The following is a 144179-nucleotide window of genomic DNA, read 5'->3' on the forward strand; positions in this document are numbered from 1 at the left end:
GCAACTGTCTCATGATTCTCTATGCTCTTGGCTTTCCTTCCTGCTAGGCTATTCTGAAAGGCCTCCATCCTCTCTGCTGCTCTCTTCATACTGGTTTTGGGAACAGAATATTATGTACCACTTATTTTCTTTTTTTTCAATTTCTTTTTTATTCAAAAACCCATTGTTCAAATCCATCTGCACTCAGCAATCTCTACCAAGGTCTTGAATGATGCCACAGTTTTGTTGTTCCAGAAGCAGATGTTGAAACAGTGTGAAAGATATTTCTTAGTGGTAAACACTTACGAAAGAAGGGGGAGTAATAGAACTTGGCAGTGGGAGAAATTGAACTGTGGTGCAGGCCTCAGGATGCTTCCAGGACAAGGCAGAAACTCTGGAGTGAGTGGAGCCCATCAGAGCATCCTGTGTCAGGCCAACATGGCAGGGCCTCTGTGTCTCACTCAATCATGGATGCAAGTTGCTCAGGAGAGCCTGACCCTAGGGGAAAGGCTCTCTTCAATTGAGGCAGATGTGACAACTGATGAGTGGCTGCTTCCTTTACTCCCCTCATGTGGGCAGCAAACCCTTCCTAGAAGAAGGATCTGAGTGGTGCACTTATGTTCCCCCAAAGAGGAGATAATGGGAATTACAGGGTAAAGTAAGAGATATACCTGATAGTTTTCTTTGTTCAAAGGAGAAGAACCAAAGATATTTAACAATTAGGGCTGTTGTTTCTAGGAGAACATCATCAGGTTCACATTTTTTCCCAATTTATGTAAATCCCTTGCATTGCATTAAAAATAATGACATTGGAGGTAATTAGCTATTGTCAAAGGAACCTTATAAGGCTCTTACTCAGCCTTTCTTCCTTCTGTTCCTCATACATTTTTTCTTTATATTTTTTAATATTCTATTTAGATAAAATAAAATATAGAGAAAACAGACAAACATATTTATAAACATTGCTTGGCTCAAAATATGAAAGTTGGATCTGCATCTTCAGGGAGTTTCAATTGAGCCTTGAATGGAGACCTCACTGCACTTCATTGCAGTAATAATAATGGCACAATGACTTCTATTAACATGATATTGTTCCTTGGTACTACAACCAGCTAACACGGGAACATATACCAAAAGCCAGGCATATGTATTATTTCCATGTCATCTTCACACCTTTATGAGATAGCAGAATTTTATAGAAGAAGCACATGAAGCAGACACATGCTGACTTATCCCAGGTCAGATAGCTAGCAAAGTGATGGGGTCTTTATTCACATACACATCTAAGCAGTCTTGATGCTAAGTTCCTGCTCTTAACTACAGTAGCAAGCTAGCATTCCCTAATAGTCAACACTTGACTTAAATCCACTAATTCCCTTCTTCATCTTGAATCCCACCTCTTCTTGTTTCCTCTCTCCATTTTTCATTTTTTTACAGGAATAACTTCTAAAACAAATTGTGTGCATGCAAATTTATTTCTCAGGCATGAGAAACCTAAGATCTATCTAAGGCATGGGGAACCTGAGATCTATTTCACACTGACAAAAAACATTACAAAATTGACTTGGTTGCCTTTGGTTAATTTGTGTTTGGAATACATATAGCTATTAGTAAAGTACTGAAGAACTTTGATATTCTGAACTGCATTTTGAGTTATTAAGTATTAATTAGACATTTTAAAGACTATATTATCAAGTGTGAGTTACCAAGGAGGCCATGTTGAATACTATTGTCAATGAACTTCCAGTGAGACTACTTCATCTATTGGTGTGCTTCCAGTAAAATTTTATTCAAAAGCAAAGGAAAAGGGAACCTGGGAGATACAGCATGACATAACAACTGACACAGTGAACTTACTCCATGTGTAGCATTGTCCTCCATGCCTTGTAAGTAGCCATTCATTTATTAATGAGAATCCTATCATTGAAGTGTTGGGATGCCTGAAGACACAAGGGCTAAATTACAAATTCAAGTTCACCTCAATACCAATACTACAATGATAGCACTATTGGTTTTCATCACAAACATATGATATAGTATAATACAAAACAATATAATGTAATTTAACACTCTTTATTGCCCTCTAAACTCATATACAACAATCATAAAGGTTTGAATAGCTTGTTTAGAATTTACTGAAAGTTGAAATTGAGAGAATAACCATTCTCTCAATGTAAGAATAAAGGTAAGAATAAAATGACAATTATGCATTTCACAAGTCTATCTGCAGTGTTCCAATGAAAGCACCCCCAAATTTAAAGGGGTCAATTTTTAGACATACATTCTGTAGATGTTACTGGGTTTATATTATCTGTCTCTAAGAAAAAGAGATCTCCTGAAAAAATCTTGAAGCAGTTTTCCATCGTATTTTATGTAAATCATTTTTTAATTCAGTTTATTTTTAATGTTTATTGACAGATAATAAATGTACATAGTATGGGGTACAATTTGATGCTTTTATACATGTATAGATTGAGGAATAAGCCAATTAGGCAAATTAACATATCCATAACTTTATATACTTATCTATTTTGGGGGGGTTATGACACTTAAAATTCACTGTTTGCAATTTTGTATTGTATAATTCATTAAGCATGATTATTTTAATTCTACTTTATTTTAAGATTACATTTAGAGAAAATAAAACACAGACTGAGAAAAGAGCCCTACAAACACTTAACGCAGCTCATACTTGAATTAAAATAGAAAGCTTGGACTTGCTTCTTACAAGTGAGCACACTATAAACACAACCACATTTCAGTAAGATAGCAATAATAATAATGATAATAATTAGCATAATTACTAGTCACCTGGTTTTATAGATCACCAGAATTTTTCCTCTTCTTTAACTGAAACTTTCCCTTTTGACCAAACTTTCCCCGTATCCCCCACCCTGTCCTCAGTCTCTGGTAACCTGCATTCTACTCTCTATTTCTATGAGTTCTCATTTTTGGAGTCCACGTATAAGTGAATAACTTACATCCTGTCATGAATTTCCATACTCTCCTAGGATTACCATCCTTGCTCCATCTCTATTGGCCTTGTGATTCCTTTACCACGCTACTTGGCACCTTTGCCTTAATGACTGGAACATCTGAAATCTGCTCATGTGGTGACCCCCAATTCCTTTTTCCCTGCTCCTCACCTCAGTGACTGAGGCTCATTCTGCTACCCATGAGAACCCTACCCCTACTAACCTTGCACCTATTTTCAACTCTAATTTTGTGACCTTCAATCAGACCCAGTGCTCTACATCTTGATATTCTCATATCCCCACTGACTCCTCTCCCCTGCTCCACTGTTCCTGAGGTCTCTTCTCTAATGAGACCCAAAATACTAACACTATTATCTCTCCCATTTCTGGCACCAACTTGATTATTTTCCCTAATTGTATCACAGAAAACACCATCTCTACATAGCCATTTTCTTTTATTCTAATTTACCTCTTCCCAATATTTTTGTCATCTCTCTAGTTTTTCCTTGGGATCTCATGTAAGAATCACACTGTTAACATACCTGAGGAATTTATTAGAGGCCTTTTTACTTTTGCAAAATATTTTTGGCTTTAAAATCAAAAGTAATATATGAGACTTATTAGTTGAAGGCTATATTGGTTCATTCAATATAAAAAGCATTCAGCTAATGTCAATTGAACATTAAGCCTTTTCAAAGCTTGCAGTGATGAGTGTGACAGGCACCATGCTGTGTAGAGCTTCTGTTCCCAATACTATATCAGGTTGATCTCATTAAGAGATCTTCCCAACTCTCACCAAGACTATTTTTCAGAAAAAAAAATCATTCTGTTCAAGAACACCTATATCCTTCACAATTTTTTTTCAAGACTTCTGATACCTTTAATCCCAGCAACCTGAGAGCCTGAGGCAGGAGGCTCACAGGTTGCATCTTAATGAAACCCCATCTCCAAAATTTAAAAAAATAAAAAGCTGTAGTTGAGTAATAATGTGCTTCCTGACATGTGTAATGCCAGGGTTTAATCCACAGCACTACGACAAAAACAAACAGAAAACTTATGGAGATTCTAGTCAGTAGATCTGAAACTGATAATATATTTGTAGTCCTGTGGTGGACAAAGATGACAGAGTCAGCATTCCTATCTCCCATTTCTGAAGATCTACGTTGTTTAACTACTGTGGCTTTGGTTGTGTCTTCTCACTGTCCATGGATAGGTAGAGCCTGCAGCAGTAAATGGAAACCAAAGGGTATCTTTATGTCTAAAATGAGGACATTTTCTTCTTGCATCAGCATTCTTTCAGATCATCAGCTTTGAGAACTGAGCATAAGGTATAGGTTTGTAGAAGGGTGATTCCCCTAGCACCCAAAAAGTATAAGGAAGCAAAAATATGTCTGATTGGAGATAAGCACTCCTCTGCATTTTTTACATGAGATACATATTTATACAAGAAATATAAATTTTTATTAAAATGTGAGAACCCAATTAAGATTAATTAATAATTATGAAATTTTTATAAAAAGTAGATATTTTTTCATTTTTTTTCTTTAGAGGATGGTGTTTATAATCATTAATGGCTTTATCTATTTTGCCCTTGTCCACAGACTTGATGGATAGGGTCCCATTTACATGGTTATCATTACACTTGTTTCAGGAGATAATCTCAGGCAGATAACACCAGCTTTGAAGATCTAAACTTTGTGAATAACTCAACTTTTTGTAGCATGACAAAGAAGTTCCAAGAAACAAGAAAGAAGAGAATGTTGATTAAATGAAGCAGTGATTTAACTTCTATTTTCTATGTTTGCCTGATAATGTTTCCTGACTTGATGAAGACTTTATCTTTGTCAAGTCTCTGGTTTGTTCTCTGCTAGAATAAAATATCCCTATAAAATACTATACATGAGAATCATGAAATTTCCATGAATGCTTTTGTGTTTAAGAGTGAGTAAATTTTCTTCATGGATTGAATGAGTGAAAAAATTCATGGAGAAAGTTTATATGTAGTTGCTTGTCAAGACTTGTATATTGGTTCAACAGCTATGCAGTTACTGTAGAGAAATTTGTAGTATCATGAAATGACTTAAAATTTTCCATGTGAAGATGATTTTTTTCTGAGGGTATTACATATTTTAAAATATGTAGAGCAATATTTCAAAGTAGGAACTAGATATTTGGATTTTGTCTTATGCTCCTATTTTAGTAATTTCTTTCTAATCCAAATGGAATTGAGTCAGACAGATACCAAGTACTTTTCCAGGAACTCTTAAATACTTGAATTGATATTTAATCGCTTTTTAAACATTTCCTTTCCAAAGTGGAATATGTAAAGCTCTAGTTGTAAGGAGGATATATTTTGAGGTTGCTTGGTACTGTGACTTTGTACAGATGCCAAGGTATTTATGTGGTCACTGAAGATTATTTTTTCAAGTCATTAAGCACTTCCTGCTTAGTGATTTTGCCCCATTCATAGGGGATTTGACCTTTATCTATAAATTTTAGCTGATATTTTTCTTCCAATTTTGTTCTGAAGTGAGAGATAAACCATTTCCAGTATGGCTGGGTAGATGAATCTGGGGTGATGCTCCATGTGGCATAATCCCCTCCTGCCTCCCGATAGTTCTTAAATGGGATTTGCCAATCATCTCTCAAAACAAGCAAATCATCACTTGCTACTAAACTAGTACAACAATCAATGACAAAGTGGTCTGTTCTATACCAGCTCACTCCACAGACAGCCTCAGGACGATGAAATGGAACACTGTGGTCTCCATCATGTTCAGGAATTGTGTTTGTACAAATTGCATTATAGAAGGGACACTGTTTCCAACATCCACAGAGATGTTCAGAGAGGATTTTCTCAATTTCAGGAACCATTTCTTCTATAGGCATGCTTGACAAGTTCTGTTCCACCTTCTTCATTGCAGGATCCAAACCTGCACTCATGGCTTCTTTGAGAAAATCCATATCTTTTATCTCTTGGTGCTCAATGTTTACCAAGTCTCTTCGTGGGAAAATCAAGTTGTTCCCCAGGTGATCACAGAACAAATCCAGCCACCCAGATGCAGTGCTGCTTCTGTCTTTAGCTACTGCTGTGGATTCATGAATGGCAGAGAGGATGGTATTCTTGATGTCCTCAAGACTTGTTTTGAATAAAGTCTTTATTTTTTTATCTCTGTTGTCTGAACAGTACTTTTGGGTATGGTTCTCAATGTAACTCCTAAAAAATGATTTTGGATTGTGAATGTATTGCCAATAATTTTCAAAATTTTCTTCTTCTGCTAGAGAGATGAGAATATGTTTCTCCAGGTTAGACCTGTTTCCATTGAATGCAGGGCAGGAGGCTCTTATCTCCCCAGCTATTCTAGGGACCATTTTCCCCTGGATGGTAGCAGAGACAGCAGGAGTGAGCTTTTGCCACAGAAAATCAACAAAACATGTGATGGAGGTTGCACCTTGGCAGGAGATCTTGAAACTCATGAAAAAATCATCTTTCTTTTGTTCTAGATATTTTACAGGATCATTTGCTCTTCTAAATGCCCTATGCATTTCCTTAAAATGCTCTGTTGCTTTTTGAAATAAATATGAAGATAATTCAATTTTGTATTCGCTCGTAAATATATATCTATTCTTGGTGTGTTCAGATTTCACTTCCTCTTCTATTATTCTCAGGATTTGATGGAAGTCATTTTGATCATAATCACGTTGTTGATTCATAATACTATCAATACATTCATCAAATCTTGAAAAAATACGATCAGTAGTCATATCAATGAACACTTTATCAGAGGCCTCTAAACTCTTTGTGAAAAATACATATTCCTTACACATCTTGACATGTTTTCCAAAATCTAGCCGAAAATTCTTTCCAATATTTCTTTTTAGTTTTTCTACTATGTTTTTCTCTTTTCTGAAATGTTCCAAAAGGATGTGTTCAGCATCCACATCAATTTTAGGCTCTGTGGCTTGAGGGACATTTGAGGACACTTCACAAACCCATTTTCCCCAAAGTTGACTGAATTTCTCATATAACTCTTCATCACTCAACTTTTTACCTTTTACTCTTAAAGCCAAGTTTTGGCTCTTCTTCAATAATTCATTTTCATATACAGTTTTCTTCTGTTCTAGTTGTTCTTGATTGTTTTTGAGATTAATAAGTTCATGGGCTTTTCTCTTGGTGTCTGAAATAAGTGACTCTTTAAGGATTAGTAGCTTATTTTCAAAATAGGCTTTCCATTGGACAAGTATCTCTCTCTCTGGGTCTTCAGTAAAATATTTTTCAAGTACTTGCTTGATGGTTTCATATTTCTCTGTAACTGGACACTCAATTATGCTTGATGTGAGTGTCTGAATTTTTCTATTTTGAATCTGATTGTGAAGCTGGTTCTGCAAATCCAACATGTGACTCCGGAGCTCCCAGGTCCAGTGGTTATACATGGTTTCCAATTTGCTCATGGCCATGACCTCTCGGGTGTTTCTGAAACTGAAAATGAAGTTCTCACTTACCAGGGCTCTCCACAAATCTTGAACTCTGAATTTCACATCTGATATCTTCATGATGCTTCCCCTGGATTCCTGTTTGGCAGTTAAAAGAATTGTACTTTTCAGTTCCTGGACATTGTGGCTATAACGAGGATTGGGAGGGGACATGGGGGGATTGCCATCCCAAAGGTGAGCAAAGTAGTACACGTGAGTATTGACATCAAACTTGATGACATCACTGAAGCAGGTTACATCTGAGCACTCTTCTTGTTTAGCAGCTAGTGCTGCCATTTCATCTAGCCTCTGCTCTAACCGCCTTCGTCCTTCTGTAGTTTGGTCTTTAGCTGTAACTTCTCCTACATTCTGATGGATGAATATGCACCTGGGGGAAATTTTCACTTGTTTCATCCTCAGAAAAGCTTGGACAGCTATCTGTAGGATATCTTGCATTTCTGATGGATTCTCCCCAAATATATTGATCAGAGTCAAGTTTGCAAGCCCAATGACAAAGGTGGCTAACTCGTTGTCCCAGTTCTGGGATTTGTTGCTGAGTTCTGGGGCCCGAAGTCCTTCTGTGTCTACAACCAGCACAAACTCAAAGCCAAGTTCCTCTGTGGATGTCTCATCTACCTTTAGGAGCTGCATGTAGGCCCCCTTAGTACACCTGCCTGCACTTACACTGAACTGCAGCCCAAAAAGAGCATTCAGTAGGGTGGACTTCCCAGAGCTCTGCAGGCCAAGGACAGAGAGGACAAAGAGCCGTTTGTCTCCAAGTTTCTCAGAGAGCTTGTCAAAAACAGCTGCCACCCACTTTAGGGGCACATAGGAAGCATCTCCATCCATCAGCTCTATGGGGACACCAGCTATCATCAGGTCTGCAGCAATTTGGGGAAGGAAGAGAAAAACTATATCATTTGTGGAGGAAGTTTCTTCCAGAGCTTCATAGATCTGGCCAACCTCTCTGAGAAATTGCTCAATTCCTAAGGTATAGTCACTAATCTTCTTTTGGCAGAGTTCCAAAGAGTTGATGCTTTGGGAGCTTTGCTTTTCTGTTTTCACAATTGACCACAAATGAATTAGGTTTTCATGTAGGTTCTCCAAATGCTCTGCAGTCAACCTATCTAAAAACACACTCATCCATTGCAAGAAGTAGAGTGTGGTGTGAGTTTCTGAATAGCGGTAGAGAATCTGAAGCACAGAGAACATTACATCATTGAGAGGAAAAGCTCTTTGCACCTGTTGTTGCCGAATTATTTGTTTATGTGTCTCAAGCTCACTCTTGTGTTGTTCAATGCTTCGATTTCCCTTCTCTCTCAGATGATAAAGTTCTTTGTCCTTCTTACACCAAAGTTGCCACAGTTGTCCCTGAAGGGGTAGAAAGGTTTCCTTCACCTCAGACAACTCTGTTCCTCTTAAAAGAGCCATTATAATCTGTGCCATTTCTTTGCCATTCTTACAATCTCTCTGGTCTTCATCAATAAGAAATCCTTGCTGGCGAGCAATTTGAGAACAGTCCTCTAGGCTGAGAGCTGTGTCAGAGAGCTCTAGCAAACGTTTGATGGTAGTTGTAAGCTCCTCTGTCAATTCTGCCTCATTTCTATTCCTCAGGCCAATTTTCACTCTTGTACCAGAACTACTGGGTTTGGATTTTTCTTTGTCATCTAGCAAGCAGATCAATGATCTTGATGACTGACATAGGTCACGGACAATTTTTTGGTTTTGTTTGTTGTCATCAGAAGCTGACATGAGTACCACAATGAGAGAAGAGACCTCCTTCAGGAAGGTGAGCTGCCTTTTATGTTCCTTTGCATCTCCATGAAGATTCATGAAGGTCACACAGTTGTCAAACCTGTCCTCCACTTCCCCTCCAGGCCAAAACCAGCAGATTTCTACCAGGCCTCCCATCAAGAGGCAGTCCTTGCTGCTTTCCCTGCAGTGTCGGTGGAAAAACACATCATGTTTGTGCTCACTGAGAAGACAGTTCATGATCTGAGATTTGGAAGCAGACAGGCCATTGCCCACCCTAATGAAGGACACAATGGGAGTGGAGACATAACACATCTGCTGACACTTATGACTGTTCTTCCCATGTGGTGATTTCTTTTCTTGCTGCCAACTTCTCCTAACTTTTCTGAGAGACCAGAGAGAGAATTCGATTTCAGAAGTGCAAGGATCTGGCACCAGGAGAGGCAGGGCAAATTGACAAGTAGAAAGTTTGGTCAAAATATATTGTCTGGCAAAATCATCTGCACAGTGAAAAATGGTCATCTGGATATCCATGGGGTGAATGTGGGGCCTGGACTGAGTAGTCAAAGGATCAGTGAGAGTATCACTATCTTCAACAGAGTCTTCATATGGATCAAAACCCTCATATTCCTTATTGGAGGCACTTGGAGAAACCTCATATTCTCTATTTCCATAGTCTTTAAAGACAAGGTATCTCAGTCCATAATCCAGCAACATTAGCTTCTGAAGGAAATAAAAGGGAAGTTCCTTTTCAGAATTGGGCTGGGTGTTGTAAAGAGAAGTCTTGTAGATCAGATGAAATTTAGCTTTACTCATTTTTTTAGGGTAGTAATGTTGTAGGCCTAGACGCTGGAGTAAGTCTAGGAAGGCTTCATTTTCTATTATTTCACTTGTGTTATTTTCATTAATATCTGGTTCACAGGGCAGTTTCTTTTCATGGAAAAGATTTAGTAACTCTCTTTCAACTTCATCCCTTTTCAAAGAAGAGATGGTGGCTTCATAATCTCCATCAATGAGTAATCTCAAGTTTCTTTCTAGGTTTCCCCAATCATGATCTTCCTCAAATTTAGTGAGGACATGTACAACTTCTTTAGAAAATAATTGTCCCATGTGTTTTATTATAAATTCCATGCGTTTTGTCTTCTCTTCTTTAGGTAGAGCTCTTAATTCAGCTGTGGCTGTCAGACCTGTGAGCACCAGGAATGCATGGGCCCTATAGGTGGAAATACTTTTGAGCTGCTGGTATTCATTAAAGGCAGTTTGCATTTCATCCAGTAGGAAGTTTAACTCACCACGCCCCAGGAGAGGCCTAAAAATATTGCTTCCCACCTGATATCCTGCACCAGCTGCAATGGAAAGTAGCAAGAGCTGTGTGTCTTGCTGCTCTGTTGCTTTCAAGTGGCTCAAGAAGCTGTTGAGAGCCAAGCAGACCTCATATGTGGCCTTTCTTTGAGCTTCTTCTACTTTTTCTTGGACCTTTACTTCCGAGAATTCTTCTTGTGTTTTTGTTAAGTTTTTAATGAATTCAGAAAATTGGGAGATGTGGACTTGCTCTTGTTCTGAATCTGACTGTTTGATCCAGTGCATAATGGAGTGAGTCTGAGGAAAATTTTCCACTTTGTAGATGTGAGGATCTAGAAGGCTGCACAACTGAATTTTAATATAATTTGTTTTACAATTGGTAGACATTTTGCAAAAATTGACGGTATTGATTAGAAAAGTCTGCAGATCCTTATCTGTGAGGCATAGATTAATCCAAGTGTCATTTCCTTTTGTTTTTTGACTCAGTGTTTGCTTAAAATCTATCAACTTTTGAAGCTGTTCTTCAGGATCAGAGACTTCCCAGGACTTTGCAGCATCTAGGAAAACTCTAAACTCTTGCCTAACACTCAATATCTCCTCTGCCTCTTGGATCTGGGAAACAAGGCCAGTCAGAGCAGTGTAGTTGTCTTTCAGACACTTAGCTACCTTACATGGATCCTTAAGATCACTTCTGTGGCTGAAGAGAATGATGTCCCAAATAGGCACCAGCTGGAATCCCCGGTCAATGACACACCAGGTTTGATTGCTGGCAACAAGGCCAGCTTTCCATTGAGCAAGGTCATCTGCTTCTGGTGGTCCACCTGTCTTGGACACAGATAATTGGAATTTGGTTTGGAGGTTTTGAAAAGTCTTGTTCTGAATAGCTGCTTTTGAATGTGAGTCTGACACATTCATACCTGTAGCAACATTCATTCCAAAGCCATGGTAGCCACCACTTATGTAAAAATCCAGGGCCTCTATTGCCTGCTGCTTTATATCAGTTAGGTGATAATTTTGGAACCCCTCTGAGACAGCCTTCCACCAATAGATTCCTCCCAGGTGCAGAGGGCCTTGGTTAGCATGAGAGCCAAACCTGTGGAAGAATGTTTCACTCCAGTGTTTCAGCACCTGGGATTCCTGAAGGTCTGCAGTCTGAACCAGAAGGTCTTCAAGGCATTTCAATTCCTGAAGAGCAGCCTTGGACAACTGGAGCTGATCAATGGGGAAGTGGCAGGATGCCATGGGAGTGTATCTGAACTTGGTTGAGCAGAAATAAGAGCACTCAGAATTTGTTAGGTGGGTTTGCTTGGATTCTGAATGTTTGCTTTCATCCAGTTCAATTTCTAAACTAAATCCCCAACCTCCACCCTTGGCTGAAGTAGTTAAACTGAAGCCTAAATTCTCCATAGACTGGGTGAACATGACTTCTGCTTGAGAAGATGTAAATTCTTCAGATTTCATCAATGTGCCCTGCTGAGGTCCAAGGAGTGAGAACTCCTTGGGGACACTGAGCAGCTCCTCTCTCCTCTGTATCAGGTCCTTGTGGTGGCAGGTTTTGTATATTCCCTGCAGGGCCAGCCCTCCAGATGCCCATCTTACCAGATCCCTATCTGGGAGGTTTGGCCTGTGGGATGGCGTCTGCTCCATGGGACTGAGTTCTTTCTTCATGATTTCCATGAGTTCCCTTAGGGGCTTTGGAGGCTTCAGCCTGTTCTCTTCAGGGATCTCCATGGCTTGCCTCAGCTCTGCTTCCTTTCTCTTCACTGCCTCTTCTTGTCTCTGTCTCCCTTCTGACAGCAAGTTCCTCAGCTCTTTCACTGCTTGTTCTGCCTGCTTCTCCTTTTTCTTCTCCAGTGGTGACTCCTGTAACTCTGCAAGACTATTTGAGTGGGACAGGTCAAGCAGCTTCTCCAGGGCTCTTTCCTCCCATGGATATTTTACCTCATATTTCAGCTTCTGGAGGTCTTTTTCTTTTAAATAACATAATGACTGGGCACAGGTCACACCCAGGACTTCCTTCAGCTTGATCAACCAGTACTCAACTTCCAGTCCCACTTCTCTGAGCATCTCTGGAAGATCTTGCCTCCTTTTGCTTCTGAGGAGAGGCTCATCAGGGGTCTGCTCGCTTGTGTCCATGGCTGTGTGAAAAAAAGACATTCAGTTAGTGTTGACTGGGTCCTGAGATTAGGAAGTGTGAGCCACATGATGAAAAGCATGAATGTATTAGGAAAGCTACTTTCAAAGTTCTTCTCATCTGCTGCTTTACTTATATAAAATACATTTTTATCAAAACTTTTCTGTGCATATTCTAGACATAATTGAGTGTACTGTCAAGATAGACTTTTTAAAAAATATGCTATGGTGAATTTCAAGTTAATAGCATGCTTTGGGCACTTACTACACAATCTCAATTGCATGGAAAGTATGAGGCTGAGGCATGGAGTTTGCCAATATCCATGTGTTTCTAAGCTCAATGCTTATTTTTTCAAATAGTGTAATATCACCATTTGGTTATCTTCCTTCTATATTTTTCCTTTGAATTGCTTCATTCCTATCACTGTCAGTTTGTCTTAAGTTTTATAATGCTTATTTACTTTCTTGTAGTTTAAAATGAACTTCTAGTCTAATTTACACCTCTAACTTCTATATTTCATCATCACCTAATTAATATTTCTGTTTATTTTATGAATAATTATTTATATATAGATGTCATCCAATTCTATGAATATAGCTCACGATCATCTCCTCAATCCAGGATTTTATTAGTGTCTTGCAGCCAATGACACTGCAGTGCATATGCTTAGGTGGAAGATGGGGAAAAAAGTCAGAAATCTTTGAAATGAAGGAAACAATAAATCCAATAAAAAACTCAATAGAAAGAATCACCACCAGACTAGATCACTTGGAAGAAGGAACATCAGATAATGAAGACAAAATATACAATCTGGAAAATAAAGTGATCACACAGTGAAGATAGTAAGAAGCCATGATCAGAACATCCAAGAATTATGGGACAGCATCAAAAGACCAAATCTAAGAGTTATTGGGATAGAGGAAGGCACAGAGTTTCAAACCAAAAATGCACAATCTCTTTAATGAGATAATATCAGAAAATTTCTCAAGCATGAAGAATGGATTGTAAAACCAAATACAAGAGGCCTACAGGACACCAAATGTACAAAATTACAACAGATATACACCAAAGCACATTATAATGAAAATGCCTAGCATACAGAATAAGGATAGATTCTTAAAAGCCACAGGAGAGAGGAATCAGATCACATATAAGGGGAGACCAATTTGGATCTCAGCAGATTTTTCAACCCAGACCTTCAAAGCCAGAATATCGTGAAACAACATATACCAATATCTGAAAAAAAAATGGGTGCCAACCAAGAATCTTATTTCCAGCAAAATTAAGCTTTTGTTTTGATGATGAAATAAAAACTTTCTATGATAAAAAAAGTTAAAAGAATTTACAACTAGAAAGCCTACACTACAGAACATTCTCAGCAAAATATTCCTCAAAGAGGAAATGGAAAACAATGATAAAAAATCAGCAGAGGGAGAGTTTACACTAAAGAAAAATCTAATCAGAGGAGAAACCAAGTCACATTAAATACCAAAAGTAAACAAAAAATGGCTGGGAATACAAATCATGTCTCAATAATAACCCTGAATGTTAATGGCCTAAACTCACCAATCAAAAGATATAGATTAGCAGATTGGATCAAAAAAAAAAAAAAAAAAAACTAATATGCTGCCTCCAAGAGACTCATAGGAAAAGACAACCACAGACTGAAGGTGAAAGGTTGAAAAAAATCATACCACTCACATAAACTGCATAAATAAGCAGGAGTTTCTATCCTCATATCAAATAAAGTAGTCTGAAAGCCAATAATAATCAAAAGGGATAAATATGGACACTACATACTGCTCAAGGGAACCATACACCAACAAGACAGAACAATCATAAATATATATGCCCCAAACAATGGTACAGCTATGTTCATCCCACAAATTCTACTCAAGTTCAAGAGTCAAATTGACCACAACACAATAATCTTGGGGAACTTTAACACACCTTTCTCACCACTGGAGATCTTCAAAACAAAAGTTGAATAAGAAACTATAGAACTCGATAATACAATCAATAACTTAGACTTACCTGACATATATAGAATGTTTCAACCTGCATCACTTTCTTCTCAGAAGCACATGGATCCTTCTCTAAAATAGACCATATACTATGCCACAAAGCAACTCTTAGCAAAAACAAAAAGTAGAGATACTACCATGCATTTTTTAGATCATAATGGAATGAAACTGGAAATCAACAACAAAATAAAAAATAAAAATTTCTGCATTACATGGAGACTGAACAATATGCTACTAAATGAACAATGGGTTACAGAAGACATCAAGGAGGAGATTAAAAAATTCTTAGAGGTAAATGAGAACACAGACACAACATATCAAAATCTCTGGGACACTATAAAACCAGTACTAAGAGGAAAATTCATTGCATGGAGTTCATTCCTTAAAAGAAGGAAAAAATCAACAAATAAATGACCTCACACTACATCTCAAAGCTCTAGAAAAAGAAGAACAAAACAGCAGCAAAAGCAGTACAAGGCACAAATAATTAAAATTAGAGCTGAAATCAATAAAATCAAAACAAAAGAAACAATTAAAAAAATTGACAAAACAAAATGTTGGTTCTTTGAAAAAAATAAATAAAATTGACAGATCCTTAGCCACATTAATGAAGAGTAGGGGAGAGAGAACTCAAATTACCAGCATATGTGATGAAAATGGCAATATCATAACAGACACAAACAGAAATACAGAGGAAAATTAGAAATTATTTTAAAACCTTATACTCCAATAAAATAGAAGACATTGAAGGCACCAACAAATTTCTTAAGTAATATGATCTGCCCAGATTGAGTCAGGAAGATATACACAACTTAAACAGACCAATAACAAATGAGGAAATAGACAAAGCCATCAAAAGATTAATAACCAAGAAAAACCCAGCAGCAGAAAGATACACAGCTGAGTTCTACAAGATCTTTAAAGAAAAACTAATACTAATAAATAACAATTTATTTCAGGAAATATAAAAAGAGGGAGCACTTCCAAACTCTAAGAGGCCAATATCACCCTGATTCCAAAACCAGACAAAGACACTTCAAAGAAAGAAAACTTCAGACCAATATCTCTAATGAACAAAAATTCTCAGCAAAATTCTGGCAAATAGAATACAAAAACATATCAAAAAGATTGCGCACCATGATCAAGTGGGATTCATCTCAGGGATGCAAGGTTGGTTCAACATATGGAAATCAATAAATGCAATTCCTCACATCAGTAGACTTAAATCAAAGGCATTTCTGTATATCAGTGAAAAATCCTCTGAGAAGGAAATGAGGAAAACTACCCCATTCACAATAACCTCAAAAAAAAAAGATACTTGGGAATCAACTTAACAAAAGAGGTGAAAGATCTATACAATGAAAACCACAGAACTCTAAAGAAAGAAATCAAAGAAGACCTTAGAATATGGAAAGATCTAACTTGCTCTTGGATAGGCAGAATTAATGTTATCAAAATGGCCTTACTACCAAAAGCACTATACAGATATAGTGCAATTCCTGTCAAAATCCCAATGACATTCCTCATAGAAATAGAAAAATCAATCATGAAATTCATCTGGGAAAAAATAATAGACCCAGAATAACTAAAGCAATCCAGAGCAGGAAGAGTGAAGCAGGTGGCATCACATACCAGATCTTAAAGTATACCACAGAGAAATAGTAACAAAAACAGCATGGTATTAGCACCAAAACAGACTGGTAGATCAATGGTATAGAATAGAGGACACAGACACTAACCACAAAATTACAATTATCTGATATTAGACAAAGGTGCCAAAAACATGCACTGGAGAGACGATAGCACCTTTAACAAATGGTGCTGGGAAAACTGGAATTCCATATGCAACAAAATGAAATTAAACCCCCGTCTCTCACCATGCACAATACTCAACTCAGTGGATCAAAGATCTAGGAATTAAACCAGAGACTGCATCTAACAGAAGAAAAAGTAGGCCCCAATCTTCATCAAGAGGGATTAGGCCCCAACTTCCTTTTTTTTTAATTTTCAACATTGTTTTATTTATTTTATTTTTATTTTTTTATTATTAGTTGTTCAAAACTTTACAAAGCTCTTGACATATCATATTTCATACATTTGATTCAAGCGGATTATGAACTCCCATTTTTACCCCGTATACATATTGCAGATTCACATCGGTTACACATCCACTTTTTTACATACTGCCATACTAGTGTCTGTTGTATTCTGCTGCCCTTCCTATCCTCTACTATCCCCCCTCCCCTCCCCTCCCCTCCCCTCCCATCTTCTCTCCCTACCCCATCTACTGTAATTAATTTCTCTCTCTTGTTTTTTTTCCCCCTTTCCCCTCACTTCCTCTTATATGTAATTTTGTATAACAATGAGGGTCTCCTTCCTTTACCATGCAATTTCCCTTCTCTCTCTCTTTCCCTCCCCCCTCTTATCCCTGTTTAGTGGTGATCTTCTTCTCATGCTCTTCCTCCCTATTCTGTTCTTAGTTGTTCTCCTTATATCAAAGATGCCAAATTTTTAGGGATTGGCTAGCTTCACTTAGCATAATCTGCTCTAATGCCATCCATTTCCCTGCAAATTCCATGATTTTGTCATTTTTTAGTGCAGAGTAATACTCCATTGTGTATAAATGCCACATTTTTTTTTTATCCATTCATATATTGAAGGGCATCTAGGTTGGTTCCACAGTCTAGCTATTGTGAATTGTGCTGCTATGAACATGGATGTAGCAGTGTCCCTGTAGTATGCTCTTTTAAGGTCTTTAGGGAATAGTCTAAGAAGGGCAATAGCTGGGTCAAATGGTGGTTCCATTCCCAGCTTTCCCAGGAATCTCCATACTGCTTTCCAAATTGGCCGCACCAATTGGCAGCCCCACCAGCAATGAACAAGTGTACCCTTTTCTCCACATCCTCGCCAGCACTTGTTGTTGTTTGACTTCATAATGGCTGCCAATCTTACTGGAGTGAGATGGTATCTTAGGGTGGTTTTGATTTGCATTTCTCTGACTGCTAGAGATGGTGAGCATTTTTTCATGTACTTGTTGATTGATTGTATGTCCTCCTCTGAGAAGTGTCTGTTCAGGTCCTTGGTCCATTTGTTGATTGGGTTATTTGTTATCTTATTGTTTAATTTTTTGAGTTCTTTGTATACACTGGATATTAGGACTCTATCTGACGTGTGAGGAGTAAAAATTTGTTCCTAGGATGTAGGCTCCCTATTTACCTCTATTATTGTTTCGTTTGCTGAGAAAAAAACTTTTTAGTTTAAGTAAGTCCCATTCGTTGATTCTTGTTATTAACTCTTGTACTATGGGTGTCCTATTAAGGAATTTGGATCCCGACCCCACAGTATGTAGATTGTAGCCAACTTTTTTTCTATCAGATGCAGAGTCTCTGATTTGATATCAAGCTCCTTGATCCATTTTGAGTTAACTTTTGTGCATGGCGAGCCCAACTTCCTTAATAAGACTCCAATAGCGCAAGAATTAAAACCAAGAATCAATAAATGGGATGGAATCAAACTAATTAAAAAGTTTCTTCTCAGCAAAAGAAACAATCTGTGAGGTGAACAGAGAGCCTACAACCTGGGAGCAAATTTTTACCCCTCACACATCAGATAGAGCACTAGTCTCTAGGGTATATAAAGAACTCAAAAAGCTAACCACCAAAAAAAAAAAAAAAAAAACAAATAACCTAATCAACAAATGGGCCAAGGACCTGAACAGATATTTCTCAGAAGACAATATACAATCAATCAAAAAATATATGAAAAAATGTTCATCATGTCTAGCTATTAGAGAAAAGCAAACCAAAACTACTCTAAGATAACATCTCACTCCAGTCAGAATGGCAGCTATTATGAAGACAAACAACAATAAGTGTTGGCGAGAATGTGGGGAAAAAGGTACACTCATACATTGCTAGTGGGACTGCAAATTGGTGCAGCCAATATGGAAAGCAGTATGGAGCTTCTTTGGAAATCTGGGAAAGGAACCACCATTTGACCCAGCTATCACTTTCCTCAATCTATACCCAAAAGACTTAAAAACAGCAAACTATAGGGACACACTCACATCAATGTTTAGAGTTAAACTGTGGAACCAATCTAGATGCCCTTCAGTAGATAAATCAATTAAAAAATGTGGCATCTACACACAATGGAATATTACTCAGCAATAAAAGAGAATAAAATCATGGCATTTGCAGGTAAATGGATGGAGTTATAGAAGATAATACTAGGTGAATTTGCAGGATGTAAAATCAACATCCAAAAATCAAAGGCATTTCTGTATATCAGTGAAAAATTAACCAATCCCCCCAAAACAAATGGTGAATGTTTTCTCTGATATAAGGAGGCTGATTCATAGTCGGGTAGGGAGAGGGAGCATGGAGGAATAGATGAATTCTAGATAGGGCAGAGGGGTTGGAGGGCAAGAGACAGGGGCAGGGGATTAGCAATGAGGATGGAATGTGATGGACATCATTAACCTAAGTACATGAATGAAGACACTAATTGGTGTGAATATACTTTGTATACAACCAGGTATAAGAAAAATTGTGCTCTATATGTGTAATGTGAATTGTAATGGATTCCACTGTCATATATAAGTAAAAAAATTAATAAAGAATTTTAAAATTATTAAGAGGGGATGAATGTATTTTATATGTGATAGGGGCATGAGTTTGAGAGGCTGAGTGTAGAATGCTATCGTTTGAATATTTGTCTCCTCCAGAACCCATGTTGGAATTCAGATTTTTTGTAATGGTAGTGTGAAGTGGAGCCTTTGGGAAATTTAAGGTCAAGAGGGTGGTGCCCTCGCAGGTGTCATTAATGACATTATAGACAGTGAATAAGTCCCTATTTACTTCTTTTTCTTCTGCTTTCAGCTGTGTGATTACCCAGCAAGAAATTGCTTCTCAGAAGCTGGAAACTTGATCTTGAAATTTCCTGCCTCCAAGACTCTGAGCTAACAAGTTTCCATTCCTCATAAATTATCCCATCCCAGGTATTCTGTTACCACGATGCAAGGTGGACTAACAGAATATCATACTCATTTCATCTTGTGCTTCCTATATTCTACAACATCATTAAAATTTCCAATAAATAAAAATTTAAGCCCAAATCTTTAGACCATCAAAAAGCTTATTCAGTAGTGGAAAGTATCTATCTGAAAAGGGAGGTAAATGATTTGAATAAATAATGAATGAGTTTGTGGGTTTGTGGCTCAGTGGTAGAGCACTTGCCTAGCATGTGTGAGTCACTGGGTTTGATTCTCAGCACCATGTATAAATAAATAAAATAAAGATCCATCAACAACTAAGAGGTATTTTAAAAAATGAATGAAATTTCCCATTACATGTTAAAGAAAAAATTTAAGACCTTTACAAATGCAAGAAACATAAAAGGAATTTATTTTCAGAATTATTAGAAACTTAAAAACTGTCATAAAATAAGAAATAAGATGACAAAAAGATAGAAATAATAAGTTGTTCAAAAACCTGGTAAAGAGAGCTGACTTCTGTGCAGCTCTAGTGGAAGCCAAAAGAAGAGAATGGAGTCTTTAATGCTCTGAAAGAAAATAACAGACAATTTCTATACAAAATAATATAATCTTGAAGAATTATGGTACAAAGTGAACACTGAAAACAAAAAATAAGAGGCTTCACCACTAGAAAATGCACAGTAAAAGATATAAAATATTGCATTCTTCAGTGCAAGCACAAAATGACTGAAACTGTTACAACCTCATGAATTCAGGAAAACCTTTACACAGCAGTGCAGACAGGAGTCTGAGCTTCTGGGCACACTTCCTGGATGGAAAATGGCACCAATTATGGAGGTATATGGGTTTACATAGACTACATTTAGTCTGTGAAAACTTTATCTGGTCAGGGCTAGGTTGTGAACATCTGGTACTTGTTTTTACTGGCCATAGTTTCTGTTAGGCAGTGTTTTTACAGGGCAGGCATGGAGGTTAGAGGTCAGGGTCCAGTGCTTGCCTTACCCTCCCCAGGGTCATGGTATTGTCATGGGGGCAAGATTGATATTCTCAGGTTAACAGCTATCTGCTTTCCAGGGTCTGTCTTGCTTCAGGGAAATGACTGATGGGAAGGATTAGATTTTTTTTTTTCTTTTCTCTTCTTTACCCCAGACAATATACTGTCTTAGGTGTCATTTTCCCCACATCCTGCACTCAGAGGAAGGAAAATGTCAACCACAGATTTTTAAACATCCAGGAAGGACTAATGGGCCATCAAAAGAAAAATATGTAGAGCTCAGCAGTAAAAATCCTTGATATTCCTACAGAGGAGTTGAAACCATATCCATAAAAAAACCTGTACATAGAGGTTTGTGGAAGATTTATTCACAATTGCAAAAACTTAAAGATAACAAAGGATTTTATTCAGTAGTTAGATGGGTAAATACATTGTGGCATATGTAGATGATGGGATGTAATTCAGCACTAATATAAAATCTATTATGAAAAAAATGAAAAGATGTATAGGACCCATACATGTGTAGTACTCAGTGAAGAAAGTCAACCGGAAAAGACTATTTACTATATGGTTCTAATAACACAATTTTCTGGGACAAGTCAAAGTATGAAAATAGTAAAAGTATATTTCCAGAGTTTAATTGGGATGGAAGGATGAACTGATGAAGTACAGAGAATTTTTTGGGTAGGAAAAGCATTCTGTATGATTATATAATTGTGGATGCATATCAGTAAACATGTGTCAAAACTCAAAAGAATGTACAACACCAAAAGTTAACCATAATGTAAACCATGGATTTGAGGTGATATTGATGTGTCAGTGTAGATTCATCAGTGTTTAAAAAAGTACCATTCTGGTGGCAGATGTTGGTAACATGGCTATACAGTAGAGGAAAAAGTGGTAGATAAGAAATCTCTCTACCTTCTGCTCTGTTTTGTTTTTGAATATAAAAATTATCTAAAAATAATCTATTATAAAATAAAACAGAAATTTAGAGTATTGCATGGATAAATTGAAAATCAGTAATCACTTCAGAAAGATTTGGCAAAAGTCCTTATGTAATTGATACAAAAAACTAGCAATTCATTAATTATAAAGAACACTGTAACAATAAGGAAACAACCCAGCCTAATAGCTGCATTAGGAGAATATATACAATGTTTTCATTGTGTCTCTAATGATTGATACACCTTTGGCCTACACAGAATAGAACGGGAGTTATGGACATAGGACATTCAATTTTTTGGTTGTTGTTGTTGGCCATAGGGGAAAGGGGTGAAGAAAATTGAATGTCTTGAATGAAGGAATGACAGTATGCATTTTGAGAGTCAGTCTAGTGATCAGCCTAAGACATGGATGTGGTCTTCACCAGCCAGAACTCCCTTTGAAGGTAGATTAAAACAAGATGTCCTAAATTGCACTCATCGCCTGTTTACCAAAACTGTCCTCCTTTTGTTTGCCCATCAAATTCATCCTATTTTAGTATTTCTTTGTCTATGCTCCAAAGAGCAGCCCTCGATTTATGTCACTCTGTAATAACTTACAATCAGACTTCATACTTTCAAATCTTCTCCATATGATTTAAACATATAGTTCGACACCAGATTATGTATATTATGAAATAGATCATACAGGAGTCACATTTTATGTGATAAGTGAGTGGCTCCAGTGCTCTACATTTTCAATGAAACATTGGACAAACAAGTGAAACTATCAGAATCATCTTTGCTGGAACCCTGGAAATTAGCCAAAGGTTTACGATTGCAAGGTGAAAGCTGAAACAATAAAAAGGCAACATAAAAGTGGTAGGGGAATGCTGTGGCATTTTTGCTTACTCTTGGTTCAGAGTCCTCCCCTGTTCAGCAGAGGTCTTGAAGAGAGCAGTCTTTATTCCCAGAGTAGAATCTTGGTCCCTAAATCTAAAAGACCAGAGAAAATCTTATTTTTCATGAATTTCATCTGTTCAACCCATTTGGTGCCATTTGAGGAACTGTCAAAGAAACTCTTTTTCTTTTTCTTCCCCTTAGCTTTGGGTTCTCTTAGGTCATAAAAATGACTTTTTAAGGATATTCCATAAAAATATTACAAGGAAAATGTGTTAACCTTATTTCCTGTGAAAAAAGAAAAAGAGAAAAAGCTGTAGATGGGTTAAAAACCTGATAGAAAAAACTAGGGAGAGAGAAATAATGGGAAGTAGAACTTTGAATGCTTCCTAATACAGGAAATGATAAAGCCACATGCATTCCCACAGCAGAGTATATACCAAGTAAATGCTTGAGAAGACCCAAGATTACACCTCTGACTGATATTTAGGCTCAGGAAATGCAGGAAGTGAAGAGGTCTGAGTAGGAGTTGAGAGAATATCCCAACACTGAGCCAATGCAAAGATCAGGTGAGACTATTTTTTCATTTTCTCCAAGAATTAAAATAAATTTGTACCAATAGCTCAGCTGAACACAGGCTAGAGGAACTGAGACTTCAGGGAAAACATATGAAAAAGAAAGTCTATCCAAAGAAGATTTCAAATTGTTCCTTAAATAATTACAACCCACACCAGCCATCAAAAAAGATGGAAAGAGAGAGTATCCTAAAGCTTCCTCGGGGGATTCTAGTTTTATTGGTATTTTCGAGGCAAATCTTATTTTTTGAAAGAATAATTTGTGTAACTGCTTATTTTTAGAAAAAGATCATACAATCATATACCGCAATCATGACTGAAACTCTTAATTCTAATGTGTTTGCCTTTTGGAGTTCATGAGAAATTCCAACATCACAGAGGTCTGGTTTCTCTTTGTTTGAGAATCATTTCCTCAGTTTAACACTCCACTTATATTTTATTGTCAGCAAGAAGAAATCAGGAGTCACTTCAACACTTTGGAAATTCCTTATATATATATAAGCAATTTTATCACTTAACAGTTCTGCTATGTATATAACTCCAGGACATAATTTTGCCAGGCTTTCTGCCACCATATAATAAGGATATTTTTCTTTTTGTTCTGATGACATGTTCCATACTTTCTTCTGAGCACTCACTTCAGCATCCTGAGTCCAGGTTTCTACTAATGGTCCATTTAAGGTTCTTTAAAATGTCTCTGTCATGTTCCTCAATATTCTTCTATCTTCCAGCTTCAGGCCTGATTCCAAATATGCTCCCACGATTTTCAGTATTTGCTAGAACAGCACTGAACTTTTCCTTACCTAAAACATATGTTATTTTTGCATCACTGTGTAACAAATTAGCACAAAATTATTACCTTCAAACAACACACATCAATCAAAATGTGTTTCATGAGTCTAGGCACTGAGACAGACTAGGAGGCCGGATCTTCCCCAAGAGAAGGTCTCTCCTTGTAAAAACTTGGGCCAAATAGTAAGTGCTGGATTGAATTTGCTGGAGAAGAAAGTTATCTTGTATTGAATATTGCTTTCTTCCAGATAATCAAGGATTTTATTATCTGTGGGTAATACATAACAAGTGAAGTCCTTTATTACCAGATCATTATTAATACAAGTATCTTTACCTCTAATCATTGCACTTAAAATGTTCTGAATATATTTTTCTATTCTTTCCTTTTAAATAGCCAAATCTGCCAGATAATTTGTGATGGAGGTCATCTCTGGATCAGCTGTTCAACCGACAGCTGTCAAGTTTTTCCCTGGTACACTGTCATTGCAGCTGAGCCATCCTGAGCTTGCTGGACAAGATGGAAGTAGAGTAAGGATCAGACCTGGGACCATTTTAGCTGCAAAAGCAGGCAGTGTCCTCATCTATCCCTGAGGGATGAGTCAAGACATCTGCAAGTGTTTGTGGTTGCTGTGGCCTCACTGTGTTCCAATGGAACCACTGCCAGCTCCAGTGCCTGGCCACTAGACTGACAGTTATCTGCCAGGATTCATGCCATGATCACTGCACTCAGCCAGGCAGGATTAAGGGACTGCTGATGTCATTTCATCCCCTCAGACTCCTCATCTAAAAGGTATCTGATCAAAACCACTGCTTCTGAAATTAAATTGGAGGCAGAAGCAGCTTGACTTCATTCATACCACTACAATATTAACAATGGGAGTTGCCAATAAAGTGACTGCTTCTTTAGCAGTCCAGCCCAGGTGTAATAATGACAACTATAGCTGGTCCAGGTGTCTCAATATGTCTACAGGGCACTTCACTTTAGTTGCAACGCTTCAGACCATGCTACCACCCCAGACTATTCTGACCTACTACCACTCTGGATGTCTCTGCCTACCTTATCACTGCTTCAGATGTTGCCACTCTGGTATATAAATAGCATCTCTTCCACCAATGAAAGACAGTAGACAGGTGAGCGTAGGATGCCTGCATAGCCTGGCCCTACAGTGCAGAGAGCTATGGTCAACAGGCAAGAGACTGTGCATATAGTTTGCTCTGCCCCTTTTGTATATATATGCAGTATTCCTTTCAGTCCTACTGGGCTAATTGGGAAGCTCTAGCACTGCACTGCCCAATACCTCACCCCACTGTGATGCAGTATAAACCCCCAAAGCTTTTTTTGTATTGTTTTGACTATTTATAATTTTTAATACTAATACAACAAGCTAACTCGTTGCACTAAGATCTGGTAATACCAAGGGTTGCTACTGCAGAATACTGTGCAGCCAGAGAGACCGAAACACTTCAGAGAATGGTCAAGAGCTGCTGGGAGACCAACAGTGGTGCTGCTGAGAGCTGTTAGCTTCTGGCTTCATTTGCTGCTAGGAATGGTTGGCTCTGGCTGTGGAGTGCTGTGGCAAGTTGCTAAGTACAGCTGCTGAGAGCAACTAGGATAGTTGCAAAGTAAGGGTTGAGAGCTCTTGGCATCCATGTCTTATAGCTGATATCACTGAGGGAGCTGCACTTTGTCTTTTCCCAATTTCTATACATATTGATCAAAAGAACCCTCAGCCAATTAGTAAAGACCCCTGCTTGACTGAGTCCTCTTCTCGGGGTCTCACAATCTTGCGATGCAGGTTTGAACTGAGTTATTTTCTCATGTAGGTTTAACTGGAATAATAAGCTGCATGCAAGTGTAACGTAGGCAGAATTCAGTTCCTTGGATCGTAGGACTGAAGTTCCCATTTCTTTCTGGCTTTTGTCTTCATTGTTCTCAGCTCCTGGAGCCTGCCTGTAGTTTCTTGCCACATAGTCCTCTCCATAGTTCCTCTCACAACATGGCATCTTACTTATTCTAGACACCAAACAAGAAAAATATTTGCCTAATCTCTCTTGTAAAGACCCAATCTGTCTTTTAAGGGCATTTTCCAGATGAAGTGCATCTCAACAGAGATGATCCCTACTTTGCTTATTCAAAATTGATCATTTTTGAAAAATCCCACTCTGTCTTTGCAACATTCTATTGGCTAGAAGGCAGAAGAGGACATCATACAAGACATGAGCCATGAGGCCTTTCTATCTGATTGACAACTGAACTATATAAAGTGTTCATTCAAGTGTTTGACTTGTCAGAGGAACTCAATAGATTTTAACTATATTATTATCTGAATTTTTGAAAGCTCCTCCAAGAACCACAATCTCGTTTTCCAATGGGATGTGATTTGGATGAGGTACATTCTCATAGAAAAGATAGAGGACAAAAAAGGGTTGCCACAATCAAGACAAAGGAGAATCTCATTCTCTTAGAAGTGACAGTGTTATTGTTTGTGCAAATCTGTACAGATGAGCACCTTTATCATGGACCTGGAAGATCTATAACAGATGACTTATAAGGCATAATGTTCACAAGGGTTTCCAGAGAATTTTTCAGCATTTCAGTCAGCTTTTCACTGCTGTGACCAAAGACTTTACAAGAACAAATATATAGGAGGAAAAGTTTATTTAAGGGCTCATAGTTTCAGAGATCTCATTTCATAGACAGCCTTCTCCATTCCTCAGGGCTCAAGGTGATGCTTAACATCACCTCATCATCAGAAGGGTGTGGTGGAGAGAAGCAGTTCAATACATCACATTAGGGAGTACAGAGAGAGGTCTGCTCAGCAGAGAAATAATACGTATTCCAAAGGTACACCCCCAGGGGCCCACCATGTCAGGTCATACCCTAGAAGCCTATAGTTACTACTTAGTTAATCCTATCAGAAAATTAATGTGTTGATAATGTTAAGGCTGTCCTAACTTAATTGTTCCATCACTAAGCCTTCTTACATTATCTCACACATGAGTGTTTTGGGGAAACCTTATATTCAGACCATAGCATTTGGTTTGAGAGATTATAATTCAGAGAGAAAAAAGAGAAAAGTGCAGCCCAAGGGAGTGTATCTCCTGGAAACAGTTCTGTTTGGCTCTTATTAGAGGATACATATAACCTGCAAGATACCTGTTATCACACCTAATATCATGTTCAGTGGGCAGAAGGAACATGGGACTTAAGAGGCTCAAGAATTTTAGCTGGATTATTCAGAACATGTGATCCACTTGGTGAACCCATCTCTTTCCAAGTGATTGAGGCAAATTTGCTGACAGGATTTCTAGCTAATTTCATCCTAAGAGCCAAAGCTCCCAGGAAACAAATAAAGCATTAGGAAAAAAATATTATAAAAAGACACAAGAGGTTTTAATGGGAAGAACAAGGTCCAAAGACCTGAGAATCTTAAAAACTTGGTATGGACACAGGAAAAAGAGAAACTCCCAAGAGAGAGAGGGTTTCTGTCCAATCCACAGAGGATGGTGAAGATTGAACATGAAACAGCAAGACATATTCCTATAGAGAGTGTGAATACAGGAGTTTGTACACCCATATATTTCAAAATTATGAGGAAGACATGGAAGATAACAATGGGAAAGAAATTAATGCTCAAGACAGCCTGATTTTAAAACATGCCTTTTTCCTGGCTACTATACTTGAAAGTGCATATCAGAGCTATAGCCCACGATTCCGATCCTGTGCTTTAACTTTCAGAGGTAGCATCCACCTAGCTCCTTACTTTTTTGCCAGCAGTTACCAACAACATTAGCCATGTAAACTGTTCTAACATAGAGAAGATTCATCATTTTAGTATAGACTGAGACTAATCAGAGATTTTGTGTCTCTTTTTCTGCTAAAGTTTTGGTAAGTCTTAAGGTTTCTTTCTCTAAAAAATGGGGCTTTCCTCTAGGAGACATGGAGGTTGTGACCAAGCCTTGATTACTAAATATGTGAGGGAGGAACGAAAATAACAGGATATCAGTGGCAACTGATTTTTCCTACCAAGGTTTCTACTGAGCTGGATTTCTTGAATGGTTACTGAAATGGACTGAGCAGGACACGGAGGATGGTGAACTCACTGAGAGTTTTCTCTACTGTACAACCTGGTTCACATTTCCACAATGTTCTGGTTGTAGGAGCTGGGGAGTTAGTGTGGGTCTCATGAGACTCGCCTCACTGCATTCTGCACTGAGTAGGCTCTACTGCACCCTGTATAATAGTGAAATGGATTTGAAGACATTCTTTAACATGACCCACTGAGGGGAGCTGACAGTGCTTTGATATGTTTCCAAGGGAAAATATGATCCATAAGTGAATTGGGAGTATAAGTTTGTACCCCACAAGACACCAGTTTTTTTTTTTTATTACCAAGCAAAATTGGAAAAATAAGGTTTTCTGTTGACTAGAGAGAGAACAATGTGACCATTCATTCTGTATTTAGCTCTTGCAAAAGACTGAGTTCTTGCACATTGTGGAGTCAACTAAGATGACCTCTAATGAGGATTATGCAAGGATGTGCTAGGTACCTCCAGAACTCACTTCGTTATCTTTTCTAAAAGTTACCTTTTACTGATAAGAAATGTACAAGGAGTCTTTTTCCCTTGGCTACAGTGTCTGCAAGGAATTCCTTTGTAATGACATAAACAGTCAAATTTGTCAGTTCTAAGAAGCCTATAATAAGAGGCCACAGGATTACATACTTGTTCAAATCCGTATTTCCTCTTTTCATTGACCCATAATCTAATTTAAATACATATAAATTATTGTGTAGATTTAAGAACTGTATATAAGGCACTCATCCAGATAGTGTCCAAAGGTAGTGAGTAATCCTTTATAGCCCTGTCTGCCTCTGGGGCTGGTGTTGTCTAAATGCAGATAAGTAGAAACACAAGCAATTATGAATGTGGAAGACAAGCCAAAATGTTGTGAAAGCTACTATTGTCAACAAAGGGGGAATTATGTGCTGGATGTAGATTATTTTGTCCATATCATCAACCTAGGAGACTTCAGACACTGATTTAAACAAAGGTTTTTTCCTCTTAGCTTGACATAGAGCTTTTTGTTGTGTTATGGAGATAGATTTAGAGCAGGAAGGGAGAAGTTCATTCAAGGAGAGGCAAAAATTGCAGGAAACTAAGGGAGGTGTTTAGGATTGCAGTGCCCTCATTTCTGTGACTGAATCAATCAGTGTATTCATGTATTAGAGAGTTGCCTTTGGTTTTAAGTCAACTTAGTGTCAAAAGACTGAATTAATATTTTAGTGCAGTTGTTCTCAATATTAATATTGCATAATAAGCATCTAGAGACATTTATAAAAATGTGGATTCTTAGCTTCTCTTATAGTTCCAACAGGAGATATTTAGGTACCTTTCACAAACTATAATTTTTGTAAACATCTCAAATCAAATTGATAAAATTTGCCAACTGGTCAATTATATTTTGAAGGTGGCTATCCTAAGAAGATATTTGAATGAAGAAACTTTGTAGTAGAATAAATCAAACATTATTATCCTATGATTACATGAGCAATGTGATTCTACGTCATGTAGAACCAGAAGAATGAGAAGATTTACTATACTTATGTCAAAATACATTGTAATGTCATGTATAACTAATTAGAACAAATTTTTAAAAAGAAGAAAAAAATATTGTCCTCTCTACCAATTAAAAAAGAAAAATTGCCATTCCGGGTTACGTGCACTTAAAAACAACTCATTTGAGGTTAATTGTTAAAGTATTTGCTTGGTGAATATTTGCATATATACACATGAAGCTTCAGCTAGAATGTTAGAATGTTTACCTGAGCATTGTTCCAGAATTTAGCATCATAAGACAAATAAACAAGGTGAAGTCTAATGAGACATAGACCATAGGTCCAGAAATACAGCCAACTCTGACTGACTGATTTTGAAGTAATGTCACTAAGAATATGGGAGAAAATTACCAAAGATATAAGGAATTTTTCCCAGAGTGAAAGGTTAATAAAACAGGTACTTGTTATTCCGTTTTTCTGTATGCTTAACAAAACATTGTTGAAATCTTAAGAACTGTTTGCTAATTTTGTTCCCAAAATGTGCTGTCCCCAACTGCAAACTGTTTGCTAATCTTGTTCCCAGAATGTGCTGTCCCCAACTGCCAAACTGCAAAATGTAACTTCTCTCCCTGCCCTCTCCAAGGAAAGTATATAAGCTCTGCTTAAGCTGTTCTCAGGACTCTTTGCTCTATCTCTTTGCTCTGTTCAAGTGAGCTCTGAGCCCCAGCATTCTGGTCAATAAACCCTTTGCCGTTGCATGAGATAGTCTCTTGGTGGTCTCTTCCTCCGACGCTCGCCTGACCTTTATAAGAGCTGCTACAGAAAGTGATTTTTCTTATTGAAAATATACATCAAATATTTAACAGCATCAATAATTGGATATATGCTGGCAAAACTTGTATCCGTTTTTTTTTGTTTTTTTTTTTTTTTTTTGGTGCTGGGGCTTGAACCCAGGGTCTTGTGCATGGAAGGTAAGCACTCTACCAACTGAGCTACACCCCAGCCCCAACTTTTATAATTTCAAAATAAAGAATAAGATAAATAAATTATGTTATTTAAAGATAAACAAAATGTAGATCTATATCAGCTTCTCCACAGCAACACTGAATACGTGGTAGTACGGCATTATTTTTAGTATGCCTAGGGAATTTGAATTGGAATCTAAGAGCACATACTAGTCAAATTAATAAAGGAATAAGCAAAACAATTAGCATGAATAATTTTATATAATATAAAATTAGAACAATTTATAATTAAATTTGTTTCTGAATCAGTATAGGAGATGGTATTGCATGAAGAAGGATAATGTGTGTGGTCCTTGCTGGTCATAAGAGTGACTATGTGAATAGTTGATAGATAGTTATTTTTGAATGTATCAGATAATAACAGAGGGCAGTCATGACACAAAATAGGGGGACTGTAACCTAAATAATGGGATGAAAAATATAAAATAAATCTCAGCCCCAAGAAGAACATATCCATATAAAACAGTACATCACATATATACAAAATAAAACAGCAGAGAGAAGCCAAGAGTTCCATCTCCAGGTATATGCCAATATATAAACACAGACCACAAGACATATCCACAAGAATTTCATGCCAATGCTGTTCATTCACAGTACTGAAATATATCCTATTGGAACTATAAGAGAAGCTAGGAATCCACATTTTTATAAATGTCTCCAGATGCTTATTATGCAATATTAATATTGAGAACAACTGCACTAAAATATTATTTAACATTCTGGAAATATTTTACATGCTGAAAACAACTCAAATGTCTATCACATGCAAATGAGTAAAGCATTTGGGATATATTTGTTTTTGTATAAAAATAATATACATAACTGAAAATAAGTATGATAGCCATACACAACATTATGAGTTAACCTCACAATATGAAGTTCTGCAGAGGAAGCCAAAAATAAAAGAATATACTTGTATGATCTGAAGAGATAAACAGTGGGCAAAAACAACACATAAAATTCCAATCTTCTCAGTGTCTCAGGCCCTAAAGAGAATAATTTTTGGTTTTCTCTTCCTTCACATCTCACAATCAGATAACACATATTCACAATTTTACATCTGATTTGTATACACAGATGGCTCCCTTCCTAATTGCCAGGCACTTTGCTAGACAATGGGGTTGGAGAAATGAGGAAACAAGGTCCAAGAACATTGGTGGAACTTCCAATCTAAGACCCATAGAGGAGCCTAGGACAGTAGGAAAGAAAAACAAAGCAATCATTGAAGCTCCTCCCACCTTTGTAACCTCACTTTGTAAATCCAGATGATGTCTAAGACATCTGGTCAGGCCTTTCTCACTTTCAAATTTTTCCACCTTAAAATTTAAGACTATCATTAATAATCATCCTTGTGTTCTTCCCTCTTGTCCCCATGGAAGAAATGTCTGTCACCTCCTGCTCCTACTTACCTCCCCCTTGGATCTTGCTTTCTATATCTTGAGTCTAAGATATCTTGAGCATTATACTTTCTTGGTTGCTTCAATTTGGACAAGAACACATTCCATTCTACATTCCATTAAATTCCAATCTGCATTCCATAAATGCAGATTGTATCCTGACTATAATTTTTACCTTCTTCATGTTTTCTTTAGTGTGAGAATTCTTTTTTTTATTGGTTATTTAAAACATTACAAAGATTACAGAATCACATCGGTTACACATCCACATTTTTACATAATGCCATAATATTAACTGTTGTATTCTGCTACCTTTCCTATCCTCTACTATCCCCCCTCCCCTCCCCTCCCATCTTCTCTCTCTACCCCATCTACTGTAATTCATTTCTCTCCTTATTTTTTTCCCATTCCCCTCACAACCTCTTATATGTAATTTTGTATAACAATGAGGGTCTCCTTCTATTTCCATGCAATTTCCCTTTTCTCTCCCTTTCCCTCCCACCTCATGACTCTATTTAATGTTTTTTTTTTTTAAAGAGAGAGTGAGAGAGGAGAGAGAGAGAGAGAGAGAGAGAGAGAGAGAGAGAGAGAATTTTTTTTAATATTTATTTTTTAGTATTCGGCGGACACAACATCTCTGTTTGTATGTGGTGCTGAGGATCGAACCCAGGCCGCATGCATGGCAGGCGAGCGCGCTACCGCTTGAGCCACATCCCCAGCCCTCTATTTAATGTTAATCTTTTCCTCCTGCTCTTCCTCCCTGCTCTGTTCTTAGTTGCTCTCATTATATCAAAGAAAACATTTGGCATTTGTTTTTTAGGGATTGGCTAGCTTCACTTAGCATAATCTGCTCTAATGCCATCCATTTCCCTGCAAATTCCATGATTTTGTCATTTTTTAGTGCTGCATAGTACTCCATTGTGTATAAATGCCACATTTTTTTTTTATCCATTCATCTATTGAGGGGCATCGGGGTTGGTTCCACAGTCTAGCTATTGTGAATTGTTCTGCTATGAACATCGATGTGGCAGTATCCCTGTAGTACACTCTTTTAAGGTCTTCAGGGAATAGTCCGAGAAGGGCAATAGCTGGGTCAAATGGTGGTTCCATTCCCAGCTTTCCCAGGAATCTCCATACTGCTTTCCATATTGGCTGCACCAATTGGCAGCCCCACCAGCAATGAACAAGTGTACCCTTTTCCCCACATCCTCGCCAGCACTTGTTGTTGTTTGACTTCATAATGGCTGCCAATCTTACTGGAGTGAGATGGTATCTTAGGGTGGTTTTGATTTGCATTTCTCTGACTGCTAGAGATGGTGAGCATTTTTTCATGTACTTGTTGATTGATTGTATGTCCTCCTCTGAGAAGTGTCTGTTCAGGTCTTTGGCCCATTTGTTGATTGGGTTATTTGTTTTCTTATTGTTTAATTTTTTGAGTTCTTTGTATACTCTGGCTATTAGGGCTCTATCTGAAGTGTGAGGAGTAAACATTTGTTCCCATGATGTAGGCTCCCTGTTTACCTCTCTTATTGTTTCTCTTGCTGAGAAAAAACTTTTTAGTTTAAGTAAGTCCCATTTGTTGTGGATGACATGATTCTATACCTAGAAGACCCAAAAGGGTCTACAAAGAAACTACTAGAACTAATACATGAATTCAGCAAAGTGGCAGGATATAAAATCAATACGCATAAATCAAAGGCATTTCTGTATATCAGCGACAAAACTTCTGAAACAGAAATGAGGAAAAACACCCCATTCACAATATCCTCAAAAAAAAATTAAAATACTTGGGAATCAACCTAACAAAAGAGGTGAAAGATTTATACAATGAAAACTACAGAACCCTAAAGAGAGAAATAGAAGAAGATCTTAGAAGATGGAAAAATATACCCTGTTCATGGATAGGCAGAACTAACATCATCAAAATGGAGATATTACCAAAAGTTCTCTATAGGTTCAATGCAATGCCAATCAAAATCCCAACGGCATTTCTTGTAGAAATAGATAAAGCAATCATGAAATTCATATGGAAAAATAAAAGACCCAGAATAGCAAAAGCAATTCTAAGCAGGAAGCGTGAATCAGGAGGTGTAGCGATACCAGATTTCAAACTGTACTACAGAGCAATAGTAACAAAAACAGCATGGTACTGGTACCAAAACAGGCAGGTGGACCAATGGTATAGAATAGAGGACACAGAGACCAATCCACAAAATTACAACTATCTTATATTTGATAAAGGGGCTAAAAGCATGCAATGGAGGAAAGATAGCATCTTCAACAAATGGTGCTGGGAAAACTGGAAATCCATATGCAACAAAATGAAACTGAATCCCCTTCTCTCTCCATGCCAAAAGTTAACTCAAAATGGATCAAGGACCTTGATATCAAATCAGAGACTCTGCGTCTGATAGAAGAAAAGTTGGCTCCAATCTACATATTGTGGGGTCGGGCTCCAAATTCCTTAATAGGACACCCATAGCACAAGAGTTAATAACGAGAATTCTTAATAATAATTTTAAAAAACTTGAAATGTTCATATCTGTTTCAACAAATGCTTGCTGGTGAAATCAAAGGATGAATCCATCACACCTACTGATTATTTAGTCTTACTTCTGACTAGAGATTTAACAAAGAGATGCTAAAATTCAGGAATCTATTTCACGCATATTTATTGAGGGCTACCCATGCTGGAAAATATTCTAGGAGCTGTGGGTTCATTGATAAGTAAGACAGGTTAGGTTTTTGCCCTTAAGGTGTTTTTACATATTAACAGGTTAATTAGACCATGGGTAAGCACATGAATGAATAAAATACTTTCAGAATAAATTAAGTGTAAGAAAGCATGTTATAGGTGCTGGGGTTGTGGCTCAGTGGTAGAGTGCTCGCTTAGCAATTTCAGGGTCCTGGGTTCCATCCTCAGCACCATATAAAAATAGAAAAATAAAAGGTATTCTGTCCAACCACAACTAAAAAATAATTTTTTTTTTTAAAAGCAAGTTATTGGTTATAAACTCAAGGCTGCTTTAGATCGTGTGGTCAGGGAACATAGCTTTGAGGAGCTCTCATTCTGCGGCTCAACCTGGGGTGCTTTTGCTCTTCTTACCTTTTCTAATTTTTATTAAATTTTAGCTTGCTTCTTGGTCTCTGTCTACTGTCTGAAGTGTTATTATTTCTCTGGAGTAGGAGCATCTCTCAGGACTTATTGAATTATCCATGCAGAGTTGTTTATTCTGGGAACTCGTCCTAATTTCCAGCTGTCACTCTTTGGCCATTTCTTTTTCCTAGATATATTCTCTACTTCTATGTGGTCAGTATATTTAGACTCTCCATGTGAGTGAGATCATACGTAATTTTGATTTTTTGCATGGCTTATTTCACTTAACATGTCTTTCAGTTCCATCCATGATGTCACAAATGACAGGGTTTCCTTCATTGTTATGGATTATTCCATTGTGTATACATGTCATCTTCCCTTTGTTCAATCATCCCTGATGGGTGTTTAGATTTTCTTTCAGTGCATAGCTGTTGTGAATTTTGCTATAATTGATATGCAAATGCAGATGCCTTTTGACATACTGATTTTATTTCATTTGGACATAAACTCTGTAATGGCATTTCTGAATCATATGGGAATTTCCTTTTACAGTCTTTTTGGAATGTACTTACTATTTACAATAATGGTTATACTAATTTACATTTCCACCAACAGCATATGAATTCCCCTTCCCCATTTCCTCACCAGCATTTTTTATTTTTGCCCTTTGTATAATAACCATTCTTAAGGCAGTGAAGTGTTGCCTCATTGTGTTTCATTCATAATTCCTTGATCATTTAGAGATATGGAGCATGTTTTTTCATATACCTGTTGGCCAAGTGTATGTCTAAGTTTGGAAAATATCTACTTAGGTCTATATTCTATTCTTTTGACATAGAAAATGTATCATGACATATTTCAACTTTAGGATTCCATCACAATAATAAAGTACATCATGATCAGGTAGAGGTGTTCTTATAAAGACACCTTTAGTTACTATGTGCTGTGGATGCTGAATTGAAACCTCATGTGCTGCCACATCTTATCATGGAAGAGTAATCTGACCCGAGAATGTTGTGATATGGACTGTCAGAGATTTCCTAGGCAATAAAATATATATTCAGAGGCTATTCCTGAAAATACTGAGAGGCCAATGAACTTCTTGCTGCTGCCTTTGGAAGAGATTATGAGGAAACCATATGTGTGTTGAAAACTCAGGAGGAAAGACTAGGAAGAGAGCTCTGTGGAGAATTAGAAAATTGACAGCCTCCTGTATACAGAAATTGAGAAAGCCATGAATTCCCACAACAGTATATATACCCAGAAAGTACCTGAGAAGACCCAAGTTTCCACCTCTAGTTGGTGAGTACAAGCAGAAAGTGGAAGGCAAGGCAGAGTGGTAAAGGGCCTGGCTGGACATTGACACTGAACCAAAGCAAACATTGGAGGAGGTTTCTAGTGGATATGGAAAAAGACAAACTCCAAAATGATGTGGCCCAGGGAGAAGGAATGAAGGAGTCACTGTCTTTCAAAGTGACAAGACAGGTCCCAGGGAATAAATATCCATCAAATCTGAAATGACAATTTCTGAAAAGAGGCCAAAGCATTGATCCCACCACAGACTGACCCCACACCCTCCATCTGGCCCAGTAAAGATAGCCCAAACTGACATGCTCATTAATTAAGTCACCTCTCAGTGTAACCTATACAAGCATAAACCCTCCCTTTAGCTGGTGGCTCATTTTCCACCAGGAAAGTGGGTCCATCAGCCAAGCTGATCTGTAAAGTTTGCGTCCAGCCTGGTCCTTTTGTGATAACATTTTCTGCTTTCTTTTCCAAGAATTAAAAAGAAAAAAACTACTCTGGTAATACATTAGGTGAGCACCAGGTAAAGGATCAGAGACCTCAGAGCCCTCACATGGCTAATGCAGTTTCCCAAAGAAGATTAAAACTAAACAAAACCCTTAAGAAATTATTAAAATCACACTCACCATCAAAAACAAATCCCGAGCAAAAGGAAGAATCTGATTTCTAGAGTTCCCATGTTATAGTTTCGAAATGTCCATTTTTTTACAAAAAATTAAAAATCAAAAGTATAAGGTTTGGTCCATTTACAGAAAAATTAACATATTCCTTGTGGGAAAAAGTCACTTAGTTCATTTAGCAAAGATTTTAAATCAGTTGGCTTAAATTTGCTTCAGGAGGTAAATGCAAATCATCAACAAAGAGTTAAAGGAAATCAGTAATGATGTCTCCTAAAATACTAAATATTTATAAAGAGATACTTTATAAATTATTATGAAATATTATAAAAGGCCCCAAACAGAAATTCTAGAGCTTAACAGGCAATAAGTTAAATGAAGAAGTTACAAAGAGTTTCAATAGCAAACTTAAGCAGACAGTAGAAAGAACCAGAGAACTTTAATTGAATTTACCCAGTCTGAGGAGAAGTGGATAATAAAGAATGAAAAACAATGAAGAGAGATTATGAGACTTCTGGGGCATCATTAGTCACACCATTTATACATATTGGTGGCTTCGGAAGGGGAGAAGTGTTTGGGGGAGAGAAAGGAGCTTCTGTGGTTTGGATATGATAAGTGTCCATGGGAATGGAAGGTTAGTATTTAGGGAGGTGGTAATGGGAGGTGCTGTTGGACCTTTAAGGGGTGGGGTATAGTGTGACGCCTTTAGGTCATTAGGGGCATGCCCTCAAAATGGATCATGGTACTTTCCAAGGAACCCTGGTGAATCCTTTGAAGAGTGCTTTTACTAAGTGAGTAAGTTGGCTCCTTCTCTCTCTGTTCTATGGTTCAATATGGAACTCCTTGCTCCTTCAGGCAGTCTTGACATCTGCCTTGCTGTTTGGATGTTCTGTCTCAAAAACTGACTTATATATAACATCTCTTCTTTAGAAATTCACTGTTGCAGGTATTTTATTAAGGTAAGAAAATGTGGACTAATATAAAATTTATATCCAGGAAATGAGATACCAAATTGCAGATATATATATATATAAAAAATAGCAAAATGACTGAAAGAAGCCTTTTATCTCCGATGAATATAAAAATATTAATCTCTTCCATCAAAAGGCAGAGATTGATAAAATTAACAAAATATTAGGATACAATTTTACATTGTCTACAGGAGACTCATTTAGATACAACAACAAATAAATAAGCCAAAATACAAAATAAAAGATATTCCAGGCCACTAGTAGCCAAACAAGAGCTAGGGTGGCTTCTTAAAATCAGATGAAATATATAGTAAGTAAAAGATTGTTTCAAATATGGACATAAAATAAGGACATAAAATATCGATCAAATATCAATTCATCAATAAGATAAAACAATCATACATATTCAAGTAGAAATCTCTAAATTTTATATGGAGTAAAAATTGAAAGAATTAAATAGAGAAATAGTTCTATAAAATAGGACAAGTTTTTAATGTTCCATTTTTAATTTTTTTCTTTTAAGGTGCTTTATAATTATGCATAACAGTAAGCTTCAGTGTTATACATACATGAACATAACATAATTTAGTCAATTTCATTCCCCAGTCCTTCTGCTTTCCTTTCAACACTCCATTTTTGATAATGGATACAATCAAATATGAGATTACAAATACAGAGCTTGTAGAGAACTATAAACTGACTCCACCTGACAGATGCATACAGAACATTCCATTCAACTACGTCAGAACACACATTCTTCTTTGGTATACACATTTTACCCATTCAACATTTTCCAGAATAGATCATTTAGTAAGCCATAAAAAGTGTCAATAAAAATTAGAAGATTGAAATCACAAAATGTATCTTCTCTGACCACAGTGTAATGAAACTATAAATTAATAACTAAAGAAAAGATAGAATATGAAATTGTGTGAGAATTTAATAATACACTCTTTAATAACAAAATGTCAAAATGACCACACTACCAAAAGTATTATATAAAGTTAGTGCAATTCCCCAACAAAATAACAATGATTTTCTTCACAAACTAGAAAAAAAAAGAGTCCTAAAATTAATCTTGAAGAAATAGGAGACTCAGAATAGCTAAAGTGATTCTGTGCAGGAGAGTGATGCTGGAGGGAACACAATGCCAGACCTCATATTACACTACACAGCTAGAGTACCACAACCAGCATCATATTGGCCCCCAAACAGACATGAACCACACAGACAAATCCACATAGATACAGTCAACTGATACTCAAAAAGAGTGCCAAATATATACATTGCAGAAAAGATAGACTTTTTAACAAATGGTACTAGGAAAACAGGATATCCATATAGAGAAGAATGAAACTAGGTCCCTCTCTTTCACCCGGCACAAAAATCAACTCAAAGAGGATTCAAGACCAAGCAACTAAACCAGAAACTTTGCAACTGTTAAAAGAATAGACTTAACATTTGAACATATTGGTATAGGCACCAATTTCCTGAAGGAGACTTCTAAAGCATAAGAAATAAAGCCAGGAATCAATAACAAATATAGTGTTATAACACTGCAAAGGAAATAATTAAGAATATGAAGAAAGAGCCTACAGAATGAGAGATCTTTGCCAGTTGTTCCTCCAATAGGGTTTAATATCCAGAATATATAAATAACTCAAAAACCTTAACAATAACAATAAAACACAAATAAAAAAATTAACAAATGAATAAAAAAATATACAGACACTGCTCAAACCTGCCAACAATTATGAGACAATGTTCAACATTCCTATCAATCAGAGAAATGCAAATCAAAATTGAGATTTAATCTTACTTCAGTCAGAATGGCAATTATCAAGAATAAAAATAATAACAAATGCTGGCAAAAATGTGGAGAAAATGATACACTCATAATGTTGATGGGATTGCAAATTAGCTCAACAACTCTGGAAAGGAGTATGAAGAGCCCTCAAAAAATCAGGAATAAAAAAAGTGAACTTACAATACTGATACAGCCTACAACAATGTTTATAGCAGCACAATTCACCATAGCCAAATATGGAACCAGCCCAAGTACCCATCAACAGACGAATGGATAAAGAAATGTGGAACATATACACCTGTACATTTATTCAATCATAAAAAGAATGAAATTATAGCATTTGCTGGTAAATGGATGGAACTAGAGAATATTATGCTGAGGCAAATGTCCCAGAGTCAGATAGTTAAGGGTATAATTGTAATGTTTTCTCTTGCTGACAGAAACAACACCAAATAAGGGAAAAAAAATGAGGGGAAATTCTAGAAAAATAGAAGGAAGTTCAATGAAGGAGAGGAAGGAGATTTTAGGGGAGACAGGAGAGTAGGAAAAAGAGAGGAATTGTGGAATGAAGTTGATGAAATTATATTATATACACATATGAATATATATATATATGAAATCACATAAGTAAATTTTAACTTTATGTATAACTACAACTACATATAACTATAACACTAATTTTAAAAACACAGTAAATAAATATAAGAAAGATCAGTAGAGAAAAAGGAAAATAGGGTTGGAGAGGGGGAGGAAAATGAGAAGTACTAGTGACTGAAGTGGGGCAAATTATATCCTATCTTCTATAATTAAATCATAATGAACCCTAATATTATGTGTAATTATAATGCACTAAGGGAAAAGATGTATTTTTAAAAGCACAAATTAAACTGGATGAGACAATTCTTTGGCATAATTATAAATTAAAATGCAACAGTCAAGTTTTAGAAGATGCAGTGAAATCAATGCTCCATGGGAAATTTACAGCTCTGAATTTCTAAATCACAAAAGAGGGAAGACCTCAATCCCTAACATATTTTCATACTTTAAGAAAATAGAAACCAAAGAGTAAACTGAACTCAAAGACAGCAGAAGGAAGAAAATAGTAAACATTAGAAAGACAATGGAGAAGACTGACACAAACAAAATTTAGCTTTATGTAAAGACAATATCCATATGCAAAAAAAGAAGTCAGAGCCCTACAGCACAAGATATACAAAAATTAACTCCAGATGGATCAAAGACATAAATATAAGAGGTAAAAACATAAAACCCTTTCAAGAAAACATGGGTAAATCTTTATGATGTTGGATTCAACAGTAGATTCTTACATGACACCAAAAACCAAGACAGAGAGAGAGGGAGTGGGGTGGTGAGAGATAGGAAGAGGTCTCTTCAAAATTAAAAAAATCTTGTGCTTCAAAGTACATGATCAAAAAAAAATGAAAAGTCATTCCAAAGGATGGAAGAATATATCTGCCTGATATATATACAATATTGATTTAATGCAATGAATATAAAATGAACTCTTACAACTCATTACCATAAAGACAGGGAACCCAATTTAAAGATGGGCATATGATTGCATAGATATTTCTCCTAAGAAAATTTACAAATGGCCAAAAAGCACATTGAAAGATGTATAATATGATTAGTCATTGGGAAAATGCAAATTAATACCACACTGGATATTTTACATCTACTAGGATAGGTTTAACAACAGAGGACTAACAAATGCTGGAGAGGGCATGCAGAAAGTGAATTATTGGTGGAAAGGTGGAATGGTGCAGCTGTCATAAAAAGCAGTTCTGTAGTTTCTTTAAAAAGATTAATGGTAAATTATGATATGGCCTAGGAAATCTAATGAGAGGTGTAAACCTCCCAAATTGACAATAAATAAATACTTATAGATAAGTGTCCACAGTGGTACAATTCATAGTAGCCAAAAGGATGAATATTACCCAAGTGCTCATTAAGTAATGCATAAAAAAGATGTGGTACATTCATGCAATGAAACAAAATCAACCATAAAAGAATGTTCTGATGTAGCCACAGTGTGGAAGAACCTTGAAAATGTTATTATAAGTGAAAGGAACCATACAGAAAAAGTGAAATATTGTATCATTCCCTTTATAAGAAATATTAAAAATATATAAATCCATAATGACTGAGGGCAGATTGATGGCTGCCAAGATCTATGGGAAGTGTGAAAGACAATGGAGAAGCAATTGCTTAATGGGCTTGGAGTTGTCTTTTGGGATAACGAAACTAGTTTGAAACTTGAAAGAGGTGCTTGTTCTATGACATTGTGGATGTACCAAATGCTAGTGAACTGTAATATTTAAAATGGCTAATTTGATATTATGTAAAATTCACCTTAATAAAACATAAATCATGTACATTTCCAATTAAATAAAGGGTATTAAAATCAAAAGGTAGTCAAACTGAAATTATTGTATTATATTGTACTATTATTTATACTCAAGGGTCCATGTTTAGCCATCATATATGTACAGAGGGCATGCTACATAATGATGTGTTACTATGCATCTCTTCACAACTGAAAGTTTCTCCTGGAAAATGAAAGCCTAGACATTTAAAAGGGTTTTAAAAATGGTGATTTATCATAATTATCCTGTAAGTTCTCAACTTTCTTCTGTAGTTGGAATGGGTAATTTTCAGTTGGCTACTTATGTAATGAAAATGAGTACATGCTATAACCAGGAATTATGGGCTGGGAGTACAGCTCAGTGGTAGAGTACTTACCTAGCATGCACAAGGCCCTGGGTTGGATCCCCACCAATGACAAAATTCCAAACCAGGAGTTTCTTCTCCTGAGAGTTGTTAGACATTTACTACACGCATGGAATGGAACCTTCATGGTCTTATCTGCTTCCCTTAGACCATTGACTATGATCTCAGGGACCACAGATAATTCAACTTTTAGTTTTGAAGACAGAAAACAGTTTCTGGCAAAGAGTGAGCATGTTTAAGAATGAGAGAATGTGCTCTGCAAATTTTTCTGTCTCCAGGCTTCTGCGGTTTCTTTCCCTGTTTTCTAGTTGAAGTTCCTTTGAAAGAATTCTAGCTGTATTCTGGAATAAACTAAGGGAATTTTGTAACACATTTTTTTTTCTCGGAGAAGAAAAAGAACCAATGATTCAGGAAACCATACCCAGCTTTGAGCTTTGACTAAAAGGCATTTAGCAATGTGGGGCGGAGAGGGAAAATAAGATGGTAGCTGTGATGATTGCTCTTTTCCTTGTGGAGTTCTCTAAAGTTAATCATCAGCTGTGAAGGAATATTTCTTTCTAGGGAATCAGGTGATCCCTACTAAAAACCAACGTACTTTCTGAGCTACATAGGAAATGTAGAAAATATTTCATGGACACTTATTCCATTATCATTATGCAAAAATTCTGCTCACGGTTTTTCATCACTGTTTTCTTAGTATACTATAAGCATTCACAAGGCCTGCTTTTTCATGATGTATAATAAAATTGCAGTGTTGTATTTAAATGTAAGTTGTAAAGAAAAATCTCTTGAAATAGATTCTTAAAAACTGGAGATTTCCTCTTTTCTTATATTTACAGAGATATTTGCCTGACTGGAAATATGTCAAGAACAGCAAAATGAATATTATTCTTACTTATATGATCTAATCTGTGAATATTTATAAGTATCAACTTTTTCTGGTTTCTGCTAATTAAACTGTAAGACAAGAAGTCTGGCAATTTTAAAAATAGGAAGAAGACAAAAATGTTCTTTATTCTTTGTCTCAAAACCATGACTTCATTGTTTAATTGTCATCAGGGACAAGATCTGAAATTTTGGAAACAGGTATGATATGATGATCTTTCACTAAAATGTTAAAAATATCAAAACACCAGCGTAATCTGGTACACAAAGAACACTTTTAAGAGAATGAGTTTGGCATAGTGCTGTGAATCAAGACAGAAGTTCTGGAGAAAGCTTTAGGACACCATTCTTTACAAAAACTAGCATCAGACCAATGTATAGGACAGTAGTTTATGTGAAAGTCATCTATGGATGTGGCTTATGTCCAATGGAGTAAGGCCCCAATGAAATATATCACAAGTTCTTGAGAATATTAGTGTAAGAGGACAGATAGATGAGAATGATGGAAACACCTGGTTAAGAGAATAATTGTATACAATTGGCCCACAGTGATGACCCTCTTCATATACATGCTTTCTTTGCCAAAAGCAATATGCCTGTAGCCCCTCATAGTCTGAGTGGACAGTATATGTCACATTCCTTAGCAAAGTGAGGCAGGGGGTGAAGGTCAGGCAGTCAGTGTAGATAATGAATAACCAGGATGAGGGCTGTTTATCAAACAGAGAACAATGGGTTGTAACCTCTGTAAACATGCTCCAGACACTCTGGTTGCTAACAACTAACCCACAATTCCCTGCTTCCAGGAACAAATATGAAGAGGAAAGAGAAGACAATGAATAAAGGGGGGGTTCTGAGGCCTATAAGAGAACAAGATTACACCCAGCTGAGGAGCCCCTTCTCTTAGGAAAAGTCTATCTCTATCACTTTCTTAACCAAAACTGGCTTTCTACACTTGCCTCTGCATTTCTTGATGTTCAATCTTCAACACCAGGGAACAAGGACCTGTTTCTGATCTCCAAGGCACATATCATTAGTACAAGAGAGAGCCTGCCAGCTTGAACTGAGACACAATGAGTACAAAATGAAAGGTGGCTGTAACAGTCTATCATCCCACCCCCAAATTCTACTGATAGGAAGCAAATGACAAAACTGTCAACTCTGAACATTTACTACTTTTCATGAAAAAGAAAGGGTGACTCACAGGGCAGAACCAGGAGCCCAGGGAGCAGAAGCAGAAACCATTATTGCCCTCAGATCTGGAAACCTACTTGAGGAACTCCGACTGCAGTTTCCCATCTGGATTTCAGAATCATCAGGTCTGGTTCTGTTGTATCTCTCTGTCTACCCCATTGCTCAACTTGTTTTTCACCTACTTGTCTTCTTAAGGCCAACAGTCTGTCTTCATGTTGCTCCAGGAAAAAAGTCCACTGCTGAGAGCTGTTTTCTTCTCCAAGTGTGGGATGCTGAAGATTCACAGATGCATTCAGTTCTGGCTTCTTTCCTGGGAGAGGGGACCGAACTTCATCTCAGGCCAAGGCACCTCCCAGTTTCCTTCCTGTTGTGGGAGGTTGTCTCTTATGCATGTGATATCCTTAGTCTTACGCAAAGAGAATGAAATACATCGATGTTCAAGCAATGTGTGATGATTGAAAAAGAAACTTTCATATCTGAGCTGGTTTCTGCTTGTGTTTGTGGGGATGATAATGGCTATTCCAATTAATTTGTTAGATAGTAGCTAACAATGAGCAGTGAAATGTAGGCAAGGTCACAAGCATTCTTTAAATTCCTTTAGGGTCTTCTTAAACTACTTCCAGAATAAACAAGAAAGCAAAGGGTGGTAGTTAATTTGTATAAAATAAACAGAAGCAAAAGAAGCTAATTGGGAAATATGTCAAGTGAAAAGGATTAATGGGACTAACTCTTGACAGGGTCCATTGATGCTGACATAAAGCTAGGAATTATGTCTCTAAGTGACTCCAATTGTCTGGGAAGACAGTTTCCTTTAGTAATGCAGGTGCACTAAGGTAACTTCTGACCAGCTATTTTCCCTAGCACCCACATTAACATGGGATTGACTTGTAGATGAAGCCCCCCTAAATAGGATGGCCACCATGACAGTTTCACAGAGGACCAACTAAGATCAAATACTTTATTGCCCAGGAGTTAAACTCCTGATTGGCAAAGAGAACAGAAGGTGGTCCCCAGTTCACCTGGTAAACATCAAAAAGTGATAAAATTAGGGACAACATTTCCTCTTTGTCATTCTCTTCTTGGAGACGGCCCATTCTCTCCCTTAAGAGTATTTTTTACTTAAGCTTCACTTTTCTTTTACTTTACTTTCACGTCTAATAAAATTCTCCTGAGGGACTTTTGGTGTCTGACTTTAAATCTTCTGTCATTGGAACACACGAACCAAGGTTTGGAGTTCCATCTCCCTGCTTTCCTGTGACAAACTGGCATGAGGAACACAGGGGATATAAAGGGACTGACACAGTGTCTTACCAGTAAGACTGACCTCCCTTTTCATAGGAGCACTTTCTAAGGAGGGAGAGTTTTAGTATTAGTCAAAGTTTTAGCCCAAGATCCAAGTGCTACTAGTGAGGGAAATCAAAATATCTTACTGTAAATGTATTTCTTTGGCATAGTTTGAATTGGTTATTCAGAGACTGCTGATCTCTTACACAAAGGAAGGCATCTGAAAACCTTTCCTTTTGTAAAAAGTATTCTACATGTACCTGCCCTAGTAAAGTACACTGTGGACTCAGGCAGAGGCTTTTCTATCTGATACCCTCTTTCTACCTACAAAAGACCTTTTTCACAAGAAAATGAGATTGGGAGTCTGACACCAGGCCCAGACAGAGGTTACCAGTGGTGACTGCTATCTGGGAAATTCACCTGCATGAAAGACAACACTGTGCTCCTCCTTCCCTGCCTTTCCAGTGCCTGTGCTACTCCTCCTCCCAGAAGTCCAGCACCTATACCCTTGTTCAGCTCTCCATGAAGTTCACATCATCTTTCCCTCTTTGAGTCTCATACTTTGGTATGAATTTCATGCTTAAGCACATTAATAATTTGTAGGCATTTTTTCTCTCACAGTACGTATGTTGTGAGTTTATTTTTCTGACTTATTTAAATCTGTGGAGGAAAAAGAGTAAATTTTTTTATTGGTTGTTCAAAACATTACAAAGCTCTTGACATATCATATTTTATACATTTGATTCAAGTGGGCTATGAACTCCCAGTTTTACCCCGTATACAGATTGCAGATTCACATCGGTTACACATCCACGTTTTTACATATTGCCATACTAGTGACTGTTGTATTCTGCTATCTTTCCTATCCTCTACTATCCCCCCTCCCCTCCCCTCCCATCTTTTCTCTCTACCCCATCTACTGTAATTCATTTCTCTCCCTTGTTGTTTTCCCTTTCCCCTCACATGCTCTTACATGTAATTTTGTATAACAATGAGGGTTTCCTTGCAATTTCCATGCAATTTCCCTTTCCTTGCAATTTTCCATGCAATTTCCCTTCTCTCTCCCTTTAACCTCCCACCTCTTGTCCCTGTTTAATGTTAATCTTTTTCTCATGCTCTTCCTCCCTGCTCTGTTTTTAGTTGCTCTCCTTATTTCAAAGAAGACCTTTCGCATTTGTTTTTTAGGGATTGGCTAGCTTCACTTAGCATAATCTGGTCTAAAGCCATCCATTTCCCTGCAAATTCCATGATTTTGTCCTTTTTTAGTGCTGAGTAATACTCCATTGTGTATAAATGCCACATTTTTTAAATCCATTCATCCCTTCTCGGACTATTCCCTGAAAACCTTAAAAGAGCGTACTATAGGGATACTGCTACATCGATGTTCATAGAAGCACAATTCACAATAGCTAGACTGTGGAACCAACTTAGATGTCCTTCAATAGATGAATGGATTGAAAAAGAGTAAATTTAAAGCTTCCCTACACTACCTGTCTATAGTAAAAGAGCAACTGAAGTAGTGAGAAGCAACTACTAAGCAATTCCTAAATGGTTGCTTTTGGATGAATTTGCTACTGGCAGTACTATTATCTAACTCAGTAATAGTCTTGAGGACAAAAAGAGATGACATTGGTGACTTTCACCTAGTCCTTGTTCTGAAGTACATGTTCAAATATGAATTCTTTTCTCCCCAGCACAGAGTTGACGTTGAAGATCAATTGTCAGAAGAGGAGGTACTGGGGAGGCTCTCTCCTGCTATAATATTCTAAGAGTTTAATTTAAAGCTATGACACTTTTCCTATGACTGCCAACATCTTAGATTTGTTGGGGCTTAGGAAATGTCATTCTTCAAAGATTTTCTATTAAGAGTAATTTCAAGTAAAAGGAGAAACCCTCTCTGGAATTCTTTTTATATGCATTAGGACCAGGCTGCAAAAGGGAATGATTGCCTCACTTCCACCCTGAAATCCCATTATCTATGTGAAAAAGAGGACTGGGGAATACAACTACATTTGAATGGACTTGCCTTACAAGATTCTGTCCTTTGGGCTCATTCGAAATTCTAAGAGATCATTTTGGAGACCACTTTCTCAAGTAATAATAATTTATAAGCCCTCCAAAATATCTACCTGTCCCAACCCCCCCCCCCCCAATAGAAAAAGGGATATGTAAGTTTGTGCTTTACGTTAAACAGGCGGGTAACCATACTTTGTGATTGTTTCCCATGCTATGGTTTTCCTAATTTACATCATAATCAATCCATATGCCTTTTCCTCCTATTTAATCTTTGTTTCATCCCAGTGTCCTCAAAAGGGCTGAGGGGAAATTCCACATTGCTTCTACACAGCTCCTGGGGGAACTGTCTTCACCCCTTGTGCTGAGGCTTGTGTTGGTGCCTGTGTTCTGTGTTGCTGTGCTAGGAGTTCACAGGAGATAGTCTGTGTCGGATACCCCTTAGATTTCTTCACAGTGAGAGCACACTGCCTGTACACGGTCGGATCTCAGTAAGGGTTGTATCAATTGATGAATTTGGAAACCCCACCATTACACAATCTGTCTGTGTCCTCAAATGCTGGCTCATTCCCATAACTGAAAATGGACTTTCAGTTTCTTTTACAATTTTTCAACTCACTTCTCAGAAAGGCTTATGGTTAACATGTCTTATGACTTGTTTCCTTGTAAGCAGTTTTCACTAGGTGTACCTGCTTTTCTTTCTTTCTTTCTTTCTTTCTTTCTTTCTTTCTTTCTTTCTTTCTTTCTTTCTTTCTTTCTTTCTTTCTTTTTTTCCTTTCTTTCTTTCTTTCTTTCTTTCTTTCTTTCTTTCTTTTCTCTCTCTCTCTCTCTCTCCCTCTCCCTCTCCCTCTCCCTCTCCCTCTCCCTCTCCCTCTCTCCCTTCCTTTCTCTATCTTTTTCTCTCCATGTCAGTTTCCCAACGTAAATCTACTTGAAAAATTCTGACCTTTTTATGATGCTTTGAAGAAAAGGGAATTCACCTAGACCTCCCCAGGGAACATCAGGAGAATCCTATGAACCAGGACTACTGAAGTAGGACTAAGAAGAGGTAAGAGAGTCAGCAGAGGGACAAGGGAACCTGAGAGCATTTGCTCAAATATTTCTCTCAGGTGCCTCACTTCTCTTACCCTATATCCAGCCCTTGCCTGGCTCTGATTAAAAGCTTTGTGGATTTTGCCAGTATATTCCCATCCATTGGTTAGAGAGGGAAGGGCAGCTAACTTTGCTGATTCTTTCTTGCCTGGAATTTACCACTAGCCTTTTCCTGAAAGCAGGCTCAAAGGTTGTTAAGAGGTTATTTTATAAGGGCCTCCTTTTAATCACTTGAAATCTGTGAGCAATACTTGACAACAAAGAAAACAAGGGAGAAGAGGAAGAAAAATCACAGAACTCAGGGACAGAGAGGGAAGTTCCTGCCTTCTCTGGGCTTCTCTCTCCCCCTCTGAGGGCTGTGCCAGCTGCAGTCAGAAGGCTCTGCTTGCCAGAGGGAAGTATAGAGGAAGAATATCCCCCATGTTCTATATGTTTGGAATATTTTCTATTTCAGCTATTCAATCATATGCCCAACCTACTCACTTTAGGAAGCATGAATTTCTTAGTGAATTTTCAAGTGGTGCCATACTAGCAGATGGGGCCCCGCTCACACACTGTGCAAGGCTGAGTGAAAGGTGTTTGTTTCAAAATATTTGAGCTACCTCCAAGTTCCAGAAAAACAATTCAGGCAACTGATATCATTTTGACCTACATAAGGATAAAAATTACTTAGTTATTTCAATACATAGAAAGCTTTTGACAAGATTCAGCACCCATGCATGATCAAAAAAAAAAAATAGGAATAGAAGGAACTTACATCAGCATGGTAAAGGCTATCTATGACCAACTAAAGTAATCATGATAGTGAACGTGTAAACCTGAAAGCATTCCTGGAAAAAGAGAAGGATGTCTATTCTCACTATTTCCATTTGATATAGTAGTAGAAATTCTACCCAGATTGGGCAGTAGAAGGCAAAAGAAGCAATAAAAATATAAAAGTAAGAAGTGGAATTATCACTGTTTGAAGATCATATGATCTTGTGCTTAGAAGACCCCCAAAATTCGCTAGATGAGTACTAGAGCTACTTTGGCAAAGTAACATGTTATAAAATCTTCATAGAAAAATCAATAGCTCTTCTACATAGCAACAATGAATCTGCTGAGAAAAAAATCAGGAAAACATTTCCATTTACAGTAACTTCAGACAATTTACCCCCAAATAAATGTAACCAAAGAAGTGAAAGTTCTCGGATGAAAACTTTAGAATACTATTGAGAAATAAATTGAAAAAGAGCTCAGAAGAAGAACAGACTTCTCCTATTCATGGATAGGTGGAATAAATATTTTTAACATGACCATACTACCAAAAACAATATACAGGGTCAATAGAATCTTCATAAAATACCAATGGCATTTTTTTTCCAATTAATTTTTATTGTAGGTTGTTCAAAACATTACATAGTTCTTGATATATCATATTTCACACTTTGATTCAAGTGGGATATGCGCTCCCATTTTTACCCCATATACAGATTGCAGAATCACATCAGTTGCACAACCATTGATTTACATATTGCCATTCTGGTGTCTGTTGTATTCTGCTGCCTTTCCTATCCTCTACTATCCCCCCTCCCCCCTCCCCTCCCCTTTTCTCTCTCTACCCCCTCTACTGTAATTCATTTCTCCCCCTTATATTTGTCCTCCTTTCCCCTCACTTCCTCTTGTATGTAATTTTGTATACCCCTGAGGGTCTCCTTCCATTTACATGCAATTTCCCTTCTCTCTCCATTTCCCTCCCACCTCTCATCCCTGTTTAATGTTAATCTTCTTCTCATGCTCTTTGTCCCTACTCTGTTCTTAGCTACTCTCCTTATATCAAAGAAGACATTTGGCATTTGTTTTTAAGGGATTGGCTAGCTTCACTTAGCATAATCTGCTCTAATGCCATTCATTTCCCTCCAAATTCTATGATTTTGTCATTTCTTAATGCAGAGTAATACTCCATTGTGTATAAATGCCACATTTTTTTTATCCATTCATCTATTGAAGGGCATCTAGGTTGGTTCCACAGTCTTGCTATTGTGAATTGTGCTGCTATGAACATGGATGTAGCAGTGTCCCTATAGTGTGCTCTTTTTAGGTCTTTAGGGAATAGACCGAGTAGGGGAATAGCTGGATCAAATGGTGGTTCCATTCCGAGCTTTCCAAGAAATCTCCATACTGCTTTCCAAATTGGCCGCACCAATTTGCAGTCCCACCAGCAATGTACAAGAGTACCCTTTTCCCCACATCCTCGCCAGCACTTGTTGCTGTTTGACTTCCTAATGGCTGCCAATCTTACTGGAGTGAGATGGTATCTTAGGGTGGTTTTGATTTGCATTTCTCTGACTGCTAGAGATGGTGAGCATTTTTTCATATACTTGTTGATTGATTGTATGTCCTCCTCTGAGAAATTTCTGTTCAGGTCCTTGGCCCATTTGTTGATTGGGTTATTCGTTATCTCATTGTCTAATTTTTTTAGTTCTTTGTATATTCTGGATATTAGGGCTCTGTCTGAAGTGTGAGGAGTAAAGATTTGTTCCCAGGACGTAGGCTCCCTATTTACCTCTCTTATTGTTTCTTTTGCTGAGAAAAAACTTTTTAGTTTGAGTAAGTCCCATTTGTTGATTCTAGTTATTAACTGTTGTGCTATGGGTGTCCTATTGAGGAATTTGGAGCCCGACCCCACAGTATGTAGATCATAGCCAACTTTTTCTTCTATCAGACGCCATGTCTCTGATTTGATATCAAGTTCCTTGATCCACTTTGAGTTAACTTTTGTGCATGGCGAGAGAAAAGGATTCAGTTTCATTTTGTTGCAAATGGATTTCCAGTTTCCCAACACCATTTGTTGAAGATGCTATCCTTCTTCCATTGCATGCTTTTAGCCCCTTTATCGAATATAAGATAGTTGTAGTTTTGTGGATTGGTTTCTGTGTCCTCTATTCTGTACCATTGGTCCACCCGCCTGTTTTGGTACCAGTACCATGCTGTTTTTGTTACTATTGCTCTGTAGTATAGTTTGAAGTCTGGTATAGCTATACCGCCTGATTCACACTTCCTGCTTAGCATTGTTTTTGCTATTCTGGGTCTTTTATTTTTCCATATGAATTTCATGATTGCTTTATCTATTTCTACAAGAAATGCCGTTGGGATTTTGATTGGCATTGCATTAAACCTATAGAGAACTTTTGGTAATATCGCCATTTTGATGATGTTACTTCTACCTATCCATGAACAGGGTATATTTTTCCATCTTCTAAGATCTTCTTCTATTTCTCTCTTTAGGGTTCTGTAGTTTTCATTGTATAAGTCTTTCACCTCTTTTGTTAGGTTGATTCCCAAGTATTTTATTTTTTTTGAGGATATTGTGAATGGGGTGGTTGTCCTCATTTCCATTTCAGAGGATTTGTCGCTGATATACAGGAATGCCTTTGATTTATGCGTGTTGATTTTATAGCCTGCCACTTTGCTGAATTCATTTATTAGCTCTAATAGTTTCTTTGTAGACCCTTTTGGGTCTGCTAGGTATAGAATCATGTCATCTGCAAATAGTGATAATTTGAGTTCTTCTTTTCCTATTTTTATGCCTTTAATTTCTTTCGTCTGTCTAATTGCTCTGGCCAGTGATTCGAGAACTATGTTGAACAGAAGTGGTGAGAGAGGGCATCCCTGTCTTGTTCCAGATTTTAGAGGGAATGCCTTCAGTTTTTCTCCATTCAGAATGATGCTAGCCTGAGGCTTGGCATAGATTGCTTTTACAATATTGAGGTATGTTCCTGTTATCCCTAGTTTTTCTAGCGTTTTGAACATAAAGGGATGCTGTACTTTGTCGAATGCTTTTTCCACATCTATCGAGATGATCATATGGTTCTTATTTTTAAGCCTATTGATGTGGTGAATAACATTTATTGATTTCCGTATATTGAACCAGCCTTGCATCCCAGGGATAAATCCTACCTGATCATGGTGCACAATTTTTTTGATATGTTTTTGTATCCGGTTCGCCAGAAGTTTATTGAGGATTTTTGCATCTAGGTTCATTAGAGATATTGGTCTGTAGTTTTCTTTCTTTGAAGTGTCTTTGTCTGGTTTAGGAATCAGGGTGATGTTGGCCTCATAGAATGAATTTGGAAGTTCTCCCTCTTTTTCTATTTCCTGAAATAGCTTGAAAAGTATTGGTATTAGTTCCTCTTTAAAGGTTTTGTAAAACTCTGCTGTATACCCATCCGGTCCTGGGCTTTTCTTAGTTGGTAGTCTTTTGATGGTATCTTCTATTTCCTCAATTGATATTGGTCTGTTTAGGTTGTCAATATCCTCCTGACTCAATCTGGGCAAATCATATGACTTAAGAAATTTATCGATGCCTTCACTATCTTCTATTTTATTGGAGTATAAGGATTCAAAATAGTTTCTGATAATCTTCTGTATTTCTGAAGTGTCTGTTGTGATATTGCCTTTTTCATCCCGTATGCTGGTAATTTGAGTTCTCTCTCTTCTTCTCTTCGTTAGCGTGGCTAAGGGTCTGTCGATTTTATTTATTTTTTCAAAGAACCAACTTTTAGTTTTGTCAATTTTTTCAATTGTTTCTTTCGTTTCGATTTCATTAATTTCAGCTCTGATTTTAATTATTTCTTGTCTTCTACTTCTTTTGCTGTTGTTTTGCTCTTCTTTTTCTAGGATTTTGAGTTGAAGTATTAGATCATTTATTTGTTGGTTTTTTCTTTTTCTAAGGAATGAACTCCAAGCAATAAATTTTCCTCTTAGAACTGCTTTCAATGTGTCCCATAGATTCCGATATGTTGTGTCTGTGTTTTCATTTATCTCTAAGAATTTTTTAATTTCCTCCTTGATGTCTTCTATAACCCATTGATCATTCAGTAACCTATTGTTCATTCTCCAAGTGATGCATGATTTTTCCTTACTTCTTTTATTGTTAATTTTCAATTTCATTCCATTATGGTCAGTTAAGATGCATGGTATTATCTCTACTCCTTTATATTGTCTAAGAGTTGCCCTGTGACATAATATATGATCTATTTTTGAGAAGGATCCATGTGCTGCTGAGAAAAAAGTGTAACTGCTTGATGTTGGGTGGTATATTCTATATATGTCAATTAAGTCTAGGTTATTAATTGTGTTATTGAGCTCTATAGTTTCCTTATTCAACTTTTGTTTGGAAGATCTGTCCAGTGGTGAGAGAGGTGTGTTGAAGTCTCCCATGATTATTGTATGGTGGTCTATTAGACTCTTGAACTTGAGAAGAGTTTGTTTGATGAACATAGCTGCACCATTGTTTGGGGCATATATATTTATGATTGTTATGTCTTGTTGGTGTATGGTTCCCTTGAGAAGTATGTAGTGTCCCTCTTCATCCCTTTTGATTAACTTTGGCTTGAAATCTATTTTATTTGATATGAGTATGGACACTCCTGCTTGTTTCCGAAGTCCATATGAGTGATATGATTTTTCCCAACCTTTCACCTTCAGTCTATGTATGTCTTTTCCTATCAAATGCGTCTCCTGAAGGCAGCATATTGTTGGGTCTTGTTTTGTGATCCATTCTACTAGCCTGTGTCTCTTAATTGGTGAGTTTAAGCCATTAACATTTAGGGTTATTATTGAGATATGGGTTGTTCTTCCAGCCATATTTGTTTATTTATGTAACTAAACATGGTTTGTTTTCCTCTTTGATTATTCCCCCCCCCTTTACTGTACTACCTCCCGCTGTTGGTTTTCATTGATATTTTCCATTTCCTCTTCCTGTAATATTTTGCCGAGGATGTTTTGAAGAGATGGTTTTCTAGCTGCAAATTCTTTTAACTTTTGTTTATCATGGAAGGTTTTAATTTCATCTTCCATCCTGAAGCTTAATTTCGCGGGATACACGATTCTTGGTTGGAACCCATTTTCTTTCAGTGTTTGAAATATGTTATTCCAGGATCTTCTAGCTTTGAGAGTCTGTGTTGAAAGATCAGCTGTTATCCTGATTGGTTTACCCCTAAATGTAATCTGCTTCCTTTCTCTTGTAGCTTTTAAAATTCTCTCCTTATTCTGTATGTTGGGCATCTTCATTATAATGTGTCTAGGTGTGGATCTCTTATGATTTTGCACATTCGGCGTCCTGTAGGCTTCTAGGATTTGGGATTCTGTCTCGTTCTTCAAGTCTGGGAAGTTTTCTCGTATTATATCGTTGAATAGATTGCTCATTCCTTTGGTTTGGACCTCAGTACCTTCCTGTATCCCAATGACTCTTAAGTTTGGTCTCTTTATGTTATCCCATATTTCTTGAATGTTCTGCTCATGGTTTCTTAACAGCTTTGCTGAGCTGTCTATGTTCTTCTCCAGTTGAAATACTTTGTCTTCATTGTCTGATGTTCTATCTTCTAAGTGTTCTACTCTGCTGGTAGTATTCTCAATTGAGTTTTTAAGTTGGTTTATTGTTTCCTGCATTTCCAGGATTTCTGTTTGTTTGTTTTTTATAACCTCTATCTCCCTGTATAATTGATCTTTTGCTTCTTGGATTTGTTTATGTAATTTATTGTCAAAGTGGTCGAAGTGGTCTTTCATTGTCTGATTTTGCTGTCTAATGTCTTCCTTGAGACTCCAGATCATCTGAAGCATGTATATCCTGAATTCTTTATCTGACATTCCATCTGCTGCAGATATTACCTCTTCTAAAGTTGAGTTGACCTGCATTGCTTGTGGTCCTTTCTTTCCTTGTCTTTTCATATTGATCGCGTTTCTTTCTGCTTGGTGAAACTATTGTGTTATTGATTTTTCCCCCTATATATTTATATTGCTCTTGTATAGCTGCAAAGTCTCCCTCGCAGGCTTTGGCGGTGGTTCTGCCCCTCCTCCAATTGAGGCAATGTGCCTACCACGCCGGGAGGCCGCTGTGCCTGTACTTTCGATGGGCCTGTTCTTTCGGTGGTCACAGGCCCGCCTACCTTGCAGGCGTGAGCAGCGGCTTTGCCCCTCCGCTGGCCACTAGGCCTGTTCTGTCTGTCGGTTGCAGGTCTGTCTACCTAAAAGGCGCTGGTGGTGGCTCTGCCCCTCCCCGAACCGGGGCGATGTATCTGGCGGGCCACTGGGCCTGTTTTGTCAGTGGTCACGGTTCCGCCTACCTTGCACATGCGTGGAGCAGCTGTGTCCCTCCGAGAGTTGCTGGGCCTAACCTGCCGGTGGGTGGCAAGTGCGCCTACCTTGCAGGCCCGGGGGTGGCTCTGCCGCTCCGCGGGTTGCTGGGCCTGATATGCTGGTGAGACGCAGGTTTGCCTACCTTGCAGGCGCCTGGCGGCTCTGCCCCTCCCCCAACCTGGGCAGGGCGATGTGTCTGGCCGGCCTCTGGGCCTGTTCTGTTGGTGGTCAGGGTACTGCCTACCTAGCAGGCTCGTGGGGCAGCTGTGCCCCTCCGCAGTTTGTTGGGCCTGACCTGCTGGTGTGTGGCAAGTGCGCCTACCTTGCAGGCCCCGGGGGTGGCTCTGCCGCTCCGCAGTTGCTGGGCCTGATCTGTTGGTGAGTCGCAGGTCTGTGTAACTTGCAGGTGCCCGGCAGCTCTGCCCCTCCCCCAACTGGGGCGGGGCGATGTGTCTGGCCGGCCTCTGGGCCTGTTCTGTCGGTAGTCAGGGTTCTGCCTACCTAGCAGGCTCGTGGTGCAGCTGTGCCCCTCCGCAGTTTGTTGGGCCTGACCTGCCGGTGGGTGGCAAGTGCGCCTATCTTGCAGGCCCAGGGGTGGCTCTGCCGCTCCGCGGTTGCTGGGCCTGATCTGCTGGTGATTCGCAGGTCTGCCTAACTTGCAGGCGCCCGGTGGCTCTGCCCCTCCCCCAACCTGGGCGGGGCGATGTGTCTGGCCGGCCTCTGGGCCTGTTCTGTCGGTGGTCAGGGTTCTGCCTACCTAGCAGGCTCGTGGGGCAGCTGTGCCCCTCCACAGTTTGTTGGGCCTGACCTGCCGGTGGGTGGCAAGGTAGGTGCCCCTACCTTGCAGGCCCAGGGGTGGCTCTGCCGCTCCGCGGTTGCTGGGTCTGATCAGCTGGTGATTCGCAGGTCTGCCTAACTTGCAGGCGCCCGGCAGCTCTGCCCCTCCCCCAACCGGGGCGGGGCGATGTGTCTGGCCGGCCGCTGGGCCTGTTCTGTCGATGGTCAGGGTTCTGCCTACCTAGCAGGCTGGTGGGGCAGCTGTGCCCCTCCGCAGTTTGTTGGGCCTGACCTGCCGGTGGGTGGCAAATGGACCTAGCTTGCAGGCCCAGGGGTGGCTCTGCTGCTCCGTGGTTGCTGGGCCTGATCTCCCAATGGCATTTTTAAACGAAGAGAAAATTTCATTTAGGGAAATTAAGACCCAGAATAGCCAAAGGAATTCTAAGTTCAGACAGCAATGTCATAGATCACAATTCCTGACTTCAAATGATACTACAGAGCTATTTACAAAAACTTCATGATACTGGCACAAAAACAGAAAACACAGACCAATAGTACAGAATAGAAGACACAGAGACAAACCTACTCAGACACAGTCATCTGATCCTTGACAAAGGTGCCAAAAAATTACTTTGGAGAAAAATACGCTTTTTTTATAAATGGTGCTGGGACAACTATTTATACCTATGTAGAATAATAAAACTAGACCCTTACCTCTCAATTGGCACAAAAATCAATTCCAAATGGATCAAAGACCTAGAAATGAGACCAGAGACTATGCAACTCCTAGAAGAAAAACATAAAGTTGAAACTCCAACATATGAGCACAGGCAATGAGTTTCTCAATTGAACACCTAAAGCTAAGGGAATAATGCCAAGAATCAATAAATAGGACATCATCTAATTAAAAACCTTCTGCACTGCAAAGGAAACATCGAAGAATGTAAAGAGAAAGCCTACAGAATTGGAGGAACTCTTTTCTAGTTACTCTTCTAACAGGTTATTAATATCCAGAATGTATAAATAACTCAGAAACTTGACACCAAAATTAATAGGTACATGAATTAAATAGACACTTCTCATAAGACAAATTAAAAATGTCTAAAAAACACATGAAAATTTGTTTAACATCATTAGCAATTAGGGAACTGTATGTCAAAAGTACCCTGAGATTTCATCTCACTCCTGTCAGAATGGGAGCCATCAAGGAAATAACAATAGTAAATGCTGAAGAGAATGCAGAAAGAAGGAACATTTTGCACTATTGCTGCAATTGTAAGTTAGTACAACCCATTATGGAAATCAGTATGAAGTTTTGTCAAAAGACTAGGATTGGAAACATCGTATGTCAAAGATATATACCACTCCTCATAATTTATCTTAAAGAATTACATTCATCCCCCTAGAGTGATATATGCATATCTGTGTTGATAGCAGCACAATTCCCAATAGCCCAACTATGGAACCAAATTAGGTGTCCTGCAGTGGATTAAGGGATAAAAAAAATGTGGTAAATATGCACATTGGAGTTTTATTCAGCTATAAAGAAAAACAATATTATGCCATTTGCAGGAAAATGAATGGATCTTGAGATCATTATGTAAAAAGAACTAAGTTCAACTCAGAAGGTCAATGGCTGTTATTGTATGATTAATCTCACATGTAAAAGCTAGAGGAGAAAAAGGAAAAGAAAGGTGGGGAGGATCTCATGAAAATCAAAGGGAGATCAGTAGATAGAGGAAGGTAGCCTGGGGAGGAGAAAAGAGGGAAGGGAAAGTGGAAACACTGGGAAATGATATAGGCCAAATTCTATGATTCCATTGTTTACATGTACAAATATGTAACAGCAAGTGAAGCCATTATGTACAATGATAATGTACCAATAAAATATGGGGGAAAAATCTACAGGAAAGGATAATGAAAATTTTTCCCATAAAGAAATCATAAAAATTCAGGATATAAATGTGTATAAAGTGATTTAAACATCATACAATATCTACATAAATCAAATATTACCATGTACCTCATTTTATATATAATGTTTATGTTTTAGTTAAAGAATAAATTTTAACAAGATCTTTCTCCAGTCTTATCCCTATGTCATCAACAGTGGCTTGAACATTAACAACTTCTATTTTAATAGGCTAATGAAAATTATTAAAACAACTTACATTTGCTATTTGTAGAAACTGAAATGTATTTTAAAGGTAGAAAATAAAAAAAAAACCCTATTAATACTATCAATTTAATATTAAAAATCAATATTTCAATAAGATTCTTTTTTTAAATCCCACTTAATTTTGTTTCCAGTTAGGGATTCTTGCCTGTGGATGGAATAAGTAGAAAATAAAGAAAAAAATTTTTTAAGGGAAATTGCAGTTCTACAACAAATAGTCATTTTATTTTCTTTCCAAAATTTCTTCTGGTTTTGCATATATACATACATACAAATAAATATAGGGATATGATAATTTTGTCATAATTATAAATATTCTCAGAATACATTTTTACTTCTTTCTCACTGACCCTTTACTTGGAGATGTTCTCTGGAAATGTAATTTTAACAACAATGTATTGTTTCATTAGGTAAATGTCTTATAGTTTACTTAATTTACTTTTGTTTTTGGTTGGAATTTAGTTCATGCCCAGATATCCTAATTTAAATAATTCCATAGGGAAATATATTGCTATAAAATTCTTTTTTTTATATATTTGATTTTTCTATAAAATGCAGAAAAGTGATCAAGGTTGGGCACAAGTATGCCCACTGCCTTTGCAATGAGGTTGGAGATGGCCCACTCACTCTCCAGGGACCTGGGTTGCAGTGCCTTGGACAGACTAAAGAGTCTGCATGAATGAAAGAGGGATTAAATGCGTGTTTCCCTATGAACCTGTTCTCTCTTTTCCTTTAAATATGCTAGAGAAGAAAGTGAATATTTTCTATATTGGTCTCACAATATGGTATAAAAAATTCAGTTTTCCCTACATTCCCAACTAATCCATGGTGATAGATGAAGGCTCTCATATACAAACCAAAGGAATGCACACTCTTTTCAATAGAACAATATCAGAAATTTCCCCAAACTTAAAGAATAAAATTTAAAATCAAATACAGGAGGCTTACAGGACCCTAAATATACAAAATTGTAACAGACCCACTTGGAATAATATATAATAAGCTCTGGGGGAAAAAAGATGACAGCCAAGAATACTATAACCTGCAAAATTAAGCTCAAAATTGACTACGAAATAAAAATCTTTCATGATTAAAAAAAGCTAAGTGAATTCACAACTAGAAACACTTCACTACAAAACATTCTCAATAAAATATTTCATGAAAAAGAAGTAAAAAATAAAAGTGAAGAACAGCAAAGGGAGGAACTATACTAGAAGAACAGTCAATCAAAGGAGAAACTGATTCAAAGTAAAATCCAGAAATAAATCAAAATGACAGGGAAAATAAAAATCATTTCTTAATAATAATATTGAATGTAATTGGCCTAAAACTAATCAATCAAAAGACATAGAGTGGCAGGTCAGATTGAAAAACAATACCATAACCAACAATATGCCATCTCCAGAGATTCACCCAATAGGCAAAGACATCCACAGACTAAAAATAAAAGGATGGAAAAATATATATCATTCACATGGATCTCATTAACAAGCAAGGGTTTCTGTCCTTGTATCAGATAAAATGGACTACAAATCAAAGTTAATCAGAAAGGACAAAGAAGGACCTTTATACTGCTTTAGAGACTTACACATCAATAAGATATAATGATCATAAATATTTATGCCCCTGACAATGGAGCATCTACATATATCAAACAAACCCTTCTCAATTTCAAAAATCCAATAGACCCCAATACAATAATACTGGGTGACTTTCACATTCCTCTCACCACTGGATATATTCTTTGAACAAAAATTAAATAAAGAAGCTACAGAACTAAATGATAAAATTGATAATTTAAACTCAACAGACATATATAGAAAATTTCATCCATCAAGGACTTATTAGACTTTCTTTTCATCAGCACACAGATCCTTTTCTAAAATAGACGACGCTATGTAAGCTATCACATATGTTGGCATACAATTGAAATATCATCTTAATATATTTTAGCATCCACAGGATTGTTTTGATAGCTCCCTTTCCATTGCTATTAATTTTTGTGTTCTTGCTTTTTTTCTTGATTAGACTCATTAGATTTTTATCAATTTCCGCTGAAATATTTCTTTTCTATTTCATATATTTCTGCTCCCACTTTTATTTTTTCCTTCCTACTACCTAATTTAAAATAACTTGATTATTTATCTAGATTTTTTTTGATACTAGTACTTTAGGTTATAAGTGTTTATCTAAGTACTGTTTCATCCCAGAGATTCTGATTTTAAGTTTAATTATCACTTAGTTCAAATCACTTTTTACTTTTCTTGTGCTTTCTGCTTTGACCTATAAGATACTTATAAGTGTACCATTTAATTTTGTAGTTAACACAAGGAGGTGGTATTCTATATATTTTAAGGTAATTGTTTTCTAATGTAATAAATCACACAGGAAAAACAGTCTGTATAATTTCTAATTTTTAAAATTTCTCATAGCTTATTTTATGACAGAATATAGTCTATCCTTATTGATTTTCTACTTGTCATCTTTTGTATAGTTCTCTATAAATAACAAATGGGTCAAGGTGGCTGATAATGTTGTTAAGCCTTCCAAATTATTTTTTTCATCAAAGTGAGGGGGTTTAAAATTCTTCAAATATGATTTCTAGTTTTATTAATTTTTACTTTGTGTATTTTGAAATTTTATTATTAGGTACATGACATTTAGGATTGTTATATTTTCTTGAAGAAGTTACCATGCTGTGGTTTTGCAATATTCCCCTTTATCTCTGAAAACACTTTTTCTTGAAATTTATTTTATATTTAATAGGTCGACTTCAGATTTCTCATGCTTACTTTCCCCATTTTTTGCTTTTAAACTATTGGCATATTGATATTTAAAGTGTGACATATGTATAGAGCTTTTACACATTTTAAACATTTATACCTTTTATACATTTTAAACATTTATACTTTTTATCTACAATATCCATTTAATTTATATTTAAATTAATTGTTGATATTGTTGAAAAAAAGAAAAACTGACATGAAGGTCAGGGGAAAATTGGGAAAAAGATAGGTTTGGTGATGGGATATTTCTGGAAAACAGGTTGAATAGTCCTGCTGTCAGGCTTAGAGAGGATCGTTGGAATGCTTTTCTTGGAATTGTTCATTCTCTCATTTATCATCTGGTATACAGTAACAGATTTATTTTATTTTTGTTAACACCTATTATTTTTCAAATAAAAATTCTGTCATCAGTAAAAAATAAAAAGCAATAAAATAAAAAAATAGAAAAATTGGAATTCATAAGAATTTTTTAAAATTATTGTATTGAAGAACATCACCAAGAAAGTAAAAGAATGAAAAAAAATATTCGCAAACCATACATTCAACAAGGGTTTAACATCCAAAATATATAGAGAACTTTTGCAACTCAACAACAGAAAGCAGCAACACAATTTTAAAACAGGTAAAGAACTTAAATAAATATTTCACTAAGTATTTTCAAATGACCAATAATCACACAAAAAGATGCTCAATTTCATCAGTAATTAGGAAAATGTAAATCAAAATTGCAATAAGATTCTACTTCACACCCATAGGATGGCTACAATTTTTTAAAATGGAAAAGGACAAGTGTTGGAAAGTATGTGGGGGAGATTGGAACACTTATTTTTATTGCTAGAATGAAAACATGGTTCAAATGCTATGGGAAACAGTTTGGTAGTTCCATAAAAAGTTTCTAATCCATGAAAACAGGATGTGTTCCATTTATTTGTGTCTTTCAGCAAGTTTTTAGAGTTTTTATTGATCAATATTTTGCTTCATTAGTTAAGCTTTTTCCTAAGCATTTTATCCTATTTGACACTATTTTAAAAATAATTGTTTTCATAATTTCCTTTTCATATTAACTGTCAGTATATAAAAAAGCAACTGGTTTTTGTATATGCTGATTTTTTATGATGCAGTTTTGCTGAATTTATGTATTAGTTATAACAGATTTTGTGGAATTTTTAGGGTGTTTTACCTAAAAACTATGTGATCTCTGAACAGAGATAATTTTATTTCTTCCTTTCAAATTTGGATGTGTTTCTCTCTCTCTCTCTCTCTCTCTCTCTCTCTTTCTCTCTTTTGCTTAACTCACATGGATAGTATTTCTAGTATTTTTTTTTCAGTTTTCCGTTGACACAACATCTTTATTTTTTATTTTTTATGTGGTGCTGAGGATAGAACCCAGCACCCTGTGCATGCCAGGTGAGCATGCTACCGCTTGAGCCACATCCCCAGCCCTCTAGTATTTTTTAATGGAGTTAATGAAAATTTATATTCTACTAAAAAAAAATTAGGTCCTATAAGAGTTACGGTTTATTCAAATATTTGTTCTAAAGTCTTTTTAAAAAAAAAAACAACTCTGGCATATTGATATTTAAAGTGTCTCATTACATGTCTCGTTAATACAAATACTCTAAAGCTTTAACTATCTGATTAGTCTGGACAGAATGCTATAAATCATAATTGTTGCCTTATAGTGAAGAGGAAACTTTATGGTTTTTCTGAATTGCTTATGTCTCTATGCAATAATAGTATATTTTGTTTGTGGTCATTCTAGATAATTGAAGTCATATGCTTAATAAAGGAAAATCCTGCTTTCTTCATCATTCGTCTCATGGTAAATTAAGGTTGTAGATTTAGTATAAGAGATGCATAAAACTAGCTGTTTTAAAGAGTTTCTCAGTTGTACTGTTTGCATTTTAGTTTCAAATATATTTAAGTACATATGTGTACATGCTTAATTAGTGAAATTATATTAATCCCTGTAGCTTGAATTTCAAACTTAATGGTTCTATAAAATGTATCTATATTCTGAAGATGTTATAAAACATAATGCCCAACTACCTGCCCAGAAGGTGATTAACTTTAATTTGCATAAGCACGCTCCCTAACAGATACTCTTTGGTATCTTTGGTATCTTTTTTCTGACCTAATTGCTAATCTTTCAAAAAACTGTTTCTTCAAATTGACTAAAAATGGGTCCTCCGCAACTGACTCATAATATGTCTGTCCTCTGGTGTAGGACTACTAAGAACAAAGATTTGGTCTTAGCCCAAATATGTTTAGAAAAACAATTATGCTCCTTGCTACAAACAGATATTTATCTAGTAACATGAGGATATATACCCAGTGGAGCTGGTGGAGATGGAGTCCAACTTCAGGCACAAATGAGAAAGCATGCCAGCATGGATACTGGAGTAGATGGTATAATGTTGAATGATATAGAAGGGTATAAAATAACTTCATTAACTCTCCACCCCACTTACATTGGCATCTTTACTGCAGTGCTGTTTATGACTGTGGGTCATTACTAATCACTACTCAGAAAAGTCACCAAATTTAGGAAGCACAATAAAATCCTATGCAGTAAAGCACTAGAATTCTGAACATGGCACAGTCAATTTTTGGTTATTGTTGGTGGACAGTAGAGGAAAAAGGAAAAGAAAGTTCAATATAGGGAAAGAGGGAATGAAGATACTCATTTTGAGAACCAGTCTAGTGATCAGCCAAAGACACACGAGGGATTCACTGGTCAAAACTCCCTATGAAGATGTATCAAAGTACTATGTCCAAAAATGCACTCAAGTCTGTTTATCTGATCTTTTCTCTGTTTATCTGAACTTTTCTCCTTTCATTTGCTCATCAAATTCACCCTATTTTAATATTACTTTGTCTCACACTCCAAAGAGTCATCTTTAATTTATGTTCTTTGACACCTTTCACTTAGAAATCATATTTTTAAATCTTCTCCATCCAACTTGCACACATATTTGACGCCAGATTATGTGTATTATGAAAAATATATCTATAGGAGTCACATTTTATGTGATAAGTGAGTGATTCCAGGGCTCCACCTTTTCACTGAAACATTGAACAAACAAAGGGAAACTATCAGAATTATCTTTGTTGGAACCCTGGGAAATAGTCCAAGGTTTATAACTATAAGGTGAATGCTGAATCAACAAGAAGGCAACATAAAAGTGGTAGGAGAATGTTGTGGCACTTTTACTTACCCTTGGCCCACAGTCCTCCCCTGCTCAGCAGAGGTCTTGAAGAAAGTAGCCTTTATTCCCAGGGTAGAATCTTGGTCTCTAGATCTAAAAGAGCAGAGAAGATCTTATTCTTCAAGAATTTCATCTGGTCAACCTATCTGGTGCGACTTGAAGAATTGATCAAAGACACTTTTCTTTCTGCCCCCACCCCCATCTTTTTTTTTTCCTTTTTTTCCTTTTTAGCTCAGAGCTTTTTCAGAGCTTATAAATGAACTTTCAGGGGATATTCCCTAAAAACACTGCAAGACAAATGCGTAGCCCTCACTTTCTGTGAGAAAACAATATGAGGAAAACCATAGATGGGCTGAAAAGATGGGAGGAAAAATGAGAGAAAGGCTTTGTGAGGAAGAAGGACATTGAACATTTCCTGATATAGGAATTTAGAAAGCCACAGGCATGCCCGCAGCAGGATGTATGCCAAGTAAATGCCTTAGAAGACCCAAGGTTACAACTCTAACTGATGTTTAGGCTCAGGAAAAGCAGGAAGTGAAGAGTCAGGCAAATTGGTAAAGGGCATGGCTAGGCATTGAGAGAATATCCCAACACTGAGCCACTGCAAAGACTGGGTGAGGCTTTTTTCTTTTCTCTAAGAATTAAAATAATCTCTATCATAAATAATAATATCTATAACAAATTTCTATGCTCAGCTGGACATAGGCTAGAGGAAAAAAATATTTCAGAGACCAGAAATGACAAACAGTCTTTCCAAAACATTTCAAATAGTTCCTTAAACAATTTCCACCCACACCAGTCATCAAAAACAAACCCTGAGCATGAAGAAGAATCTGATTTTTAAAGTAACCACATGAAAATTTAAAATGTCCAGTTTTCTACACAAGATGAAAATCCTGGTAAGAATAATAATAATAAAATGAACCATTTATAGAAAAATTAACACATCCATTGGGAAAGAAAGTCAGTGGATGTGTCAGGCAAAATATTTTAAACAAACTCGCTTAAAAATGCTCAATGAGGCAAAGGAAATTATGAAAAAAAGAATTAAAGAAAGCAGAAAAATGATGTGTCCTAAAATGATGCATTTCAATAAAGGGAACCAAGTTATAAATAGGACTAAACTATAATTCTGAAGGTAAAAATTGGATTAAACTAAGGATTCACTTCAATAGCAGAGTTTAGCAAGGAGAAGAAAGAATCAGAGAACTTCAATGATGAATTTTGAAAAGGTCATGTACAAAATAAAACCTTTCTTGTACCCTGGGGTGCTTAAACACTGAGCCACAGCCCAGCACTTTTTATATTTTATTTAGAGACAGGGAATCACTAAATTGCTTAGGGCCTTGCTAAGTTGCTGAGGCTGGCTTTGAACATTCAATCCTCCTAGTCAATGGGATTACAGGCATGTGCAACAGAAATTGACCAGAAAGTCAAACTTTCATCCATTCTTGGCAGTTATGTGAAAAGATACAGCTGTAATAGAAAACAGTCTGTCAGTTACTTAAAAAGTAAAATAATGAATTTTGATAGGGCATAAGAATTCTATTGGTAGGTATGTACTCCAAAAATGTGAAACCTGTGTTCAATTAAATAACCATATACAAATGTTACTGCAGAACTTTCAACGTAGCCAAAGGGATGTAAATAATTCAAATGTCTTTCAACTGATGATGGGTAAGCAAGTTGAGGTACTTCCATAAAATGTAACAAAATCAGTTATAGAAAGTAATTCCAATGTAGCCACAATGAGGATGAACCTTGTAAACATTATTCTAAGTGACAGAATCCAGACATAAAAATTCAAATATTGTATCATTTTTATATAAAAATTTTCAGAATAGGTAAATCCATAGAGCCTAGGGAAGATTGGTGGTTTTCATGATTCAGGGGAGTTGGGAATATGAGTGATTGCTTAATGAATATGAAGTTGTCTTTTGTGATGATGAAAATATTTTGGAACTTTTTAGAGGTGGTTGTTCCAAAACATTGTAAATGTACTAAATGTACAAATTCAAATGATTCATTTGATACATTGTGAATTGCTTAACAAAATTTAAATGTCAAAATACATCCTACTGTCATGTATGTCTAAAAATAACAAGTAAAAAGATAATAGAAAAATAAATTTGTATGTCAAATTAAATAAAGTATATGTAAACCCCATCACATCCTCAATATTTCTTATATTTTATTATTACCTATACTCCTTATTATTATTAATATTATTACTATGGGTACTGAGGATTGAACACAAGAGTGCCTTATCACTAAGCTATATCCCCAGCCACTTTTAAAAATATTTTTTGTTTTGAGATAATCTTGCTAAAATTGTTGAGGCCGGCCTTGCATATACAATCCTCCTGCCTCAACTTCCAGATTCTCTAAGGTTATAGTTGTATACCAACACACTAGGTTTATTTATGCTCTCAAATCCACTTTTGTCCCTTCTCTGTGTATAATGATATGTTGCTGTGCATCCTTTCCTAATTTTCAGTTGGAGTTGATAACTTAAAATTGCCCACAGAGATGTATCATGTAGTGGGAATAGGCAAATGCCAGGGACCAGGAGTTTTGTTTTCCTGGAGCTGGTGTTAAACGTTTACCACACACCAATGATTGCATTCAGTCCTCCAGGGTCTTGTCTGCTTCCCTTAGACCACTGACTGTGCTCCCAGGGAGCGAGACTCTGTCTTGTTCAGCTTTCAATTCTGGGAAAGAACACTGTGCCTGGCAAAAATGGAGTACATTTTCATTTAAAGGATAGAGGACAGAAAGGAGTTGCCACTATCAAGCCAAAGGAGAAACTCATTATCTTAGAAATAACAGTGACATACAGTTTGTGAAAATCTGTATAGAGGAACCATTGTTAGGAACTTGGAAAATCTAAATGAGATACCTTATAAGGCATAGATGTTCATAGAGGGTTCCAGAGAATTTTACAGTGTGTTAGTCAGCTTTCTCAGTGCTTCGAACAAAGACTAGACAAAAACAACTTTAAAGGAGTTAAAGTCTATTTATTGGGCTCACAGTTTCAGAGACCTCAGTTCATAGATAGCCTTCTCCATTCCTCAGGATTGAAGTGAGGCTGAACATTATGGCTGAAGGGTGTGGCGGAAGGAAGGAATTTAAGACATCACGCCAGAAAGCAGAGAGTGAGCTCTGCTGAACAGGACAGAATATACATATATATTCCAAAGACAAGAACCCAGGAACCCACCTTATCTTCCCATACCCTAGAAGCCTACAGTTACTACCCAGTTAATCCTATCAGAGGATTAATGAACTGATTAGATAAATTAAGGACCTAGTCTCTCTTTTAAGAAGAGGTAATAACCTAAAAACCTAATCATTTCATCTCTAGGCCTCCTTACATTGTCTCAGACATGAGCTTTTGGGGCACACCTTATATCTAGACCATAATATTGAGTGTGATAGATTATAATTCACAGAGAAAAAAAGAGAAAACAGGCCTAGGGAGTGTATTTCCTGGAAACAGTTCAGAATGCCTCTTATTAGAAGACACATAGAACCTGCAAAATACCTGGTATCACACCTAATTTCATAGTGAGTGAATAGAGGAACTTTGGACTTAAGAGGCTCATGAATTTTACCTGGATTCATGTATTCAGGACATGGGGGATTCACTTGGCGACCCTATGTCTTTCAAGGTGATGCAGTCAAATTGCTAACAGGATTTCTAGTTAATTTTATCCTAGAAGCCTAAGCACTCAGGAAACTGACAAATGAATCAGAAAAAAAAAAAAATAGGAACAGACCCAGGAGGCTTTAATGGGATAATCAAGGTCCAAGAAACAGGGACCCTAATAGAACTGGGTTTTGAAGGATAGGGGAAAAAAGGAAACTCCCAAGATATAGTCTTTCTGTCCAATTCCCAGAGGATAGTGAAGTTGAATGTAAAATGGCAAATAAGTCCCTATAGGCAGTATAAATACAGGAGTCTGTACTCCCACATACTCCCAAATAATAATGAAGATATGGAAGATCACATTGGAAAAAAAAAAAGGAATGCTCAGACAGAGGATTTGATTTTAGAACATGCCTTTTTCCTGGCTACTATACTTGAAACAGCATACCAGAGTTGTATCCAGGGACTCTAATCCTGTGGGTTAACTTTAACATCCATCTATCTCCTTAATTTTATGCCATCAGTTAACAACAAATATTATCCATGGAAATTACTATAACATAGAGAATGATTCATCATTTAATATAGGCTGAGTACAGAGATACTGACTATAGAGATAATGTGTCATTTTTCTGCTAATGGTTTGGTAAGTCTTAGGATTTGTTCCTCTATACACTATATAAAACAATGTAGGCTACCTCACAATATTAAATTGTGAGGAAGAAACCCAGTATAAAAGAATATACTTGTATCATCTATGTGAAGAGATAGAGTAGGCAAAAATAACCTATAAAATTCCAATCTTCCCTGTGTCCATCATTTCCATCCATGATGTCACAAATGACAGGATTTTATTCATTTTTATGAATTATTCCATTGTGTATACATGTCACCTTTCCTTTGTCCAGTCATCCATGATGGGCACTTAGATTGATTTCAGGACTCAGCTGTTGTGAATATTGCTGTAACCAACATGGAAATGCAGATTGACATAATGATTTAATTTCCTTTGGTTGTAAACTCAGTAGTAGGATTGCTGGATCATATGGAAATTCCCTTTATAATGAAAACCAAAGACTTTCTTCACAGAACTAGAAAAACAATTCCTAAAATCAATCTCAAAGAATCAAATCTCAAAGAATCCAGAATAGCCAAAGCAATCCTAAGCAAAAAAATTTATGCTTAAGGTTCCAGCATCATAATAACAGATCTCTGTTATTATGCCTCTACACACCTATAGTAACAAAAAATAGCAAAATAACAAAATAACAAAAAATGGTTATTGCCCCCCAAACAGACATGAATACCAATGGATTAGAAGACACAAAGACAAACCCATGAAGATATAGTCATCTGATACTTATCAAAGGTGCCAAAAACATACATTGGAGAAAAGATAGACTTTTTAACAAATGGTATTAGGAAAACAGAATATCCATTTATAGAAGAATGAAATTAGACCCTGTCTTTCACTCAAGACAAAAGTCAACTCAAAGTGAACCAAAGACTAGAAATTAAACCAGACACGTTGCAGCTGCTGAAGAAAACATAGACTTAACACTTGGAACAAATTGGTATAGGCATCAACTTCCAAAGCATAAGAAATAAAACCATGAATCAATAACAAGAATAACATTATATTTCAAAGCTTTTACACTACAAATAAAATGATTAAGAATATGAAGAAAGAGCCTAGAGAATGAGAAGATTTTTGCCAGCTATACCTCCAACAGGGGATTACTATCCAAAATAAAAAAAAAAAACTCAAAAAACATAACACCATGGGCTGGGGATGTGACTCAAGCGGTAGCGCGCTCGCCTGGCATGCATGCAGCCCGGGTTCGATCCTCAGCACCACATACAAACAAAGATGTTGTGTCCAACGAAAACTAAAAAATAAATATTAAAATTCTCTCTCTCAAAAAAAAAACATAATACCAAAAATCACAGATAATGCAATTAATAAACGAACAAAAGAACTAAACAGACACTTCTCAAAACTGCCAACAAATACATGAAAAAATTTTAGTTGTCTCTATCAGTTGGGGAAATAAAAATCAAAATTACATTGAGACTTAATCTCGTTTCAATCAGAATGACAATTATTGAGAATATAAATAATAATAAATGCTGGTAAAATGTGGAGAAAATCATACACTCATATATTGTTGATGGGACTGGGAACTAGCACAATAACTCTGGAAAACTGTATGAATAGCTCTTAAAAACTCAGGAATAGAAATACTACATGATTCAGCTATCTGACTCCTTGGTATTTCTCCAAAAGAACCAGAGTGAGCATATAATAGTGATACAGCCACATCAATGTCTATAGCAGCACAATTCACCATAGCCAAATACGGAAAAGCCCAGGTACCCATCAACAGATGAATGGATAAAGACAATGTGGAACATATACACCTGTACATTTACTCAATCATTAAAAAATTAAACTATGGCATTTGTTGGTAAATGGATAGAACTGGAGAATATTCTGCTGAGAGAATAAGCCAGACTCAGAAAGTCAAGGGTGGAGTATTTTCTCATTGACAGAAGCTAAACCAAAATAAGGAAATAAGGGGGAGAATGCCAAGAGAAATAGAAGGAAGATCAGTGAAGCAGAGGAAGGAGAGTGAGGGGGAGACAGGAGAGAAAGAAAAAGAAAGGAATTGTGGAATGAAATTCGTCAAATTTTGCTAAATACATATATGAATACACCACAGTGAATTTCACCTTTATGTATAACTACAAAAGCATATCAAAAAAAATAGTGCACCATGATCAAGTAGGATTCATCCCTGGGATGCAAGGCTGGTTCAATATACGGAAATCAATAAATGTTATTCACCATATCAATAGACTTAAAGATAAGAACCACATAAAATAAATAAGTAAATAAAGGTATTGTGTCCATCTACAACTAAAACAAATAAGTAAATAAAAATAAGTAGAAGGAATATCAGTAGAGAAAAAGGAAAAGGGGGACAGAGAAGGGGAGGGAAAAGAGAAGTGTAAATGACTGAAGTGGGGCAAATTATACTCCATGCTTCTATAATTAAATCAAAATGAACCCCAACATTATGTGTAACTATAATGCACTATTAAAAAGAAATATTTTAAAGTACAAATTATGTTAGAATTTAGACAATCATAAATCCATTTTATGAATTAAAATGCAACAGCCAAGTGTTAGAAGGTGCAGTGAAGTCAATGCTCATTGGGAAATTTACACGTATGAATTTCAAAATCATACAAAAGGAAAGACCTCAATCAATAACATGTTTTCATACCTTAAGGAAGTAGAAACAGAAGTGTAGACTAAAAAGAATGTGAAAAGGAAGAAAATAATCAAGATTGGTGTTCAAATGAATGAAACATATTTGGGGTAAAAATGGGAGTTCATAACCCACTTGAATCTAATGTATGAAATATGATATGTCAAGAGCTCTGTAATGTTTTGAACAACCAATAAAAAATAAATAAAAAACAAAACAACAACAAAAAACCAAATGAATGAAACAGAGAATAGAAAGATAATGGAGAAAGCCAACACAAACAAAAGTTAGCTTTATGTAAAGACAACTCAATACTGATATGCAAAAGAATGAAGTCAGAGCTCTAACTCACATGATATACCAAAATTAACTTCAAATGTATCAAAGGCATAAATTAAAGAGGTAAGTGGATTCTCACATGTCTCTAAAAGCTAAGGAGAGAGAGAGAGAGAAAGAAAGAGAGAGAGAGAGAGAGGGAGGGAGGAAGTGGGGGAAGAGTGAGAGATAAAGAGGAGATAAAAAGGATTTATCAAAATTAAAAACCCTTGTGCTTCAAAGCACATGATCAAGAAAATGAAAAGTCAATCCAAAGGATGGGAGAGTATATTTGCCTGATATATATCTATATTGATTTAAAGCATAGAATATAAAATGAACCCTTACAACTCATTACCATAAAGACAAGGAAACCAATTTAAAAGTGGGCATATGATTGCATAGATAGTTCTCCTAAGAAAGTGTACAAATCACCAACAAACACAATAAAAAATGTATAATGTCATGAGCCATTGGGAAAATGCAAATTAATACCACACTGAATATTTTACATCCACTAGGACAGGTATAATAACAAAGGAGTAACAAATGCTGGAAAGGGCCTGCAGAAAGTAAAACTGTCATACATTGTTGGAATGAATGTGAAATGGTGCAGCTGTCATATAAAGCAGTCTAACAGTTTCTAAAAAGATTAATAGTGAATTCTGATATGGACTAGGAATTCTAATGAGAGGTGTGTAGCCCGCAAATTGAAAATAACTGTTAAAAATACTTATACACAAGTGTCCATAGTGGTACTATTCATAGTAGCGAAAAAGATGGATATAGCTCAAATGCCCGTTAATTAATGTATACATAAGATGTGGTATATTGATCCAATGAATCATAATCAACCATAAAAAGATGTTCTGATGTAGCCACTGTGTGGATAAACCTTGAAAACATTATGCTAAGTGAGAGGAACCATACAGAAAAAAAATGAAATATTGTGTCATTCCCTTTATAAGGAATATTCAAACTACATAAATCCAAAAGATTGAAGGCAGATTGTTGTTTGCCAAAGATCTATGGGAGGTGGGAATGGGGAATGATTGCTTAATGAACTTGAAGTTGTCTTTTGTGATAATAAAATTAGTTTGAAACTTCATAGAGGTACTTGTTCTGTAACACTGAGAATGTACTAAATGCTAGCAGACTGCAGAATTTAAAACCGTTGATTTCATATTATGTGAAATTCATCTTAATAGAAAAGAAATAATGTACACTTTCAATTAAATAAAGTATATTAAAATCAAAAGATAGTACAACTGAAAAACTGATCAGTTTCTGATTTTTTGTTTTATATTCTACTATTATTTATGCTCTAGACTACTTTTGTCCATTGTATATGTACAGAGGACATACTATATAATGACATGTTACTGTGCATCTGTTCCTGGTTGTACTATAAGTCCTGGTTGTACTATTTTCCCATCTTCATTACAGTACAACCAGGAGTATAGCTCAGTGGTGGAGTACTTACCTAGCATTCACGAGGCTCTGGGTTTGATCCCCAGCAATGGAAAAATTCCAAACCAGGAGTTTTCATTTCCTGAGAAAATGGAGAAGAAAGAAGATGTTCTGAGATCCATAAGAGAACAAGATGCACGCCGTCCTACAGAAACCTCACTCTAGGGCCACTTCTCTTAGAAATTTGTCTCTATCACTTTCTTAAATAAGACTTGCTTTCTACACTTGTCTTGGCATTTTAGGAGCAGGGGTATAGTCTTCAACACCAGGGAAGAAGGACCTGTTTCTGATCTCCAAGACACATATCATTCGTACAACAGAGAGCCTGCCAGCTTGAACTGAAAGAGATACAGTGAGTACAAAATAAAAACATGCTGGTATGTCCCCTCACCTCCATCCCCAAATTCTGCTGTCAGGAAGCAAGTTGATAAAACTGCTCACCTCTGAACATTAATTACTGTATAAAAAAAGGAAGGATGACTCAGGGCAGAACCAAGAGCCCAGGGAGCAGAAGCCGAAGTCATTATTTCCCTCAGATCTGGAAACTTAATCAAGGAACTTCAACTGCAGTTTTTAGAACCACCTTGGTCTGTTGTTACATCTCTCTGTCTACCCCATTTCGCAACTTCTTTTCTACCTACTTGTCTCCTTACTGCCAAGAGCCTGTCTTCAGGTTGCTCTAGAGAAAAGAGCAGCTTCCTTCCCCAAATGTGAGAGGCAGAGTTTTCACAGCTGCAGTCAGTTTGGGTTTCTTTATTAAGAGAAGGAACTGAACTTAACCTCAGAGCAGAACACCTCCCAGTTCTCCTTCCTGTTGTGGGAGATATTCTTATTCACGTTCATTTCTTTAGTTCCAGACAAAGAGTATGAAATATATGAATGTTCAAGCAATGTGTGATATCTGAATAAGGAACATAGTGTATCTGAGCTGTTTTCCTCAGGAATGATGGTGGCTATTCCAATTAATTGACATGAGGAACACAGGGGGTATAAGGCTGGTGACCCCCAGGTGGCTGCTACCTAGGAAACTTCACCTGCATGAAAAGAGAACACTGTGCTCCTGGTCCCTGCCCTTCTAGGGCTTGTGCCACCCTCCCTCCCAGAAACCCAGCACCTATACCCTAGCTTAGCTCTGCATAAAGTTCACCCATCATACCCTCTTTGAGTCTCATGCTTTGGTATGAATTTCATGCTTAAGCACATTAAAAATTTGTAGGCATGTTTTCCCTCACAGTATGTATGTTGTGAGTTCATTTTGATGACTAAACTAAAACCTTTGGAGGAAAAAGAGTAAATTTAAAGTTACATTATCCCTACATTATCTGTATATAGGAGAAGCAGAAGAATAATGAGAAGATAATAATGTAGTAGAATGATGAGAAGCAGCTAAATGGTGGATTAATTTTTTAGCAGCAGTACTATTATCTAACTCAATAATAGCCATGAGGACAAAAGGAGATGACATAAGTGATTCTCACCTAATGCTTGGCCTGAAGGACATGTTCGAATATAATTTTTTTCTCCCCAGCACACAACTGACTTGGAAGATCAGATGTGTCAGAAAAGGAGGGATTGGGGGGATCTCCCCAGCTACAATATTCTAAGAGTTTAATTTTAACCTCTAAGACTTTCCCTGTGATTGCCAGCATCTTAGAATTGTTAGGGCTTAGGAAATGTCATTCCCTGAAAATGGATTATTTTGGCATGCTGAGCAATTTGATGTAAATAATCCATCTCAGGGAATGACATTTCCTAAGCCCTACCAATAATCCATTTTCAGGGAATGGCTTCTTTTTAATCTGCATTAATACCAGACTGCAAAAGGGAACAATGGCTTTTTATCACCACCCTGAATTCCCAGTATCAATCTCAAATAGAGGACTGAGAAATAAAACTACATTTGCATGAACTTTTCTTACCACATTCTGTCCCTTGGGCTCATTCAAAATTCAGAGACTGTCTTGGAGACCACCTTCTCCACTAAGAATAATTTCTAAGCCCTCAAAATTATCTACCTATCTCAACCCTACCTCATAGAAAAGGGATATGTAAGTTTGTGCATAATGTTATATAGGTAGTTAATCATATTCCTGTGATTGTCCCCCATGCTGTGGTTTTGCCATTTTGCATGAAAATAAATATATATGACTTTTCTCCTATTTGATGTTTGTTTGTTGCATTCCAGTGGCCCTTGAGAGGTCAGAGAGTAATTTTCCCATTGCCCCCACATAGCTCTTGGGGGATTACCTTGTTCTCTTGTGCCAAGGCTTACACTGGGGCCTGTGTTCTCTGTTGCTGTGCTAGGAGTCCACATGTGATAAGCCCATGTTTGACCTTCCTGAGATTTCTTCACAGTGAGCGCACACTGCCTGTATATTGTAGAATCTCCAAAAGTGTTGTATCAATTGATGAAGTTGGTAAGCCCTCTATTCCATAGTTCGGCTGTGTCCTGTAATACTGGCCCACCCACAATGCTGAAAACAGACTTTCGGTTTCATTTACAAGTCTCATCTCAATTCCAGGAAATGATTATTTTAAGCAAGCATTGCTGCACCCCTCCCCTGACTCAGGCAATGGCAAGGCCCTACTGAGGTGGATGGCACAAGGCGTCCATCCTCTGGAGGAGCACAGTATATTTCTGGGAATGGGCTGGTTTGTTTTTGTATTCCTTTAATAAGTATAGTTGTGACTTCTCATATGACCATTAAGTATGAAGGAAAAAAAATGACTTTCCCAATTAATGCAACTACTTCTAAAGAATAGATCTGTTTGCTCTAAATGCAATGATTCAGCTGTAGAACATAAATTGTTAATGTCTAATGAGAAACTCCCTGCATTCCTGTTAAGGAATTTTTTGAGAAATTAAATTAAAATCTAGAGAAGAAGAATTAATGTTAAGAAGACAGATTAGTGCTTAGTACTGGGAAACTTGTTCTTGTTCCTGTGCACAATGGTTTGTGCTCTTACTCTTGTTTGATTAAAATTAATAACAAGTTAACCACTTGCCGTAACCATGGCACCGGTTCCAGTCAGTAAGTCAAGAAAGAATAGTCAAGGTATAGGCCAATAGTCTGGGACATTTCTGACTATTATTAAAAGTTAACTAAGCAGAAACAGCTCAAAGTAAAACGCAAACTGAAAGGAAAAATGCTTGCTTATGCATTAGCCAAGATACATTCTTCTATTCTAATTGTAGCTATGTAATACTTTGTTTCTTTGAATAATGGTTCCTGTTTTGTAACCACAAAGTACTGTGAGCCTGCCAAAATGAAAAGTATATATGATGAACTTCACAAGTAAAGATTGGGATTCAGCACCTTCACTTTGGTGTCTGTGTTGTTTCACCACCCCCTTTCGCCGACTCCTCACCATCCATTCCATCTCCTGAGACCCCCTGTGGGAGCTGGACTCCGACAAAGCATATTTTCTCTAGATGCTTCTGTGTCCTGTTTTTTCTTATTTCTGTTTTTCTTTTGTCTTCTTTTCAGTTGCCTAATATCACTTCTACTTGAAAAATTCTGATGTTTTTATGATGCATTGAGGGAAAGGGAATATACCAAACTCCTCCAGGGTACCTTCAGAGAGTCCTGTGACCCAGCACCATCCTGGGGAGGACTAGGGTGACCCAAGAGAGTCTGAGAGCATTTGCTTCAACTTTGTACTCCAAGTGCCTCACTTTCCTTACCCTATTTCCAGCTCTCACCTGGCTCTGGCTGAAAGCTTTGTGGATTCCCCAGTACATTTCCAATCCATTAGTTAATGAGTGAAGGACAGCTAAGAGTGCTGGTTCTTTCTTGCCAGGACTTTGCCACTAGTCTTTTCCTTAAACCATGCTCAGGAGTTTTTTTTTTTTTAATTTTTAAAATATTTGTTTATTTATTTACCTGTTTATTTATTTATTTTTTGTAGTTGTAGATTCACAGCATGCCTTTACTTTGTGTATTTTTTTATGTGGTGCTGAGAATCAGACCCAGTGCCTCCCACGTGCAAGACAAGTGCTCTGCCACTGAGCTACAGCCCCAGCCTGGTTTAAGAGGTCATTTAATAAGGGACTCTATTAACCATTTGAAATTCAGTGAGTGATCCTTGAAATTGGAAAATAGAGAAGAGGAAGAAGAAGAAAATATGGAGAAGAGGAGGAAAAGTCACATAATCCAAGGAAAGACAGGGAGTCATCTATTTCTGCCTTCTTTGGGTTTTTCTCCGCACCTCTCAGGGCAGGGTCAGCTGCAGTCAGTAGGCTCTGCTTGCCAGAGAAAGCATAGAGAAACGGTATCCCCCTTGCTCTGGATATTTAGAACATTTTCTATTTCAAATGTCTAATAATATGCACACGCTGTTCATTTTAGAAAACACAGATTTCTCAGAAAATTACCAAGTGGTGTTTTCCTAGCAAATAAGGCTTCCTCTCACACTCTGCAGGCCCCAGTGAAGGGTGAGTGTTTTAACATATTTAAGCTACCTCCAAGTTCCTGAAAATCAACTTAGGCAACTGGTAACATTTTGACCTACATGTCAGAGGTATTATCTAGAGTAAGGCTAGTGGGAATACATTGTTTTGCTATGTGACCTTGAAAACTTGATAACATTTTAACAATTAGTTAATTAATAAAAGCAACTAAAACTACAGGGTTTATTTAGGTTTCTTGTCAGTCTTGTTGATCAAATCAGATAATTTTACTTGCACATCTAAAATAGGGGCTAAAAAATTCCTTTAATGTCTCCTTTCCATTCAACGAGGAAGGCTCTTTATTATCAACTCAATCTCAGCCCTGTGTGGGGACATTGAACCCAGTTATGGAAAATACCAGATGGAACTCAAGCAAGCTTCTACTACCAAGTCAAGGGGAGAACCTCCTGTACTTTTCTAAATATTATTATCATTCTTATAATCTATGGTAATAATTACTATAAAATACAGGATAGATATCCACCAGTGGAAATATGAAGATGTAACTATAGAGAATTTATAGTGGGGAGGACTTAGGGCAGCTCCCTTTGCAGAGAGGCCAGGGAGACTGTCAACGTGGCTGAGCTCTACAGTGTGGCCACCGTGGAAGTCAGTGATAGGGACAGGCCTGGAGGAGAAACTGCTGTGTATGAGGCAGCAGTTCCCCTAGGGATTTTACCCAATTTATTACATATTTACATGCCTCAAGCCAAACTTCTTAGTTTCTGACTCAGGTTGATAAGAGGAAAAGAGAGAGATGGGTAGAAGCCCAGTGATTCTAGAAAGTAGCTTCTATCTCTCGAACAGTGCCCCGTAGCAAAATAGTCCCTGTTTTCCTTTTTAAACACTTTTTGGAATGGCTTTCATTTCTGGGTGATTGGAAAAAAAATTTCCTTTTCCTCATCTGAATCCTGGTGGTATAGAGTAGCCTCCTGTTGTTTTGATGTAATAAATTATAACTGGAAAAAATTGTGAGTGGCCTCTTTATGTACTGGTCTTGCAAGCAGTCACTTCCTTCTCTTTCCAATGTGTTGCAGCAGATCTCTGAGTGGCTGAAGAGTGAGAAACAACATCTGCAAGAGAGGCATCACTGTAAGTGGTGCTTGCCCCAGCAGCACCCAGGCTTGGCAGGAGCCATGGGGATTCATACAATCTTACACCATCAAACAAATTGATCCCTTCACTCTGGCTCCAGTTTACCTACCCTCTGAAGCCCAGTGTCTTTTCCAACTGCTACTGAAGAGAAATTACTGCTCCCTTGTTGTCTGGTAGCCTGTATTTCTTTTTTTTCTTTTTTTTTATATTGAATACACATAAATTGCTGAGATTTTTTATTCTTATTTTATTTTATTATTATTGGTTGTTCAAAACATTACATAGCTCTTGACATATTATATTTCATACATTTGATTCAAGTGGTTTATGAACTCCCATTTTTTACCCCATATACAGATTACAGTATCACATCGGTTACACATCCAGTTTTCTATCACCTGAAAGATTCATCTTGACGGGTATGGCTTGGAACCTAGACTTCCAATGACCACTACCAAGAACTCAGGTTGCTGAAATGGGACACCTGTCCAAGGGGCAATATACTGTCAAACAATGTCCCTCGGTGAGTGATGCTGCTGAGGGAAGCACATACTCATTATCCCTGGATTTGCCCTCCTTTGTCTTCAGGGTTGTCCAGCAGCTCAGAGAGCTGTCATAGCTACCACAGTTTTAGGAAACTCTCAAAGTCAGTGCTACATGACAGCAGTTATGAAGCTGCATGAAGTAGCACAAACACTAGCAAGCATTAAGAAATGACCATGTTTGGGGACAACAAAGTGGGACCCTATTTATTTATTTTTGAATTTTTTTTCTTACTTGCTTGTCTTTTATAGACAGAGGTCATATTTATCCTGGAGAAACATTTTTTACTATATCTCATAAACTGGGTATGGAATTTTTTATAGTTCTCACATTCGGGTCAAATGTCCACAGCTACAAAACCAAAGGCAAGAAAGGGGTTTTATTATTCTCCAAATGGGTTATTTGTGGTTACATAAAGGGAAGTATTTCAAGATTGTATTTTTACTTCTTGTAACATCCTTTTTATTTTCTGTATCCAATCTCTTTCTGAAGCCCAGGACTTCTAAAATACTTTTATTCATATTCCATTTTCAATTCTAAACACTCTGAGAGATTCTCACTTCCCATTCTAAATACCCTAAAAATCTCTCTCCACCTATATTCCTACCCATGCCCAAACCAAAATCAGTAGACATTTCGCTTGGAAGGTTCTCTTTTGAGACTCTTTAGCTCTGAGATGATCAGCTATTACTCTGCTTTATTCATTTCCTTTTCCACACTCTTGTGACTTGAACCTGCTCTTTTCTAGACCCTAGTGAATAATATCAGGGTAGAGGACAAGAGGCCTGAATAGTGGTGTCCAGTACTCACTTCTCCTTCACATGGAAGAACCAGAGTATCAGATGTATAGCTGAATTTAGAGGTGAGTGGCCATGGGAGAACACTGTAAATCAGAAAGAAAGAGAATGGAGTCTTGGAAGTTTCTGAGACATAAACAGTAGCATAATAAGAAAAAATATATATATTTGGCATCTGCCACCCTATTTCTATAGTCATGAGAAGAAGAATCTCTCTTCATAGGGGCAAGGGTAAATGACAGTCCCAACAAACTTTATTAGTGTGGATACTGGCAATCCTAACTACTGTTTCACAGTCACTCACATAAGTAACTTGAAGTCTGCACAGTAGCCTTACTTTGGAAAATAATCTCACATCATCTCTCAGTGATCCCCCAGGGAGCTTAGCCAGAAAAGACTTTGAGAAATGGACTACTGTCTGAATTTGAATGTGTTAGGGATCTGAACTCCTGCATATTCCCACATCTGCGATGGTGCAGACATTCCCCTGCATTAGCTTGGGGGCTGTAGCTCCTCAGTGAACCCAGTGGACTTACTCTGACTCAATCCCACTGGATACCCTGCACTGAAGGCATCAGGTATTGTGACATGGAGGAGCACACTGCTTTCCTCAAGAACTGGATCAGGGAGCTTGTCCTCTGAGACCAATGGCATGGTCAGGAACTTGTACACTTGTGCCCGTGTCAGGAATGAAGACATGTACCCATGTGGTTTCTGCTTCCTCTCTCTCTCCTGTGCCTTGCTGAGCTGCCTGTTATTGACAAGACAAGGAAGTAACAGCACAGTTCCTTTGCTGTACAACCACAAGGTTGAACTGAGAGGCCCTTGAACAATGCTGTGGCTACAACAATGGCCCCACCCAGAGCTGTGCATACCCAGTATTGGGGAGGCTATGGGCAACTTTGTGTAACTGTAGCCAAGGGTTTGCTCCCAGTGCATACTATCACAGTAGCAGCAGAGTAGAACACCACATTACCTGCTGCCACACCAACCACAAGATTCCTGCTGCCAGCTGCCCTGCACCTTCTCTGACCACACACTTCAGTCAGGACCAGGTGTGAGCATCAGAGACAAGAGGTGATGCAAATACTGCTACTGTCTCTAGCATCTGGACCTGCACCACTTTCTTGGAGGACAGTTCTTTAGACCTCTCACTACTATTGGTGCTGACAGTCTCAGAAGGAGTTGTGCAACTAGTAAAGCTAACACCAAGAGTGCCTAAAGAAATCTCTATCACCTGATCTTGGCCACCACTCTCATTGTAGAAATAGCCACACCATGAGGACCCCACATCCACTGCTATCTACATCACACTTTTCTGAACTTCTGGAATAGCTTACAGAGACATTGGTCTTTCCAATTCTGGCATGGTACCTACTTTTCCCAAACACATTAATCAGAGCCAAAGAAACTACAGAGAGACAATATTATGCTCTCCACATAGAATCAAAGGAACACTGCATAACAAACTGACATTCTAAGACCCATACATCTTCAAGAGAAAGTCACTTACTAAGAAGGCCATCCTGAAAGAGTGATAGAGATATGGGATCCACTATAGGCATAAATCACATGAATGAACACAAGATATATGAGAAATCAAGATAATATAATGTTTCCAAAAGAACATAATACTCTTTAGCAATACATTCCAAAGAAATTGAAACAAATAAAATGTCTGATAAAGAGTTAAATAGAAAAATTACTAAAAAGCTCAATGAGATCCAAGAGAATACAAAGAAGCAGTTAAATGAAACAGGAAGACAACACAGTATTTAAGTATGACATTCAGAAGAGACAGAGACTGATAAATATCTGAACAGGAATCTTGGAAAGAAGAACTCTAAACTCAAATATATGAATGCTGCTAGGAAAACTGGATGTCCATAGGTAGAGGAATGAATTTGTATCCCTGTCATTTACTCTGCACAAAAGTTAAATCAAAATGGATCAAAGGTTTAGAAATCAGACTAGAAACCTTGTAACTGCTATAAGAGAACCTAGTCAACCCTCCATCATATAGGTGCAGGCAGTGACTTCCTCAACAAGACCCCTAAAACTCAGGAAATAAAACCAAGAATCAGTAAGTGGGATGTCATCAAATTAAAAAGCTTTGGCACAGCAAAGTAAATGACTAAAAGAGTGAAGGGAGAGCCTGTGAAAAGGGAGAAAATCTTTGTGAGCTACTCCACCAACAGGGGATTAATATCTAGACTATATAAAGAATTCAAAAAAACTCAATGCCAACAACCAATAACTGTATGAAAAATGGGCAAAATAACTAAACAGATATTTCTCAAAAGAAAAAATAGAAATGGCCAAAAATATTTGGAAAAAATCCTTCAACATTTCTAGTAATCAGGTAATCTATTAATCACTAGTAATCTAGTAATCACATCAAAACTACATTATTTCATCTCACACCAGTGAGAAGGGCAATTTTCAAGTATACAAATAGTAAATGATGAAGAGGATGTGGAGAAAAAGAATTCATTTACACTGTTGGTGGGATCATAAATTAGTTCAACTAATAGAAATCTGGATGGAGGTTTGTCAAAAGTCTAGGCATGGAACCACTGTATGATCCAGCTGTACAAGTCCTCCGAATAAATTTATCTTAAAAATTAAAGTCAGCACGCCCTAGTGATACATGACCACCATGTTTATAGCAGCATAATTCACAAAAGCCCAACTATAGAATGAGCCTAGATGCCTATCAATGGATAAATGAATTTAAAAAGTAGTACATATACACAGTGGAGTTCTATTCAGCCATGAAGAAAATGAAATTATGTCATTTGGAGGAAAATAGATGGAACTTGAGACCATTATGTTAAGCCAAACTCAGAAAGTCAAGGTCCATATGCTTTCTCTTACATGTGGAATGTTGTGAAGAAAAAGGAAGGGGTGGAGAGTGGGAATCTCATGAAAACCATGAGACCAGTAGAGGAAAGGAATGAAGGAGTGTGAGGAAGGGAGGGCAGAAGTTCTGGGGAGTGATATTGCCATGCTATACTGTTAGATTGTTTGCATTTATGAATATGTAACAAATGCTGTCATTATATACAACTATAATGCACTAATTTAAAAATGTGAAAAGAAAAGAAATGTAACCCTTAAGGTGTCTGGAACATTGGACACATTTGTCATTTACAAATAAGAACATAATCAGGTAAATTGGCCACAGGCTGACCCAAGCATGATCTAATCTATAGTTCAAATGAATTATATTAAGAGCCCATGTTCTAGGTCCTCAGAGCAGAGAAAAATTCTGTGTGGCCAGGTGATGAGAAAATAAAGCCCCTTCTCTTCTCCTGGATAAGGGACTGAATGTAAAAGTGTGACAAGCAAGAGTCCTTAGTTTACTGTTTTGTCATCATTATCATTTCTGAATTCTTCTCTCACTTCTTTGTTTGACTCTTTTTTAATACCTTTGTTTTATTTATTTATTTATTATTTTTATGTGGTGCTGAGGATCAAAGCCAGTGCCTCACACATGCTAAGCAAGTGCTCTACCACTGCGCCAGAACCCCAGCCCATTTGCCTCTTTTCAACTTGTTGTAGCTCACAGTTGTCCAGGTCCTATTCTGCTCATTTCACTTCATGCTTCCTCTTTCTTCTTTTATTCAATGTACATAATATCTAACTTTATCCCCACCTTCTTTCAATTTTTACTTTTTACCCTTTTTCAATTTTTTTTTGGTGTAGCCATCTCATATAAGTGTAAGATAAAATATAACCAACTAGAAAGAAATAATGCAAGTGTGAATAACTTTAAAAAAAGACAACCATAACCCACATTTGCCCTATACGTATTTGCAACACAAGAGTTTTCTTATACCAACCAATCCTCATGTTCTGAAAATTTACCAGTATAACAATGAATGAAAATCATTCAGTCAGCACATCTGAAGTATTTTGGTGCAGTGAATGCACATCATCAGGTCAATTTGGTGGATTGTCTTGGAGCAACTTTGTTTAAGTTATTCTTGATATTTATGCTTAGAGGCAAATGACTTTTCTCTGCTTATGTCCCTGAAAACTCAAATATTTACCAGGTTTTTGCTTGTTTGTTAGTTTCTTGATCATTGCATTGGAGCAGCAGTAAGGCTGGTGCAGGAAGAAGGCAGACTCAACAGGACCAGTTGGAGATAGTCACAGGTATTTATAATTAGGAAGCACAGGCTCAGGAAAGTGGTTAAATGGGAAAATAATTTGATATTCAGTGTCAGAAAGTGAAATACCCCTAATGGTAATTTTTATAAAGCCAGTGACTTCATAGTGTTCAAGAAATACTAGCCAATGGGTTAAATGTCAGTGTAGCTTTATAATGTTCCAGGTGACTCAGATTCTATACTTTTTCTATTTTTAATGGAGCATTATAGTTGCACATAATGGGGGATTCATTGTTTCACATTGTACATGCACACAACATAACCATATAAATGGGCCAATATCATTCCCCAGCATTTCCCCTTTCCCTCCTCTATTGTGCTCTGCTATGTTTTTTCCCTCCATTCTCTATTTTCTTTTTTTTTATTTCTTACTTTTGTTGGAGTAAAATTCTTAGAACTCTGTATTTTTTAAAATTTTTTTGCTCTTAAGTTGACCAAACATTCAAATCAAAACCAATTTCATCCTAGCACTGAACAAGGGAAAACAGAAAATATTCTACTTAGTTTGATAATTGATTTTTATTCTGAAACTCAGGAACCAGGGATTCAAGGCAGCCAGCACACTCACCCGCTTCTCTGTGATTTGGAATGAGAACAAAAGTGAGCAGTTCCTCATCAAGGTGGGTGACTGAGAAGATGCTGAGTGGACAGAGACTTGGAGAAGCCCAGGCACTCTAGAGAGTGGAACAGAAAATGTGCCCTGCAGGAAGCACACATCAGAGTGGGGGATGCAGCAGCAACTCTAGGGCAGGAGTAACAGAGAGAAAGAGAGAGACACAGTGGATGGAACCAGAACAGAAATTGAAACAGTGCAGAAGGACATTCCAAACCCAGATGATCTGGAACCTGCAGAGCAGGCTGGCACTGGGCAGGTTCTCTCAACTTCTATTCAGTACTATGGGGACTGTAATGAGAAGCCATCTTCAGATGGTTGAATTTAAGTTTATTACTTATGACCAAAAAAAAAAAAAAAAAAGGTGCCTGCACAAAGGATACATATCTTGGGGCTTGGCTTGGCCGCAGGGGAAGGGGGAAGGGAGCACCACTGAAACAAACCCACTAAAATCTCTTTCCAGTGGGAAACCAGTTGGTGACATGGAACAGAGCAAAACTTGCTTCCCCTTTAAGACTCTCAGCTATTCCAGATGATGAGGCTCAGGAGTCTGAGCAGGAACAGACATGATTATACCAGGAACCTGGGGTTGGACAGCCAGAGTCCTGGGTGTGGATTGTGTGGGAACTACCGGCCCTCCTATGCAGATTGTTCCCATACCAACCCATTGATCTTCCCATAGGAAACCAGTAACCTAAACAGGCCACAGTACTGGGCATCAGGCCAATCTTTGAAGTACACTGAATTAATCATTCCATTGAAGATTTTTGCCCCCGGAACATCACAGTCCATACTAACTCCTACTGTTGAACAGGGCAATTGAGAACTCTTCCAACTGGCTGCAACCCCAATCCAATCTTGTTGGATATCTGGAAAGTAACACAAAAGTTAAGAGGAAGAGGTGAATAACCCTCATCCTGTGCTGACTCCGTGGATTCTGTAAGACAATTAAGGAAAAGCTAATCCTCATGGGTAACAAACATCCACATTTGTCTGCAGGGTTGAACACCTCAGCAGAGCCAAGACTAGAATGCTTTGCATTTATTGTTTAGTATATACTATATACATACACACATAAGTATATTCACATAAACATATGTCTTGAGGTTTGGCTTGGCCCTAGGGTCAGGCGCCATGAATATTTATACAAACAGGCACACACACACATTTGTTTGTTTGTTTTAGTCTCTCCTTGTAAAATTCAATTTTCTCCTCTCCTCCTCCTCCTCCTCCTCCTCCTCCTCTTCTTCTTCTTCATCCTCAAATGCTTTCATCCTCAAATGCTGGTGAAGATGTCGAGGGAAAGGGAACACATTTATATTATTGATGTGATTCAAATTAATACAACCACTCTGGAAAGCAATGTGGGGATTCCTCAAAAGACGAAGAATAGAACCACTACATGACCCAGCTATCCCACTTCTCAGTATTTATCTCAAAGATAAAATCAGTATATTCGAGAAATATGGCCACCTTAATGTTTATAGCAGCACAATTCACAACTGCTAAATTATACAATCAACCTAGATGCCCATCAGCAGATGAATGGATTTTTAAAATGTGGTGTATATACACAATGGAGTTTTACTCAGCCATAAATAAGTACAAAATAATGGCATTTGCCAGTAAATGACTGGAAATGGAGAAAATCTTGCTAAATGAAATAAGTCATGAAATAAGCCAGATTCAGAAATTTAAGGTTGCATGTTCTCTCAAATATGTGGAAGCAAGAGGAAAATAATGAGAGGCAGTTGGGAAGGGGATCAGATAACATAAAGATACAAGGAAGATCAGTTAAGTAGGAGAGGATAATGAGAGTGAGGGAGGACAGAAAGAAGGGAAAGGGGAAAATATGGAATGAATTTAACAAAATCACATTATATCCTGATATAAAGGTACAAAAGGGAACTTTACATTTATGCATATGTAGAAGAAAGAAGATTGGTATAGTAGAGGAAGGAGAATAGAGAGAGAGAAGAGTGGAAGAAAAGGGGAGAGGAAGTGGGATTGAAATCATATTCCTTGCATGTATGATTTTGTCAATATGAACCCAAATGGTATGTATAATTATAATCTCTAATATAAATAAATAAATAGGAATGCTGTATGGGTGGATGGGTGATTTGTGATAAAATAAATATAATAAAACATTGAAGAGTCTGATATGTTTCACAATAAAATTATTTTTAAAAAAAGAAAAGAAGGAGCTGGGCACAGTGGTGCTTGCCTGTAATCCCAGCAGCAGGGGAGGCTGAGGTAAGAAGATTGTGAGTTCAAAGCCAGCCTCAGCAAAAATGAAACCCTAAGTGAGACCCTGTCTCTAAATAAAATACAAAATAGCACTGGGGATGTGGGATGTGGCTCAGTGCTTCAGTATCTCTGAGTTCAAACCCTGGTACCCCCATCAGAAAAAAAGAAAGAAAGCAAAAAAAAAAAAAAAAGTGAACATAAATCTTGGAAATGAAGAGCTCTGTAAATACACACACACACACACACACACACACACACTCACACATGCAGAAATACATATAAAATCCTTAGCAACAGACTAGATCAAGCAGAATAAAGAATACTTGAGGATATTGTGAATGGGGTCGTTTTCCTCATTTCCATTTCAGAAGATTTGTTGTTGATATATAGGAATGCCTTTGATTTATGCGTGTTGATTTTATATCCTGCCACTTTGCTGAATTCATTTATTAGTTCTAGTAGTTTCCTTTTAGACCCTTTTGGGTCTTCTAGGTATGAAATCATATCATCCACAAATAGTGATAATTTAAGTTCTTCTTTTGCTATCTTAATGCCTTTAATTTCTTTCTTCTGTCTAATTGCTCTGGCTAGTATTTATAGAACTATATTGAAGAGAAGTGGTGAGAGAGGGCTTGTTCCAGATTTTAGAGGGAATGCCTTCAGTTTTTCTCCATTTAGAATGATGCTAGTCTGAGGCTTAGCATAGATAGCTTTTACAATGTTGAGGTAAGTTCCTGTTATCCCTAGTTTTTCTAGTGTTTTGAACATAAAGGGATGCTGTACTTTTTTGAATGCTTTTTCTGCATCTATCGAGATGATCATATGGTTCTTATCTTTAAGTCTATTGATGTGGTGAATAATGTTTATTGATTTCCGTATATTAAATCAGCCTTGCATCCCAGGGATGAATCCTACTTGATCATGGTGTACAATTTTTTTGATATGCTTTTGTATTCGATTCGCTAGAATTTTATTGAGGATTTTTGCATCTAGGTTCATTAGAGATATTGGTCTGTAGTTTTCTTTCTTTGAAGTGTCTTTGTCTGGTTTTGGGATCAGGGTGATGTTGGCCTCATAGAATGAATTTGGAAGAGCTCCTTCTTTTTCTATTTTCTGAAATAACTTGAAAAGTATTGGTATTAATTCTACTTTAAAGGTTTTGTAAAACTCCGCTGTATACCGATTTGGTCCCGGGATTTCTTTGTTGGAAGTCTTTTGATGGCTTCTTCTATTTCCTCCTTTGTTATTGGTCTGTTTAAATTGTGTGTATCTCCCTGACTCAATCTGGGCACATCATATGACTTAAGAAACTTATCCATATCTTCACTATCTTCTATTTTATTGGAATATAGGGTTTCAAAATAATTTCTAATTATTTTCTGTATTTCCGTAGTGTCTGTTGTGATATTGCCTTTTTCATCCCGTATGTTAGTAATTTGAGTTCTCTCTCTTCTTCTTTTCATTAGCATGGCTAAGGCTCTGTCGATCTTATTTATTTTTTCGAAGAACCAGCTTTTAGTTTTGTCAATTTTTTCCATGGTTTATTTTGTTTCAATTTCATTGATTTCTGCTCTAATTTTAATTATTTCTTGCCTTCTGGTACCTTTGCTGTTGTTTTGCTCTTCCTTTTCTAGGATTTTGAGATGAAGTGTGAGCTCATTTATTTGTTGGTTTTTTCTTTTTTTTGAGGAATGACCCCCAGGCAATGAATTTCCCTCTTAAAACTGCTTTCATTGTGTCCAATAGATTCCGATATGTTGTGTCTGCATTTCCATTTATCTCTAAGAATTTTTTGATTTCCTCCTTTATGTCTTCTGTAACCCATTGATCATTTAGTAACATATTGTTCATTTTCCAGGTGATGCAAGATTTTTCCTTCCTTCTTTTATCATTGATTTCCAGTTTCATTCCATTATGATCAGATAAGATGCATGGTATTGACTCCACACCTTTATATTTACTAAGAGTTGCCCTATGGCTTAATATATGGTCTATCTTTGAGAAGGATCCATGTGCTGCTGAGAAGAATGTATACCCTCTTGATGATGGTTGATATATTCTATATATGTCAGTTAAGTTTAGGTTATTGATTGTGTTATTGAGTTCTATAGATTCTTTATTCAGCTTTTCTTTGGAGGATCTGTCCAATGGTGAGAGCAGTGTGTTGAAGTCACCCATAATTATTGTGTTGTGGTCTATTTGGTTCTTTAACTTGAGGAGAGTTTGTTTTATGAACGTTGCAGCACCATTATTTGGTGCATATAAATTGATAATTGTTATGTCTTGTTGGTGAATGGTTCCTTTTAACAGGGAGAGAGAAGGGAAATTGCATGGAAATGGAAGGAGACCCTCATTATTATACAAAATTACATATAAGTGGATGTGAGGGGAAAGGAAACAAAACAAAACAAGGGAGAGAAATGAATTACAGTAGATGAGGTAGAGAGAGAAGATGGGAGGGGATGTGAGGGGAGGGTGGGTAGTAGAGGATAGGAAAGGTAGCAGAATACAACTGTCACTATTATGGCAATATGTAAAAATGTGGATGTGTAACCGATGTGTTACTGCAATCTGTATACAGGGTAAAAATGCAAGTTCATAATCCACTTGAATCTAATGTATGAGATATGATATGTCAAGAGCTTTGCAAGGTTTTGAACAACCAATAAAAAAAGAATACTTGAACTCAAAGACAAATTTTTTTGATATGTTCCATTTGAAAAAAGAAAGGAAGAAATAAAACAAAAAATAAGAAAGAATAAAGAAAACATTTAAGATCTTTAAGATACTTTGTAACAAACAAGAAGAAAAATCAAAGGTGAGGAGATAAAGGTTAAGGACAGATCCTATTCAATACAATAATAGCAGAAAATATCACTAATATGAGGAAAGACATCGCTATCCACATATAACAGGCTTATATAACTCCAAATTGACATTAGCAGAAAATATCTTCACCTAGGCACATTATATTTAAACTGTCAAAAAATACAAGACAAATAAATATTTGTCTCTGTGTGTGTGTGTGTGTGTGTGTGTGTGTGTGTGTGTGTGAGCGCGCATGTGTGCACACCAGAGATTGATCCTGGGGGTGTTTAACCAGTAAATTTATCCCCAGTTAGGTTTTATGTTTTATTTAGAGAGAGGGTTTTGCTAAATTGCTTAGGGTCTTGCTAATTTGCTCAGGCTGGCTTTAAACTTGCAATCCTCCTGCTTCAGCATCCCAAGTTCTGGGATTACAAGCTTGTTTCACTGTGCCTGGCTACAAAGAAATAATTTTAAAATTTATAAGAAAAAAAATGCCAACTTATATTCAAAGCCATCCACATTAGACTAAAAGCAGAAATGCTATGGTCCTGGAGGGAATGGAATGATATATTCTAATACCTGAAATAAAATATCTGCCAATCAAGATTCTATTCCTAGCAAGGATATCCTTCAGATATGAAGCAGAAATAAAGATGTTATAAGATAAGCAAAACACTCATGATCAAAATAGTCTTACAAAAATTGTTTAAGGAAGTCCTGTATTCATAGTGAAAGAAAGGTAATTATTATCATAAAAGCATGTGAAAAGACAAATATCACTTGAAGAATAGATTAAAGAAAGACAAATAGAAAAGAATCAAACACTGATAAGTAAACCACCAAAATGAAAAGATGAACAAATAACAGAAAACAATATTCAAAACAACAAGAAGAAAATCAACAAAATGAAAGAAAGAAGTAAGTCCTGAGATAACAATAATAATCTTGAATGCAAAAGGAGTAAATTGTCCAGTTAAAAATATGAATTGGCTGAATGGACTAAAAAATAAATACAAACAAAACCCATTAACACACTGCTTATGAGAAGCTTCATAATTAAAAACACAGTCTGAAAGGAAGAAGGTGAAAAATTATATTTCAAGCAAGGGGAATCCTAGAAAATACACTTACATTTGACAAACTAGACTTTTAGATGAAAATTACTAAAGCAAACAAGGGAGGTCACTATATAGTGATCAAGCAGTCAAATCAACAAAAAGGCATAGCAACTACGAATGTGTATTCACTTACTGTTGTAGCACACAATTTAGCAAAATAAATTAATAAAATAATAGTGTGGGATTTCAATATCTCACTAGAATAAAAGGATTTATCATCCAGATGAGAAATTCACAAAGAAACACTGGAGTTAAACTATTCTGTGACGCAAATGAACTTAGCAGAAAATTACAGAACATTGTACCTAATAGCTACAGAATGCACATTCTTGTCATCAATACATCAAACTTTCTCTAGAATGTAACTTATATTTGTCCACAAAACAAGTGTTAGCAAATTCAAAATAAATTGAAATCATACCTTGTATCCTTTCTTGTCACAATGGGCTACAACTAGAAACAATAACCAAAGAAATTCTAGACGTTATACAATGGACAGAGGTGAGCACATTTAAAAAAAAAAAAAACTTGTATTTTAGTTCTAGGTGGACACAATATCTTTACTTTATTTTTATGTGGTGCTGAGGATCAAACCTGGTGGCTCATGCATGCTAGGCAAATGCTCTGCCTCTGAACCACAACCACAGCCCCAAGGTGGACACATTTTTAAATGAACACTGGTCATTCAGAAAGTCAGAAGGGAAATTTAAAACCTTCTTAACAAAGGAAAATGGAAAGATAAATTCTAAAATTTGTGGGATAAAGAAAAAACAGTATTAAAATGGACATTTATAGCAATGAATGCATATATAAAATAATAGAAAGATTTCCAGTAAACTACTTAAAAACACATCTCAAGGACTTAGCATGACCAAGCCCAATTCAACATTATCGGGAGGAAAGAAACAACAAAAATCAGAGAAAAAAATACATGAAGTAGAGACTAAAAGCCAATACAAAAAGTGAAGAAAACGAAGAGTTGATTGTCTAAAATGATGAAATTGATAAATGTTTAGCTAGGCTAGCCAAAGATAAAAGATGACCCAAGTAAATAAAATGAGAGGGGAAAAAGGAGACATTATGAGCAATACCAAATAATTACAAAGGACCATTAGGGCTTATGATGGAAAACTATATTCTAACAAATTGGAAAATATAGACAAAATTTGTGAACATATATGATCTACCAAAATTGTACTATGAGGACATATAAACCCTGAATACACCAATAATAAATGATTAAATTGAATGAGTGATAAAATACCTTCTCAACATTAAAAGCCCAGGAACAGTTGGTTGCACTGTTGAATTTTGCCAAACTTTTAAAAAAACTAACACCATTGTCTCTCAAAGCATTCTGTGGCATTGAAAAGGAGGAAACTTTTCTAAATTCATTCTGTGAGTCTGGAATTACCCTGAAACCTAAACCAGAAAAAAGTAACAAAATAAGAAACTTATAGACCGATATACCTGATGAACACAGGGGCAAAAAAAAATCTTAACAAACAATTATCAAATAGAATTCAACTGAATATCAAAAAGATCATTTACCAAGATCAAGTTGGTTCATCCCAGGCATATAAATGTTTCAACGTACTCAAACCAATAAATACAATTGCACATCAATAAAATGAAAAACAAAAATCATACAACAGTCTCAATAGTTTCAGAAAATGCATTTGATAATGCATATGACAAAAATCCTTCAACAAATTTTAGATATACATAACATAAGAAAGGATATGTATGACAAACCCACAGCCAATATCATAATGAATGGGAGAAAACTTAAAGGAAAAGCATTTCCTTTAAGGTGAGAAACAAGAATGTCTACTCTTATTGTTCTTATTCAGTAGTTACTAGAAGTTTTAGCAGAACAATTAGGCAAAAGAAAGAAACAAATCATATAAATCGGAAGAGAGGAAATCAAATTGTTCTTGTTTGTAGATGATGTGATTCTACATATAGAAAAACTGAAAGACTGCACCCCAAAACCACTAGAACTGATAAACTCAGTAGTGAGACACAAAATGAACACACAAATATGAGTAGCTTTTCTATATATCAATAATGAATTTGATGGATACAGGAAAAATACAGTGAGTTTTTACCTCACTCCAATTAGCATAATTAATATCAAAAACAAATGATCAAACAATAATAAGATGTAAGAGAGGATGTAGAGAAAATGGAACTCTCATACACTGTTGGTGGGAATGTAAATTATCATAGCCATTATGGAGAACAGTATGGAGGTTCCTCAAAAACTAAAAATATACAGGTGCAGTGGCAGATGCCTGTAAACCCAGCAACTCAGGAGGCTGAGGCAGGAGGATAGCAAGTGTGAGAACAGTCTCTGCAGCTCAGTTAAGTCTTAAGATACTTGGTGAGACCTGGTCTCCAAATAAAAAATAAAATAAAATGGGCTGAGGATGTAGCTCAGTGATACAATGTCTCTGGGTCCAATCCCACATGCAAGTAAATAAGTAAATGAATACCCAACAACTGGTAGAACTACCATATGATCCAAATATCCTATTTCTGGGTATAAAGGAGATGAAGTCAGCATACAAAAGAGATACCTATATGCCCGTTTTTATTGTGGCTTTATTCATAATAGCTAAAATGATTAATGCACAGAGAACGTATGGTATAATATACACAACAGTATATTATTCAGCAATGAAAAAGAATGAAATGCTTTCATTTGCAGAAAAATCGACGAAACTGGAGGGCATCATTTTAAGAAAAATAAGCCAGACACACTAAACTAAGTACTCCATTTTCTCTCTCATATATGGAAACTAACCAAAGTTCACCTGAAGGTAGAATAGTGACTACTAGGGATTGAGAAAGGAGCAAGAGTAGTAGGGAGGTTTGAAAGTGGGAGGTTGGATTTGATCAGTGCACTCTGTGTGCATGTATGGAAATACCATACTAAGCATCATCGATATTTACAATTCATATGTGTAACTAAAAAAAATCAGGGACATTAGAGCCATCCCATTCTTTAGACAGATATCCATATTTACTTTAAGGTAAACTTTAAAATTCCATGGAGACCTTGTTTCTTAAACAGGTCTGAAATATCTGAAGAGATCGAGGAAAGGAGACAAGGCTGGGTTTTCATTGTGGTTAGGAGTGGGGCTGGTAGGAGTTCATGTCAGAGAGCAGAGGACTGTGTGGTTTGAATTTCCTGTTATTTTCAAGGGAGGAAGCACAAGGTATTACTCATAATCTTGCCCAGATGTGAGGAACAGGGGAAAGAGAGGAGAAAAAAACTTTCAAAACTTGTTAGCAGTCAAACATAAAAATTAATATGAAATTGGGTTTCCAGATTATAGTGCTTAATTCCAGTTCCTTCTTCCCTCCCAGCCCAGAGTTAATGCACTAAACTAGAAAGAGCACAGACTTTAGTATCAGCACCTTGAGTCTATGTTTCAGGAATAAATCTGAGAGGGCTGTCAAACATGAAACTCATAATCATTTCTATTCACAAGATTTGTGAAGCATTCAAAAGGATAAGAGAATTGTAAGGACAAAAGATATCTTTGAGTTAGTCTGTCTGTTTAGCATACACCTTAGTTTACACATGGGAATGTGTGCAAGGTAGTGAAGAAGACTGGTGGTCAGAGTCATCTCTCCCAGTCCCAGATGCTCTTCAGAAACCGTGCAACAGAGAGATGGCATCAAGAGATCCCTGTTATAAAGATATGAAGCTCTTAATAGCAGTAGGCCACAGGTTCCTATGAAAAATGTGTTTTGCCAAGAAGCACAAGAACGGTCTGAAAAAGATGCAGACACACAATGCCAAGGCCATAAGTGCATGTGCTGTAAAGGCTCTGGTAAAGCTAATGGAGGTTAAGTTCTGCTGTGAATGAGCTACAGCTGAGCATACGGTCCCCAATTATGCATGAAGACTCTGAGTCTTAAAATGACATTTGTTTATTGGGGGAGCTGGGGAGCCTGCAAAACTGCAGACTGCTTTGCTCTTGCACAGCACATCTTTTATAAAGCAGTGAGAGATTAAATCTGTTTAGATTTACTTGTTCTAATTAGTTACACATGACAGTAGATTGCACTTTGACATATCATACATAAATGGAGTATAACTCCTCATTTTTATGGTTTTACACAATGTAGAATCACACTGATCATGTAATCATATATGCACATAGGGTAATAATGTCCAATTCATTCTACTGTCCTTACTACCCTCATCCTCTGTCCCCTCCATTCACTCCCCTCTGCCTAATCCAAAGTAATTCTATTCTTCCCTAGCCTTCCTCCTCCCTTATTGTGAATTAGCATCCATATATCATAGAAAACATTTGACCTTTATTTTTAGGGATTTGCTTATATCTCTTAGCATGATATTTTCCAACTCCATCAATTTACCTGCAAATGCCATCATTTCATTCTTCATAAGGCTGAGTAATATTCCATTGTGTGTGTGTGTATATATATATATACACACACATATATACCGCATTTTCATTACCCACTCATCTGTTGAAGGACACCTTACATTGGTTCCATATTTTAACTACTGTGAGTTAGCATATTGAAGCTATTGACTTATTAACTTATACTAAAAAAAAAATTTTCCCTAGAGACCAAAAAAGATATATTCTCATAACTTGCCAGGAAACATACATCTATGATATATAGCAGATGTACACCAAAGCACATTTTAATAAAAATGGCTAACATACAGAGTAAGGATAGAGTCTTAAAGGCTGCAAGAAAGAGGAATCAGATCACATATAGGGGGAGACCAATTTGTATCTCAGCAGATTTTCAACCCAAATCCTCAAAGCCAGGAGATCCTAGAACAAAATATACGAAACTCTGAAAGAAAATGAATGCTAACCAATAATCTTATGTCCAGAAAAATTAAGCTTCAGAATTGATGATGAAATAAAAACTTTTCATGATAAAAAAAGTTTAAAAATTTACAGTGAGAAAGCCTACACCATAGAGCAGTCTCAGCAAAATATTCCAGGAGGAGGAAATAAAAAACATCAATGAAAATAAGCAAAGAGAGAAAGTTGTACTAATGGAAAGGCCAATCAAAGGAGAAACCAAGTCAAGTTAAATAACAAAAATAAACCAAAATGTTCATGAATACACATCATATTTCAATAATAACCCTGAATGTGAATGGCCTAAATGCATAAATTAAAAGACATAGACTAATAGATTGGATTTAAAAAATACCCAACAATATGCTGCCTTCAAGAGACTCATTTCACAGGAAAAGACATCCACAGACTGAAGGTGAAAGAGTGGGAAAAGTGTACCACTCACATGGACTGTGTAAACAAGCAGGGGTTTCCATCCTCACATCAGATAAAACAGACTTCAAATCAAAGCTAGTGAAAAGGGACAAACAAGGGCAATTTATTCTCCTTAAGGGATTCATATATCAACAAGACATAAAAATGATAAATATCTATGCCCCAAAGGATGAGACATCTGTGTATATCAAACAAATCCTTCTCAACTACAAGAATCAAACAGGCCACAACACAATAATACTGGGATTTTAATACACCTCTCTGACCACTGGATAGGCCTTCCAAACAAAAACTAAACAAAGAAACTAAAGAACTCAGTAAAACAATTAATACTTTGGACTTAACAGACATTTTTGAATATTCCATCCATCAATGATCAAATACACTTTTTCTCAGCAGCACGTTGATCCTTTTATAAAATAGATCATATTTTATGCCACCACGCAAGACTTAGCAAATACAAAACAATAGAGATACTATCCTGCATTCTATCTGACCATAATGAAATGAAATTAGAAATTAATGATAAAATAAAAAAAGCAGCTACTCCAACACCTGGAGACTAAACAATATGCTATCGAATGATGAATGGATAACAGAAGATATCAGGAAGTAGATAAAAAATTATTTGAAGTAAACGAGAACTCTGATACAACTTACCAAAATCTCTGGGACACTATGAAAGCAGTGGTAAGAGGAAAGTTCATTGCATTAAGCTTATTCATTAAAAGAATAAAAAGTCAACAATAAATGACCTGACATTATATCACAAAGTTCTACAAAAGGAAGAACAAACAAACACTCAAAGTAATAGAAGACAGGAAATAATTAAAATCTGGGCAGTAATCAATGAAATTGAAAAAAAAAGAAACAATGAAAAAATTGACAAAATGAAAAGTTTTTTTTTAAAAAAATAAATAAAATTGACAAAACTAAAACAATCTAATGAAAAGAGAGAGAGAACTCAAAATACTAAAATTCATGATGAAAAATAAAATATTACAACAGACACTATTGGAATACAGAAGATAATTAGAAATTATTTTGAAAATTTATACTCCAGTAAAATAGAAAACCTTGAAGACACTGACAACTTTCTAGAGGCATTATCATCAACCCAAACTGAGTCAAGAGGACACAATTTAAACAGACCAATTTCAAGCAAGGAAATAGAAGACACCATAAAAAGCCTACCAACCAAGATAAGCCTAGGACCAGATGTATTCACATCTGAGTTCTACAAGACCTACAAAGAAGAAAAGAAAGTATTAATACCAATACTTTTGCTGAAAAGAAGCTTTTCATGAAATAAAAAGGAGGGAACCCTTCCAAACTCATTCTATGAAGCTAATATCATCCTGATAACAAAACAGAAACACATCAATAAAAGAAAATTTCAGACTAATATCCTTGATGAACATTGATGCAAATTCTTAACTGAGAAATTGCATACAAAAACATATTTTAAAAAATAATGTACCATGATCAAGTGGGGTTCATTCCAGGAATGTAAGGATGATTCAACATACTGAAATCAATAAATGTAATTCATCACATCAATAGAATTAAAGATAAGAATCATATGATTATATCAATTGATGCAGAGAAAGCATTTGAAAAAACACAGCACCCTATCATATTCAAAACAGTAGAAAAACTAGGTATAGTCAGAGCACACCTTAACATTGTAAAAGCTATCTATTCTAAACCCAAGGCCAACATCATTCTAAATGGAGAAAAATGGGAAGGATTCCCTCTAAAAACCAAAACAAGACAGGGATACCCTCTTTTACAACTTCTATTCAACATAGTCCTTAAAACTCTGGGACTAACCAGAGCAATTAGACAGAAGAAAGAAATTAAAGGGATACAAATAGGTAAAAAAGAACTCAAAGTATCATTATGACATGATTCTATACTTAGAGGATCTAAAAAACTCCACCAGAAAATGTCTAAAATTAATAAATGAATTCACCAAAGTGAAAGAGTATAAAATCAATATCCATAAATCAAATGCATTTTGTTACATCAGTGATTAATCCTCTGAAAGAGAAATTAGAAAAAAGTATCCCATTCCCAATAACCTCAAAAAAAATTGGGAATCAACTTAACAAAAGAGGTGAAAAACCTCTACAATGAAAACTACAGAACACTAAAGAATGAAATTGAAGAAGACCATAGAAGATGGAAAGATCTCCATGCTCTTGGATAGTCAAAAATTAATATTGTCAAAATGGTCACACTTCCCAATGTGCTGATACAGATTCAATGAAATTCCTATTAAAATCCCAATGTTACCCTTTATAAAAATAGAAAAAGCAATCATAAAATTCATTTGGAAAAATAAGAGACCCAGAATAGCCAAAGCAATTCTTAGCAACAAGAGTGAATTAGGAGGCATCACAATACCAGAACTTAAACTATACTATGAAGCTATAGTAACAACAAAGGCATTGTACTGGCACCAAAATAGACTAGTAGATCAATGGTACAGAATAGAAGACACAGAGATAAACCCACATAGATACAGTTATCTCATACTAGACAAAGGCACCAAAAACATAAATTGGAGAAAAGATATCCTCTTTAACAAATGGTGCTGGGAAAATTGGAAATACATATATAGCAAAATGAAACTAAACCCCTATCTGTCACCATGAAGAAAACTAAAAGTGGATGGAGAACCTGGGAATTAAGTCAGACACCCTGTGCCTAATAGAGAAAACAGTAGGCCCAAATCTTCATCCCGTTGAATTAGGCCCTGACTTCCTTCACAAGACTCCTAAAGCACAAGAAATAAAATGAAGAATTAATAAATTTGATGGATTCAAACTAAATAGCTTCTTTTCAGCAAAATGAAACAATCAATGAGGTGAAGAGAGAGCCTACATTTTAGAAGAAAATTTTTGCCAGATTTTTGTCAGATAGAGCACTAATCTTCAGGATGTACAAAAAACAGAGAACTTAACCCCCCCAAAACAAAGAACTTAACCCCCCCAAAACAAACCAATACCAAAACAAACAACCCCCCCAAAACAAACAATCCAATCAATCAATGGGCTAAGGAGCTGGACAATCACAGAAGAATATATACATTTGATCAAGAAATATATGAAAAAAATGTTCAACATCTCTAGTACTTAGAGAAATGCAAATTAAAACTACTCTAATATTTCATCTCACACCCAGTCAGAATGGCAGTTATCAAGAATACAAACAGCAATAAGTGTTGGCAAGGATATGGGGGGAAAAGCACACTCATACGTTACTAGTGAGACTGAAAATTGGTGCAACCAATCTGGAAAGCAGTATGGAGATTCTTTAGAAAACTTCCAGTATGGAAGTTTGATTTGATTATTTTTAATCACATTTTTATTAAGGCACTGTAGTTATACAAAACATTGGTATTTATTTTGATATGATCATATCAACATGGAATATAATTTGTTCCTCTCTAGTCCCTAAAACTTTTCCTTTTCCTCCTCTTCTCCCTCCTCCTGTTCCCTTACCTTTACTCTACTATTCTGTCTTCAATTTTTTTTCATAGATTTCTTTCAAAGCAGTATGGAGATTCCTTAGAAAACTTCCAGTATTGCAGTATAGAGTGGAACCACCATTTGATTCATCTACCACATTCCCTGGTCTATACCCAAAGGACTTAAAATCAGCATACTATAGTAATGCAGCCACATCAAGGTTTATAGCAGTTCAATTCACAATAGCTAAATTCTGGGAGCAAACTATAAGCCCTTCAGTAAATGAATGGATAAAGAAACTGTGGTATATATACGCAATGGAATATTACTCAGCATTAAAAGAGAATAAAATTTTGTCATTTGCAGGTAAATGGATGGAGTTGCAGAATACCATGCTAAGTGAAGTACGCCAATCCCCCAAACCCAAAGGCTGAATGTTTTCTCTGATAAGTGAATGCTGATCCATAATGGGGAATGGGCATAGGAAGAATGAAGGAAATTTGGTCAAAGGGGGGAATGAGTGAAGGTATGAAGGCAGGACAGATGTTTTGGAATGAGATGAACATCATTACCCCAGGTACATGTATGTCTGCACACATGGTGTGATGTTACATCATGTATGATCAGAGACATGAAAAGTTGTGCTCCATTTGTGTACAATAAATCAAAATGCATACTACTTTTATGTATACCTAATTAGAATAAATAAATTAAAAAGAAAGAAATTGACCAAATTTTGGTATGTACATACATGAATGCACCACCGTGTAATTCACCTTTATGTATATCTATTAAGCAATAATTATTTTTTTTAAAAAACCTATGAATAAATTGAAGAAAGAATAGTAGAGTAAAGGAAAGGGAAAAGGAGGAAGGAGAAGGGGAGGGAAAGTGGAAGTATTAGGGACTGGAGGGAAACAAATTATATTCCATGTTTATATGATTATATCAAAATTAATAGCAATATTTTGTATAACTACAGTGCATTAATAAAAATGTGATTAAAAATAATCAAATGAAACTCTCATTTTGAATACAATGATCTTTCTCACATATTCTGTATTTCAGACTAATATTGTTTTGTGAAAATGCATGTACCAGGCATGTGAAGTTGAAACCTGGAATGTATTTGAATGTAGCCAGTTCTTTCTGTCCTTACAAACTATATATGAATGTTAGTCTTAACACTTTCAGGAAGTTTCAAATTTCAACAACAAATTGGATAGAGATATAAATTTTGTGTCTGATATATATATATATGGTTTGCATTTTGGTGTAAGATGTTTCTGAGAAAATTACATGCACATGTAAAAGGATCTGCTACTAGTTTAGATGAATATTTTCAAGTTTCTTAAGAGCTTCTAAGATTTAACCAAGGTATAGCCATTGAGCTATACCTTGAGCAGAATACTTTTATAAAGATTTGAACTAGGAACCTCATCTGACTTTCATATAATGTCATTTATTTCTATACCATGTCTACATTATCATGTGTCTTAATTAATAAAAAAATTAAACATCATTTAAAGGCACTCTTCAGTTAATTATTTGGTAAAAGTGTATTTGCATCAAATTCTTTCATTTATTGAACAAAAACTCCTAGGATTCTTAAGGTTACTTGTTGAAATATATAATCTTCAGTTGTTAAAATGAAAAAAAAGAATTTTTATCTGTTAATATAGTGCCTTTGATGTTGAATAGCAATAATGAAAAAATTAATTCAAAACTTTTGTTTTACTTACTGCTTTCCCTTTATTCAAAATGCTGGACCCTACATCTAAATAGGATCTTCTAGACAAGTAATCTAAATTGAGGTTCATGCTTTACCAACACTTTTAGAATATTAAACACATTCTACATCAGAGGGAAGACATGTCAGTCAAATGAGAAAATCTGTTTATTGAGGAGAGCCTTATATTTTGAACATTTTAAAGTTAGAGTAGAATAATCTGGTTATGATAAAGATTTGTTAAAACTAGCTTTTTCCTACAAATATAGAGAGCAGACAAATATACAGGTGACATCACAGCCCTGAGAATCATCATGATTCATCTTTTTCCAGTACAACTTCGTTGTCTATATCTTAATATACTTAGGAATACTTTAATTGTATTGTATTTAATTGTATACAATTAATTTAATTGTATAACCACCCCACTGAGTATAAATCTAAGAATTTCCAGAGATTTTTATGCACATAAAGCTTAAATAAACCTGCTTTCTGAAAATTCTTTGGGTGTCCAGCCTCATCTGTCCTACATAATAACTATGTTTTCAGCAGAACTTTATAATTTTTTTTTAGAGTTGGGTAACAAACACAGGGCCTCAAGCAAGATAGGAAAGTACTCTGCCACTGAGCTATATCCCTATCCTAGAAGAAAGCAAAACAAAAAACCCCCCAAATCTCCTATTTATAAACACTTCAAAAACAAAGAAAATTTACCATAGTCTAAATGACAATATGGCCTGAACTTAAAATTGGAACATGTGTGTTAAGGAATTTGAAATACTTTCCAGGAACAATCTTTAACATGTTTAGTTACAGATTCTCTCTTTGAATATTATATCCAGACTCTTCCCTATAACCTAAGTAAAAGGCTTCTAGGACAGAAGTGCTTGCAATCTCCTTGGCCGCTGATGAAAGAGGGTTTCACATTAACTCTGTTACCATGGGGACTCCTTTTTTACTACCCTGATCAGATTCCAATTAACTTGTTTACTTTTTGTTTTTATAGAGACAGGTAGATGTGTCTTCATTTTCAATGTAGTACATGTACCTGATTGAAGAGAAATTTTTAAATGGATTTTCAACATGCCTTTGAGGTCAGACAAGCTTGCCACACTCTAGAATCCATGAGGAAGTCAAGTCATTGATTCACTGTCAAATTAAACAGGTTAGTAGGCCGCTTGAGAGATTAATCCAAATAAAGTCCTTCTTACCAGTATCCAACTGAATTTATTGTGTATCTATTAGTTTGACATCATTGGGAAATTCTAACTTTAAACTTAAAAATTCCCATCATCTATGAATTATCATAGAAACTTAAAATGTAAGAGAAAAATCAAGCTAAGAACCCTCAAAGTATTCCTATGCTTTTTTATTTAGTCCAACTTTTATCTATATTTCTTTAAAAAGGTACTTAAATATGAATTTTCCACTTTTCTTGCATTAAGTTACTTAAGGGAGTATAATTAGCTCACGTAGGGGCTGGGGATATAGCTCAGTTTGTAGAGTGCTTGCCTCGCATGCACAAGTCCCTGGGTTCAATCCCCAGCACCAAAAAAAAAAAAAAAAAAAAAAAAAATTAGCTCATGTAGACACTTGAAGCACTATTGACTATATTAAATGCACACACACACAGCTTTCAAGTTCTCTTTTAGCTTCAGGTTCCCAATTTGTCATGAGGGTTCTTATAGTCAGAAGCAATTCATGGATGATACACAAAAACATCATGGAGAAAAGAAAGAAGACTCTAAGAGAGGAATTATTTGCAAAATGCTTCTTTATTTTAAAAAAGTATATTTACTGAAAAGTTAGTAAATTTGTATATATATATATATATATATATATATATATATATATATATATATATATATACATGTGTGTGTGTGTGGGGGGTGTATAAATATGTGTCCAAAGTCATGGAACCACCACCCAGTTTAAGAAAAACAACATTACATTACCATTTATGTGGCTTACACGTCTCTTCCCAAACTGATTCTCATATCTCTGTCCTCTAAGTAAAAATTATCCTGTATTTTGTGAGTCACACATGTATTTTCCTTTAGAGTTCTAGCATTCATATTGTATTGATCAATATAGACTATTTATGTGTGCATAGTTTCCACTTCATATAAATAGAGTCATGCTGCCTATAGTATTAAATAATTGGCTTTATGAGCACCAAATTAAGGGCTAAGGTTTTATCCATGTTGTTTCTTATGGTTGAAATTAATTATTTTATATTAAATACAAAAAACTCTATGAATATATTAGAGCTATTGTTCATTTTACTATTGATGAGCATTTGTATTTTGAGTTTTGTTTTTCTTTGCTATTAATTTTACTATTAACAATCTTATTCCTTTCTTCTGTTCATATGTAAGTTTTTTGAGGCATATACATAGGGATAGAATTACTAGGTTCAGAGTTAGCTCATCTTCCAATTTATTAGACAATATCTAATAAGATTATCCCAATGCTGCATTTTTTATATTTATTTTTTAGTTGTAGTTGGACACAACACTTTGTTTTGTTTATTTATTTTTTTGTGGTGCTGAGGATCCAACCCAGGACCTCACACATGCCTGGCAAGTGCTCTACTGCTGAGCCACAACTCCAGCCCCTGCAAGTTTTTTCCAAAATTTGAAATTTTAAGTGTATAATATTCATGCAAATCCAGTAGCAGTGAAAATAAATCTGATTGTAAGCTTACCTTTCTTATTCCAAAGTACTAGTTGCATTGAGTATCTTTTCATAGGCTTACATACCATTTGAGTTATGTTTTCTTTGAAGTAACTGTTTAAGTTGTTTTTCCACTAGATTATTTTAATTTTATTGATTTGTACAAACTTCTCATGCTAAGTCTTTATCAGTAATATCTTTATCAGTAGCCAATATCTTCTCAGTTTATTTTGTATCTTTTTGCTATGATGTGTTCAAATGAATATAATTCTTTGATTTTTTTTACTTATTCTTTTCAGTTATACATGACAGAATGTATTTTGACATATCATAAATACATAGCATATAACTTCCCATTGTTGTGCTCATACATCATATGGCGTTACAATGGTCATGTATTCATATATGAACACAAGAAAGTTATGTTCAACTCCTTCTACTGTTTTTCCATTCTTATTCCCCCTTTCCTACCATTCCTCCTCCACTGCCATCAGAATATTCTACCTTTGCTTTTTTGGGAGGCTTATTAAATGTAGCATGATTGCCTACAGTTCCATCCATTTATCCACAAATGCCATAATTTCATTATTATTTATTCCTAATATTGCAGTGTGTAATTCTACCACATTTTCTTTATCCATTAGTCTATTGAAGAGCACCTAGGTTGGTTCCATAGCTTAGCTATTATGAATTGAGCTGCTATGAATATTGATGTGGCTGCATCACTATAGAATGATTATTTTAAGTCCTTTGGGTATATGTGGAAGAGTGGGATAACTGGGTTAAATAGTGGTTCCATTCCAAGTTTCCTGAGACTCTCCAAACTGCTTTCCAGAGTAGTTGTACCATAGTCCCACCAACAATGTATGAGTGAATCTTTTTCTCTACATTCTTGCTAACATTTATTGTTACTCGTATTCTTGATAATTTCCATTCTGACTGGAGTGAGATGGAATATCAGTGTAGTTTTAATTTAAATTTGCATTTCCCTTATTGCTAGTAATGACCATTTTTTTTCATAAAGTTGTTGACCATTCATATTTCTTCTTCTGTGATGTGTCTGTTCAGTTCCTTTTCCCATTTATTGATTGTGTTATTTGTTTCTTTGGTGTTAGGTTTTTTGAGTTGTTTATATATCCTGGAGAAAAATTAAATTGTTTTATTTTTTGAGGGGTATTTTGTGTTTTATATATATTTTCTACTGAGGGAATATTCTTCTACATTGTTTTGTAAAATTGTTATATTATTTCATTTCCATCTATGTTTTGATTTACTTATTGCATACTTTTGTGTATAACATGAGGTAATAAGTTCCTTTTGTTTATTTCCAAGGGATTAATCAATTCTCCAAGTATTATACATTGACCAAGAAGGCCAGAAAAACCTGTGTTTGTTGGATTCTATGATTTTGTTATTTATTTGAGATATCAATCTTGCAAACATCAAATTTTAATGTAAGTGTGAATTTCATTCTAGACTTCATACTGAACTTTATACTAAGCAATTCATTTATCCATGTACTAGTATGGTGTGCTATCTGTATAACTATAGCATAGGCCTTAATATCTGGTAAGGTCAGTTTTCCATTGCTTTTCCTTTCTGTAGTGTCTTCTTAGTTCTTGGATTATCATATAAATGTTAAAAACAGCTTTGAAATTCAACACAAACACACAAATTCCTGCTGTGATTTTGATCAGAATTTCATTGATTACATACCAATTTTTGTAGCTGTCATCTTCATGATAATATGTGAACATAGTTTGAGTTTGTCTGTTTTTTTTTTTTTGTTGTTTGTTTATTGTTGGTACTGATTGACCTCAGGGATGCTTAACCACTGAAACAATTCTCCAGTCTTTTTCTATATTTCATTTAGAGACAGGGTCTTGCTGAGTTGCTTAGGACCTCACTATGTTGCTAAAGTTGGCGTTGAACTCATAATCCTCCTGCCTAAGCCTGGGGAGCTCCTAGGTAATTTACAGGAATGTCCCTTTATGCCCAGTACAGTTTGTAATTTAACTGATTTTGATCTTTCTCAAAATTTTCAAGGTTATTTTATAATTATTTACAATATATTTTGCAAATCTCTTAAACATCCAGCGATTAAGAATAAAAATAAAATAAGTTGTCAATAATGAGTCACTCAAGTTACATGATGCTAACAGAAAAAAAATTAAAACTCATACACAAATCATTAGAAAGCTAAACAATATGTGTAGACACAATTTACAATGCAAAAAGGAATTTGAATTATATTGAGGAAGAAAACTTAGAAATTTAATTTTTAATTTAAAAAAATTTAAGAAGTATTACAAGACAGTAGAATGTGTTCTAACATACATACGTTGAAAGTTATGTCCAATTCATTCTGTTATCTTTCTTATTGATATTTCCTTCCTTCCACTCATTTCCATTTGTTTATTCGAATGAACATCTACTTTCCCCATCCCCTTATTGTATGTTAGCATCCACAGAATAGAACATTTGGCCTTTGGTGTTATGGAATTGACTTATTTCAATTAGCATGATAGTCTCTAGTACTAGCAAATGCCATAATTTCATACTTTTTTATTGCTGACTAATATTTCATTGTGTATATATACCACATTTTTAATGGATTCATTTGTTGAGTGAATTGTGAACTGAGCGCCTATAAAATTAATGTGGCTGCATCACTGCAGTATGCTGATTTTAAGTCCTTTGCATATAAACCAAGGAGTAGGATAACTTGGTTAAATAGTCGTTCCACTGTAAGTTTCCTGAGGAATCTCCATACTGCTTTCTATAATGATTGCACCAATTTACAGTCCCACCAGCAATGTATGAGTGTACATTTTTCTCCACATCCTCATCAATATATATTGTCATTTGTATTCTTGATACTTGCGATTCTGACTAGAGTAAGATGGAACCTCTGTGTGGTTTTAATTTGCATTTCTCCAATTGCTAGAGATGTTAAACAGTTTTTCATACATTTATTAATGATGTATATTTCTTCTGTGAAGTACCTGTTCAGTTCCTTTTCCCATTTATTGATTGAATTATTTGGCATTTTTGGTGTTAAGTTTTTTGCGTGTTTTCTATATACTAGAGATTAATGCTTTATTTGAGGTGCTGGTGGCAAAGATTTTCTCCTATTCTGCAGTTTCTCTCTTATTGTTCTTGATTGTTTCCCTTGATGTGAAGAAGCTTTTTAGTTTGATACCATCTCACTTATTAATTCTTGATTTACCTCTTGTGATTTAGGAGTCTTTTTAAGGAAGTAAGTTCCTAAGCTGACATAAGGAGAGTTTAGCCTACATTTTCTTCTGGTAGGTGCAGGTTTTCTGGCCTAATGTCCAGATCCTTGATCCATTTTGAGTTGAGTTTTGTGCATGGTGAGAGATAGGAGTTCAATTTCATTATGGTATATATGAGTGTGCAGTTTTCTGAGTACCATTGGTTGAAGAGGCTATCTTTTATCCAATGTATGTTTATGGCACCTTTATCTAGGGGGAGATAACTGTATTTATGTAGATTTGTCTCTGTATCTTCTATTCTATTCCATTGGTCTTCATGTCTGTTTTGGTGCCAGTATCTTGCAGTTTTTGTTATGTATCTCTGTAGTGTAATTTAAGGTCTGGCATTGTGATGCCTCTTGCTTCACTTTTCTTGCTAAAGATTGCTTTGGCCTCTTGGCCTCTTATACTTCCAAGTAAATTTATGACTGCCTTTTCTATTTTTTTTAAAGAGAGAGAGAGAGAGAGAGAGAGAGAGAGAGAGAGAGAGAGAATTTTTTTAATATTTATCTTTTTTAGTTCTCGGCAGACATGACATCTTTGTATGTGGTGCTGAGGATCGAACCCGGGCCGCACGCATGCCAGGTGAGCGCGCTACCGCTTGAGCCACATCTCCAGCGACTGCCTTTTCTATTTTTATAAAGAACATCATTGGAATTTTAATAGGGGTTGTATTAAATAAGTATAGTACTTTTGGTATTTTTTTTTTTTTACAATACTAATTCTGCCTATACTAGAACATGGGAGAAATTTCCATCTTCTAAGGTCTTCTTCAAATTCTTTCTTTAGTGTTCTGTAGCTTTGATTGTACAGGTCTTTCACCTCTAATATTATTTTGGTTTGCAAGTGTTTGTTGTTGTTGATGGTGGTGTTTTTTTGTTGTTGTTTTTTGGGGGGTTTTCTTGAGACTACTGTGAATGGGATAGTTTTAAAATTTCTCTTCCAGTTGATTCATCTTTGGTGTATAGGAATTCAATTGATGTATGGAGGTTAACTTTATATCCTACTATTAAGCTGAATTAATTTATAAGTTCTAGAAATAGTTTCATTTTTTTTACATAGAGATATCCACTTATCCCATCTCCATTTGTTAGAAAAGCTATCTTTTCTTCAATGCATGTTTCAGTACCTTTATCAACATCAGATGGTAGTATCTATTTGTGTTTGTCTCTATGTATTCTATTCTGTACCATTTGCCTATGTTTCTGTTTTTATACCAGTACTATGCAACTTTTGTTACTATAGCTCCATGGTATAATTTGAAGTCAGGTATTTTGATGTCTCTAGCATTGCTATTTTTTCCTTAGAATTGCTTTGTCTATTCTGGGTATTGTATTCTTCCAAATAAATGTTAGGACTATTTTTTTTCTCTACTTCTGTGAAGAATGATATTGTTATTTTGACAGAATTTTCAGATAATCTATATATAAATTTGGTTTTCATGGCTATGTTAACCCTGTAAATTATCCCTATCCATGAAAATCATAAGTCTTTTGATCTTCTTGTGTGTTCTGTTTCTTTAATTTTTTATGGCTTTCGTTGTAGTGGTCTTTAATCTCTTTAGATATATTTATTCCTAAGCCTTTTTTGGGGGGGGGAGGAGAGACTATTATGAATGGGATTATTTTCCTGATTTCTTTCTCTGAAGATTCATTTTTGTTTGTTAGGAAAACTATTGGGATTTGTTTGCTGATTTTGAACTCTACTACATTGCTGAATTTATTAGCACTAGCAGTCATCTGGTGGAGCTTTTTGAATCTTAAAATTGTAGAAGATTCATATCATCTGCAAACAGTAATTTGACTTCTACCTTTATCTTTTATTTTTATCCCCTCTCTTTCCTTTTCTTGTCTAATTGTTCTCGATAATATGAAACACACATTATACTTAAGCTGTTCATTTGTAGAAAGGAAAGATTGAAGTACAAATAAATCAACTAATGAAAGAAGATCCATTATTAAATTGGCTACTCTAGGGATGACTTATTATAAAGCACATGAGAAACCTTGTAAAACAGACCTGTGAACCATCTCTTTGGGGGCAGGAAAGGAAGAAACAGTTCCCATTTACATTGCTCATCAATGGCCTCACTGGCAATAAATTTCCTTACCCTTCCATGGTGCACATGTAAGAGGGCCAATGGCTTTCCACGGGCATCATGTGGCATCCCATAACACTCTCAGAAAGAGATGCTATTCAAAACTAAAACATAACTAACAAATCCATCACACATCACAGTCTTTATATTTATTGTTGTTCACATTCCGTTCCATGGCATAGCCATAACATAGGCCAATGTTGGACTATCCACCTTCCTTCCATTCCAGTCTCCCACAGGTTATTCACTGTGATGACACTACATGTGAGGAGTAATATTTAGTTGTTTGTTCTGCACTATTGAATGGTATGAGTAAGTTTAAAGCTATAAACAGTGGCCAGATCAACACGTGATGTGAAACCATGGCAACATTTTATGAATGAATGATACAGTTTTATCTATAGCTACAACAAATGCTTGGGCTGCTACACTGAAAACAATGGACATGTGGAGATTCAGGAGTATGAACAGAGGAGTAGAGCACAGTATATTGACCAAAAAATCCAGAAATAAAGTGTATGTATTTGTAATTCTGCTGAAAATAACATATTTAAGAATAATATGTAGCCTTTTTAAAACCCTTTTATTTCCAAGTGGCCCAGTAAGTTTTCCTTTTACTGTTAATCTTCACTGAACTCAGTCTCATTTGAGCTTTGGGTATTACTTTCATGGAAAAATAAATGAACTAGTTCAAAAACATACCACTTTCATGTCTTTAGGAACCTTATTTCTCAATAAAAGTTTTACATTTTGTGTTTAAGAATTATCACAAAGTTGTAAAAAAAATAGTATTATTCCATCATATACTAACAAACATATACATGACAAATGAATCGTGATGAGTCAATTGATTCTTTAGTTAAATTATGTACCTCTTTTGGAGGCAGAGAAACCATGTATGCAAGATACAAAACTTATAAGGCTCTTGCAAACAGAATATGTAAGGAACTGGTATAAAATAGACACAAAATAAAAAGGGATGAAAGACAAGCAGGCATTTTACAAAACTGAATATCCAAAGAGTCAAGAGTATTTAAAATGCACAACTTCATTATGAAGAAGAGAAATGTATATCAAAAACATATTAAAATTGTGTTATCTACACTAGGATGGCAAAATTTTAAAAGAATAAAACCAAATGTTTGTAAGAAAAGTAGAAACCAGAACTTTCACACATTGGTGGTGTTGGGAGTCAACCCAGCTCCAAAGACTAACTTCCCCATTCCTCAAGAAAAGTCGTCCAATGGTGAGCCCTGCTGGCTCACATGATCCTTACCCACCAATCAGGCTAGCCCTGCTGGCTCACATGATCCTTACCCACCAATCAGACTAGCCCTGGTGGCTCACATGATCCTTACCCACCAATCAGACTAGCCCTGCTGACTCACATGATCTTTACCCACCAATCAGAAAGCACTGTATGCCAACTGTCAAACTGTTCAACCATTAAACTGTCAAAATTGTCAAACCACCCCTGGCTCTATAAATATGCAGAGCTGTTCCTCAATAAGAGGCATTTTTCCCCAATGACGAGCCTTGTTCATTCTTTCATTGGTGCCAAAACCTGGGAGGGAGAATGCCTCACTGCTAGAGGGCCCCCCCTCAGGGCTTGCCGTCCTTGTCCACTCTTTTGAGTGCTGCTACTACTCACAGAACACCAGCTCTTCAGTAGGTGAGTTCCCCTATCAGGTATCCAAATTTAGATGGGCTATATGCAGGGGCTTTGACCGTGATTGTCTGGCAAACCTCTGACCCCCAATCTGGAGGAGAGAATGCACCCCATACATCCTTTGGTTCCCAGCCCATACACCCTGCTGTCTCAGATCCCCCACACTGCCACCCACTTCTCCGTCATAGATTTAAAGGATATCTTTTTGCATTTAACCTGGACTGTCCTTCCTCAGGGATTTTGAGATTGTCCACACCTCTTTGGAAAAACCTTGGCCTCCGACTCCAATCTTTTTACCCCCAGTGCCCCGAATCCACCCTCTTGCAACATGTTGATTAATTCACCCCACCACAGCCTTTAAGGCTACGGTGGCCCTCAGGGACTCCTTTCTTGGGCAGATTCGAAAGTCCTAGTCCTCTTACCTTTAAGACTCGGCAGCTAGAGAGACGCTTACCCTCCCCTTCCTCTCTCTTGCCCTTTCTCTCCCCTTTTTCTGGCCCTGGGAGTATCCAGCCTCTCCAGGAGGGGTCCTGAAAAGCCTTGGCCAAGGTCTCCCATGGCTCCGGATCCGGCCAGGATGAGAGCTTTAACTGTCAAGATTCGGTGACGACCAATTTCTGCAGCTCGAACCTGTCACTTAGGCACTCCTAATTTTTTGGCTCTAGCGGGGATGCCCCATTTGCCAATAAATCAGTTTCTTCCTTCTTTGTGTCCTCTTTCCTCCTCCTTACATGGGTAATGTGTCCTCTCTGCCGGTCGACTCTCCCTACAATGACTCTTGGATCAAATATAGCACCCAAGCCTGGCCCACTTATCCCTTAGACAACCAAAGCAGATGGCCCTTTTTTGGGTCCCTGGATCCCTCCATTCTAAGGGATCTCTACAATTACTGTGAGCGTTCAAAAAATGGGTAGAGATTGTTTATGTCCAGGGTTTTTCTTCTTGCTCCTATCCAATCCTGCTCTCTGCACCTCTTGCAAACCTCTACAAATTCTTCTAGCCCATCCAAAGGGCGCTCAACAGATGACATAGTTCTCCTACTTTCTTGGCCTTAAAGGGATATCAGGCCTCTCCACAAAAGGCCCAAGTAGCATCTAGGGTTCTCTATCTCTCAAGGGAATAAGGCCATTAAAACATCTTATCCTTCTTGGGTTCGGCTGGGTACTTCAGGGCCTGGACTCCCTCCTCACCAGGCCACTATATAATCTGGCCAAGGGCCCCCAAGATGAACCCCTACTCTCAGTGGTAGGGAAGCCCTTTAAAAAGGCTTTTCTCCAGGCACCTGCCCTGCATCTCCCCTGATGTCTCCTGATCCTTCACCCTCTATCTACATGAAAACAGGGACAAAGTCTGGGCATTCTGGGTCAGGAATATGGCCCCACATTTGCACCAGTGGCCTACCTATCCAACCCACCATCAGGGCTGGCTCCCATGCCTCAGAGCCCTAGCAGCAGCCCATGACCTCCAGAAAGAAGCACACAAGTTTACCTTTGGCTCCCCACTAACCATCTCATCTCCTCACCATCTAAAAGATTTCCTTACTTACAAGGGACTACAGTCACTTCCTCCTTCCAGGGTTCTATCCCTCCTTGTCTCTCCTTGAAAACCCCTCCATCTCTTTTCAGCCCTGCTCTCTATTAAACCCTGCCTTCCCCCTCCCATCTTCTCCCTAACAAGATCCCGTCCACAAATGCCTGGAAGTATTAGATACGATTTTACCCTGCCCTACCACCATTTCTGAGGGACCCCTGCCCTCTTCGAACCTCGTCTTGTTCTCAGATAGTAGCTCCTTTATACAGGAAGGGGTTAAAGTGGCTGGGTATGCTGTTGTTTCCCTCTCAACCATCATAGAGGCAAAACCTCTCCCTCCCAATACCACAAACCAACAAGCTGAACTCATAGCTGCCATAAGGGCATGCGAGCTAGCAGAGGGAAAAACCCTCTCCCTATATACAGATTCCAAATACATCTTCCATATCCTGATCTCCCACGCAGCCATTTGGAAAGAAGGGGCTATTGACCACCAAAGGGATGGCAGTCATTAATTCCACACTTATTTCTGGCCTACTTTGAGCCTCCAGGCTGCCTTTTCAACTGGGAATAATCCATTGCAAAGCCCACCAAACTGACTCCTCCCTTACTACTCTTGGGAATTCCAAGGCCAATCAAGCATCTCCATCAGCCGCCCTAAGATCCCAACAACTCTTCCAGTTTCTTCACTCTCTATTCCAATATAGTCCACAGAGTCTCACTATTTTTCTTCACTCCTTTTTCACCCTTTCCCCACGCGACCCTCCTACAACAGGTCACTTAGTTGATCTGTTGCTTACTCACATAATCCCCCATTTGGGATGCCCACTTTATCCAATCAGACAGTGGCCCAGAATTCACCTCTCAGATAACTCAGGAACTGGCTCATGTGCTATCACTCTCTTGGCATTTCTGTTGCCCTTACTGCCCCCAGGCTTCCAGAAAGGTTGAAAGGACCAATCGGTCCCTTAGACCGTCACCAAGCTCACCATGGAATTAAGCCTGGACTGGGTAAAGGTGCTCCCTTTGGCTTTGTTGCACATTAGAGCCTTGCTAAAGAAGCCTTCTATCTCTAATCTTATGAAGTCATGAATGGCCGTCCCCTTGTTCCTCCCGAATTGCCTACAGAACCCCTACCATCTCCGAAACCTATGCCCTGTCCCTCCTCTTCCATCTACACTCTGAACTCTGGCCCTGTCAAGACTGGCTCCTTCCTGACCCCAATCTCTTTCAAAAATCTACCTCCTTAACACCTGGTCAACTTGTTTACTATTGCCCACCGGGGGGAAAGCCCCCTTTAAAACCAAAATGAGAGGGTCCTGCTCAGGTGATTATGTGCACTCCCTTGGCAGCCAAACTCAAGCTGTCTAATAACCAACTGGATTCACATTTCCAGGCTTAAGCCCTGCGCTCTTACACCTTCATCAGAAGAGCCAACGATCTTCACCTGTCATTAAGTACTCTTGTCATCCCTCCCCACAAGATCCCCTCAAGCTCCGCCTCTCTGTGTCTCTGTTCTTAGCCCAATACCTGAAGATGTTCCATAAATGGGTTCTCCTAATGCTCCCTCTCATTTCTGGCCCCTCTTGGGTCCTCTCTTCACCCTATGTCTGGAGATTCAAAGCAAGTGACCCTAAGGGCCCCCTCCAGCCAGACCCCCTTCTCCTCCTTACAGACCCCCTACTTGCTTGGATCTGGCCGGTAGTGGGACCATTGTGTGTGGTCCTTCTGACAGACTACTTAGGTGTCTGGAGCATGAACTACCTTTATCATAAGAGAGCACTTTATCAGTTGCCTTCTGGGCCTAAGGAGCAACACATGTGTTTTTTTTTACCCTCCCAGTTTCATTAGAATTTTAAGTATCAGTATTTAAAGTTGAGATGTTTTACATAAAACCTGGAGGAATCAGACTGCTCTCAAAGGGAAATCTGGTAACAATGGGCCACCATCCTCCCTTGGCCACCTTCGTTCAGAGCGTGGGAGAAGCTATTTCGAGAAAGGTAAAGAGAGAAGCAAGCTAGTACACCCAGGTAGGAGAAAGTTTGAAGAGCAGCCTTAATAGAGAAGGGAGGGAGCTAGATTGGACTAGGAATGAAGAGTGGAATTGAGGGTGTTAGGTGCAGGACAGGCTGGTCTGCAGGGCATGCCAAAGAAAGTTAGCTGCAGGATGACCTGGCTTCTCAAACCCTCTGTCTGGTTCTTTATCACCTGTTTGCTTCAAGCCCAAATGCCCAAGCCCCCATTCAAGGCTAAACACTTAACCCCCCTTGGGCCAACAAGGCAGCTTGGAGACCCAGAGACCCCATTAGATTTGGGCTATAAAAACTCCTTGTGCCTGTTCCTTCCCTTTATCATAAAGTTCATTCAGACTCAAGTGGGTAAAAAATTTCTAATCAAGCTTTTAACCAGCTTCTTCTCAGGAATTACCAACTCCTGGCTACTGATGATACTTCCAGTGGAGACCTATGCCGAGTGGGCTGACATCATCATGGATCTGTGGTGGCAAGGAACCTTTGTTGATCTAGTTCATGAAGTTATACCAGTCCTTTCTGCACTCCTGTGGGGGTTCCTTACTTCCCTCCTCTCTTATTCTCCCACACTGCCCCATCTCAGCAGGAAACAGCTAGAATGAGTAGATGGCCACTCTCATTTAATAACAAAGAGGGGGAAATGTTGGGAGTCGCCCCAACTCCAAAGACTAACTTCCCCATCCCCCAAGAAGAGCTGTCCAATGGTGAGCCCTGCTGGCTCACATGATCCTTACCCACCAATCAGACTAGCCCTGGTGGCTCACATGATCCTTACCCACCAATCAGACTAGCCCTGGTCGCTCACATGATCCTTACCCACAAATCAGACTAGCCCTGCTGGCTCACATGATCCTTACCCACAAATCAGAAAGCACTCCATGCCAACTGTCAAACCCTTCAACCATTAAACTGTCGTAACTGTCAAAACACCCCTGGCTCTATAAATATGCAGAGCTGTTCCTTGATAAACAGACATTTCCTCTGACAGTGAGCCTTGAGTGTTCTTTCAGTAGTTCTCTGCAAAGCAGACCTCCAAGATTTTCCTGCCTCACTCTTAACAAAAGAAATACTCCCTTTAATGACTCCAAGGCCCTAGGCCATTCCACTGTGCTCCCTGGCCAACTTCTCTCTGACACTTTCTCTCTTGCTTATTGTGCTACAGCCATACTAGCTTCCTTGCTGTCCTGAGTCACCCTGGCCACTCTTCCTTTGGAGGTCATGGTGCTTGATCTCTTTGGCTGAAAAACAATTTCACAGCTCCTTCTCAGATTAATTGATCACTGTCATCCAAATTCTCCTCATATATTCCCACTCAAAGAAGTTGGCCCTAATGACACAACATGAAGTCATGATCCTCCAAGTCTAGCATTCATTATTGCCATATTTTTCTTCATAGAAATTGATGCCATCCAGCACACAATTTTATTTTAACATTTAAGTAATTAATTAGTGTGCTAATTAATTAGTTAATTAATGAATTCATATATTTGCAGTACTGGGGACTAAATCCAGAGGTACTCTACTTCTGAGATACATTCCCAGCCCTCTTTTGCATTTCAGTTTGAGACAGGTTCCTGCTAAATTGCCCAGGCAGGCCTCCAACTTGGGATAAATGGGTTTAACAATTTAATTTTAAAAGTCTCCTCGGAGAGGACAAGAAGTTCCCCCATGTAATATCATCAGGTTTCTCCTGGACAAGGTGAATGCTGTTAATGTCTGCAAAAATTACATGTGATGATAAAGCTGTGGAATTGCCCCTGGCAGCTGAGATAGGTGCACTATGTCCTTTGACGGTGAGGCAGACTGCAGTTGGAAGGCTATGAAACAGGTTTCACAGAGAACATACTAGCCATTTGTACAGGAGCAAAATATTCACTAGATGTCAATTAAATACAACCAGTAGTTTTAATATTTTTTTTAATTAACTGTGGATAATAATGGAGAGATGAACTTTAAGGTGTAGTAATGCATATTTAGATGTACTTTGTGGATTTTTTTCCTTCTTAAATTAGGAATGGGGAAAAAGTTGGGCTGTTAAATGGAGCAGAAGAGTATGTAATTGCCCCTTAATTATGGTTTATATAATAGATTTTAATTCTTTAGGCCCGGTTTAATTTACAATGGACCACATTATGTATCAACTCAGGGCTCTATTTCCTCATGACAATTAGTAAATGCCAAAAACTTAATTTAAATTTATTTTTGGTGTGAGAGCATCTATTATAAACATAACATATTTTGCAGCAATGAGCATATAACTATTAGAAAAACAGGCAATTTTACAGTTAGAAGGATATTCAATAGTTACTTATTTAATTATCTTCTCAAGATCACAGAGGGTGAGTATTTACATTGAGAGGGATCCTCAGGTATAGGCAGAAGTTTTGAACTCAGCATTAATTCCATGAACTTTTTGAACTAGTACATTTTAACAAAGGTTAAAGTAACATTGAATCCCATGTTGTAGAGACACAAAAGTCAATCAATGCACTTTCTTTTTTGTTACATAAATTCTTTACCACATAAATTGATGTATGAATTTCAAATTTCCAAAGATTCAGACTATGTAAAACGTATATATATAGTTTATCAATTGATTGTATATTTATAATGAATTTCATATATAATTTATTTATTTACTTTTATTTCCCTTTGCTTGATTCCTGCATTTAAAACTTTATTTATTTAATTTCTTTTTTTTTCTTACTTTTTCTTTCTAGTATCTTTTTTTTTCTTTTACTAATAGAAGCCAATAGAAAAGTCCTTAGTTTCTGATTTTGGTTGATAAGAAGAAAAAAAGACAGATGGGAAGAGGCCCAGGCCTTCTAGTAAGTAACTCTTATCTTTTGGACTGCACCCCATGAGAAGGTAGTGAGACCAGGGCAAAGGACAGGTTGCTGATTATCAAACAAAAGATAAGGTTTAGAGAGCACTCCCCATCACCTGCTTACTAACAACATTTAAGGGAGGGGAAAGATAATATTTTACAAAACAAGTAATCACCCCTGAATGGCTCTCTACTCACCCATTTGGTCACTTCATTGGCAGGGTAGAAGAAGGGGACATGAGAAGAAAGGAAACCTGCAATCCTAAAAGGGGAAAGACACTCTCACTCCCTTGGTCCAGAGCCCTGGATCTCCTCATTACCTGAAGAGACTATATGTTCCTCCCTTCTTCCCTCCCCACTCCGCTACCTTCTATACTTAAAATAAAACTTGTTTTCCTGCCTTGACATTTCTAAGGTATTTAATTTTCAACACCAGGAAAAGAGGACTTTATCCTGATTTTCAAGGCCCATTTCAATAGTCTTTGTTTTATTTTTTCTTAAATATGCTCTTTGAAATGAACTTCATTTGAAGATGACGGGAAAACGTTTCCTTTTCCTCCCACTGAATCTTTTCCTGGGTGCTTTGGGTGGTATAGAAGAGCCTCTTGTCCCCTTGATCTTATAGATTATTATTGGAAAACAAAATTGAAAATCATGTATTCTGCTTCTTGGGTGCATATATATTTCAATCATTATATCTTTCTGATGTAATATCATTTTATCCTACTGGACTGGCCTTACAAGAAGCCACTTGCCTTCCCAGAGTTTTCCAATTGACCTCTGAATGGTTAAGGGATTCAAAACCAAATCTGCAAGAGAGGCAGCGGTGTAAGGTGGTTCTTGCCCCACCCCATTCTTGACAGCAGCCAAGGGATTCCAGCCAACTCAGACATCAAAGCAATCTGATCCCTTCACCCTGGCTCTAGTTTACTACACCCTGAAGCAAACTGTCTTATTCAACTGTTACTAAGAAGAAATTACTACTTCCCTGGAGCCTGGTGGCTTGTGTCTGTATCACCTGCAAGATTGATCTTGACCAGTGAGACCTGGCACAAGGATTGCCAATGGCCACTACCAATAACTCAGGTCACTGAAATGGGACACATGTCATAAGTTTCAAAGAGTGACCATCTGCGGCTCAGGTTTCTGAGGGAAACACACATTTTATCCTGAATTTGCCTCCTTTGCTTTCAGTGTTGCCCATCACTTCAATTGATTGTATATTCATCGAGTTGTGTACAGGTACCACAATTTCAGGAAAATCTGAAAGATAGTGCCAGATGACAGCAGGATACTGTTGCACAAAGTAGTACAAACACTAGCAATCTCTAAGAGGACCATCCTTGAGGACAACCAAGCATAACACCTGTCTATCCTTATGCACATGCCTACCCTAGACAGAGGTCATATATTTTTCTAGAGAAACATACCAGATTCAATCTTATAAACTGAGGATGAAAATTTAAAAATTGTTCTCACATATATTTCAAAGGGTGTACAGCCACAAAACCAAGAGCAAGGAAGGCCCTTCATTATTATCCAAATTATAAATGTTGGATCCAAATTTATTCTTAAGCCCATAACTTCTAAACCCTTCTACTCACAGTCCATTTCCAATTCTAAACACTCTGACTCTTACTTCCTGTTCTAAATACCCTGAAAAATCTCTCTCCAACTATGCTCCTACCCATGTCTCAAACCGCAAACTATAGACATTTCTCTTGGGAGGATCTCTTTCAAGCTTCCTCAGTCTGAGATGATCACCCATCCCTAGACTTCTTTCATTTTCTTTTCCACACTTTTGGGACTTGCACTTGTTCTTCAGATCATCTTATTATATGAGACTCTAGTGAACAATAATATCAGGGTAGAGGACAAGAAGACTAAATAAAGGTTCCCAGTACTGTCTTCTTCACAAAAACAAATAAACAAAGTTTGTACACAGGCATTTTGAGGTAAGTGATCAAAGAGAACCCTGGAAATCACAAGAGATACTAGAATCTTGTAAGATTCATTGACCTAGAACAATAACATAGTAAGAGAAATAAAATACCCTGATGTCCACCACCCTGTCTCCACAGCCAGGGGAATGGGGAGTCTCCCCTTTGCAGGAGGAAGGGTGTAAAGGAGAATCCCTGCAAACTCCATTAGTGTGTGTGCTGGCAATCCTAGCTACTGGAAGGTTTCACAGCCCACTCAGATAAGAACACTGAAATGGGCACATTGGCCTTACTTTGGAAAAGGATCTCACATCATCTCCCTAGGTGCTATAGCCAGGTTTCCATCTTGAGAATAGAGCTGTTTTCTGAGTTTGGACGGCAATAGGGATCATAAACCCCTGCATGTTCTCAGTTCTGCGAATGCACAGACATTTGACTGCACTGGTTTGTGAAGGGGGGTTAATGCTTAGAGAAACCCACCAGGTTCAGCAGAGTGACACTGACTCAGAAGCACTGGGGGTCCTGAGCTGGGTTTATTTGTTTCTTTTATTTCTTTCTTTGATTGTTTGGCTAAGGGTCTGTCAATCTTGTTTATCTTTTAGATTAACAAACTCTTAGTTTCACTAATGAATAGTATTTTTTGTTTAAGTCTCTATTTCATTTAGTTCATCTCTTATTTTATTATTTCATTCTTCCAGCTGATTTTAGCTTTGCTTTCTTCTTTTCAAGACCTTGAAGTGCCTTGGTAAGTTATTTGAAATCTCTCAGTTTTTTAATGCAGTTACTCATAGCTATTAACTTTCCTCTTAGAACCACTTATTGTATACCAGAGTTGTGTTATTGGTTTCCATTTTCATTTTATTCTAGAAGCTTTCTCATTTCCCCTTGATTACTTCAAAATTATGCCCTAGTAATAGATCAGTCTCCTTGAGTTTGTGTATTGTTCTGCAATTTCTTTTTCTATAGATTTCTGGTTTCCTTCCATTATGATATGATCTTATCAGATGCCTTTACAGTCCATTTGTTCAAGTGTCAATGAAGCCTAAAGATTTTTTATTAACTTTTTGTCTGGTTAATCTGTCTATTGTTAAGATTGAGGTAGGAAATCACCCCTTATTTATATAGAGTAAGGTACATTCTCCTTTAGTCCTATTGGGATGTTAATTCGGTGGCAGGGCCTGCATCCAAAGTGCTTCAAGTGTCAGGCTTAAACTCCAACATTGTGTAGAAAAGAAGGAAACAATTAACACTACAAAGAACAAATAAAAAAAATCGGACACATAAATAAAGGGAAAACCATGCCAAAAAATGCAACTTTCATACCAGCATTAATAAAAGTGGGAAAGGCTAAAATAAGCTAAAAAGTCAATGTTTCAATAAAATTAAGAGAGCAAAAAATGATAGCAGAGCAAAAAAAAAAAAAAAATAGAAAATACAAAAGGAGGAAAGAAAGACAAAACAGGGATAGGTAGAACATGCAAACTACAGTTTTAAAGAAAGAACAAAAAATAAATTTGAGTCTTTTTAATTTTTTTTTCATTGTAGATGGACACAGTATCTTTATTTATTTTTATGTCATGCTGAGGATTGAACCCAGTGTCTCACACGTGCAAGGCAGGTAATCTACCATTGAGCTATAGCCCCAGCCCCAATTGGAGTCTTAAAAGAAGAGGAGAGTCATATATATAAACAAATTATACATAATTTGTTATATATATAACAAATTACATAACACTCTCTCTCTCTCTCTCTCTATATATATATATATATAGTTATATAAGATATAAGATAAGATATATCTATATCTTCCCACTTCAAAAAGCTTTTACTGGTATTCCACTCCTCTTTTGCTGAGCCAAACCTCAAGAAGTATTCTCATTAGACAGTTTAGTAACATTAGCTCTGAGTCCCTGAGGAGAGGAAATTGCTGCATGCAGTGAAGAGTGGTGGCTTCCAAGAAAAGCAAACAAAGATATTCAGGAATATAGAAAAGATAGACCAATTTTTGTCCTGTTAATCTTTTTTCTAAAGTTTGTTATATATGGCAGCAGAATGTATTACAATTCATATTACACATATAGAGCACAAATTTTCATATCTCTGGTTGTACACAAAGTAGAGTCACACCATTGTGTTTTCATACATGTAGTTAGGATAATAATGTCCATCTCATTCCATACCCTTTGCAATGATAAATGTGTGTTAGATGAAATAAGGAGATTAATTTTAAAATTTTTGGAATCAAATGGGAAAAATGATGCAACACACCAGAACTTCTGAGACAGTATAAAGGCAGTTCTAAGTGAAAAATTATTGGGAAGGGTTCTGAAAATCACAATGATCCAAATTAAACAATTTATAATGTATCTCAAGGCCCTTGAAAAAAAGAACAAACCAATTACAAAACCAGTGGAAGGAAGGAAATAATGAAGATCAGAATTGAAACCAATGAAATTGAGAATAAAGAATATTAGAAAGGATCACTGAAATTAAGAGTTGGTTCTTTGAAAGGATAAACCAGAGTGATAGAAGTTTACCCATACAAACCAAAAGAAAAATGAAGATGACTCAAATTAATAAAATCAGAGAGGAAAAGGAACATACACCACAGATATCAAAGAAATCAAGAGGGTCATTAAGGACTCTTTTAAATACATTTGTCTCAATAATTTGGAAAATATAGAATGGATATATTTCTGGACACATACGACCTGCCAAAATTGAATCAAGAAGACATAAAAAATATAAACAGACCAAAAACTAGCAGTGAGACAGAAGCAGCATTCAAAAGCTTTTCAGAAAAGAAATGTCCAGGACCAGATGGATTCTCAACCCAAACCTACCAGACCTTTAAAGTACAATGATATAGGCCAAACCCTATGACTCCAATGTTTGTATGTACAAATATGTAACAGTAAGTGAAGCCATTATGTACAATGATAATGTGCTAATAAAATATGGGGGGGAAAGCTACAGGAAAGGATAATTGAATTTTTCACCATAAAAGAATCATAAAAATTTAGGATATAAATATATATAAAGTGATATAAACATCATACAGTAGCTACATAAATAAAATATTATATATATATATATATTTCATTTTATATATAATGTTTACGTTTCAGTTAAAGAATAAATTTTAACAAGATCTTTCTCCAATCTTATCCCTATGTCATCAACAGTAGCTTGAACATTAACAACTTCTATTTTAATAGGCTAATGAAATTATTAAAACAACTTACATAGGTTTGCTATTTGTAGAAACTGAAATGCATTTTAGGGGTAGAAAATATAAAAAAGAATCCCAGTAATGCTGTCAAATTAATACTATAAAATCAATATTTCAATAAGGCTCTTTTAAAAATTCCACTTAATTTTGTCCCTGGTCAGTGATTCTTGCCTATGGTTGGAATAAGTAGAAAATAGAGAAATTTTTTCAAGGGGACTTGTAATTCTACAACAAATAATCATTTCATTTTCGTTCCAAAATTTCTTCTGATTTTGCATATACACATAGATACAAATAAATACAGGGTTATGATAATTTTGTCATAATTATAAATATTCTCAGAATACATTTTTACTTCTTTTTCACTGACCCTTACTTGGAGATGTTTTCTAAAAATGTAATTTTATATTGTTTCATTAGGTAAATGTCTTATAATTTACTTAATTTACTTCTTTTCATTGGGATTTAGTTCATGCCCAGATATCCTAACTTAAATAATTCCACAAGAAAATATATTCTTGTCTATATATTTGATTTTTCTATGAAACGCAGGAGAGTGATCAAGGTGGGATGCAAATACACACATTGCCTTCACAATGGGGTTGGAGATGGCCCACTCATTCTCCAGTGACCTAGGTTGCAGTGCCTTAGATGGACTGAACAGTCCACATGAATGAAAGAGGGATAAATGAGTGTTTGCCTATGAATTTGTTCTCTCTTTTCCTTTGCATATGCTAGAGAAGAAAGTGAATATGTTCTATATTGGTCTCACAACATGGTATAAAAAGTTCAAACAGTCCTCCCTTCTGCCAACTAATCCATGGTGATTTGTGTTCTTCCTAGTTTGGTCTCTTCAAACATATTTCTTCTCTGCAAGAAAAATATCCAGGTGCATGTCAAATGTTCTAGTCCTTGGAACACAGAACCACATAATGGTCTTGAAATTAACCATCATGTCTCCAAATTCATTACTTACTAAGAACTTGTAAAGGAAACCAGAAATTACTAATAAGAGGCTTAATTCTTTCCTTTACTCTCTCAAGCTTAGAAAGTTTGTAAGTATATTCTCCTCTCTTTGAAATGCATATACCTTTTATTGAGGATTATATAGTTCTTTTGACCCAAGGAGAGTGTTTCCCAAGAACCTGGGAGCCATCTCTTTGAAACATACAAACATCAAGGGAAAGAGCATTCCAAGTCCCAGCTTCTTTGAGGGTAAGGTGTAACTTCCTTGAGCTCTTTGCTCAAAGATAAAAAAGTACCTCTTACCATCAGCTTATGAGAAGTTTGTTTTTGCTCTGGATAAAACTAATTAGATAACACATGACCATCCAAATTACAGGAGATGTTAGAATAAGATATATTGGACAAGTGATTGTCAAGTGCCCTTACTTGTTCATCTTGAAACATTTCTGTCCTGAATTGTACCTGCTTGGTTACATAAGAGGTTGAGATTTCTTTATGTCTTTATAATCACAATAGATTTGTTGTGATAAGTATCACATTCTGTTTTAATTGTTTTTTCAAAAAGAAAAGTGGATTTTTTTTTTCTCTCTACTACTCTTGGGAAGAGAATTTCTGAGTTAAGATTAGATTTGTTTTTTTAAGTATGATTCCTGAACAAACTCAAATTTCTGTTATATTTAATGTCACCATTTTAATTTATTTTATATGCTCTATTTAATTTAGTACTTATAGTTATTTATGAATATAAATATCTCAAAATTTTCATAGAATAAAGCAATCTTTAAAGAAGAGAAAATTATATTCAAAATATACAAAGGAATTTTTTAGTGAAGAAATGCATTTTTTTCAAGTTTTAAAAATTAATTGTAAACTTTCTTATGGGCAACAAAATAGAAAAATATGGATCACTTAAAATATTAATACTGTCTATGAGATAAGAAACTAATTACTCAGCAAAAGTATAAATTTTCTTGTCACAGATTTCCTAGATGAACTTCTCTTGAACATTGGTAAGTGGCATACTGAGTGATGCTGTGGAAAATACCCCTCACCCACAGAATCAGAGTAAAGATTTCTATGCAATTGTTTTGTTCAAATATTTATTTGTTAATTGTAGTTGAACACAATACCATTATTTATTATTTTTATGTGGTGCTGAGGATCAACCCAGGGCCTTGCACATGCAAGGCGAGTGGTCTACCACTGAGCCACAACCCCAACCCCTATGCAATTGTTTTTATAGTGCAATTCAAGACCATGATCCCAAATCCAGAGGTGAAAAGGCAATACAGTAGAAATAATTAGTTTCAAAATTGTACTCTCTGATGGGAAAAGTTTGAGATATTGAAAAGAGTAGAATATTTTCACGTATTTGTCTTGAATGAAGTTTCTTCCAAGCAAGTGGAAGTTATTCGATTTTATATTAGGTATCAAGCACCTGAGTTGCAGGGATTCTATCCTGATGCTCATAAGCTGATTCCTGTAGTCTAAAAATAAATAAGATAGAAATTGGGATTTGCTGGAAATGATATGACTAAATCAGAACTCCTCATATTCAAATGCATGGACTGAGGAAGAGGTGGCTAAGAGATGAGGATTCTTCATTTATGGAAATGTAGCAAAAAGGGAGGCTGTAAATCTTGGTGATGCAAAAATGAAATAAGACTTCAATGAAGTAAAATATAATAAGCATCTTTAAAATGCACCAGTGATTTTTAAAGAAGAAAAGATGCAGTGACCCTGAATTAGAGGAACACCCAGAATAGAGAGCAATCAGGTCCTGCTGCAGTAGCCCAGAGGAGGAGTGTCCTCTCAGGATCATGAGGTTTTAACCTATGTGTCAAAACAGGAGAGGAGGCCTTAAACCCAAGAAAGATAGGAAGTTGGTACTAGTAACATCACTTAAATCAGACTTGGACAGAACTTTTTCAGCATTGATATGGTGTCCTAAAAATGGTCGTCTGCTTTTTATGTATATTTTTAAATCAAGCTGCACTCCCTCCCCACCCATTCTCTAGGAATCTCAACTTAAAAATGCAATGAGGCAGTTAAAAAAAAAAAAGACACTCATGAGCGAAATTACTTTAAGGGCAAGTACATCACTGAAAAGTAGACCTTAGACTGTTATTTTCTAATCCATTGTTTCATAAACATCTGGAGTTCACCATTTTTTAAATCAGTGTCAGCCTTAAATGCCACCATGCTTAAGCTCTAGGCATACTATTTTAAACACTTACAAAGCCATTTATGAAGTAATACCGTTTCTTAATGCTTCTTTTTCTTGGAACTATGAGCTCAGCAGTGTGTGTGTGTGTGTGTGTGTGTGTGTGTGTGTGTAAAACATATGATTAAGATGATATAATTCAAATTTTTGACATTTTCAAACCTTTATTATTTTAAGTAATGAAGCCAACTTAAAACACACCATTGTTTTGGAAGGAGGGTACCAAGAATAGATCTCAGGGCACTCAACCACTGAGGCACATGCCCAGCCCTATTTTGTATTTTATTTAGAGACAGGGTCTCACTGAGTTTTTTAGGACCTAGCTGTTGCTGAGTATGGCTTTGAACTTGTGATCCTCCTACATCAGCTTTCCAAGATGTTGGGATTATGAGCATGCACCACTATGCCTGGCTTCAAACACTCTTAATTAGTGGAAAGTAAATGCTAAATAGGAAACACCTGGAAGTGAAAGAGATATATGTTTATTTAATTCATTGAGAACAGAATTTTCATTAGCATATAATGTCAGATTTATAAATGTATACATTTATAAATCTGGCATTGTATGCATAAATTTATAAATGTATGCATTAATAAATTTTTCTGCTAATTAAAATTAGAGAGTGACATTTCTAGAAGAAGAGGAATAAAAGAATATGTGAATTTGTAAGCAGTTAGTGTTGGTTGTAATTGTTGGACATTTTAAAGCATATCACTTTTGAAGCACAGCCTGGGAGGACTGATCAACATTTCTGTAAATGAAAATCCAAAGACTGTGGCCTGACACCCATAGAATGGCAGATGGGCAGCCAACATAGAGGACCAAAATAGGGTCTCTATGGATTTATATACCTAAGGACCCATGTAACTCTTATTCAGAGGAGATCCCATATTAAATAGCATATTCCTGAATTAGTAGAAGCATTCAGATATATCTCAAAGTCTTCAAAAAGTTATTTTTTCAGAATATTTGAAAACAAATATATTCACTCAGAATCTACACTAAGAAAACAATCAAGATCCATGTGCAGTTATGTTCATCAGAACATAATTCAGGAAAGTGTTTAATTTATAAAATAAATACTCAATAATATATACAGAGTGCAATAAAATAATAATGTACTTCTGATTAATTAATACAGCCTTCAATATGGTATTTCGAAAGACAAATACCTGTGAAAGGCAATATACACAATGCATATTGTGTAAAAGTCAAAATAGGTATAGACACCAAAATGCCTTGGCTTCAACCGTAGAACTGGTTTAGGTAAAAGTAGAAAATAATTTTGTTTCTATGGTAGTAATTAGTACCAAGTTTCCTAATCAACAGCAATAAGACAAACTAGTCCCAAACATCAATGAGATGTTGCAAATGTAAATAAAAAACTTCAGAAATGTGTTTTAGAGTCTTCAGGGGAAAATGGTTTCATATAAATAGAGAGTATTATTGCATGCTCAAATACATATAAGTGAGTTTTTACTTCATATGAAATAAATATCAAGCATTTTTGTAGCACAATAGAAACTTCATAAAAAGGAAAAGAAAACTCAGAGTCTGAACCCTGAATTTTTCATTTGCAACATTTACATAACTTCAATGAAGAAATATAACTTAATATCTTTATCTGTTCCTATGTCTTTGGATGAGCCTTAAAATTAGGGAAACATTAAACTTGGCTAACCAAGTGAATTATATCAATATACAAATGGTACAACTAATTAGCTCAAAAATAATTAGTGACTATTATTCCCTATTAATTTGAGAGCAGAATTAAATTGTATTGTCGTCATTAACTCACATCATATCAGGAAATTTTTTTCCCCTGAAAATGTGTAATACTTTTCTGGATACATCAGGCTCTCATCTCCATCTGGACTTCTTTATACAAGATCCTGATCAGACACTGAAAATTCTTTAGAGCTTTTATCTCATATTGGCATGCTGCATATAAATACATAATACCCCCGGAAACACACACACACACACACACACACACACACACACACACACAATTCAGTGAATGGAATTATATAATTACCCATGTAGAACTAAACATTGTAATTTTAAGTCTATATCAAGTTTTCCTATGTTTTATGTCTTTAAATATCTGACATTGAAATAGCTACCAGTTTCACAGTTTATACTTATCCACAGGATCTTTTATCCAATATTTCAATTAAGTTACTGAGATAAGAAGATTAGCCTTTCAGAATTTACCCTGGAAGAAGGCTCTCGGGACCCTCTCTAGTCACTGAAGCATGGTTATCTACCACCACATTATGTTTTCCTCACAAATGGTGAAACAATTCTTTTGCGTAAGCCATTTTAAGAGAAACTTACTCAAGGATTGACATATTTCTTTTCTGAATTGTTCTCATTCATTTTATTCTTTTCTATGATAAAACAACATGATGTCAACATGATGTATGCAAATCCAGTTTAAAGGAGGAGGTAAATATACACTTAAGATATAAAAAATATAGGACATACCCATTCTTCCTCCTTTTCTTTAGGGATTATACAATTGCACTAGAGATCATCCTAAGTCAGTAGCACCTGTATTTGACAATAAATTTTCAATATGTGATAACACGTAGATACTTCAAAAATTGAAAAAAAACATTGTTGTAGTTTATACTCACTGGCATTTTTAAAGCACTATTGCTTATAGTCATAGGTTCAACACAGAGCACAAATTTTGCAACATATCATATTGAAAGTGTATTCTAGAGTTCTAATTGTATTTAAAATAAACATATATGGCATATACCTATATGATACATCTGGCTCTCATCTCCAAATGGAATTCTTTATATTGGATTATGAACAGAACTCTGAAAATTTTTTACAGTTTTTATCTTATAATGGCAGCCTGCAAATAAATACATAACCACACACACAAACACACAAACAAAGTAGTGAATGGATATTAGATAATTACCCATGTAGAAACAAATGTATATATATACATATAGAGACATATAAATATAGATAGATAGATATAGGTATGTAGAGAGATATATACCCTAATTGTGTTAGGTAGTAAAATGTAATGTCTTTGGGTTCCTTGATCATATTTGAAATTAGACATATTAAGAACTTTTAAATATTGAATCCCATAAACCAATAGTAAGTATTTTTAGCACTCAACAAAGTGTCTAAGACGTCACCACCTGGTAAGAAGTAGTAAATCACAAATTGTTTGTTATATTTTTAAAAATTAATTCACTGGTTTCATTTTATTTTCTCCTAGAAAGTCTAAACTATGTGATTAGGTAGATTTTTTTTAAATCTTCACACTTTAAACTGTGTTTTTTTCTGCACGAAACATCAAAGGCATAAAGAGTTTACCTGCAATTTTCTAATAGCATTCATTCCATTTTTAAAATAGGTTGCTAACCTGTTACTGGACTCCTAGTTTAACAATTGCTTTTAAAAGTAGAGTCTGAGATACATGGAGCATTATAGGAACATTTTGCCAAATAATTTGAAAAATAAATAAAATTTTCTCCACTACTCTGAAAACAAAAAGGTCTTACACATTAGCAACTGAAGCCCACTTCCCTAATAATCACCTGGCTTCCGAGTGACACTAGCAGAACAGATACCACTGGAAAAATAGCTCACTTGGAGAGTGCTGAGGAGATAGCACTCTATGATCTTCTTGATGGCTATGAATTAGATGAGAGTAAACTGTGGAATAATGTCTCATCCACTGACCTCAACTTGCCCACTTCTGATAATCACAGCTACTGGGAATTCATTCCACTTGTCAAAATACATCAGCAATAAGATGATAAACAGAAGAAAAAGAAAGAGATCATATTGCGTAGAGATGAATTTATCGAGCAAGTAAAAAGGCTTTACTGTCTCATCAGAGAATGACCAACAGGGTCAGAGAAAAGGGAAAGGCCCCACAGAGTAACTTCCTGTTCCTTTAACACAGCAGATAAATTACCCAAATGGGAGGGGCTGGCAGCTGCTCTGTGTGGAACCAGTGAATGCAGTGAATGTAAGGTTCACACTGATCTCTTGGGAGGGGCTTTTGAGAGGTTAGGAGGATTAACCAGTGACAGGGACATCATTAGTTGTGTTCCATTCATAGGATCTTCAAACTTCTGGCTAGAATAAGCTTTTTAAAAAAAAAAAAAATTTCTCCACTTATTTTAATTAAGTTTATATTATAGCAGAATGCATTTTGATTCATTGTACACAATTGTAGCACAACTTTTCATTTCTCTGATTGTACACAATGTAGGTTTGTACAATATGTTCAGTTATATATATACCCAGGATAATGATGTCTATCACATTCCACTATCTTTCCTGCCCCCATGCCCCCTCCTTCTCCTTCGCCCAAAGTTCCTCCATTTTTCCCATGCTTCCCCCCTCCCAATTTTGGATCAGCATCCAATTATTAGAGAGAACATTTGGCTTTTGGTTTTTTAGGGATTGGTTTCTTTGCTTAGCATGATATTCCCCCACTCCATCCATTTACCTGCAAATGCCATAATTTAATTATCTTTTAACACGGAGTAATATTCCATTGTGTATATATAACACAGTTCCTTTATTGTTTCATCTATTGAAGGGCATCTAGGTTGCTTCCACAATTTAGCTATTGTGAATTGAGCTGCTATAAACATTGATGTGATTTTAAGTCTTTTGATATAGATAATTAATAAATTCATCAAAGTAGCAGGACATAAAATCAATACCCCTAAATCAAATGCATTTCTATATATCAGTGATGAATCCTCTGAAAGAAAAATTAGGAAAACTATTCCATACACAATAGCCTCAAAAAAAAAAAAAAAAAAACAACTTGGGGAATCAACTTAACAAAAGAGGTGAAAACCTCCACAATGAAAACTACAGAACACTAAAGGAAGAAATTGAAGAAGACCTTAGAAAATGGAGAAATCCCCCATGCCCTTGGATAGGCAAAATTAATCATGTCAAAAGGATCATACTTCCCAGTATAGTGATACAGATTCAATGCAATTCCAATTTAAAATCCCAATGTCATTTTTTTAATAGAAATAGAAAAGGCAATCATGAAATTCATTTGGAAAAACAAGAGACCCAGAATAACCAAAGCAATCCTTAGCAAGAAGAGTGAAGTAGGAGGCATCACAATACCAGACCTTAAACTATATTACAAAGCTATACTGACAAAAACAACATGGTATTGGCACCAAAATAGATATTTAGACTAATGGTACAGAACAGAAGACACAAAGACAAACTCACATAAACCCAGTTATGTCATAGTAGACAAAGGTGCCAAAAATATACATTTGAGATGTTTTGACTCTGAAGTGCATCTTCTAATTATCTTATCCAGGCCACACCCCAGACCACACCCCTATGTTGCCATCCCTTTCAGGAGTCACTGCCTTTGGAAATAATTATAAGAGAAAAAGAAGTTACTTTCTGATTTGGAACTCTTCACAAAAGAAGTCCAAAAGAAAGAAAATATAATCAGATGGAATACATTCCATCTGAGAATGAGTTGAAGTCCAGTGTAACCATGTCTTCAGGGACAGCTGCATTCATTTTATTGATATTTACCTATCAGTTACATTATTTAATTCCTCAATTCTAAAACATTCTTCAAACCCACCATGGTACCTTTGTTGCTAAATTATGTAGTGGAATAGATGGTAATTAAAGTGTACTGATTTTAACCTTAGATTATGTGCTTTTTGTTCGTTGGTTTTGTGTTGGTTTGTTTTTATTTCTATTGGTTCTTTTTAGTAATACATAGTATTAAGATTCAGTTTGACATAATTATAAAGGCATGTAATATAATTCGCTCTAATTCAGTCCCCAGTGTTTCTTCTTGAGTCCCCCTTCCCTTCCCTCAACCTCTTTCCTCTACTCTGCTGATATTTCTGCTGTTTACTTATATATATTTTTAAATAGATTATGTATTTTTAATTTTGTACTCAGATTCAAATTCAGATGAAATCAATAGATGTATCATCTGATGGAAGGAATTTTGGAAAAAAACAAGTTACCAGTTATTTTAACATGATATACCATATTGGAAGGTTTTGATACTCTCATGTTTTTGCATTTTAATGCAGTGTAACACTCAGGGAAAAGGTTTAGACTGACACAGTATATTTTCTGTGAAGTTGCTTTAGAATTTATTTGACCCTCCATGGATTCATATTACTGCAGTGTCTGACCCACAGAGCACAAAGCAACTGAACACTCTTGCTATTAGTGTTCAAATCACACTGGAAACACTTCATTAAAAAAATTACTGCATCATAATTGTTGGAAGGTATTTTGATGGGATGGCATCATATTAGGGTTCAAGTCTAATTTGAATGCTAATTAGGGTATCATGCTAATATATTTTCAGCTAAAGACATAAAACTACCACAGAATCTAAAGAATTAAAGTAGGGGTAATTTGCTCACATTTTTAATTCTTTTCATAAACTTTCTCTTCACTACTTTTTATTTATTTTTTAACAATAAATAACATATAGCAGTTTGTTGATTCTTAAATTCACCAACAATAAGGAGGGAGGGGTGAAGAAAAGATATTTAGTAGGTTTACATAGGGGAATGAAGGGTTAAGGGGCAAATAAAGGGAAGACATTATAATGAATCTAAACTAATTTTCCTATGTACTTCTATGAATACACCACAGTGAATCCCACTCTTATATCCATAAGAATGGGATCCTAATTAGAATAAGATATATTCCATGTTTGTATAATTGTATCAAAATGAACTCTGTCATGTATAACTAAAAATAAACAATAAAATTTAAATAATTAAAATGCAGAAGCTAGACCCAAATAAGGGGGACAACCTGGGCAGGAGGATCCCTTGAGAATAGAAGAAAGGTCCATAGAGGAGAAATTAAGGAGGGATAGGAAAGAAAGGAACAGTATGATGAAATTGACCAAACCATGCCGTGTACATATATGAATATACCATAGTGAATTTCATAATTATGTATATCTATAAAACACTAATAATTAAAAAAATAAACCTATGGATAAATAGAAGGAATACCAATAGAGTAGAAGAAGAGGAATAGTAGGAGGAGGAGGGACAGGAAAGGAGAAGTAGTAGGAAATGTAGGAGACCAAATTATATTCCATGTTTATATGATTATGTCAAAATGAACCTCAATGTTTTATAAAAACTACAAGGGATTAATAAAAATATAATTTAAAAACAATAATGGAATGAAACTCTCATTTTGAATACAATGATCTTTCTGACATATCCTGTTCTTTCAGACTGACACTTTTGTAAAGATGTGTGTACCAGGCATGTGAACAAGTTGAAACCTGGAATATGTGTGAATGTAGCCAATTCTTCCTGTGACCTACAAACTGTATATGAATGTTAGTCTTAATACTTTCAGGAAGTTGCAAATTTTAACAACAAATTTTATAGGGACTTATAAGATCGTGTGACCATTCAACCAATATTGCAGTATACGTATGTCATTTGTATTTTGGTGTAAAAGGTTTCTGAGAAAATTACAGGCATATGCAGGGAGAATCTGCTATCAGTTTAGTTGAATATTTTCAAGTCCCTTGAAAGTGACTAAGATTTTACCTATCTTTGAGCTAAATGCTCAGAATAAAAAGGTTTGAACTAGGAATCACTTCTGACCCAATGCTCAGAATAAAAAGGTTTGAACTAGGAATCACTTCTGACCTTTATGTAATGTCATTCATTTCTATATCCATGCATACATCACCATGTGTCTTAGTGTGCTAAAGAAATTAAAGATCGTTTAAAGTTACTCTCCAGTTAATTATTCGGGTAAAATGCATTTGTGCCAATTTTGTTTTATGTACTGGACAAAAATTACTAGAATTCTGAAGATTATGTGTTAAAATATACAACATTCAGTTGTTAAAATTGTTGTAGTTAAAGGAACATCCCGAGGTTTCATAAATTGACTTCCAGACCACTCACGTATAATCGAAGCAAGCCTTTATGGAAGCACACCAGCAGTGACTGACCAGAACATAAAGCTGTTCCCATGATCAGCCCTGAACAATTGCAAGGGCATTCCTTAAAGGCCTGAAAAACCACAAAAAGGCTATTCTGGGGTCTAGCCAAGGCAAGCAAGCCAAGTTACAGAAGGGGGAGAGTGCAGTCAGGTGGTGGGAAGCTTAACCAATCACAATTAGCCCAGTCACCCCAGTTACAGAAACACAGCCCCATTACCCTTGTTACAGAAACAATGCCCCATTAGGTAGCTCCATGTTCTTAAAGATTTCTATAGAAAAAAAAAAAAAAGAATTTGCCCCAGTCTTGATCTTTCTATTTGGCATGGTTGTTTTACAAAATGGAGTCACTTTGGCTTGACTATCACAAAATGAAAAATTCTGTTAATATAGTGCCTCCAATTCTGAACTGCAATAATTGAAGACAAATTAATTCCAAGACTTTTTAAAATTTATTTTTCTTATCTCAAAAGCCTGGCACCTACAATCTAAAGAGAATATTCTAGTCAAGTAATCTAATTTGAAGTTCATGATTTACTAGTATTTTTAGTATATTAAACACATTCTACATTTGAAGAAAGACATGTCAGTCAAATGAGAAAAGTCTGCTTATTTAGGAAGAGCCTTATATGTTGAATATTTTAAAGTAAGAAGAGTCTGATTAAAATTTATGAAAACTACCTTTTTTCTACAAATATAGACAGCAGACTAAGATACAGGACACATCACAGCCCTGAGAATCGTCATGATTTATATTTTTCCCAGTACAGCTTTGTTGTTTATATCCTAATATCCTTAGGAATAGTTTAATGTTGGACATGTTCATGTAGAATTGACCTATTGCTCACATATTTTTTGGAACCTTAACTCATTAAACATGATTTCATATACACACCTATATAACATATAGTCCTAAGAGCTTTTCAATATAGCTTTTCCTTGATTAAATTAATTCATTTTTGACATGATTGTGGCCACAAATCATGTCCTTCTAAAAAATAAGAGTCAATGTACTCTTCTGTTGTCATGATTAAAAATCTTGCATAAGATATATGAGGAATAAATCAGATTACCTAAATCATTGCCTGACATCGAAAGAAAAAATACATGAGGAAATGTATAGAGCAATTTTTAGACTGAACTAGTTCCAGCATAACAAGTTAGCCCAAGATATGGGCACTTTTCTTCATCCTCAAGTGCTGAACGTTAACTACAACTGCTATGGATTGTTTTTTTTTTTTTTTTTTTTTTTTCCGTGCTGGCTATTGAACACAGGGCCTCACTCATGTTAGGCAAGTGTTCTTCTACTGAGCTACATCCAGTACTTCTATTTTTATTTATATTTATGAGACATAGTTTCATTAAGTTGCAGGCTGGCCTTGAACTTTTGATCTTCTTGCCTCAGCTCTGGAGTAGCTGGTATCACAGCCCCTGTGCCACTATGCCCAAATCCAACTGGGAGTTTTTAAATGTGGCTCCAATTTAAAATGAAAGCAAAATGATAACACACTTTTTGTTGTTTCAAAATCTTAAACTAGAATGAAAAGACTATGCTTCATAGTTTCATTTGGTTTTTAATTCACAGGTTATTTCACTATTTTCCATGTTTAAAAATCATCATGTAATTGTTACCTAATGTTCTCAAGTCTAGAAGTCTTCCCAAAATAGGTTCAGTCAAAATCTCAGTCTAATTACAGTAGTTCATTTAAGGGAAGTAAATGAGGGAAAGGTCACTGATTTGTCTTATGGGTAAACATAAGCATGACTAATGCATGTTTGAATTAACAATCATGAACCTTCTTTAAGAAGTATAACACACCAAACAACTTCTAAGATGGGACAAGATTAATCAAGATTTGCAAATTTCTCAGATGAGCTTTGCAAACACCATGGCATATTTTTATATGAAGGATGAAATTTCTTTAATTTCAAAAGTGACATTTTTAGAAAGCTGATATTTTTAGAATTCATTTGAATTTGGGTTTTCATTAAAATCAAGAAATGCAAAACTAAAACAAACAGGCAAGCATAGTGTTTATAGTAGAACTTTAAACAAATATATTTGTAGTGCTAGGGATCAAACACAGACCTCATGCAAGTAACAGAGTACTCTACCACTGAGGTACATCCCCAGCCCAGAACAAGACAAAACAAACAAACAAAACAATGCTCCTATTTATAAATACTTATGTAAACAAAAATTAACAGTCTAAAATGCCCATATGGCCAGAATTTAAAATTGGAATATGTTTATTAACGAGTTTGAAATACTTTCCAGGAAAAACCTTTCACATGTCTAGTTCTTAAGTATCTTTTTGGATATTATTTCCAGACTTTCCCTATAATCTTAGTAAAAGGCTCCTAGGAGAGAAGTGCTTCCACTCCCTTCCACTGCTGATGAAAGAGAGTTTCCCTTAACTCTTTTTTAAATTAATTAATTTCTTTAATTTAATTAGGTATATATGACAGCAGAATCCATTTTGATTCATTGTACACAATTGTAGCACAACATTTCATTTCTCTGGTTGTACACGATGTAGCTTCCCACCATATGTACATTCATACAAGTACCTAGGTAATAAGTACATCTCATTCCACCATCTTTCCTGCCCCCATTCCTTCTCCCCACAATTTCCTCCCCTTTCATCAATCAAAGTACCTCCATTTTGCCAATCCCCCTGCCCCAAGTTATAGATCAGCATCCACTTATCAGAGAGAATATTCAGCCTTTGGTTATTTGAGATTGTCTAACTTTGCTTAGCATGATATTCTGCAACTCCATCCATTTACCTGCAAATGCCAGAATTTTATTCTCTTTTAATGCTGAGTAATATTCCACTGTGTGTGTGTGTGTGTGTGTGTGTGTGTGTGTATATATATATATATCATAGCTTCTTTATCCATTCATCTATTAGAGGGCATCTAAGTTGCTTCCACAGTTTAGCTGTTGTGAACTGACCTGCTATGAATATTGATGTGGTTGCATTGCGATACTATGTTAATCTAAATCCTATGGGTATAAACCGAGGAGTGGAGTAGCTGGGTCAAATGATGGTTCAATTCCAACTTTTCTAAGCAATCTCTATACTGCTTTCCAGATTGGTTGCACCAATTTGCAGTCCCACAAGCAATGTATGAGTGTGCCTTTTCCATTAACTCTTGTCACCACAATTGCACTTCTTTCACTATCTATCCCAGATTTCAATGTACTTGTTTGTTTTTTATGATGAGTTAAGTCTTTAAAAAGAAAAGCAGATGTGTCTTCATTTTCAATGTAGTACATGTAGCTGATTGAAGAGAAAATTCTGAATGGATTTGCAACATGCGTTTGAGGTCAGATAAGCTTGCCATATTCTAGAGCCCATGAAGAAGTCAAGCATTGATTTCTTGTCAAATTAACATGTGAGTAGCCCACTTGAAAAAGTAACCCATTAAATAAAGCCCTTCTTCCGATGATCCAGCTGCATTACTTCTGTGCCTATTAGTTTGACATCAATAGAAAATTAGTCTATAATTTCAAACTTAAAAGATTTCCATCACGTATGAATTACCATTGATGTTCAAAATGTAAGGGAAAAATCAAGCTAAACTTTGAAAGTACCAGCAAAGTGATTCTTGTGCTTATTTGTCTAATATTTTTCTTTAAAAGATACAAAAATATGAATTTTCCAAGTTTATATACTGTCATTTAAAATATTTAAATGACACTTTCCTTACATTGAAATTAATCAAGGGAATAGAATTGGCTTATGTAAACACTGGGAGGTCTATTGACTGTAGTCACTACTACACCCACTTTCAAGTTCTCTGTAGCTTCAAGTTGTCATGAAGGTTCTTATTGTCACAAGCAATTTATGAGTGAGGGACAAAAAATCATGAAACAGAGTTATAAGATCCTAAGTGAATAATTATTTTTGAAATATAAAAATGCTTCTATATTTTAAAATTACATTTCCTTAAGACTTAACAAATTGTGTGTGTGTGTGAGCAAATTTAATAAAAAATCCATGGACCAATCACCCAGTTTAAGAAAAATAACATTACGTTTCTATTCATGTGGCTTGCATTTCTCTCCCCAAACTAACACCCATATCTCTGTACTTTTAGTAAGCATGATCCAGTGTTTTGTGAGTTATACAGGTGATTTCCTTTAGAATTCTATCATCCTTATTTCCATTGATCCAGATAGACTGTTTATGTGTGCATAGTTTTTACTTCATATAAATGGAGTCATACTACTCATAGTATCAGTGATTGACTTCTTAAGCACAAAATTATGGGAAGGTTTTTTCAAGTTGTTTCTTGTGTTTGAATTTAATTTTTTTATATTAAATAATAAAAAATTCTGTGCCTATGCTAGAACTATTTTTCATTTTACTATATATAAGAATTTTTATTTTCAGTTTTTTTTGTTTTGCTGTTAAAATTTTACTCTAAACAATCATGTTCATCTCTTCTGTTCATGTGTGAGTTAGTTATTTGAGGCATATACTTAGGAATAAAATTACTAGGTTTAGGATTAGCCCATCATCACATTTATTGGACAATATCTAATGAATTTATCCCATTGCTCTATAATTTTTCTGACATCTGATATAATCAAGTATATATTTATGCAACTCTAGTAGCAGTGAAACTAAATCTGATTGTCAGCTTACTTTTCCTATTCTAAAGTACTAGTTGCATTGAGTATCTATATATAAACTTATATATCATTTGAGTTTCATTTACTTTAAAATAACTAGTCAGGACTTTTTCCACTAGGTTATTTTAATTTTGTTAATTTGTACAATCATTTCATGCTAATAGTTTGTCACTTATGAAGGTAGCAAATATCTCCTCAGTTTATTTTTTATCTTTGGATATAACTCATTGATTTTTAATGAGATAAATTCTATCAATTTTTTTTCTGAGGGACATTTTGTGTTTTATAAACATTTTCTAATGAGGAAATATTTTTCTACATCGTGTTCTAAAAGTTTCATCTTTTTTTTCTTCCTATTTAATTTTTGCTCTACCTGTTACATATATTTCTGTATAAGAATCTACTTCTGTTTATTTTCAGGGATTCATCAATTCTCCCAGTACCATATATTGACCAAGAAAGCCAGAAACCCATTGGTTGACCTTGGTTTCTTTGATTTGCTTATTCATTTGCAATAATAACCTTGTGAAATATTAAATTTTTCTATGAGTATGAATCTCATTCTAGTGTCCATAATCAACTTCATACTGAGCAATTAAGTCTTACCCACACTAATATACTCTGTATAGCTATAGCATAAGTTTTGATATGTAGCAAGGTCAGTTTTCCATTGTTTTTGTGTTCTATAATGTTTTGGTATTTGTTGGATTGTCATATAAATTTTTAAAACAGTTTGTAAATTCCATACACACACACTCACAAATGCCTATTGGGATTTTGTTCAGAATTTAATTGACTATATATCAATTTTGGGAGTTGTCATCTTCATAATGCTATACTAACATGGTTTTTCCTTAAAATGACTACTATCTTTCTTAATATTTTCAATGAAATTTAATAATTATTGATAACATATTTTACAAATTTCTTTTACAAACATCCAATGATAAAAAGTAAGTTGTCTAAAGTTATTTACCTGTAATACTATGATAACAAAAATAATTTAAAGTATATTGACAAAGCATCAGAAAGCTGAACAATATCTGTAGACAAAAGTAACATTGCAAAAAAGGAATTCAATTTATATTGAGCATGAAAAATTAGAAATTTCCTTTTACATATCATCAAAAATATAGCTTATGTAGTGTAACTACATGGATTAATTCTGAAGTGAAGTTCAAAACTTAAACTTATTATTTTTTTGTGGTTTGTATTTGGTATAGGTTTTATATTATGTAATGTTTCTGGCTTTGACTCACTTTTTAAAATTTATATTTATTTAGTTTTTTCAATTTTTTATTGGTGCATTGTAATTGTACATAATGGTGGGATTTGTTCTTACACATTTGTATATATTTACAATATCACAATGTAATTTGAGCAATATTACTCACCAATATTTCCCCTTTCCTTTTCTTCTTCCATCCCTTTTCCCCTTTCTTCTACTCCACTGATCTTCCATTGATTTTCAGGAGACTCACCCTGACTTTCTTTTCCTTTTTTTTCTCTGTAGTTTCCACATATGAGAGAAACAAGTATAACCCATGGATTTCTACAATTGGCTTATTTGGCTTAAAAAATATTCTCAAATTCCATATTTTCTTTAGAAAATGACATAATATAAGTTTTCTTTATGGCTGAATAAAGCAGCATTGTACATATATACCACAATTTCTTTATCCACTTATCCATTGGCAGACACCAAGTTTTTTTCCATATTTTGGCTATTATAAATTTTTCTTCTATAACCATTAGTATACATGTATAACTATAGTATGATGACGTTAAATAATTAGGATACATATTAAGGAGTGGTATAGCTGGGTCATATGGTATTACTATTACTAGTCTTTTGAGGAAATGTGATACTGATTTCCATAGTGGTTGTACTAATTTACACTCCCACTAATAGTCTAAAAGTGTTCCTTTTCCTCCACATTCTTTCTAGCATTTGTTGTAGTTTTTATTCTTGATGATTGCCATTCTGACTGGAGTGAGATGAAATCTCAGTGTAGTTTTGAGTTCTTTATATTTTTTTGGTATTAATCCTCTGACAAAAGTGTTGTTGGAAAAGATTATATCCTATTCTGTAGGCTCTCTCTTGATATTCTTCATTGGTTTCTTTGCTGTGTAGAAGTTTTTAATTTTATTATCTCTTGACATTATTTCCTGAGGTTTCAGAGTCTTATTGAGAAAGTAGTTGCTTTCCTAAAAGCTAGAACTTTGCATGTTTTCTTTTTGAATTTGCACAGTTTCTGGTCTAATTCCTAGGTTTTTGATCCATTTTGACTTGATTTGGTAGCAGGTGAGAGAAAAGGGTCGAGTTTCATTCTTCTACAAGGGCTAAATAATTGGCCTGTCACCATTTGTTTAAAATGATGTATTTTTTTCTAATATTAATTTTGGTATTTAGTTGGTTGGATTTTCAATTAGTACAATCACTATGGAGGTTTCTCAAAGACTAGACATGGAAGCACCCTATAACCCAGGTCTTCTACTCCTCTGTAGCCATTCTAAAGAATTAAAGTCAGCATATTATAGCAATATATGTATAATGCTTAATCCCTATCTTTAAGAGATCAATTTTTCAATAAAAGTTTACATTTTGTACTTAATAATTTTTATAACATTGTAAAATATTTTCTTGTGTTTTGTCATATGCTAACAAAACTTTAAATGACATATGAATCTACTATACCTATGTAGGTTTGTCTCTGTGCCTTTAATTCTTAACATTGGTCTACATGTCTATTTCTGTACTGATACTTTGCAGTTTTTGTTACTAGTTCTGTGTATGATTTGAAGTCAGGTATTGTGATGTCTCCAGCATTGCCATTTGGGCTAAGAATTGCTTTGGCTAGTCTGGGTCTTTTATTCTTCCAAATAAATTTCAGGCTTTTTTTTTTTGCTACTGCTATGAAGAATGATACTGATATTTTGACAAAAATTTCATTAAATCTGTATATAACTTTTGGTTGTATGGTCAAGGTAACACTATTAATTCTCATATCCATGAACATTGGAGGTCTTTTGATCTTCGTGTGTGTTCTTCAGTTTCTATCTTTAATATTTTATGGTTTTTATTGCAGAGGTCTTTCACCTCTTTAATTAGCTTCATCACAGACTATTTTCTTATTTGGAGACTATTATGAATGAGATTGTTTTCCTGATTTCTTTCTGAGAGGATTCATTTTTGGTATATAGCAAAATAATCAGGTTTTGTATGCCGATTTTATGCCCTAGAACACTGCTGAATTTGTTAGCTCTAGTAGTCATCTAGTAGTCTCTAAACTATAGAAGATACAAATCACTTGCAAACAGAAGTATTTTTACTTCTTCCTTTCCTATTTTTCCCCTTTAGTTCCCTTTCTTGCCCAATTACTCTGGCTAAAACAAAACACAAACTTATACTTAGCTTGTTCATTTATAATCCTAGAAAAAAAGAATGAAGGATAAGAGAAGCAAGAAATGAAGAAAGATTCATTAGTCAATTGGCCACTGTAGGGATGACATCTCAAAACCACATGAGGGGCCTTATAAAGCATACCTCAGAAGCATCTATTTGGGAGCAGAAAAGGAAAAAAACAGTTATTCACCACTTCCCATCCATATTGCTCATAAATCGCCTCATGGAAATAAATTTCCTTACCCTTTCATGTTGCACATGTAAGATGGCCAGTAGATTTCCATGTGGCCACCCTGTAGGAATATACAACACTTTCATAAAAGAAAGAAAATGTTTTTCAAAAGTAAAACATAATTAATATATCCATCACATAACAGTATCTTTATATTTATCATTTCTCACATTCTGCTCAATGGCATAGTCATAACATAGTCCAATGTTGGACTATCGACTTTCCTCCTATTCCAATCCCCTATGGGTTATTCACTGTGATGTTACTGCATGTGAGAAGTAAGCTTTAGCTGCTTGTTATGAACTATCAGATGGTATGAGTCAGTTTAAAATGTAAACAATGTGGCTACGTTTGATGTGAAACCATGGTAGCATTTTCTGGGTGATTGAAGTAATTTCATTTACAGCTACTACTAATGCTTTGGCTGCTGTAATGAAGCCAATGGACTGGTGTGGAAGTTCCAGATTAGAAACACTGGTGTATAGCAACATATGTTAGCCAGGAGAGTCAGAAAAAAAAGTTCATATATTGCTAATTCTATTGAATATAATCTTTTCAACAACAATATGTACCCTTTTTAAGCCCTGTATTTCCATGTGGCTCAGTAAGTTTTCTTTTTACTGTTAATCTCTACTGAACTCAGTCTTGTTTCATCATTGGGTATTATTTTCATTTAAGGATCAATGAACTAGTTAAAAATATGGCCCATCCATGTCCTTAGGCGATTAAGTTTTCAATAAAAAATTTACATTTTGTACTTAATGTATTTTCACAAAATTGTAAAATATTTTCTCTTTTTCTGTCATATACTAACAAAAGTTTAAGTGACAAATGAAATTTTCATACATCAATTGACATTTAGTTTCAATTTTGTGTACTTACTTTGGTGGCAGAGAAACCACATATGCAAGACATCAATCTTAGAGCAGTCTTTCAAGCAGAATATGTAAAGGACTTCAATAAAACCAACCCAAAATAAGACGGATGAAAAATAAACAGACATTTTATATAAGTGATTATCCAAATAGTCAATAGAGTATTTAAAATGCACAACTTCATTATTAAGAAGGGAATTTCTTATCCATACTATATTAAATATTAAATACTAAAATACTGATGTACATGTCAGAATGGCAAAAATTTGAAAGAATAAAACCAAATGCTTACAATATAAAAATACTAGAACTCTCATACATTTCTAACATAAATGGACACTTTGAAAAAAATTGTAATTTTTAAAAACTGATAATCAATATTTTACAAGTGTTGGCATAGGCAGCTACAGTGTTGACTTCAACCTCCACTCCTGGATTAATACTGATGGAGCTTTTTTTTTTTAACCAATCTCAGAAGGACTGTGCAAGTCAATGAGTCACTTCAGGATTCTCATGTGGAAGTGATCCTATGACTTGGAACCTACACCACAAGTCTTTTCTTGAAGCCCTTCTTAATCTTGGTAGGCAGGCAAACAGATGCTTTCACTTTGA

The 144179-nt window shown here is 36.1% G+C and overlaps 1 protein-coding gene across 5 annotated transcripts; it reads right to left on the bottom strand.

Annotated features, from left to right (window-relative positions):
* Window positions 1-2373: 2373 nt before the first annotated feature.
* Window positions 2374-74295, bottom strand: LOC143392775 (interferon-induced very large GTPase 1-like). Of its 5 annotated transcripts, none has more exons than XM_076846795.1 (5): window positions 74233-74295; window positions 73605-73673; window positions 64892-64975; window positions 22465-22548; window positions 2374-12619 (listed from the first exon to the last, which is right to left on the bottom strand). In XM_076846795.1, exon 5 carries the CDS (start codon window positions 12615-12617, stop codon window positions 5370-5372), a length of 7248 nt encoding a protein of 2415 aa, XP_076702910.1. In that variant the 5' UTR covers window positions 12618-12619; window positions 22465-22548; window positions 64892-64975; window positions 73605-73673; window positions 74233-74295; the 3' UTR covers window positions 2374-5369. The 5 variants fall into 5 exon arrangements, with proteins under 5 accessions (XP_076702910.1, XP_076702911.1, XP_076702914.1 ...); XM_076846796.1 differs by lacking the exon at window positions 74233-74295 and adding an exon at window positions 74033-74094; XM_076846799.1 differs by lacking the exon at window positions 22465-22548.
* Window positions 74296-144179: the final 69884 nt, after the last annotated feature.

This window comes from Callospermophilus lateralis, chromosome 2 (assembly GCF_048772815.1).
Source record: "Callospermophilus lateralis isolate mCalLat2 chromosome 2, mCalLat2.hap1, whole genome shotgun sequence".
Classification (NCBI taxonomy): Eukaryota; Metazoa; Chordata; class Mammalia; order Rodentia; family Sciuridae; genus Callospermophilus; species Callospermophilus lateralis.

Coding starts and splice junctions, on each gene's coding strand:
- LOC143392775 (XM_076846794.1), bottom strand. CDS start 44,531: ATGGGAAACTGCAGTCGGAGTTCCTCAA. Junction 12,620..44,503: donor CTGCAGTCGGAGTTCCTCAA/GTAGGTTTCCAG, acceptor TTTTTCACACAG/CCATGGACACAAGCGAGCAG.